At 36.5% G+C, this 113,431-nt stretch overlaps 1 protein-coding gene across 2 annotated transcripts; it reads right to left on the minus strand.

Annotated features, from left to right (window-relative positions):
• Positions 1–17,202: 17,202 nt before the first annotated feature.
• On the minus strand, positions 17,203–86,495 carry WASL (WASP like actin nucleation promoting factor). Of its 2 annotated transcripts, XM_058529185.1 has the most exons (12): positions 86,127–86,177; positions 62,312–62,561; positions 48,469–48,603; positions 46,421–46,507; positions 44,881–44,977; positions 41,455–41,478; positions 34,883–35,051; positions 33,815–33,857; positions 32,612–32,765; positions 26,330–26,850; positions 22,650–22,758; positions 17,203–18,428 (listed from the first exon to the last, which is right to left on the minus strand). In XM_058529185.1, exons 3-12 carry the CDS (start codon positions 48,598–48,600, stop codon positions 18,367–18,369), a joined length of 1,398 nt encoding a protein of 465 aa, XP_058385168.1. In that variant the 5' UTR covers positions 48,601–48,603; positions 62,312–62,561; positions 86,127–86,177; the 3' UTR covers positions 17,203–18,366. The 2 variants fall into 2 exon arrangements, with proteins under 2 accessions (XP_058385168.1, XP_058385159.1); XM_058529176.1 differs by lacking the exon at positions 62,312–62,561 and having other exon boundaries at positions 86,127–86,495.
• Positions 86,496–113,431: the final 26,936 nt, after the last annotated feature.

Here is a 113,431-nt window from a genome sequence, read left to right on the forward strand (position 1 = left end):
ACATTCTCACCCCAAAAGGGTTTGGGTCCTTAGCATTTGCCTTTCTTTGTTTTCTCATGTCCAAGAAAATCTGATGGGAACTTTTTTTAAAGGTCTGGAATTGAGAACTTTCTTAAAAGTTCGATAATGAGAAAAAAAGAGAAACGTTTCGATAGTGAGATAAAACCGGGAGAAAGACCCTAAAGTGGCCATTATCATTCTGGATGCATTGATGACAGACCCAGGATGTCAGCCCACACTCCCACATTCCCATAAGGCTGATAGGTACCCAGAAGTCAATTCAATCGTTTATAATTAAAACCAACTATTTCTGGAAGAAAAAAAGATTGAAAGTTAGAAGTTTCTTGGTAGACAGGAAATACGTGCTAGAGGAATGCCTGGAAGACAGGCCCCCTGAATTCAGAGCTATCTTGTGGCTAATGCTAAAGGTTCACCATTCAAGTCTCCTTTTGAGCTCTCCAAGGATGAGCCTTAGTCCAGTGGGTTGAGACCTTTTCGTGCCCTACACACATTGTGGTGATGTCAACATCCACGACACAAATCCAGAAACAAGGGCACATGTGTTTGCAATCCTGAGGATCATTCAACCTCAGCCCTCTCACTCAAGAAAGATCTGAATCCAAATAAGAGAAAGACGCATCAGAGATTACCTTTATTCCACTCTAGTGCTCCACTCCAATTTATGAAAGCTAAAAATCTCTTCTAAAGTCCTTTGTATTAACTATGATTAGCAGTGTTTCCTTTGGGTCCTACGGAGTATAACAGTGGTCTTGGTAAGCTCTCTGAGCCACTCATTGAATAATTGCTTGCTTCACGTACAAAGCTTTGGATTATCTCCTATCAAGAGGATTGTGTTGCACTAGAAAATTTCTCCAATAGTTCTTGGGTCTGTTGCTTTTAGTCTGCCATTCTCTTACTTAATAAGAACAACTGATTTAATCTCTGAGGGAGGGTTCCGGAGGCCCATGAGCTAAGTCAGTGCCCTAACTCCCTGTGGGGAGTGACTGACATTTTCTGAACTGTCTAGGTTGTCTCATGTACTTTTCACAACAACAGGAAAGGGGCTGTCCCCATTTAAAGGTGAGGAAACCCGGGCCCAGAGAGGGTAGGGGTGCATGTGAACCTGGGTATCTCCGACTGTAAAGACTGTGCTCTTCTGCGTCATGGCCACTCTTTGCTTCCCTCTGAACTCAAACCTCCCACAGGCTCCCTGAGTGTGTGTGTGTGTGTGTGTGTGTGTGTGTGTGTGTGTGTGTGAGAGAGAGAGAGAGAGAGGGAATGTGTGAATTTAGAACTGAAAGCCAAGGCAGACCTTCCTTTCCCCGACCCTCATATGTGCACGAGGACGGGGCTCTTCTAAATGGGAGCAGCTTCCAACTCCATCAAGATGAGGCAGAGGGGCAGATAGTTGCTGATAGACTGGGTCATTGATAAAACCACGCACAAATCCCAGAAAGGTGGTTGTGCGGCAGCCCTCCTGACTAAGGAGGGAAAGGCTGGTACCTGGGCTGCTGGGAGCTGCTAGGGCTGGGGAGGCTGGCCAAAAGTGAATGAGTGGGAGACAAATATCCTCTCCTTGGCATTTTAAAAGTCTGCCTGGCTGGAAATTTTGGGGCCTCAGGAAAGAGCATCATGCACTCACTGGGTGCTTTAGAAAATGTAAATACAGATATGGGCTCTCACAGTCAATATACGAAACAAAATATCATAAAGCCCACAATAAGGAGAGTATAATATGGTCAGATACTAAGTAGGTATATTTGTCATTCAGGAAAAATATTTCTAGAACATTATTTCAGAATACAGTACTATAAACATGCAAGGTGTTATGACTCTATTCAGCCCAAGCCAGGGATTCTTACTTCATCCTTCCTGCAAACACACAGAGCGGTATGAAAATGAATTTATTCATCCTCTATAAAGAGCTTTCAGCTCACTGGGAGAGAGGCCGTCCAAGACCAGCTGAAGTGTTTAGGCTATGATTTATATCTGCACGCTAATCTCTTAAAGTACACCTCATCCTGATTTGAAATGGGGCCAGGATGCTGAGTCTCACGCTGCTTCGAGAACCCTGCTGCCCCAGGTATTTAATAACTCGGTGTCAGCAGGATCTTGAGTTAATACCCGCCTGATGTAGCTGCCACAAGTGAGTGAAAGGAGAAGGGAGTAACAGGCTGCCGTGCCTGTACTGAGATGCACTGACGGCTGCGGTAAAGCAATATGCTCTTGAAAAGAACTCTTAGCTCCTTCCTTTCAGGACAAAGTTAACCTTGTCTTTTCCTTGTTTCTCTGATGCTTGGAAGGTAGAGTTTTATTTCCATCAATCATCAAATAGCATGATATAAAAGACTGAGACTTGACCTAAGAATTACAAAACTCAGACGTACGGTAGCAACATTGATGCCCTTAACAACTTCCACAAATATTTTCTGAGTGCCTACCATGTTCCAGATACTCTTCTGGATACTGAGGATACACAGTAAACAAAGGAGATAAAACCCTAGTCCTCAGGTAACTTACAGTCTAGCGGAGGGAGCTCACACAATCCCTTCCCGCATCATGAATTGATTTATCACGTGCCTCCTGTATATGAGGCACTCTGCTTGGTGCTGGGGAGCCCAAGTTATATTAAAAAGTGTTGTCCCCCTCAAAGCAGTGGGAATCCTAAGAAAACCATTCCTTCCAGAATATGCAGTAAGAACTGAGTTAGAGGCAGGTGTAGGGTCCTACAAGGGCACTGAAGCAGCCGAATCATCTAAAGCTAGTGTTATAGCAAACCTTTTCTGTAAAGAGCTAGAGAGTAAATATTTTAGACTTTGTGGGCTGTTTGGTCTCTGTCACAGTGATGCAGCTCTGCCGTTGGAGGGCGATAACAGCTGTAGACAATACATCAACGAATGAGCGTGTCCGTGTCCTAATACAACCTTATGTATAGACACTAAAATTTAAATTTCGTATAATTTTCATATGTTGTTAATTTTCTTCTTTCAATTTTTTCAGCCATTTAAAAGTGTAAAAACTCTTAGTTCGCAAGTGTTGGATAGATCTGACTTGTGAGCCACAGTTTATCATAGATCCTTGACCAAAAGCAGATAAGGGGTCAAGAAAAGCTTCCCAGGGAAGGTGACACTTGATTTGGACTTTTAAGGAATGGAGAAGACGCCAGGCTAAAAAAAGAGTCGAACGATGTGGGTGGGGAATGAGGAAGGACATTTAAGACTGAGGAAACAGGGTATCATAGAAACTAGTCGAAAATCATAGGGTTTAACGTAATTCTGTAAAAACAAGGATTTGGTAAAGAGTTAATATTTCAGTCTTTTTTTCTAGTATTGATAATTTTGTTGGATTAAGAGTAGGACTACTGTATAGTTTCTGTATGGATGTTTCCTTTTACAAAAATAGCATACAGTCATTAAGAAAAATCAGACTATACAGATAGGGAAAAGAACATAAAGAATTCCCATAATCCCACTCACACAGAACAACCACTGATAACCCTCTGGTGTATATTCTTTTAGAACCTTCTTAACACATATTTAAACACAGATAACTACGTTTTCTACAAAAAGGGGAAGATAGCATACATACCATTATATAATCCACCATATATTATTTCAAAAATTCAATTTCAAAAATTGTTGGATATTTAGGTTATTTTGGTTAGTCCTCTGATCTTTGATATTTAGTTTGTTCCAGTTCATCCCTTTGAGTTATTCTAACTTTTAACTTTTCCGAACAGTCCTTAGAAGAAATGATCGACTGAATGACTGACAGCTAAAAAGCCATCTCCCAGATAGACAAGAGCTGTGAGTTATCATTGTGGTACACCAAAACTGGAAATTAGGTTTTAACCAAATTGCCAGGTTTACCAACCTTCTCTCAGCCAAATTATATGCCTATCCGAACCACAGAGGCATGCATTAGTAAGATGTATTTCAAAAAGTCCATACAATTTTCTACTTCTGAATAAAAAGGTTGGGATGGATTGAGAGTTGCAGGAGCCCATCCTGAACAACTTAGTGTAAGCTAAGGAATGTGGACTTAATTATGAAAGTCATAGGGAGCATCAAAGGATTTCAAGAGGAGGAGTGAAATGATGTTTATATAGGTTCTTAAAATATGACTTGTGTAACCGAGAGAAGGATGGACTCAGTGAGGCCCAGGCTGGTGGCAGGAAGACCAGTTAGGAGATCACTGTAACGATCTAAGAATGAAGTGATGCAGGCTTGAACTGTGAATGCTGTGTAGATGTAAAGAGGTCAGAACAGATAGAGCAGAGACTAAGAAAGCATGTACTGCGTAGAATTTAGTTACTGCTTAGATGTAGGGGGCAGGAGGCAACAAAGGAGGTGTCTATGTTGATGCTTACATTTCTGGATGGGCCATTTGGGTGTATAGCGGTGTCGCAAAATGGGATAGGGAATACAGCAGGAGCAGGTTTGGAGGAAGAAGATGAGTTCAGTTTTAAATATATTGTATCTGAGGTGCCTGTCCATTGAAATGTGTGGGTCTAGAATTGTGGGGGTGGGATTTACATTGGATATAAGGATTTGGGGGAGCCATGTGGTATGAGTGGCACTTAAAGATGGAAGTTTTGATGAAGTCACGAAGAGCAGAAGCTGAGTGTGGCCAGAGAGAAACCAGAGGAGAATCATGTGGCAAAGCAGAATTGCACCAAGAAAGGAGCAGGTAGCAGCATAAAATGCCTCAGTGAGTTCTGGAGCTTGAAAGTGTTCACTTGAACTGGTGATCTTGGTGAGAGCAAGTCTACAGGAGCAGTGGAGATGGAAATCAGATTGGAGGCGTAGAGTGGGACGACTCACCAAGATGAAGAGTGCAGTGCAATGCTTCAAAAATCAGGTATAGGGGCCGGCCCGGTTGTGCAAGCAGTTAAGTGCGTGCGCTCCGCTGCAGTGGCCCGGGGTTGGCTGGTTCAGATCTCGGGCACACACTGACGCACCACTTGTTAAGCCATGCTGTGGCGGCGTCCCATATAAAGTAGAGGGAGATGGGCACGGATGTTAGCCCAGGGCCAGTCTTCCTCAGTAAAAAAAAAAAAAAAAAAAGAGGAGGATTGGCATTGGATGTTAGCTCAGGGCTGGTCCTCCTCACAAAAAAAACAAAAACTAAAACAAAACCAAAAAAATCAGGTATAGTGCTCTGGTGGAGAGTCAGAGTATCCACAAATCTCAGAATACAAAGGGCACATCTTCCTGGTATGTCATTTTTACTTGACATGAGAAATAAAAATTATGTATTTTCTATATACACACACACACACACATATATATACATATATAATCATTTTTACTGGACAGGAGAAAAAATATATATAATATATAAATTTATATATAAATTATATTTTTTCTCCTGTCCAGTAAAATGACATATGTGTGAGCATATATATATGTGTGTGTGTGTGCATATATAATCTAGTTAAACTCAACTTGAAACCTCATTCCATCTCCGTGACAGTCCAAAGTCTCCTACGAGGCTTCTGAGAATTCCTGGGGTGGAGGGGTGGGGGCTGCAGGCTCATCTGCTCATGGTTGTCTGGTTCCACGCTCCAAGCACGCATCTTGCAAACCTATGATTTAATGGCCCCATTTCAAACTACATTGACCTAATGTGGCAACTGACCTGCAGCAATTAGCCCTCCTTGATTTCCACCGGTTCAACGTTGCATGAACATTTGGGAAATGAGGCGGGGTTGACATTACAGCAACACAAACAACTTCAAATTGAACATGAGATCTTCCTGTTATGAAAAATCCTCTGGCTAACTCACTTTCAGAGAGGTTTTCCCACTGGCTATTTTATTCCACGTAATAGTCTGTGTTTTCTTGCTCGTTTAGCACTTCCTTCCTCTTCTCCTCTCGTGATTCTGCCTCATTACTATCCTCCTGAATTACTCCTGGAATTCTAAATTCTTTTCACTCTGCTGTGCACAGCAAATTCAGCTCTTTCTAGCGCCCCTCCCAAAGAGCAGCTGCAGTCTGCCTTTGCATATCCAAACTGGTCAATGTGGTGCAGCCCAAAAGAGCCTTTTGTTTAACAGGAACTACCTTAAAGTTATCGTTGTGAATTGAATTTCTCCTCTCTGGAAAATGGCATATCGTCTCCTTGGCCACCATAAAAACTGTCATTGAGTCACTCACAATCTATTATCTGGCCTGTTGCTTCTAAACTCGTTTCTTCCTAACTGGTTCCTAACCAGTCCCTTTCTGTCTGGTTTCTCTGTCTCCACTCTCATTGACCCCCAATTTTTCTTCCACATGCTAGAGTGACATTTTTCCAAAATGCAATTCTGATCACATCAGTCACCTCCTTGAAATTCTTAAGTCATAACCCATTTTCTGCTGAATAAAGTTCAAATCCCTTAGCATGGCAAACATGGCCCTGATTATCTTTCTGCCTCATCTTCCATTACTTGTCCTCATGTACCTTGTACTTAAGCCATACTGAGCAATTTGCAGCTCACTGATCAAGTGATGCCCCCTCCTGACACACACCTTTTCACACACCGTTCTCCCTGCCTAGAATTCCCCTCCCACTCTTTACATCTGGTTAGCGCCTACTCATCCTTCAAAAGAGACCTGGAAAGATGAGTAGCTTACTGACCCAGGAGATGGGGAAAAGGGCATCCTTCAAAAGAGCCTCTATTTTTTTCCACATTCTTCCTGGGTGACCTCATCCAAACTCCTATCTTTAAATACTACTTGTACCACATGACCCCAAATCCTTACTTCTAGCACAAATACTGCCCCTATGATTCTAAACCCACACATTCAAATACACCTCAGACACACTGAACTTTAACACTGAACTCATCTTCCTCCTCCAACACCTGTTATAGTCTATATCCCACAGTCTCACAGTTCATTTTACCTTGCATTATATACTATTTGCGTACGTGTCTTAATCTTCCTACTATCCTACTGGATTACATATCCTGGAGATCAGGGACCGTATCTTATCTTTGTGCCTAATAAACAGCAAGCATTCAATATACATTTGAAAAGATGGAGATTGTTAGCTAGTCAACAGCAATGAATAGATAATATGACAGTATCTTTCTCACCCTTCCTCCTAAGGTAGCCAACAGTGGTATGGGATCAAAAAGGATCATGGTTGACATGATCAAGTGGGATTTATACCAGGGATGCAGGGACGGTTCAACATCCACAAATCAATCAACGTGATACACCACAGCAACAAAACAAAGAATAAAAACCATATGGTCATCTCAATAGACGCAGAGAAGGCATTTGACAAGATACAACATCCACTTATGATAAAAACTCTCAATAAAATGGGTATAGAAGCAAAGTACCTCAACATAATAAAGGCTATTTATGACACACCCACAGCCAGCATCATACTCAATGGGGAAAGACTGAAAGCCATTCCTCTGAGAACAGGAACGAGGCAGGGCTGCCCACTCTCACCACTCCTATTCAACATAGTACTGGAGGTTTTGGCCAGAGCAATTAGGCAAGAAAAAGGAATAAAAGGAATCCAAATAGGCAACAAAGAAGTGAAACTCTCACTATTTGCAGATATGACATGATTTTATATATAGAAAATCCTAAAGAATCCATTGGAAAACTATTAGAAATAATCAACAACTACAGCAAAAGTCACAGGGTACAAAATCAATCTACAAAAATCAGTTGCATTTCTGTATGCTAATAACGAACTAACAGAAAGAGAGCTCAAAAAGATAATACCATTTACAATTGCATCAAAAAGAATAAAATATCTAGGAATAAATCTTACCAAGGAGGTGAAAGACCTATACAATGAAAACTACAAGACATTATTGAAAGAAATCGACGATGACATAAAGAAATGGAAAGACATCCCATGCACATGGATTGGAAGAATAAACGTAGTTAAAATGTTTATATTACCTAAAGTAATCTACAGATTCAATGCAATCCCAATCAGCACCCCAATGACATTCTTCACGGAAATAGAAAAAAGAATACTAAAATTCACATGGGGCAACAAAAGACCCCGAATAGCTAAAGCAATCCTAAGGAAAAAAATGATCATGGTTGAGAAATGAAGTTCTAGAGGCAAGATTGGTCCCAGTACAGGGCAGGACCTACACATGAAGGCCAACAGGCTCCAAGGAGCATATTATTAAGGAGCAGCTAATGGCAGGCATTCTGAACTCTGCACCCACTGTAAGGCCAGAGTTCTGAGAATATCCACATCCACTCTCGCTGGACCTCCTCCCTCAAAGACTCCATCCCTTTTCCATGTGTGATCTGGGGCCAGTAGTCAGGCTGTCATCATGCGTAGCTGTGCAGGCTACAGTCTGGAGAGTGTTTGGGCAAGCTGAGGACGGACAACTAGAAAATAGAAGTCCTGTTCTCTAAATAAACCCTCTTTTTTTTCTTTTTTTGTGAGGAAGATTGGCCCTCAGCTAACATCTGTTGTCAATCCTCCTCTTTTTGCTTGAGGAAGACTGTCGCTGAGCTAACATCTGTGCCCATCTTCCTCTATTTTGCATGTGGGATGCTGTCACAGCATGGCTTGATGAGCGGTGTGTAGGTCCATGCCCGGGATCCGAACCTGCAAACCCTGTTTGGCCACTGAAGTGCAGCACATGAACTTAACCACTACACCACCAGGCCAGCCCCTAAATAAACCATCTTGAGGTAAAATCAGTATAATCTTTAAAACCCTAACTCTTGAGTTCATGAGACAAATTTGCACTCCACAGTGGAGGTTTTTACTATATTATCTGTTTGTACCTTGGCTATTCTGCACTAATTTTCAGATAACTAATCACTTGTTCCAGATTGAAACATTGTGTAATCAGCCATATAGTCTTAATTACAATTTAAACACTTCCTTAGCAACTTTTGGAATTTTTAAAAATTAGGCATGTAATTGAAAAGTATACCCATTTCCTCTGATCAAAATACTGTTGTCACTAGCACAAACTGCTCAATTCTCTCTCTTCCTGACTGAAATCTCAGATGATCCATCTGAGTAATCACTGTTACATAGACACAAAAGCAAATGACCTAAAGTCAGTCTCAGGTTACAATTTGCAAGTTGCCCTCCCACACTTTCTCATGCATTAATTCTCCTTCAAGCTGGGGTGAGTGGTGGCAGCCCCCCAGACTGAAAACCAGTACCTTCATGGGAACAAATAATCCAACAAATAGCTCAGAGGGTCTCTCCACATTGAAGTAAAATTGAGAAAACTAAGCTTTTTTTTGACATTTAAAGGAAGAGTCAGAGGGCAAATACATTTATTTATATGCATTTGTGAATGTCTTTCTAGAAGTTATACCTTAACCTTCTGCAGCTCTTCCTTTATCCACATTTCCAATTGGGAGTTGTGGAGACTACACAGTGGACTAGCCGAAAGCTGAAATTATCCCATTTGGGAACAGCAAGGTAATATTCACTAACGCCCTTATTTATTTTTCTCTAAAAGCTGCCAAGAATTTTTGGTGGCTCTTTTCAGAGACACTCATAGGAAGTTTAACTGAAATCTTGACCTGCCAGAACTTGTTGGGATGGATAACTCTGCTTTTGCTCCAGAAGCTGTCACTAATAAAAGTTGTTTTTAAACAAATGCAGATTTTTTTAACATAAGCAAAAAAACCCCCCCAAAAATCAATCCAACTTCTTCTCCACATATGATATTCATAAATTAAAAGTTACCATTGGGGTGATAAAAATATGAAATAAATGGAAAAAGCTTAAGGAAAGAAGACACATTGGCAGAGATTACTTGAAGTTCAGAGAGAGGACTCTGAGGTAATTCCAAATAAATTCTTGTGTAATCATTTATTAGGCATTTGGGATTACTCAGATATGCCAGTTACCTAATCTAATATTTCAAATGGAAAAAATATTTTAATGGTGATGGAAGGGGGAATGGGGATTGGGGATGAGCAGACCAAAGACAAATTATAAGAGACATTCTGTTCAGTGAATACTCCAAAACTCTGAGGCTGTGCTGATCTCAAAACTTGCCCTGGCTTGCTTTAGCGGCTGCTGGTTTAGCTGCATGATTATAACATATTTTCCTTTCTGCTGCATTTTTGTTTGTTTTTTTAAAATAGAGAATGACAGCATTTCCCTTTGGGTCTTTGCACATGCATAAGCAGAACAATCCCAAGCTTTCTACATTTGAAGATATTGGAGTAATATTTTTATTTTTTACCCAGACCATCACTGGCATCTTAACGCACCTGGGAGGCGGGGAACTATGGTGGTTAAGAGGACATCTCTTGTATGAAGACAAATCTAAGTCTGAGGCTCGGCTCTGCCACTTACTAGCTATTTAACTTTGTGAAGTTAGTTAACCTAAGTTTCATTTGCCTTGGTTGAAAAGTTGGGTTAAGAACTTCCTCCTGTAAAACATTTTCATACCGTGCCAACACTTAATAAGTGTTCCAATAAATACTGGTTGGTATTACCATGGATCCTTTTAAACATGATTTTTTTCAAAGGAAAAACATCTCAGTGATGAAAGTTCCGGGAGTGGAGTAAGCACAGCCATGGGACTTTTGGAAGCTCCTTTAAGTGGCTTCATCTTTGTCATCAAAAGGTAGCCTGGTCTGAAACTCGGTGAGCATGCACATTACAGTACTCCCTGCAGAAAGGAGATGGGGCCAGGGGATGCCCCCTGAGGAAGTCGGAGAGCAGGCTACACTGGTAATTGCAAACTAAGTGGGCAGATGTTGACCGTGCCCTCTGGAAAAAGTATTTATTAGAAAAACACCTGTAGGGGCTGGTAAATGTATTGCCACTACAAAGCAGGATTGGTATCTGAAGGTGTTCTTGCTATTACTTACAAGAAGTCCATGGAATTTTCACTGTGCTCCTCACATCCCAATATTAACTCACAAGTTTCAAGAACCCACACACGCAAAACCAAACCCTCTTCTGCGCATTTTATACCCCCTAGATCTCTTAATTATCCAACAATTACTGTTAATTTCTGGGACGGGGGAGGGAAGTAAGAGGGGATGACAGAAACCATAAAACAAAAAATTGTACTGGATACTTTTTAGGATGGGTAAGCAGAATGGAGGTTATTGCTACAATATTCAGAGAAAGAGTCGAGCTGGAGAGTGATTTAAGGGAACAGTGCTTCAAGAGAAGCAGTAACTGAAGACCGGGACACAGTCCCCACGATTCTCCAAAACCTGTTGTTTCTTCTGGGTTCCTGTTCAATATTGTGCAGTAGTTTCTATCTTTGAGGAGATGCTGTGAAAAAAAAAATGCCCTTGGAAATTTAGGTCTGGAAACCAAACAACTTGGGAAAAAGTTTTCTATATTTTGAACTTTGTTGTTAGTGCCTTCGAGTCAATTCCTACTCCTAACCACCCGGTGTACAGCAGAACGGAACCCTGCCTGGTCTTTTTGCGCCATCCTCTCATCTTCCAGCACTGTATCAGACGATGGTCTGCTGCTACTCAGAGAGTTTTCATGGACAATTTTTTCATCAGTGGGTGGCCAGGTCCTTCTTCCTAGTCTGGAAGCTCCGCTGAAACCTGTCCACCACAGGTGACTCTGCTGGTATTTGAAATACCGGTGGCACAGCTTTCAGCATCATAGCAACACGCAGCCTCCACAGTATGACAACTGACAGACTGGTGGTGTGGTTCCCTGATTGGGAAACGACCCTGGGCCAGGACGGTGAGAGTGCCGAATCTTACCCACTAGACCACCAGAGTTGGCATTTTGAGCTTTACATAGTGTTATTTTTGTTCCTCCAGAAGACTTGCCAGAACAGCTCTGGTAAGTCAATTAATAATTGACTCGAAGGCACTAACAATAAAGTTCAAAATACAGAAAACCTTTTCCCAAGTTGTTTGGTTTCCAGACCTAAATTCCCAATGGCATTTTTCTCACAGCATCTCCCCAAAACATAGAAACTACTGTACAATGTAAGAGCTTAAATTGCTCTTAATAAAAAAACAGTTGTTAGCGTCTGCGAGTTATATATCACAAACCAAGACCAAGATGTGAGACAATGCTACATCTAAGTGTTAACCAGCCATGCAGTGGAAAAAATACACCACATTTTTCTCCTATAAGTTATCCTATCTTTCCCAACAACCCACTAAATCCCATTTGAGTTCAACTGTACACAATGATTAGAGAAGTAAGATTTATAGAATCAAAACTGAACTCAGATGCACAATATATTTGTCTCTCTCTACCCCTCTTTTCCTGATTGGGCCATTGGAATAACTGGCGGAATGATGTTTGGTTTAATAATTTAGTTAGTTGGGAAATGAAGAAACATATATGAAAAATATAGTGACTCCCATCAAACCAGTTTTTCTGTTGTTCTGGAAAACAAAGTAACGAAAATGGAAAGTAAACGGAAGGATGTTGACAGGGCTCAGCTGATGCATAGAATTTCTCTCTTTGCACGCAGTCTAACTGCCATAAACCACATCACGCTAACCCAGGGATGTTGGCTGTAAAACTTTTGTGCACTGGTGCAGATCTAAAGCAATCATCTGGCTCAGAATCTACTTGAACTTTCTAAACATCTTTAGGCAGCAGGTCCTTATAAACATGTTCTATAGCATCTAGGCATTTAACTATGGACAAAGCAAGGCCACCTAAATAGACTCATAAGGTGCTCCATTTAGAGGTGGCTTGGAAAAAAGTGGCTGCAATTCTAGGACTATGCTTATTAAATTGGACTCTCACAATTACTTAAGTATTAATGTTAACTACATCACAACCTTTGGCAAATATCCACGGCAAAGTTCAGAAGTCCTTAAAAAAAGAAACAAATATTTTGAGTTTTCCTTTGAATGGTAGACTGAGCTTTACCTGAGCATACAACTAAGAAAGAGTCAGTCCTTCTGCACTTACATCCTTACGCAATAAACAAAAACCAAATATCCTATTTCATTAGCTTCTTCTTGGTTATCATCCTTCAAAATGGAGATTCTAATACACTTCTTAATTTTACCTGCTGAGCGTTCTCCCAATCCCAACCTTAAAACAAAAATCTGCTTACAAACACAATCTCCTTTCTAGTCTCTGCCTCCTTAGACTCCCACCCTAGCTAAAAAAAAAAAAAAAAAAAGCCGATCTAAGGGGTTAATTACAGTTATCTTACAAATACAGAATCGAGACATTATGAACAGCTTCGTTTATTTGTTTCCCTATAGTTAACTGGACACAATAATACCTTTTTCTCTCCTTTTCTTTGATGTGTTTCTTTTAACACCACAACTAGATCCAAGTTTTATTTTCCTGCCTCTTTTCCAGTAAGAGTGAAGTATATGCAACTAAATTAGAATCTTCCCTCTCTCACTAATAGGAAAACCAGGAAGTTGGATTTGAAGTGTTCAGTTTGTCCTTGTGCTCCTTGGAAGAACTCCCGGTCTTTAAATTGACAGTACAGCTGTTGACTGAAAATTACACACAAAGATTAATACATACTTTAATTTTCTGTCAGGCAAGTTGATTGTAAGGGTTTACAAGATAGTGAATGTTTCAATTAGGCAATGCTCATTTACACTTATAAGAAACTAATGAAAATAATTTGGATATAGAATAAAAAGCTCAATTTCATTTCAACCCAGTACTAAATTACAGAAGTGTCCTGTGGTGACCGAATGCTTGGACAATGTAGAGTGACCGCCATCACTGAGCCAAAATATGATCACATGCGTCAGAGGCAGAGGCCGGCTCCTCAAAGCAAGCCAGCTTTCCCGGGCAGAGACAGGAACAGGATGCTGGTGGCTTCTATCAACACCCTAATGACATGTGAGAAAGGGCGAAATTTGTAGCCATAAATCTTTTAGAAACAAAGTAAACCTGCAATGTATCTGTAATTTAAGAAAAATAGAGAAAACAGGATAAAGCAGTATTATGGAAAAAAGCAACTGAATGAGTAGTCAGATCTGGCTTCTAATATTAGCTCCTTCTAACTGACCTCGAGCAAGCCCCTCAACCACTCTGAATAGGAGCATCCAGGAAGTGAGAGTAGGCTTGATATAACTCGACGGGCTCCAACTGTTTTTCAGCTGTGAAGTATTTTATATTTAAGGAGGAAGGGGATCTATCCTACTCCACCATTAGAGTTTAATGCCCATCACATATTTAGTCTTAATAAACAGTTGTTTAAATATGATGATACTGATACTTAAAAATTCTTAGACTTGATGAAAATCCTCACACATCCAAGAATAACTAAGATAAAACTCTATTTAGGTCAAGACGTGCCTACTACTTCAAGACAGAAAATAATGTCAATATGACATTGGAACTTCAAGTTCCATAATGCAATTTGATGCTGTTAAAACTGAACTTTCTCTTACATAGAAAATTAAAAAAAAAAAAAAATCCTTACTAAAGTAAGTATAAGAAACTGTTGTGGTTGTTAAAAAATTAAGGGACCACTTCAAATTTACTAGAAATTTCCCAATATACAAATATCTGACTAAACTAAAAACTACCTATAAACTACTTTTATATTTTACTCAAAATAACTGTGTGTTATTCATATCTTGATTTGTTAATCTTGATGGTGGTACACATGACCAGTTTAGATTTACACTGAACTTGTATGAAATTAAATACTGTTATCAGTAATTAGTATGACCATCGATGTATATTTTTTTTTTTAAAAAAAGCTATGGCTGATTTATCTAGACATGTTTTGTTATAAAGCCAAAATTTTCAGTGGGCTCCCCCTCATGGCAATGGAGGATACCACGTATCACATATAGAAGTTTACACATATAGAAGTTAACACAGTCTTAGCATTAATCGGAAAGTTGTGTTCCTCATCATATTCATAACAGCCAATTTATTAGAGCTTTTCCTAGTAGCTTCACTAAAAAAGCAAAGTTTTAAAAAATATTCATGAATAAAAGACCAAGAGATTACAAGAAAATGCTGTGTTTTGGAGGTAAGATGTGACAACACCAAGTGTGCAAAGCAAAATTTTCTCAACTTTTTCATAAAGAATTTTCTTGTACTATAAATAGGCCTTATCTCTATTCTTGTCCTTTAAGAACTCCATTCCTAAAGCAGAGTAAGTTATTTCAGGAATTTCTCTGTTGATTAGACAAACATAACGTGACAAGAACTTCTGAGGCACTTTTTTCCTTAAAAAATTTTTTTTAAAGTTTGGTTAATACATTCTTCAGTGTTCACATTTGTACAACAGAAATAAATTTCTAATAGAACATTTTATTCTTGAAATGTTTAAATTTGGCTAAAGGTCCTAGAAGGCATTTTGTAGCATCCTACACACTGGATTCCACAACTCAGTTTAATCTTCAGACACCCACTTGTGCCAGGGTCAGCAGAACAGAAAATTCTTATTTATCAAAAACTGACTTTCCTGGTTAAAGTAAGCACCATCTTTGATATCGTTAATTAAGAGCTATTTAAGTACCACATGAACTGCTATATTTTGCTTTTACTGAAACTAGCAGTAAACTCCAATATCATTCTGATTTAGGAAACGTCAACATTTTTGGTATGCAAAAGAGTTCCAGTCTGACCTTGCAATATGAATGCTCTGTATACCACAGCAGTGGCTTCCAGGAGAGCTGCTGAGCAGCTGTCACATTTCCCAGAAGAACAGGGTGTAACATTCTTTTGCTCACCATGTTTATTTAATGGCACACTCGAACTCTCAGGGCATGCCGTCTGCTGAAAACTTCAACCACTATCATTCACTGCTGTGTACCCTTTACTATACTCTACAGTTTAAAATTTTTCTCACCCATTTTAATCTCTTAACAATAAACAAAGACACTATTTTATATATTTGGGTCAAATTAATTTTATTATGCTCCATGATGAATTGCCACCAGTGCAACATCCTATTCACTATACATTTCAAAAAAAAATTCACATACTAAACAAAATTTCAGTTGATAAATGGAAATGAATGATTGAAAGTCTCTATGAATCTCATACATACAATATGTGGCTAGCTGAAATTGTCTATCACATAGCATTTAGATATAAAAAGCCTCATGCTAGCTTGTTAAATGCGAAGGCTACCAGACAGTCATTTAGCTGGAGTATACACGGGAGGCTTTCAGACAATGCACAGGTCTAGTGCTGCCCACAGTGCAAGGCGGAGAGGACTGACACATGCAACCTTCACGTCTAAATGGATTTAGTCTTCACGCCCAGACTGAACGCCACAGCTGCTGTGTTTCAACCAATAGTAATTTAGACTTTGTGCAACAACAACAACAACAACAAAAGGTGTTTTTTTTTCTTTAAGAAGAAAGAATGAACTCAATTACCTTTGGCAAATTTTATACTCATCTTACATGTTTAAAATTGTGTTTCCAACTCAAAGAATTGATATCCTCTGCTCAGAGCAGCTTCTGATAAATATTTATCATACCAAAGTTAGCTGGAAAATCCTGAATTCCTTGGCCAAAAGTTAAGAGAGATCTTAAATTGGCATTACCTTAAAGATATTTCTAGGATATTTAAAATGTTTTTTATAATGTCAAAAAGAAAAAAATGGAAAATGTTTAATATCACTTAAAACAATTATAGTGTTCTATTTACTATTTGCACAAATTCCTAATTTTATTGGTTAGTAGTTGTCCAGCCTCATCCACACCAGACTCACTGAGCTCAAGCCACAGTAAAAATTATAGTAAGCAGAAAAAGGTTTCCAGCAGCAGAGGGCACTGTTTTTGCAAGAAACAAAAAGTCTAGAGTCTTTCCCATGTGCTTAAATTACTCTTGCAAGAAAGGTAACATTCTTTGAATAACTTAACTATTTTACTGCACCACTTACTGCTTTCAGCAACAAAACCTTTTAAATTATTTCTTATGATAACTAGATGCATGATCACTAGAGATTATGTGATAACTGGTTAAAATTCAAGCCACATCTTGCAGGTCCAGCCTGTCAAGATCATGCCAATACTAGATTTTGGTCGGTACAATTCTAGAGAGCTTAATTTTTAGTCGGATATCGTGACTACAGTAATGAAATACATCTGGAACTACATTCTGCATATGACTCAATGTGAGAAAAATATGTCTGTATTTAAATCAGATCATTTTTCTACCTAAAATTTAAAGTAGGTAGGTATGATAATTAGCACTATAAATATGAAACAACCACCTTTAGGCAGATTAGTGTATTGTAGAGAGGCAAGGAAACCCTAATTTTAACATATTATTTAGTATACGTAACAAATGTGCAGGTTGCAAAGTTTTATTTTATTTTTTTTAAATCTATCATTCAGTTATGTGTACCAAGAAATGTGACATTGGGACTACCAAGATTTTAAGAAAAATGTAACCCTTCACCTGAAATTTGACAAAAACCTTGAGAAATTATCAAAATTTAAAAAAAAAAGCGTAATAGGTTCAGCATTACAGTGTTTACTAACTAGATTAGATTTTTATGGTTGGTATTTCTGAATATCTCAATCCATACAAACTACAAAATAAAAATACTCCACATCATTTTATAATGTTCTGATTTTTATAATATATTTCACCAAATATTGAAGTAACCATAATGTATAGCATCCTTCAGTTCATGTAGAATGAAATTACCCCCAAAACCCCCCAAACTCCAACAACTTAAATAACATTTGTCTCAGAATAATACGAAAAGTATTCTTAAAATTTTTGCCAAAAAGAGCCTGCCACATTTGCTATAGCATAAAAATAACCTCAGTCAAGTACAGGTAGGTAAGGGCTCCTTATGATTCTAGCCTCCAAACACCACTGCTGCACCATAATAGGCAATATTGCTGTGAGAGGTGTGTACTGATTTCCCCGACTAGCATCTCTGTAGTGATTTTATGTAGAGCATATTGCTAAAATTTGAGAAATTGCATCAGTGTAGTGATGTCTAGAGAACTGTGCAATGTATCAGCTTCAACATTCATGTAGCACTGTGTTCAAAATGAAGGGGCTAAATAACCTAAGGTCTGCATCACTTAAAAAAGAAGGTAGTGCTATACTAGATTTTAATAAGAAAATTTAGGTACAGAAAAGTAGGGTATGAAAATAGTGTTTTCCTTCTGGCATTATTAACTAAATTACATTAAGGTTTTTGTCAGTCTCACATATAATATTTAAACTCCTCTGTTGATGGAATGAAAAATATTCACAAATTAAGTGAGCATCCTGGTGTAAACTTGCACACAATAACAGGGAGTAGCTTTGTAGAGGATTATGACAAACCTTTACAGATTAAATGAGGTATTGCACAGATTAATAAAAAAAAGCAAAAAGGCAACAAAAATATACAGCAAATTGGTAGAACATTTACATGATAATTTTACAGAATCCATAGACAGAAAGTAGTGTTTAGTATTTCACCTTAAAAATATATATATAATATATAGATCAGTCTTCCCATTCATCATCGTCCTCAAAATCTTCTTCATCATCTTCATCTTCATCTTCATCTAGAAGAAAATCATCAAGACAATTAAAACACGTATAAATAAAATATTACATAATTCTTGGGTGATTTCTCCAATTACTCAACTTTTGAAACACAAAGGTATCCATTTGACACCTGAAGGAATCTAGTTACTAAGATAGCTTAAAATGAATTCAATAAAATACATCTAAAAAATGTGATGGCAAGGGGCCGGCCTGGTGATGTAGTGGTTAAGCGTGCGTGCACTCCGCTGCAGCTGCCCGGGGTTCATGGGTTTGGATCCCAGGTGCGCACGGAGACACTGCTTGTCAAGCCACGCTGTGGCGGCGTCCCATATAAAGTAGGGGAAGATGGGCATGGATGTTAGCCCAGGGCCAGTCTTCGTCAGCCAAAAAAAAAAAAAGAGGAGGATTGGCAACAGATGTTAGCTCAGGGCTAATCTTCCTCACACACACACAAAAAATGTGATGGTGAGTTGAAGATTAGAACAAGAGTCAGAAGACTTAGGTTCTAGTCTCAGTATCTACGTTATAAATTTCAAGCTGTGTGTTTCTTTATATGTAAAATCACATTTAAGTTGGCCTCTCTGAATTTTAGACTCATATATCGCAAATCCAACTGCCTTCTTGTATTCTTCACACGGAGTGCCAATCTCCAAACGTCTGAAGTTTTATCTCCTTCTCCAACTTACTTCTCCCCTGCCACACTAGTCTGCCCCCTCAATTAATGGTATTTCCACTCTCAGGTGTTTAGGCCAAAAACCTAGAAATTATTACTGACTCCTCTGTTTTCACCATCCCCCATCCAATCCATCAAGTCTGCTCCTTTTCACCACTTCCACTGTTACTCCCACACCACCATCAGATCTTGCTTGGATTACTGCAACTCTATAGTCCATTTGCCCTGAGTGATATTTACATTCTAAGTTTTAAAAATATCATGTTCGTATCCTACTGTAAGCCCTCCAGTGGCTGACCACTGTTATTTGAATACAATCTAATGTGTTACACCACTCCACAAGACCCCATGTGATTTGCCCCGTAACTGTCTCCCCATCTTCCCCAAACTTATCTCATAATGTCCTTTTCTTTAATTCACTGTTTCCAGAAGCATAGCCTTCTTTCTGTCCCTCAAACATGCCAAGCTTATTCTTGCTTTAGAGCTTTTGCAGGAGCTATTCCTTCTGTCTGGCTGAGTCTTTTCATTTAGGTTCACACAAAAACCACTTCCTCAGAGAGCCCTCTCCTGACTATCCTATGTAAAGGATAATCCTCCCCTGCAATCAGTAACCATCCCATTTTATTTTCCTCATAACACTCACCACTACCTGAAATTCTTATGTTTTGTTTATAGATTTATTGTCTTCCTCTAGACTATAAGCTCCACGACAGCAGAGACTTTGCCGGTCTTCTCTATCCTTAGCATCAGAACAGTGCTTCACAGAAGCTAATCAATAAATACTTGTTGACTGAATGAATAAATATTTAGATGTCATCAAATTCTACGAGCATACTTCTATATTATACCAACTTCCCAATTCCTAATCTTTTAAAAACTATATACCTCATAAAACCCATGAAGGCTAAGTTTGTAAAGTGAGACAGTAGCTGAGCAATTGCACTTGATAAAGCTTTAGTAAAAAGCCAATAAGAAAAATGAGTATGTGACATATGTGGGCTAGAGGTACAGAAGACAGAACAATCCTTTTCTTTCTATAAAATAAGTTGTTTGAAGGCTTCTACAAAGAAGCAGTTGAGCTCTAGTATTAGAACTTGGAAATTAACAGAAGCCAAAGAGAAGCAAAGATACCTTCCCCTGGCCGCAAACTAAGCTTTTACTTTTATAATAATTTTTTATTTAATTAAGTCTGATGGTAAGACCTAAATTGTTACCGCATTTATCTGGAAAGGAGTTCAATCAACTTCATGTTAACCTCTGTGTTTACTTTTCTAGTAAGAGAAACAATTTGCTACCCAAAGCTTTTGCTAGACATGCTTCAAAGAATTTGTCTGGAGGAAAGCATCAAGTATGCTTGCATTTACGGAGTGACAAAGATGGGCATTTATTAGCATCCATGGTGAAGAGGAAGAAGTAGTTAATAATTCTATCATCAGGAATAATAATAATTAAAAGAAATGGGTTAAAAAATAAGTAAAAGAACATGTTATATACTCACTATATCAGCATGGCTATCACATAATGTTTATTACATCCTTTAAAAAAAAACTTACTCTAAAGTAATATTTAGCAGAATCCATAGGCTTCATAACAGGAGGCTTTCTCATGATTGATTACATATTTCACAGTAACCTTATATTTCCCTCATCTGACCAGAAAAAGGACCTTTCATTTGATCTCTTTGACATTAGCAGCTATAGAGATTCTTCCTGAGCACGTGAATTTCCCATATCTGATCTTTTTTTTTTTTTTGGCTGAGGAAGAGTCGCCCTGAGCCAACATCTGTTGCCAATCTTCCTCTTTTTCCTTGAGGAAGAGCTGCACTGAGCTAGTATCTGTGCCATTCTTCCTCTATTTTGTATGTGGGTCGCTGCCACAGCATGGGCACCAACAAGTGGTGTAGGTCTGCGCCTAGGAACCGAACCCAGGCCAGGGAAGCAGAGTGTGCCAAATTTAACCACTAGGCCATGGGGCTGGCCCCACGAAGTTATCTTTTTTTTTTCTTTTCTACTCGGCCTGAACTTCACGGTAGTTAGTCACTTGAGTTTACTCTTAAATCTTAATTCACTTGCCATCTCAAGATTCTGCCACATGGCTTGACAGTTCAATAATGCTCTCCTTTGTGCCAGTCATTGTATTTATTCAGTGATATATTGATGGATGAGCAATTTTTTCCTGTCCTCAAGTGTTCTGAGTGGTGTGGAGATAGATATATAAATTAATAAACTGAGATTTACTATTGATGTTCAAATTACTGCTGAATATTATCTGACACTCAACCAGGTTATAAAAGTGGACTGAGAAAATATTCTACCAACAATTATCAATTTAAGTCATCATATTTTTTATAGTATTGTCAATATCAATTGCTATGTCTTGAAAGAACAGTTGAGCTAACTTTTTAGCACTAAACAGGTCAGAATGTCATGTTTTTCAAGAGGAAAATTTGGTCATCTGCTGATTAGCATAATGTAAACTAGCAGATGAATGTTTTCTAAATGAACATTCAGAGAAGTAAAAAAGTCTAGGAAAACAAAGGCCCCTTTAATGACTGTCTTTAAAAGAAAAATTGTGAAAACTACAACTGACATATTGTTCAGCTACCAATTCCAGTTATAATCCCAATGATAGGCAGGAACCTCATTGACACCAAGCCATAAAAGAAACAGAGTAGGCAGTCCCCAAACCAAGTCTCCCTTTCTACCCTCCCTGTTCTCTCTTGAACCCATCGACATTACTATTTTCAGGTCCCCAATGGCCTACTGCTGCTAAAGCTAAAGCTCAATTCCCTGTTCTCACTTTCTTGACTGTCAGACACATTTGATCAAGATGATCACCCTATTCTCCCCCAAAAATTTCTTCATCTGGCTTCTAAGATACCACCTTCTCCAGCCCTCAGACCTCATTAGACCTTCTTTATTTACATCCACTTCTCTGCTGATCTCTCATAAATCAGGGAAATCTCCCAAATTTCTTATGTCATAGGAATGAGATGCAAGACTCTCAAGCCTTGTTTAGAGGTTGTCTGCCAGGCATCTGATTAATATCTTCCAGTATAGGAAACGAAACTGCCATTTTCCAAAGTTGTTCTTCAAATGTATGGCTATGGTTGTGGTGTCCTGGCATCCGTTAAGCTTCAGATAGACTAGTCACAGTAGAAACAACTTTTTAAAATATGTCCTAGAATTCACATCAATGGGGCCAGCTCAGTGGCATAGCGGTTAAGTGCGTGCGCTCTGCTGAGGCAGCCCGAGGGTTCGCAGGTTCGGATCCCGGGCGCACACCAATGCACTGCTTGTTAAGCCATACTGTGGCGGTGTTCCATATAAAGTAGAGGAAGATAGGCATGGATGTTAGCCAGGGCCAGTCTTCCTCAGCAAAAAAGAGGAGGATTGGCAACAGATGTTAGCTCGGGGCTGATCTTCCTCACACACACACAAAAAAAGTTATTCAATAGCAGGGGAAAAGCTAGGAAAGACTGAGTCATGAAATATAAAGAAATATAGTAGAACTCAAACATTCAAATCTACTAAATATATATATATACACACATATGCAAATATACCTGAAGAATGAATGGCTTTGCTCCTTTTCTGCATCACTTCCATTAACGCACCCACAATTCCTGAAGTGGGTGCAGGTGTCGGTGGCAGAGACTCTTGGCCATCAGATACCTTGGAAAAGAACGTTAGCAAAATTCAGTAATAAATTTTTAGCAAAAAATTTTTGTCTCTGGGAAGTGTTACATCTTTAGCAAAAAATTTTTGTCTCTGGGAAGTGTTACTTCTTATTTAAAATAAGAATCACTTCTTATTTTAAGAGAAAACAAAAAACAAAACAAAACAAGCAAGCCCAGGACAGGATTAACTAAATTAACAAGAAATAAACTGCTTAAAAGAATTATTCAAGATATATTTCCTCTTCTTAATGTATAAGCCATCAACATATTTCCAAATTTAGAATAACAATTAAACCCTTTACCTGCCCTTGCAGCTGGGTTACTTCGGTTCATTCCAGTAGATAAAGCCTTAGCTGAGGAAACTTTAAAACTATTATCAAGGGATATCATTTTATAAAACCAAGGTAATATTTAGATTCCTAGAATTGTTAGGTGAGAAGCACACTTAAGATACCTGTGAGCAACTGAGATCAGACATGTTCTCCTAGAAAAACTCAGCTTTACTAATAATTCAAAATGAACCTCTCTCTCATGGCATATTCTTTAAGGAGATCAGTTGGGTAGCTTTCAAAATGTCCCTACCTCACAAGGCAACTAATTATCCCTAACTAAAGTAATTCTCTTTGTTACAAAGTACATTTGGGAAAAAAAAGAAATCACTATCAAAGGCTCTCATTAAAATCTAATTTTTGTACAAAATTATCCTTGATTCCAACACTCATATTTAAAAAGAGAAAATATAGAAGTCTGTAGAGATTCAGGAAAAAATAAAATTTAGAAAGTACTGCTCTAAGTGCACTATGACTAAAATGAGCAGTTGTTTATACAAAATATTCATTTTGTTAATTTTGTCTCTGGACTATATTATGCAGGTAAAGGTATAATACTGGTATAATTTAAATGAAATAGCACAGCTATACTAAATAGTTATAGAAGTTTTAATATAGATATATATAATTTGAAATTCTAACTCATTTCCCAAAGAAAAATTACTTTATTAGGACAAACTTTTCATTTTGGTCTTTACAACTCGAATACTTCTTGCCTTTCTGGACCTAAAGATCTTTTACTTTTAAAAATATGGAAAGTAGTTCTCAACAAGATACAGACTCATTCAGTAGTATTTGGGTTTTTAGAGACTATATATTAACTGTTACTCGTATAGAAGCGACAATAACGAAAAAGATTAACAGAAATAGTTTCAGAACTTTGAGTTTCAGCAGGAGGCTCTCAAAGAAGTAGAACAGCAACGAGGAGAAACCTGTAGACTCCCTTTAAGCAATCAGATAATACAAAGCGGAGAGCACTGCAGGAGCACCACGCTGTCATCAACACGTTTTCTGAAGCACTTCCTTGGGCATGGTGCTATCTGAGGTACTAGGAACACGGAATTCAAAAGCTAGGTGAATACTTACTTTACTTCCTGCCAGCTCTTTAAAGTAAATCTGTGGTTTTAATGTTAGTCATATTCATCACAGAATAAATTCATGATTTATACAGAATATTTAAAGAAACATAGCCAGAGAAATTTCAAACACAGAATGGTTATTTTTTTTAAATGAAGTAAAATTATGAACTCAGATCACATGTATAACATGCCAATAATTCACTGATTATGCACTCTATGATAACACTCCGAATGCAATCAAAGGAAAGTAATTATTTACCATAAAAAAAGCCTACGATGTTACACTTAGAATCGAAAACATTTTTTCTCTAAAACAAATTTAAAGAACAATTTACAGGGTTTTTTTGGGGAGGTTGGTGGGATGGGAAGAAGTGATGGGGGAAAGCAATTAGGAAATAAACTTACCAACTTTTTAAATTAAGAAAAGAGGACACAACTGTATTCATTAAAAACAAAACATCTTATTATCACTAAATGAGGCAAAGAAACAAAAGTTGGTTGTAGAGGAGAGAGGAAACAAAAAAAAAGAAACAAAAAGGTAGGTGAGGAGCGGGAGATGTGGGAATGAGAGTGACACAGGAGCTAGCATAGACTCCAATGTAAACGCTGAAAGTAAAGGACCCTATTAAAACCTGCTATTCCCCTGGGCTGTGGTCACCCTGATACTAGTTCTCCCCACTAACAGCTATTCAAAGTTCTTCAACTGCTCCTGAGAAACCCTTAGTCTGAACTAAGTGGGGAGAGGGAGCAGAGACGATTGAGCACAGGCTGATCTAAGTTTCATCCTGAGCACACATCAAGGAAAGATCCACATATATTTTAAAAATCAGAAATTTCTTAAATCTGTGCTACTCTAATATTTAAATGTTTTCAATTAGTTGTGCCCCCTATCCATCATTCTCTTCCTAGCCAAAACTTGTGAGATCTAGAAAGTTACCAAAATTCCCTACATCGTAAAATAATTTTCAATTACAATTTCCTTCTTTCATATCTCCATTTACTGCACAGAAAAATCTACCATTCATTACCTGTCTGAATGAATGAATTACCCTGCAGAGCAAACATTCCTCTTAGAACTGAGAGACTACATATAAAGGTCCAGAAGGAAGTATGTGAGGGTAGGCAGGTTAGGCTTTAGGACAGGGGTCAGCAAACTACTGCCCATGGAGCAAATCTAGCCTGTTCCCTGTTTTTGTACAACCTTAAAGCTAAGAATGATTTTTACATTTTTAAAAGGTTGAAAGAAAAATCAAAAGAAGAGTATTTGCGATGTGAAAATGATATGAAATTCAAATTTCAGTGTCTATAAATAAAGTTCTATAGAACACAATCATGACCACTCCTTCATGTATTGTCGTCTATGGCTGCTTTTGCAGTAACATTTGTCCATGCGGCTGCTTTTGTGGTACTGTAGCAGAGCTGAGCAGTTGTGACAGAGACTATATGGCCTACAAGCCTAAAATATTCACCATCTGGTCCTTTAAAGAAAAGTTTGCCAACCTCTGCTCTAGAAGATTAAATGATCACCTCCAATCCAATTTAGAGAATCCAAAATTATCTGCCATCACTGTCAGAAATTCTACTAAAACTCTTTCAATTTTCTTGGAGTCTGAGTCTCTACTAATGTAAATTTCAGAGCACAGAAACTTTAGAATATGGTTTAGTTTTCACAAAGTTACTGGTTTGAATTTGAATTTACTAAGGTGATTACAAATGGTTTCAAGCAGGGCTATTTTTACTTCTCCATAGTTTAATAGGGATTTCTCTTTAAAGTACCTTTTATTTGAAAGTAAAGACTAGAACAATGACTTGCAAACATACCATAAAATTCCACTTATATGAAGTTCTAGAATAGGCAAAACTAACCTATGGTGATAGAAACAGATCACTGATTCTTTTTGGGAGGGAGACTAACTGGGAAAAGGCAGGAAGAAACTCTCTGGGGTGACATTTTGATACAGAAGTAGGGGTCACATAGGTATAGGTATAATATAAATTTGTAGATTTTATGATACATAAAAATAGAAATTCATAGGGTTAACAAAATGAATATCAAGAGAAAACATAAAAAAAATAATAAGGACTTTTCAAATATGTTTTATAAATTACTTTAAAATTCTATTATGACAATCTAAAATGAAAAGAACAGATTACTTACAGATTTCAGCTGAATACCCTGTCGTATCTGGTCTAAAAGTGCATCCCTCCCGGAGCAGGACACTGGTCGACTGTTCTGTTCCACTTTTTTTAGCTGAGCACCCTCTCTAATTTGATCTAAAAGAGCTGCTTTGCTTCCTCCAGGAGTTGGAACTTGATGGTCACCATCAGAAGGAAGGCCAGGGGGAGGTGGTGGCCCTGGTGGAGGCGGAGGTGGAGGCGGTGGGGGTGGTGCCACCGACCCTGCCACCGAAAGAGGTGGAGGCGGTGGTGGAGGCCCTGAAGGTGCTGAGGAAGGAAAGGCTGGAGGTGGAGGAGGGTATATTCTATTTGGCGGTGGTGGAGGGACTCCTACACCTGGCCTGGACGGAGGCGGTGGTGGAGGTGCAGCTGTGGGAGCTCTTGAAGGTGGTGGAGGAGGAGCACCTCTTCCCCTGGCAGGAGGGGGAGGAGGGCCTGAGCTATGTGGAGGAGGGGGAGGAGGAGGCGGCCCTCCCCTAGATGGTGGTGGAGGAGGTGGTGCTGAAATAAAAACAGAAAGAACGAAAGCATGCTTTTTTCCCCCACAAACATCATACTGAAAAAGCAACTCACCTCAACGTGTATAAAAAAAAAAAAATGAGAAAAAAATGGCCTCATCTTTGTATTTTATTTTACAACTATATCTGAGCACAGATGATATCTTACAATTCTATTTGGGAATATTCAGCTTAAAGATCACTTTCCTGTTGTTTCTTGAAACAATATTAGCTAAAACAGTAGAATTTAGTTGTTAGGAATCAGCACCGCTTCTGAAGGTAAGAGAATAAATACTTTTTTATATAATTATAACAATGAAATTAAACATTTTGGACAATAAGCATTAATGGATACCTTGCCTCTTTAAAGAATCAAGTATATTTAGTTGTTTTATAAAATTAATTTACATTCAGAATTAAATAGCTAATGTAGCATAACCTATTAGAATTTATTCAAGGTAATCTGAGCTAAACCCAAATATAATACTTTTTCTTTTAAAATGTAAACCTTTGTCGCTTAACTTACATTTGTACTTTATAATGTCCTATATTTTCTCTCTATATAGAATACATATAACATAGCACTATACATATTATATAATATACTATCTAGTACAATATACTATAATAATATATAATATACATAAGGTTCTATATTTCTAAAAGATAACCAGCAATTCTACTGATGGCATTAAGGGAGGCTAGTTGCTCAGGTGAAATGTTCAACTACTTATTCAGGAGACATGAACTGACTATTAACAAATTAACTGAGAATTTCCACAGTGCAAAATTGAAGTTACTGACAAAATATTAACATTATTCTGGTAGTAATGATATTCACACTCTTCTTCTACATAATTGAAAATGTAATATATTATAGGAAAAAAAATTCAATAAAGTATTCAATAAAGTACAAATTTATTACATTTCTGGAGGTATGATTTTATCAACAGTATACACGAATATACATAATAATGAACTTCTTCATTATTTCTCTATTCATTTAAAAACTGAATAGAAAAACTACCTATTTTTAGGAGTAGAGAAATCCTAGAATCCACAACAGCTATTTGTATTTACTGATACAAATTGCCATATATTACTGATGGATAGTTCTGCAATCTATACAAATACAAATACCTACCTTAATTACAAATAACAATGGGCTTAGATCCTCAATAATGCAATGATACCAGAGAGGAAAAAAAAAAACCCTCCCGTGAAAGGAAATATAATGGTATCTTCCAATTTCATTTGGGACAAACATGGGAAACATATTATTAAAACTATGTTATCAAATATAATTATAAATATTACATGAAGTATGCAGAAAGGCCAATGATGACAAGGGTATCATCTCCTGGCATACAAACTTTAAAAACTGGAAAGAATATATAGCTGCAAACAGGAGAGTTATCTTACTTAGACAAAGGCCATCATACAGGGAAGCTCCTAAGATTTACGTAAACTCAAGGCATACTGGGGGGCTGGGTGCTGCAGCTAAGGTTCACCCAGTTTTCTCACTGGAGCCATAGCAGAGAGACTTAAACTTGCTAAAAGCAAAGTCCTTTTCTAACATATCTTGTAATAAAAGGGCAAAACCAAGAGGATATGGTGTATATGTATTACGTACACTCTCTGAATAAGACAGTACATCAAATCCTTCAAGCAGATATAAAACTTCATTTTAATCAGTTTAAGGTTTATATTTCAAATAGCAGTATTTGTCTAGACTGGCATTTTTATGATTTAGTTGTTTGTTAATCAAGAGGAAAAGGACCCACTTTATTCTACTACAAAAGGTATTAGTCAATCATTTCTCATGGTTTCACTGAGGACTCAGATCCATAACCTTTTATATGCAAAATGATATATGTCCTCAGTAGAGAGAATTAAAGTTCTTTTGAACTTGTAGCAAGTACATTTATTAAAATAATTTGGGGTCCAGCTAATACCCATTCAAATAGACACAATATCATTGCTCAGGGAAAGAGAGAGCCTTAATTTATAGTGGATAAATTATCAGCTGCATCCAGTTTGGGTATAGCACAAGTTCAGCATTCCTATTATCTTGAAAAGTGACTAGAAACTTCTCTATATTTTTGTGAGGAAAATATCTATTACCAGCTTTCTTTTCTTTTTTTTTTTTGGTGAGGAAGATTAGCCCTGAGCTAACATCTATTGCCAATTCTCCTCTTTTTGCTGAGAAAGATTGGCCCTGGGCTAACATCCATGCCTATATTCCTCTACTTTCTATGTGGGACACCGCCACAGCACGGCTTGATGCGCGGTGCGTAGGTCCACGCCCGGGATCTGAACCTGCGAACCCAGGCCTCCAAAGCGGAGCACACAAACTTAACCACCACGCCACTGGGCTGGCCCCACCAGCTTTGTATTTTTATAGTTTGTTATGTCTACATAAAAGGAAAGTATGCAGAAGATATGCCATATCCCAAGGTAAAAATGTGAATTAAAGAATTAAAATGTGAGAGGAAAGGACAGATAGGACAGTGTTAGTTAGGTTACATGAATAAAAACGTCTGCTAAGCAGATACCTCACACCACTATGAGAAAGTCTAACGGCCCACAGATGTTCAAGACTCTGACTCGCCACAAACACCAGAATCAAAATGACAACAGTATTTCTTAGATTTAAAGAGAAGAAATGAAGTGAAAAGCATGAAACAAAAGTTACAATACATAAAAACAGTTCTTACTATCAAATATTAGTTATTAAAAAGGAAGAAAGAATGAAGCTTACAGGAAAAACCTTGTCTTGATGGTACCCTATAAAGAAAGGTTGACATACTTAAAAATAATTATTAATTTAAATCAATATAAAGAGTAATTGGTAGATAACTCTCTAGATATTTGCTATTTACAGGAATTATAAGCAGAAAATATAAAATAATATAAATGTAACTTACTTAAAAGTAGTATTATAGAATACAAGAAACATTAGAACTGTTCTCATGCACTCTCATCAGGATAAAGCAAACAGAAAAACATTATTCAACACAAACTTAAATTTATGCCAATACTGACAACTCCCTGAGTAGGCATTTATAGAACTAATTGCATGTTTCCTTATGTTTAGTTCTCCCTCTCCACCTCAAATTAATGTAAGAATTTAAATATATTTTATACGGGTTATTGAAACAATGCCAAGTGTGAAAAGCAATCACTAAAAATAAGTATAAGAAGTAATAATAAAAACAACAGTGGTGCTCTGGGTAAGAGATATTTTTTAAAAATCCACAAAATTTCAATAAAATTATCTAAATTACAGACAAAATATGAGCTCTGACTCATATAGAAATAAATGTTCTTTTTACTTTAAGCACCAATATGCCCAAAATATTAACTTGCATAGAGAGCAGAAAACCTCACTGGATGTTAGATTTGGAAGCAGGATAAATTAACTCTAGCTTCTTTGAAAATAAACACATCACAGCACGCATAACTTAGAGGACTGGGTCAAATAACATCCCACATACATACCACTCCATTGTGGTGGACCTACAGAGCAGATTATTATGAGTTAACAGACTTCAAACAATTGTACAGACACAAAAAAAGATACATTGGAAATCACAAGTCTACTACTTTTTATAAACCTGATTATACGATTTTACAAAATAAATTTCAAGAGATTTCTTTCAGTAGGTTTTACAAAATATATTTTTAAGACAACTTCATAAACTTCTCCCTCCCTAATTTTTTTCATACTTCTGAACACATTATATGCTCTGCCTAGAAAATATTTCTTTAATAAAAGGAAACGTCTTTTTACTCTTCCTTTAAAAAAAATTTATCTTCTATAAAATCATTCTTTGGTGTCTAAAAGATTCCACACTGGAGTTAGGTTCTTAAATATGATAAGAATTTAACTTTGTTGCCAAAGTATGTTTTTTTTTAATGTCTGTGTCTTTTTTTGTTTGTTTTGGGTAATTCAATTGAGGAAAGACCTTGCCTAATTTGATGTTTTAAAAGCAGCTAGAATAAAAAAGTAGTAATAAAGTTTAAAAAAGAAACCAATCAAGTTAATATAATCAAACTCTTAGTTCAGGTATTCAGGTGAGAGGGCAGTAGTATGGATGGTCTTATAAATGTCAAGAATAACTCATAAACTTATAAATTCAGGGAGCTCAAAGACTCTGAGCCTCATTCGGTAGTATAAGGTGAAGGTGGATGAGAAAATGAGAGTCAAGGAACACACGAGGGTCCTCAAGATCTTCCATCATCTGCACACTAGGAGTAACTGACTTACACCAGGAGCATTTAAAAATAACAATGATCCAATGCACAGGATGTTTTTATTAAAAATCCATAGAATCTGGAAATGTAATTTTTTCACAAAATAAGATAAATTAGCATCATACTAGTTTCAGTGGAACTAGCATTGTTGTTAGTGCCCTCGATACTAACAACCCTCTGTACAGCAGAGCAGAACCCTGCCTCATCTTCTGGCACTATACCAGACAATACTCCACTGCTATTCACAGGGTTTTCATGGCCAATTTTTTCAGAAGTAGGTGGCCAGGTCTTTCTTCCTAGTCTGTCTAATCTGGAAGCTCTGCTGAAACCTGCCCTGTCCACTACCCTGGTGGTTTTTGAAATATTGGTGGCACAGCTTTCAGCATCACAGCAACATGCAGCCACCATAGTATGACAACCGACAGACAGGAAGTGTAGTTCCCTAACCGAGAAACGAACCTGGGCCGTGGCAGTGAGAGTGCTGAATCTTAACCACTAGACCACCAGGGCTGGCTGGAACTAGCACTGTTTCCACAGTAGCAATTATGACTATAATTCTAGTCATAATACTTGTTTACATATCTGTTTCCACACTACACTACAAGATTTCTGAGGGCAGAAACCATATCTTTACATCTAAATATTGTGAGTAAAGATCAGTGTTGGCATAATAATATTTACTGAATATATGAATGAATAATGAATGAATCAAAGACTGAATGAACATCAGCAGTGAAAAACATATAAGTAACTCAAATACCTAAGTTAAAATGACAGTTAAATTCGTCAGAAAAATGCTTTGATTAACCGGAACTTTGCCATACTATCTATTATAAGTATGCAAAAACTAGGAAACAGAAAAGCAGCCCCAAATGAATAAGGTGGCAAAGAGATGATTGTCACACTGGAAAATTTATAGCTAATGTATTTGCATTTTATTGTGATATTTGTTAAGATACAACTAACGTACAAGGTGCTTTGATCTATAAAAGGTTGCAAATTGTTTGTGCTCTCAGGTGCCAAATGATAAATTTCATACTTTATCCAAGGACAAAAAAAAGTTTGTATTTCAAAATAAATGCAAAGATTTTCATTATTTATATTCTGAAAATGCTTACATATTACAGATTAGATAGTGGTTATATTTAAATTACTACTTCTGAATTGTAATAAAAACAACTTTAATGGTGGTTTCTAAGATCCACTGAGTAAAATATTAGGCAGCTATAATTTTTTATTCTAAAATAGAATAGCCAGAAGATTTTGTATGGATTTTCATGAATTTAATATAAGACTTTTAAATAATAAGCAAAATCTTGTCAAGTTTTTTAGTTATACCAAAGTAATGTAAAACATAGTACACTGGGTTAAACTAGTTATCCATAAATTCAAACATTCTGCTTAAGGAAAGTGCACATGAATACATGTAGCTGTCTTCCATGAAGCTGACCTCAAAAGATTCAAAAGAAAAAGTAGATCAGAATGCCTAAATAGATATAAAAACTTACCTTGCCTTCGTAGCTCATTTTTAACAGCTTCAACACCTCCTGTTTTTTCAATGAAGTCATATATAACTTTTGATGTTTCTTTGTCTTTAAGTTGTGCCTCTGAGATTCCACACATATCAAAAAGATTCTTCAATTCTGGATCCAAATTATTCAGCTACAACAGATAAAATAACAGGTAACTATAAAATCTATCCCAATTTTTAAAAACAAGCATGATACAATTTAATTCTTATCTGTGCCCTTTATGAAATTATTTTCTTTTAAGTTTATAAACTTTTAATATGGTCATATAATTTATATGCTAACTAAAATTTCTTATAAAAAAACAGCAAAGAACAAAGAATAGATTTTATATTTTATCTCATCTCTTTTTTGTTCCCTGCCTTTAAAAAGAGGGCATCTAACCCATTCATGATTCAGACATCTCTAATGCTCACCTGTTTCACCTCGTCCTAAATAAGATATAGGTATAATCACAAATAAACACAAAAAAGTAAAATCAATTTGGAAATCTGAGGGCAAAGGACCTCTTTAGAACCCAAGCACCTTGTAGAGTGCCCAACACAAAGAGGCCCTCAATAAATGTTGTGGGGTTAACATTGCAGTTACAAAAAAAATAACCAAAAGGATTTGTGACCCCCAATCACAAATATTTACCATCAAAATAACTTTTCTAAACCTTGATTATTTGTCAACTGTGAAACACATATTATGTAGGTAACCAAAATAGAGATAAAATGTTAAAAACACTTATTTTTGCCAGCAGTTTCACCTATCTTGCTCCTAGTGCTATAACTTGATGAACGATGAGACTGCCAAAAAGAATAGTAGAATGAAAAGATCTAGATAATTCAACAACTGGATATTCAGAATTTGATTATAGTACTTTCCAGTAATTTGGCATATATTCCCCTGAAATGATCACTTAGCAGAAATAATTTTCTTGTCTTAGTTTTCGAAACACAAGGATTTTACATTATGGTACATAAAGCCAAGGAGTACAAAAATTTTGTCTTTAGAGACTTAACCATGAATGATAGAATAATACTATGGTTTCAAAGCTCAGTGGTATATGTACATAAACACAAGCACAGTCAAATAAACACTAGAGTTCACAAAAATGAATAATAGAAGTCTAAAGACAGGCCATAACATTCCCACATATTTAAAGTAATAACATTTATGGCTTGAAAAGACACTTACATCAAAGCCAGTATTCGGATCCCAACCAACATGTCCAATGTGCCTAAATTGGTGGATAGAAAAAAAAAAAGAAAATGCATAAACGGTATTAAAAACATAATATATATGAAATCCAAACCAGCCTTCACATTTTTGGCCTGAACTAACAGTTCTCATAGACATAATCATATTCAGGGAAAAACCATGTAAGTAGTCAGCAGACCAGGATGCTAGCTCTGGTTCTGCTACTAACTCAGTCTTAACATTTCTGCTCAATCTTCCTGAGCATCCACTTCCTTAACTGTCAAACTATCATAAGAACACAAGCATTACATATACGAGAGGATAGGAGTTTTGTAATGAGCTAATGAAATAACGCATATGAGAATGCTTTAAATATGTCAAATAAATACCAAAGGTTTGATGCCTGCTATAGACTGAATATATTCCCCGAAAATTCCTATGTTGAAACCTAATCCCCCATGTGATGGTATTTGGAGGTGAGGATTTGGGGAGGTGATTTCTCAAGAATAGGATTAGTGCCCTTAAAAAAGAGGCCCCAGAAAGCTCCCTCACCCTCTTCTGACATGTGAGGACACAGGGAGGAGATAGCTGTCTATGAAGGAGGAAGTGGGACCTCACCAGACACCAAATCTTGCCTGCCTCTCCTCATCCTCCAGAACTGTGAAAAATAAATTTCTGTTGTTTATAAGCCACCCAGCCTATGGTATTCTGTTATAGCAGCCCGCACAGATTAGGACAATGCCTCTAGGTAATTTCCAAATACCATTTATAGAGAAAGTGAGAAATCATTTTTATGTCCAACAATTAGTTGAAGAAACAACTTTATCTAGTTTTTCTTTTCTGATGGGTGAAAAGTAAATAAACAATAAGATTTACAAAAAATCTACTGAGCAACAGCCTTAAAAAAAAAAAAACTCCAACAAACTCTATAGCTAAAAAGGTATGCAAGTGATAAATGTAAGCATCCTCTCAAAAACAAAACAAAATTTTCTAACAAGTTAAAAATCAACAGCAGCAGCGAGTAAATCAAAAGTAAAGATAAGAACAACAAAAGAACTGTCTTACTGGAAATTGCTTGGTGTTCCAATATCTGCCTTGGTTAATCTCTTCTTTTTACCTTTTCCTTTTTTCTTTTCTTTGGTATGGGATATACTGTTGACTTGTGGACCATAAAATCTATTCGTTGTGATTTCTGGATTTTTTATGTCGACTGTTGCCATGGGTAGATTAGGACCTGCAATTAAGTCAAAATAATATGAAAGGGATATAATTTAAGACAACAATTATTACAATTGTAATTTATAATTTGAATATCTGTATCTGAAGTAGTATCACTTCATTACTATAAATTATTTAAATTTTAAACTTGCATGTTAACTTTTTATAAACAATGGGTACAGTACTGCCTAAATTGCAAAAGCCTATAATAAATTCTTAAACACATTAGCATAGATATGTTATTTCAAAGCAAACATATTTTTATAACCTTAAATCTCATGAAGAATATGAATTTTCAACAGGAGTTTAAATTTAATTGGTCTGATCCCTTACATTTTGACTATAACAGCCTCACACCCAACATATTACTCATTGGTAAAGTGGTATATATCACATAACAAGAATAGCAAAAGAAAAGAAGCATCTGCTTTGTTTTTAATCTAACAGAGAAATCTAGTCTTACTTCTTTGTTTCCACTTTATTAGTCCATGAGTAAAAAAGTACTTATACAATTATTATTATTTGTTCAAAACTGTCATATTTAAGTCCAATAATATTTTCCCCATCAGTTTACACACACTTTGACTATCAGAAGTAGAGAGCTCAAGAAATTAAGACAGAAAAATTCTCAAAACACTCATCTTTCACAAGGATCAGTAGTAAAAATACCTTAGGCATCTTCAGGAGTGACACTAAATGTAGCACAAAACCTATTTCATAATTCACAAAAATATTCTTTCTTAAAAAAGCATAAGAGTCTGAATGAAATGTATTCAACTTAGAAATTCCTTATAAATTTAACTAAAGAGCAACACATATTCCTTTGAGATTCCATTTAAAATATATGATTCTCTGACAAAACCTCCTATCAGATGAAATTTCTCTAAGATGATTACATTAACGACAATTTCCAAAATGTTGTATAAAATACAATCACTATCATGCAGAAAAGCAGTTAAACATAGCAGGCCCGAATAGAATATCCTCCCATTCTAAGGACAGCTGCTATCCTGAGAAAGGCTGGCTTGCAAGGTTGGTCCTTAGCTGGCATCCGGGAACTGGGATTTTGAGAGGGTTTCCATCATTCTCCGATAAGATAGACTCATTGTGCCTCAATTGTTTGTGCTAACAATGTGGTTTATGCTAAACACTTGCTTTCCTCTGGGAGTCTAGACCCTTGGTATGTGCTAGACAGAGAATGCCTACACAACTAGATCCCAATAAACCCTGGGCACTGAGTCAGCTAATGAGCTTCTCCTTTGACATTCCACATGTGTTGTAACAATTCATTACTGGAAGAATTAAGTGCATTCCCTGTGACTCCAATGGGAGAAGACTCTTGGAAACTCGTGTGTGGTTTCCCTGAGACTTAACCCCATGTGTCTTTCTCTTTGTTGATTTTGTTTTATATCCTTTCACTGTAATAAATCTTTGCCATGAGTACCACTATGTGCTCAGTCCTGTGAGTCCTAGTAGAATCACCAACTGTGGGGATGGTCTTGGGGACCCCAACACAAGCACAGAATGGCAAATAGAAACTTCAAGAAATTATAGGCTGATGTATATTAGGTAATCACTAAATGCCAATTTGACTGTAATTCTTCAATTGTGCTAAAAATCTCAAATGTATTCTATTCATTAAAGTTATATTAAAGAAAACTGTTTATCTACATGGGTAAATTATATATAACCCATTTTCTCTCCCTCAACTCTACTATTAAAAGATGAAATAAATCTAAAAGGAAATTATGAAAGCCATCTGCCACCTCATCAGACAAGTAAATAATCTGGAAAGATGTATATTTTTAATATCACCAAAATTCAGCTACTATCCCTCAATATTCAAAGTCTACTTACATGTAAGTACAATATGTAAATGTCTATAAGTTCTATTTATAATTTCATACAAAATTCCACGGGAAGTTGCTCATATTGGCAAGAAAAAAGAAATTCTTCTTGGAAAAAATGGAAGCTAGTGAATAATATGGATAAAACTATTAAAAGCTGATTCAGTGTCAAGGTATAATCTGAAAATAAGTGGATCAAGAATTAAATGTTAGTTAAGCAATAGAAGGCTTATTAAATAGTAGATAAAGACTTGGATTTTCAAATTTGTTCAGATATCAGATATCAGCATTTACTGTAGTTTCACAAAATAAGGGACTTATTGAGAATACCCACAATTCGAGTGTTAGAGGGTTGAATTGGGGTCATACTCATACCTTCACAGATTTATCTAGTGATCTGTTTTTACTTCTCATTCCTCCCTTTCTGCCTTCCTTCTTCTTATAATTTATCTTTACCAATCAGTATCAGCAACATCCTCTACAATAAAATGCTGCAAATTACTATTTACTCTCTTATCTTTATACTTAACAGAATTTAAGAATTGACTTTAGGACAGATTTAGGAGTACTGGAGTTAGATGCTCTCTTTATACACACCACCCTTCCTAAAATAGGTGCTCAAATAGCAACTATAAATGAGCAATCAGATTCACCATTAAAAAAATAACAAAACAAAGTTAACAACTATAATTAGTTTGTAGGAAAAAACAAAAATAAAAATATTTTTATGCTGCTTTAGTTTATATAAAAGTAATCTATTATACTATGGATGACATAAATGGTAATAGAGTTGGGTAAAGTTTAATAGTTTAAATTATCCAAGCTAGTAAATTTCTTTCTGGGAAATAATAAATGTTTTTGTAAGCCTGATTCATAACTCACTAGACAAAATAACTCAGCCATCTCTGAAGAAAGCTTAAGGATGAAGAGGACAGGAACAAAATATAAGTGCTATGTGGAATCAATAACAAAGTTTAACTCATACTGTAGTCAGACTGTGTTTCCCCCCCTCCCTCTACCCAAAAATCAGGCGTGGATATATTGTTACATATCTGCCAAGCTGTTAATAAAGCCTTGGCATTAGCTATTTAGTGTCATTACACATGAATTTCATTAGTATTTGTTAAAATATTAAGTCTACGTAAGAAAATCCACATAATAGTGATGTATAGAAAATTAGTATTAGCTGGGAAATTAGAGTTTTTCTAAATCTTTCATTTTATAGATGAAAACTAAGGGTAAGAAGAGTCAGGTGACCTGTCTAAAGTCACAGAATCAGTGACAAAGGCAAAGGTGAACTCTGCTATCTTGGTTCCTGGTCCACTACCCTTTCTATTAACTATTGTACCTTTTACACAAAAGTCACATTATAAGGTGATTGATAATGCTAACTTTACAAATGTTATCATATATTATTTCTTTACAAATTTATCAGTTCTCTCAGTTTGCAGTCCAACAGTTCATCATTCAACAAACATTCACAAACAACTTCCAAAATTTAGCAAAAAGGTTTTCTACACATTTAAGAGATTAGGTACTTGATTATTTCTGTTGACAATAGTCATTTATTTTACAGTTTGAAGGTGTTAGGAAATAATTTCAAAACGGTGTTCTAAAGCCTAGTTAAATATCTGTTTCAAAAGTGACACACTAAAAAAAGTGATAACCTGTATAAGGCACAGAGTCATTTTTTAATAAAGTTAAGTTTATGGAAGACTTGGTAACAGAGATACTCTTAAATCATTTCTAGTAAAGTTTAATTTAATTATTCCATTTATGAAATTACACTCATCCTAAAAACATGTACTAAGTAAATATATAATGGAGGGGACTGTTTCCCTTCTTTTTTTCAAGAAACAGTCAAATGACAAATTATCTCCTTCTGATTAAGGACAACTGTCACAGAAAAGGTTTTTTAATATTCTCACTGAACAGCATTTCTAGTTAATTTTAAAACTAAAAGAACAAACTAAAGTATTCCCCTTAATTACATAAAAAGCAGAGAACTCTCACCAAGGTAAAATAGTTGAGAAACAGGTGGCCCAGAGGCCTCTGATGTCAAGCAGTCATGAAGCTGAGAACAAATCATTGGAAAGCATCTAAGCTAAAAGGTGAGACTGACCAATAAAGAAAAAAGAAAGACGTACGGATCAGGAGTTAGTGAGGAAGACACTGAACTGCATTCAGGAACATATGTTACTTCTACATAAACTGTCTTTTTAATAGTTACAATTTGAAAAGGTCTGCTAAACTGATAATCTAAATGAGGATCTGAGACAAAGCACCTGCGCAGACACTGCACGGTCGTTAGGGTGTCCACTGCCACCTAGTGGTAGTGCACAGAATGCAGAAAAGTAATACGTGGTCTCCAAAACAGCAGTCTCTGCACAGTGGGGAGAGCAATACAACTGACTCCACAGCAGGAAAATATGTTAAAACTTCTATTAATAATTATTTATTTCTTTATTCATTGTGTATGTAATATATTAATACCATATTATATGTATATTTTATAAATAAGTATACAAATATTGGCAATATATGCTGTATAATTTTGCATTTTAACGATATGTACTACTTTTTTAAATTCTCCATTTATTTAATGAAAAAGTTTGGGACCACTGCACCAAAGGGTTAAAACTACAGATCAAGAGCAATCTCAGAGTGTAAATTAAACTACATTTAATTATGAGTATCTCTCTTACTAGGGATAATGTAATTGTGAAACAACTGTCATATAAAGAACATCCAAATTCTATCTATTCATGGGTTAGGTGCCTCTTCAGAAATACATTTTATATGTATTGAAAAGATGAAATTAAAAAAACCCATAAAGTATTTACATCCTTCACTTTAATTATATTATTTGTACATCTACACTTTAAAATCTCAGTTTACTTTTCCCAAAGATGCCACCACTAGGAAGCCTTCCCCCGGTACTCAATATATGCTCACAAAATGCAAAATAATTTAATAAATTCAAAAAGATTAAAATATTGAGCATATAACAAGGGAAAAAATTCTAACATTGCATTAAAAGTTCACAGATGACTAACTTCTCATTCAGCTGCTTCTGCTTCCTTTGCCTCTGTCACGTACTAGCTGTGTAACTTAAGGCATGTTACTTACCCTGTCTAGGTCTGTCTCTCCTTCAAAATCATCTTGACATAGCATAGGAGTTAAAGGGCCAGGCTCTGGAGTTACATTGCTTGAGAATGAATCCTGCTCTACCACTTATTAATTCTGTCACCTTAAGCAAGTTATCTATCTGTGCCCCAGTTTGCTTCTCTATAAAATGGGGATAATAGCAGCTACTTCATAAGGTTGCTGGACAGTGCCTGGCAGGCTGTAAATCATCATTAAACAGTAGCTGCTATTATTATCGTTGTTACTGTCTGCATTAACGATAACTAATACTTGTTAAGCACTATGCTAAGCACTTTGACTTCTTCATTTAATCTCCACAGCAGTCCTATAGGGTAAGCACTAAAACTGCTATTTAAAAAAGAAAGTCAAAGTATACAATTCTTGGCACATGGTAAACATTACTAAAGGTAGTCAGACATTTTTTAAAAAGTTATAATAAGGCAAACAATCCAAAATTTAATACAGAAATATTTGGTTCATGTTTTTATATCAGGAAAACAAATTTAAGGACAAAATCAGAAGGCAATATATCTGTTTAAAAGAAATAAACCCCAACAATCACAAAGAGTTGTCATATATTAAGACCTCTGTATTAACATGTTAAGTGTTTCCCTGAATGATCATTCTAAACTCTGATGAGAGGGTTTGAGATCCTTTTACAAAGAAGCAGCTATATTCCCCATTCCCCCTCCGGCTCCTGGAGGAATGGTTCTTCATAGGGTCATGGACCCCATCTAAACGTGACAAAAGCCATGGATCCTCTCTCCTCAGAGGAAAGAACGTATATACTTATAAAACTTAGCACACAATTTCAGGGAGGGTTTATGGAGTCCAGGAGGAGAATCTCTGCCCTAGAGATGAGATTTTGTCCTTTATATCTTGGTATTCTGCTTTTACTCTCTGGTATACGATATATTTTTTTAAATAAATAAATCCATAATACTTCAAGTGTTCATTATCAAATTAAGGACAGTTATGTACAGCTACTATTAGTTCTAAACACATCATCATAGTAAGTGTTCATTCTGAAAGGGGCTAATTACCAGTGTGAAATAATATTTTGCAATAAGAAAGATACATCTTAAAGTAGAAAATGAACAAACATGCTAGACAAAATTTACCGCCTTTAAGGAAGATATTAAGACCAGATTGTACAGTTTTTAAATTTAACCTATTGTGAATACAGAATTAAGATATAAGTAATAGTGATCTTCACCCTATGTAGTCTTCTTTCATCCTAGAAAAAAGCCAAAGAATATTACATTTCTAAGGCTCATCTATTATTTATTTTAAAATAAGAACAGAATAAACTACAGTATTTGATCATGGATATTAAATATTAGGTATTAATGTATGATACATGTTTCTACAAGGATTAAACTATAATCTAAAATCTTTTTGATCAATAATAATCAAAGAGCTTACCATTTGGGGGATCTCGTCTTTTCTCTGTTAGAAAATAAATTAAAAGAATATTATTAGACATATGTAAAAACCAACATAAAAAATTAATTCACCTAAACTCTGGCATATTCCTAAGCTGATGTACAGGTGGTTAAGGAACATTTCTCTAAGGAACTGACACTGAGCAGACGTGAACAAAACGAGAGAGGAAACAACATATTCAAAGGCCCTAAGGAGGGAACAGCATGAAGGAACACCATGAAGACCGGACTGGAGTGAGCCAAAGAGTGGAAGGAGGTAAGTCAGAAGGAGAGCCAGGGACTGGAACACGTAGAGTCTCACAGGCCACAGTTAAGGTATATAAATTGTATTCTACATATGATAGGAAGCTCTTACAGGGTTTTCAATAGGGCAAGTGACATGATCTAATCTATATTTTTAAAAGTTTACTCTGGCTACTTTGTGGAAAAGAGACAGTAGGGGACATAGAGTGGTAGCAGGGAGACTAGTGAAGAAGTTAGGGTAGTCCAGATGACAGAAGATGGTGGCTTGGATTAGGGTGGTCGCAGCAGAGGTGGTGAGAAATAGATCTAGAACATGTTTCTAGAAGGTAGAGACAACAGGACTCATTGACAGGATTTATGAGGGACCATGGTGAGCCAGAGTGACAAGGTGGAGCCAATGCCTTTTACTGAGATGGGGAAGACTTAGGAGAATAGTAGGAACAAGCCTGACTGGGGCTGGGGAACACGGATCAAGTGTTCTGCTCAGACATTTTAAGTCTGAAGGCTGTTCTGACACCCAACTAGAGTAGACAAGTCTGAAGGCCAGGGGAGAGGTCAGTAGTGTAGACAGGACTTTGAGAGTCAACATATAGAGAGTATTCACCAGTACAGGACTGAATGAAAGCACAAAGGTAATGAGAATACCCAGAGATGTTTGAGCACTGGGGCAGACCAAAATAACACTGAAAAGCTATAGACAATTAGGTAGGAGAAAAACCAGGAGAACTTCTATCAATCCTTTGCATTCAGACTTTTACATATCAGGTTTGACACAATTTTGGCTTTAAGTAAGTTCAAAAGTGGTTGAAGAATTTTAAACAAATGTAATTTCCACAGATTTTCTAATACAAAATTTTCTGAAATTATAAGAGAAATAACCACAAATAACAATATAATAAAATAGTTTATAAACAGCCATAAACTAAAATTATCAGGATTTAATTGGGTGACAAGTTAAAAATCATGGCAATGGGAAATATATGTATTACTCCATCTCGTAGTCTGATGAAGTAACTTTCTGAAACATTTAGTAAGCAAGTCTTATCTATGTCAACAAATGTCAATCTCCAATTTCCAAAGTGATGCTATCTCTGAATCCAGAGGGGAAATATTTCTTAGACTGGTGATAACACAGATATAGAAATATACAGAGATGAATATAAAGTTCAGAGTGTAAGTTCTAAAAAGCAATTACTTAGAAATATGATACTATCCTGGCTTGACAGCCATTCATGTGAAAAAAGGGAAGGTCTGGTTGAACAGAGAAGTATGGGATCTAATGGTGTGAGGCATTTGCTAGAAACATTAGCAGAACAGTGTTTAATCAAATCAAGGAACATTTTAGTATCACAGTACTAGTCAGACTACTTTTGGAGTACTATGTGCAAATCTGGACACTATATCTGAAGCTGGACTATTTCTTCAAATCTGGACCATTTGAAGAAGACATAAAGATCTATAGTGGATTCAGAGCACAGAATACTCTGGATGATGAGTCTATAAACTACATCACATGAGGAATAAGAAACCGGAACCGGTTAAACCAAAGAAGTGTAGGCATACGGAAGACATGATAGATGGCTTCCAATATTAAATGGCTACTGGCAGGAAAAGAAAATAGACTAATTTGTTGTTGCTCCAAAAGTTGGACCCCAGGCATCTAAAGTTAAACAGAGGCGAGGTTGGAGTTTGACTTAGCATGAAGGGCTACCTAGCAATGAATCAGCTGCCTCCCTAATGTTGTGATCTTTCTGCTTCTGAAATACTATGCCTAAAAGCTTAGGAACTATATAAAACAGAATTTCTGTACCAGGTGAAAGATATCTTTAAGTGACCTACCTATTTCAAAGTCAATTATTCTATATTTTAAGAAGTATTTTCTACTCTTATATTGAAAACGTCACATATTTTGACTAAAATGAGCCCCAGGGAGCCCCTGGTCTAGCACCACAAAATGCCACTGAAATAGCCACTGAACCATACGTTATTCCACAGCATTAAATCCTTTTCTAGAATAGAATCAAGTGGCAAATGCCCTTGGCCCCAAAGAGAAGTAACAAAAAATAACAGGCTCCTAAAAATTCTTCTATTCACTTATTACAAGCGAGATATATTAAGATGGCAATAGCGAGACAACAACTTAGTGCATTTTATTTTCATTTTTACCTCACCTCCCTCTTGGAAACCCATTAAAATAAAATAAAGATGTATAAAATGGAATACATGCTTTTACGTTTCTGTTTTCTGAATCCAGTGTCTTCCTTTTTCATGACTTATTCCCTCTTACTGGTAAAGCACATCCTTGAATACAGTGATCTTCAAACTGGGGTAACATGTACTCTTGGATGTACAGAAAGACTTTTCAAGGAGTATACAGGCATGGCTAGTTTTAAGGGGATCTATTTATTGATGTCAACTCCCACATGTCATTTCTCCTAAAACTGAACTGTTTAAAGAAGATGCTTTTGGAGAAGTTCATCTTTCCTAATCACCCTTCTACTACTTTACAAAAGAAAGGCTTGGTACACTGTTGTCAAATAGTTCTATATCAATGAAGTTAAAGTTCTATACTATCTCTCGTTGTTCTCTAACTGTTTTACATGTATTAGAGTCTCACGCGTTAAACTAAGTTCCTTATGGTCTTATAATATACAACAGTAGGGACAAAATAGAAACAAGGCAATGTTTACAGATCTTATTTGCAACTTTGCTTATCTGCTTCTAAGGCTTGCCTAAAGTCTTCACAAAGTATAAAATACTTTTAAAAATGTAAGTTACAAACAATGTCATAAAAAATGCAAATTTAAGAGTCAGTATACATGGAATGTTATCAACAAAAAAAGTTATTGGAATGAGTTCCTCAGTAAATCTGAAAAAAATTCATTCTCAATAAAAATACTATTTCTTTTAAGGTAAGGATTAGCAACCTTTTTTTGTAAAGGGCAGATAGTAAATATTTTAGGCTTTGTGCGCCACATAGTCTTTGTCATAATTATCCAACTGTGTTGTGGCAAAGAAATATCCATAGGCAATATGTAAACCAATGAGCATAGCTGTGTGTTCAATAAAACTTTATTTACAAAAATAGGTGGTGGGCCAGATTTGTCCCATGACCCATAGTTTGCCAACTCCTGTTTAAAAGAATTAAAAAAAAAAAGTTTACCAGATTTCCTTTGTCGCCGGCCCAACAAGTCTGTAACTGCTTTTCGGAATTTTTTTGCTTCCTCTTCATTGGCAAAATTAAGAGCAACTTGACACGTCTGAAATATTTTCATCAAATAAACAACAAAAATACCACAAATTTAGCTTTATTTAACAAAAAAGTTGATAACCAACAGAAGTACATTCCTGAAGAAGGAAAGCTTGACTTTATTAGCAGAAAAGAACTTATTTTAATCACCTGAATAACTTAAAAAGGCAAAAAAACATGGAGAAGGTAAAGTAAAAGACTACTATTAGAAAGGCTGCCTATCATAGGAGACACTGAAATGTTAAACTGCATACTTCATCTTCAACAAAAAAACAAAATAAATTGAATTTGATCCTTCAATAGAGTTCTCACTTTTGGATTAGAAAAGGCAAACTGGAAAAGTTGGTCAAAGCAGGTCAACTCCATCTTTACTAGTTTATGTTTTTATTTTACAGCTTAATTACAGGTATTATTTAAATTATAACTTTAATTCAGGTAAATTAATTAAAAACATGGAAACATACTGACATTACTTATTATGGAATTTAATGCACACTTTTATATATGTACATATATTTATATCCTATCAAGAAAAATAACAGCTAGAGAAGAAGATACTTTCTGAAAAGATGACTATATCATCTAACTCAATCTTCTTTTTCATCGTAGAAAATTTAGGGGGCCAGCCCCGTGGCTTAGTGGTTAAGTGCGCGCGCTCTGCTGCTGGCGGCCCGGGTTCGGATCCCGGGCGTGCACCGACGCACCGCTTCTCCAGCCATGCTGAGGCCGCGTCCCACATACAGCAACTAGAAGGATGTGCAGCTATGACATACAACTATCTACTGGGGCTTTGGGGGAAAAAAAATAAATAAATATAAAATTATAAAAAAAAAAAAGGAAAATTCTTTAAAAAAAAAAAAAGAAAATTTAGGAAATACAAATATGAAAACAAAGAAAATTAAAATCACCCATAATCGTCATTCAGAAAATCCCTCTAAGGATATGGCATAGAAATCCTTCTAACATTTTCCTCAAGTATATGCAATAAATTTTTAAAATTTTGTTTTCCCTCATTTATTGTATTTTAGCATTCTTTTAGGTCATAAATTATTCCTTCACAAAATAATTTGAATGGCAATATAATATTCAATATTTAAAAGTTACCATGGATTAGTGGACAATTAAGAATTCATCTTTATAGATAAGAAAACTAAAGCCTAGAAAGGTTAAAGAATTCATCTTTATAGATAAGAAAACTAAAGCCCAAAGACAGAGAGAAGATGAAAAAACAAGTCTCTTCTCTACATAGCAAATTACATTTACAGTACTCTTTGAAACCTTTTTTCGGCCCTTAAAATATCTGCCATATCTTCCTATTTAGCTATTATATCTATGAAGTAAAATAATTCTTTATATTTTATACAATGTTTACACAAAAAGCTCATAAATGCTTTCCACAGACAAATGTAAAAGCAATTACATTAACAGGGTAATAAAGGAAAACATGACTTACATCTCCAGCAAAGGTATGAAAATATCCTCTAGGACTATTATATACAAAGTTATTGTATAGCTCTTGTTCCCACAATAGTTTCCCATCCTAGAAAAAAGCAAAAGTTAATAAAAGAGTTACCAAAAAAATTAATCTCTAGAAATAAAACAAAGCAGATGACTCATATTAAGGGAAGTATTTATATTAATAACAACTTTTACATACACATATACCATATACATGTATCATACATAAGTAACATATTACATAATTTAATCAGTAATTTCTTAATAACAAAACAGTAAATACTGGATAATGTTTCTTTCATAAAAACTACATACCAAGTGAGTTTAATTCAGTATGCTAAGATATGATCTCATTAGCCAAGCATTTCCAAATATAGTTACTTGGTGAAACATAACTAGAACAATTACTAGATCATCAATGTTAGATAGAAGGTATAGGATACTTTTGTACACGCACTGATTATCAGTGCATAGTTCCATCAACCATATTTAGACTATGTGCTATCAAATATTACAGGACTACTTCATGCTCTTTTCCTCAATTCTACAGATGCTGGGATGATCAAATATACCTTTTCTGTACTACTCATTAACAATCTTTGAATTCCTAACTTTTGCAGAATGACCTCCTAATTAAACCCTGGTATAAGTAGTTTCAACCATGTGCAGAAAGAGACTGATGATTAAAGTGCACCAAGGTTAAATTATGGTTAAGAGAGCCATGGATGATTGTCGTATCTATGGCCATAGCATAAGAAATATAATTAACCTTAATACCAAAGGTGGTTAATTGCAAGTATTCAGCAACAGTTATCTACAATTGGAAATAAGTGATCACAGAATTATAATCATTGCCCTATTCTGAAATGCAAGGTTCTATCTAGACTCCAGTTTTAAAATATTTAAAGTACATAAAACACACATTATGACCACTATAATGGAATTCCTTCCTTCCCAGTGGAGTTATATGTGTATTCCATGTCTAAACAGTGTTTGTCATTGGTGATGAGAAAAATGTGAAAGGATTTAGGGGTTTCTTTCAAACTATGCACGTGTTCCCTATCCCCCAGAATCATTGCCATAGTAAGTCATTGTTAGTAAAAGGAGCATGCCACATCCCTCAGCTGTCTTGGCATACGGGAAGTGGATGCTAAGAAGCAATAATTTACAAAGTGCAGTAACTTAAATCTCATTTAATCTGAAGGAAATACTTTGCAACAGACCCAGATGGTTATCCCATTTTACAAATAAATAAGCCCAGGCCCAGAGAAGTAAAACAGTGTGACTACAATCTATCTGACCGTAAGTATTGTCCAAGAGTTCAAAGTCAGTTTTAGTTTTTTGTAATTAGAATCCCATTATACTTATTTTCACATATAAATATTAAGCAGGGAGGTTTACCTACAGAAAACGTCTTAAAAGATAAATTGAGACTTCATCTCAGCAAAAAGATAATTACTTTTACGGTAACTGTAAGAGATGAATACCTGACAAAGGGCATCCAATCTAGGACAATGTGGATTTATGTTTGAGAGTGAGGGATACAAAGCTGTGAAAATCTGAACATACCTATATTGAGAAACAACATAAGGAAAAATGGGTAACAAATACATTATTAGAACACTTTAAACCTGGGCTAAAGTAAATAACAATACATACCAAGCTAAAATATACTTTTGTAGTTCCCTGAAAGCACTATGTAGGCTAATCTGTAATGAACAGGATGGAGTAAAAGAATATTACTAGAAAAGAAGAGAATGTGGGGAAATCTCAAGACCCAAAGGCATTAAAAACAAACACACACACACACACACACCTTTAATGTATGGTGGCAATGGAAAGATAAAATAGGAAGCTGAGAACATGTTCCTATGTGGTCACTATGCCCATGCTTCAATATCTAAAACCAAGCTTCACTCTTTTAATATTAATTTAAGTATAATTTAAAAATTACATACAGGATAAGCAAATCTATACTAAATTATAATTGAGGTAGAAAAGCTAATCACCCACAGTTTAAAGTGGAAGCAAAATAAAACTTACCTTGATATCAAATATTCTTAAAAAATAAGATCTCTGTGGATTGTCCTTAACAAGACAAGCAACACCACTGCACTTCTTTGACCACATACAGTTCCGATCTGCTACATATAACTGTACCACTGCTGAAGACATAGTCTGCAAAATATAAAATACACAGCCATTAGGTAACACTCAGACGACCACAGCCCCTGCTGACATCTTGACTGCAACCTCATAAGATACCGAATCAGAACCACCCAGCTCAGCTGCTCCTGAATTTCTGACCCACAGCAACGAGGAAATAATAAAAATTTATTGTTATTTTAAGCCATTACTTCTTGAAGTAATTTCTTATGCAGTAATAAATAACAAATACAATAACTATACTAAAAATAATTACTGAAAGCTAACATTTATTGATGCTTATAATGTCTCAGGAAATATGCTATGCACTTTTAAATATAACCTCATTTACTTTTTGTTACTATTATAACCTTATTTTAAGCTTGAGAAACCCAAGGTTAAAGAGGATAGATAATCTGATCAACATCACACAGCTAAGTGGCAGAGGCAAAATTTCAATCTAGGCAATTTGTGACTTCAGATCCTGTATTCTTAATCCCTGTAATATACTGTTTTCCAATAAAGTGCACTTTTAAGCAATGAAGTAGTAGTATTAGTAAAGGCTGACTTCTATATAGCAGTTACCCATTTTAGTATAGGTACTAAGTCAAACGTGAAAGCAAGACGGGTGCTTACTAATTACAGTGCTGGACACTTTGAACATATTATCATCCTGGAAGACAGATTCTATTATCTCCTTTTTTTTTTTTTTTTTTTTGCTGAGGAAGATCGCCCTGAACTAACATCTGTGCTAATCTTCCTCTATTTTGTTTGTGGGTCCCCACCACAGTATGGCCACTAACGAGTAGTGTAGCTCAGCACCCGGGAACTGAACTCAGGCCGCCAAAGCAGAGCGCACCAAACTTAACCACTAGGCCACGGGGTCAGCCCCCTAATATCTCCTTTTTGTAAAACTGAGAGGAAAAAAGATTTTAACTGACTTGCACATGGTCACACAGCTTCAAAGCCATACCAAAGATACGAAATATGATTTGAATGACTATTGTCCCAATTTTCCCAAGGTACCTAACTCGTACCCTTTTAGATGCACAGGAGAGAAGCTAATTCATTACATGGAATGGACACCTTAGAGCATTAAGGTTTACCAGAACATCATGTTGTCACCTCTCTCATGACTGTATCAGGAAACAATGGAAATTTTCAATTAATTCTAAATTAAGTTTCTTTTCTATTATAATATAGAATGTAACTATTCAAACTTAGTTTCTGTAAGAGTGATCACACATATACCAGTACAGCACTTACAGATCCTCAGAAAACAATAATTATGTTTTCTGATCCAGTAATCTCATTCTTAAACTAGAAATTAAGAAAATAAGTTAAAATATAACAAAAAATTTGTATTTTTAATATAAATATAAAAAACAAAATATTTATATGAATTAATTATGCTTTTTAAATAGAAGGAATTTAAATAACCAGAAATAGGAGATGATGAAGTAATTACAGTACATCAGTTCAATGAATACTGGGCATTGTAACAGAAAACAGACTACATTAAGATTTGGAGATAATGTGTTTTGGGTTACTTAACTATGCCTGGGGAATGCACTCCTCTGATAAGAGGATTCCAAAGAACTATTATATAATAATTAACTCAGAAATGTAAGATGAGTGTACCGTTGGGGATCAAAATTTCATTAAGACTTTCCCAGATAACTGTGCTCCACGTTATGTTTTTAACTTTGGCAGATTAAACTCATCTTTTCGTTTTGTTTTGTCTTTTGAGGAAGATTAGCCCTCAGCTAACATCTGTTGCCAATCCTCCTCTTTTATGCTGAGGAAGACTGGCCCTGGGCTAACATCCATGCCCATTTTCCTCTACTTTTATATGGGATGCTGCCACAGCATGGCCTGATAAGTGGTGCGTAGGTCCGCACCTAGGATCCAAACCTGCAAACTCCAGGCCACCAAAGCGGAGTGCCCGGACTTAACTGCTATACCACCAGGCTGGCCTCCAAACTCATCTTTGAATTTCACATTCAGTCATGAACAGGACACAAAGCAGCAGGAAAAGTTCCACAACAGCCATTAAAAAAATTATGAAGATAGCTTAAAAATTAAGACGCTGGGTTTACAAAAGGGGACTGAAGAATGTGGGTACACCTCTGGTCTGCTGAAAACATACCTGTGCTCTTCTGCAAGTACACAGTCTCAGCATGATAGCTCCATAGATTCCCTGACCCCAAACCCCTAGCACGGAAAAGTTTAGAAAAGTGGATTTGGCATATATTATCCAAAGGTATTAAAGATCAGGCTGAAGAATTCAAAAATCAGATGAGAAAATTTGTTTTCTAAGGAAAACTCATGCTAACTGCAGCCCTTTTAGTATGGTGCTGTCAAAATGCATTCATTTCTAAAAAAGAAAAGCAATTAGGAAACTAGACACCAAGAAAAAGATCTAAAAATCCTCTTACTTTACTTTTTAACCAGAAAACAAGAAGTAACAGCTTGGAAAAGAAAAAATGTGTTATTGAGTCTGAAATTCCATTATGGAAATCCCCATACCATGGGACCAAACATTAATATTGTAAAACATTGTCTGGATATATATGTGAACTCAAAACAACAATAAAAAACTAATAATCCACATTTAAACATTTATATAAATTTAAAACAAATTCTTAAAACATCTGCATAAGAAATAAAAACTGTGAAACAATTTTATAATTTTCCACACAAACATAGTCGGCATTATAAACCTTACTCTACAATAATTTACAAACTTTTAATTCTAAAGAACCCAACTAATCATTAAGCAATTTTCAGTAACTGGATTTTCAAAATTTTGCTACAATCGTATTGTCAGTCTAAGTGTGTCTATTTCACTCTTTCTTATCTTAAATTGGCAAAGAATTAAAATTATATACCATAGCACCTTTTAAAGCCTTTTCTGATTAATTCAGAATAATTACAGTGAATTCAAAATAGCTTATTCAGAACGCATAACATTCAATATATAAAGGCTAAAACTACAAAAACATGACTATCCCTTAAATTCTAGATTGACAGGGGCTTAATTAAGTTTTTAAAAACATTCCTTCCATTCCTTTCAAGTAATTACAGCTAATCAACTCCATTACTTCTTGTCTTTCATAATGAAGAAGGTTTTATTGAAAACAACCTAAGGACAAGTGCTTAGGAAAGGAAATTTATTTCTTTTTAGCCCAATAATGTTAGGGGCAAAATTTATTAATTAAAAAGAGAAAAAGTACCATATAAACTTTTATAGAAATGGAGTCTATCATATGCATCCTGATATTCCAGTACTGAGTTACTGCACTAACACATTCCTCTTCAGAACTTTCATTGTCAAGGGCAGAAAGAAGATGGAGTATGAATTCTGGGATGTGAATCCTTCCCATTGTCCTTTAGCAGGCTACATCTACCTCTCCCAAGTTGACTCTGCACCAGTGAACAACTATTTCCCTGAATCCCTAGGTTGAAATGACTGTATGCTTTTTCTTCATGTTTCTAAAGCACCTTTTTGTGTATCTTGTGTGAATCTTGTTACACCACAGATCTTATTCTAAAACAGAATAACTTTCTGCATTGATTTATTAACCATTAAATAGACTATAATTCCTTTAAGCACCTAAAATAGTTTTGCAAGACTATACTTTCATTTCACCTACCCTTTGCCACAAGTAAACAAACATTTGTTAAATTAAAAATTGCATACTTAAAAATTGCATATTTGGATTTCGATAATAAGAGAATGACCTTGATTTAAGGATATACACCCTGAAGTATTCCAAAGAGGCATCACATCAACAACTTACTCTCAAGTGACTCAGAAAAAATAATATGCATGTATAAATATATACAGAGAGGGAACCAGGATAAAATGCTATAAACATTTGACAAATTTGGATGAAGGATATATAGGAATTCTTTGCACTATTATTTGTAACTTTACTGTAAGTATGAGCTTATTTTGAAATAAAAATATTTTTAAAGTACAAATGATTCATAAAAATGTAAGACTTTAGTCCCCTTCTACAGTCATGACAGTCTCGGGAAGGTGGCTCTCTTCTCAGAGCCATTGCTACCTCCACATATATTAGCCACTGCCACACTGACCCAAAACTAAGAAAACTGCCACTTCCTCCATTTCCCTCTATACTTACACCAACTTGTTCAAAGGAACTTCATCTTGAATAAGATTTAAATCACAAACATTCACTACTTCTATAGTTTAAATTTCTTTCACCTTTTCAGAATAACCATTTTATATAAGAGGTCAGAAAAATAATTTTAGATCAGGAAAATAGATGTTTCTTTTATTATAGAATCGGTTAATTACAGGGAAAGACTGGAAAATATCAAGACTTGTAGATCCTTGCTTGACAACCAACTGCCTACAACAAGTACTAAGAAGACCTAATAGTGAATAACTGTCTACAATGATTATTAGTTTAATAATCGAATAAATATACAATGTTGTTATAGGAAATAATTTTTAAAGATATATTTTCAGTGAATATCCAAAATAAACTGTGTGGAAAAAGAAATCAAAATCAAATCAGTGAATAAAATAAAGTCTTTTCTATGATTACAATGGCCTTAGATTAATAGCCAAAATGCTCCAGCTTTAATGTGTGTGTGCGTGTGTGTGTGTCCCAAGTTTCTAAAATCTAATCTGGAAAAATCCATCCTAAGTTTTCTCATTATATAAAAGCTAAGCTTTAAATATGTTTCTAGATGCTCTGATGAAGTATTCACATGAAATGTCCCATTACTGTCCTGAATATGAAATTTTAATATGAAACATTATAATAGGAATTATAAATGTAAAGAAAGATAAGGTATTTGGTCGAATTTTTATAATTACTTAATTATGCAGTGATCTGCAGGAGGAACTTTTTTTTTTTTTGTGAGGAAGATCAGCCCTGAGCTAACATCCATGCTAATCCTCCTCTTTTCGCCAAGGAAGACCGGCTCTGAGCTAACATCTATTGCCTTCTAGTTGCTGTACGTGGGATGCAGCCTCAGCATGGCCGGAGAAGCGGTGCGTCGGTGTGCGCCTGGGATCCGAACCCGGGCCGCCGGTAGCGGAGCGCGCGCACTTAACTGCTAAGCCACGGGGCCGGCCCAAGGAGGAACTCTCTAAAGTATAACAAAACCTCAGTTACATGGCCACCTAAAAAAACTCCATACAGAAACCAGCAATTTAAAAAATAGGAACAAGACTCCTGAATGATGAGAACCAGTAAAAATTATCCAGGAAAAGAAAACACAAATAATTCACTCTGGAAAGGAGGAATTTTATCAACAGGTAATTTCCACAATGAGAAATAATCAGAAAAAGAAAGAAAAACACAATAGAAAAAGGTAGAGATTTTTTTTTAAAGAATACATCAAAGACAGAAGACTCTACAAGAAATACCAGTAATCTTTTAAAAAGCAAAGCTGGAGCACTGGAAGAGAAGGAGGACAAAAGCAATAAGTAACAAACAGAAGCCCAAGTGAAGAAAAATGGAGTCAGATAAAAACAGCTGCGGTCTTAGGAACCAAGCATAAAAAGTCTTTTAGGCCTTAGTAACTACTTAAGGAAACCACTGTGCCAGGTATATTCATTCATCAAATGTTTACTGAGTACCTACTATGTACACAGGACTGTGATAAATGGGGGTGGGGTGAATGAAAGTGGTGTGGAACACAAAAATAAATTAGACAGCCATGGTCCTCATGAAACAAGCATTCTAATGGGCAAACATTAATAACTATTACAAATTCTATAAAGGAAAAACCCAGTACGCAACGAAAATGTAAAACCTATCTAGAGTGGGAAGGCTTCCCTCAAGTGATCTTGTACCTGAAGGATGAAAAGGAATGAGTCAGGTGAGCACAAGGTGGGGGAAAGTGGAGCGGAAACAGCATTCTAGGCAGACACATCAACAAAGACTCTACAATGGGAAGTGAGCTCGGGAGCTGTGTGGGGTGGAGGATAAGAAAGAGAAGAGTGGTAAGGAATGAAGGTACGGATTTAATATTAAAGTAACATCAAACACAGCTCAAGTCTGTGGTTTAGAGAGATAAACAGCCATATACAGTTTGGAAACCTTGTCTGGAGATGTGGTACAGTGCTGTATCTTTCATGTAACGGCCCTTGATGCCTCTCAGTATCCCAGTTCTTGTATACTCTCCTCCCTCACTGACCCTGTGTTTGTCCATATGACTTGTTTTGACCAACAGGTCTTCAGCAAATATAAGTAGAAGCTTGAAAAGTACTTGCACATTGTGGCTTGCCCTCTTGGAATTGCTGCCCTAAAACCCACGGTGCAAGACCACACACAGAGCAAGGCCCCAGTCATGTTACTTGTCCTTGCTGAGCCCAGTTCTCATTAGACCTGCCAGCTGAATGCCACTGCATGAGTGAGCCTAGGTGACAGAAGCAGACTAACCACCCAGCCAATCCACAGAATTATGAGAAATAAATTGATACTGCTTTATGTTACGAAGTCTTTTTTTTTTTTTTTTTTGAGGAAGATCAGCCTGAGCTAACATCCGTTGCCAATCCTCCTCTTTTCTGCCGAGGAAGATTGGCCCTGGGCTAACATCCGTGCCCATCTTCCTTTACTTTTATACGGGACGCCGCCACAGCTTGGCTTGACAAGCGGTGCGTCAGTGCACACCCGGGATCCGAGCCCGCAAACCCCGGGCCGCTGAAGCAGAGTGGCGCACTCTGAGCCACCGGGCTGGACCCTAAGTTACAAAGTTTTGAGGTGGTTTGTTTGCAGCAATAAATAACAGATGTAGGAGATTGTTTTAATGTACTAAAAACCACAATGACCTCTAAGAGATGCTTCTAGCTCCTCCCTCCATTCCATTTATATTGGATATGTGTTTAAAATTACCAGTCAAGTTATCAAAAATTTTTAACTACAAATCATAAAAGTTTTAGAGCTCACTCTCATTACCAGCACACTTTCTCTTTTGAAACCTTTTTAAAAATCACTTTATATCCAAAAGCCTTACTAAAAGGTATGTGCTGGGCAACAGACTAGGCTCACTCACTAAACCACTCACAGCCACACATCAATCTCATATGGTGCTTGTGACTTAAATTCACACATCTAGAAAACTGTAAATTATGTGGCACAGACCTTACTTGCAAACACTGAAAATTATAGATGCTAAAACTACAAATGGCAAGGTTTACCATATTCTTAATTTTCTACTTGAAGGATAACCATATACAGATACAGGTGAGAGGGAGACTGATCTCATAACAGACGGTCATGTTTGCAAACAGGTGAGGACACTGTGCAAAGGGCAGCACACAGGTATGGCTTGCTCTCTTCTGCCTCTCCTTTCCTATAGCTTAAGTGGACCTGCTTAAAAGGAATTTTTCTCCTCTTTTCCTCTTCTATCTCCTCTTCCCTTTGTCTGCCTCTCTCTGGCAAGACCAGTTGGATTACGGTTAAACCTGAAGTTTGGATTTGGGTTTTCAGTGAATGAAGGTGGAAAAGAGATCCGCTAGGATTCTTACCTCAGCTCACCAAAGTTTAACATTACCAGCTGTGACCCAAGCCCTGATAACAAGATATATATATATATCTACATATATTTTTTATTCTGCTGCCACCACCCTGTGCAAATAAAAGTTTGGGATGAAAGAGTGGAAAGGTAAGTACTTTGATCACTGATAGGATTTGGGTATTCCTGAATCCTAGAGCCAAATACCATCGGATACCGTTTCACCATAAATTTATCAAGCATATAATCCAATCCCCTCATTTTACAGATGAGGTCAATTTATTTGCCAAAGGTCATATACTGGTCAGCTCTGGATGAATTTCCCAATCAGCCGTTCATTTTATATTCACTACACACTACTCTTTGATTCATCCCAATTCCTAATTTGTCATAATTTTGCCCCATCCTATTTAAATGATTCTCCAAGAACAACATATCCTTAATATTATTTTATTCCTCTACTGATTCCATTTGGTTAAGTTTCTTACTTTATTTTGGGGGAGGTAAAAGGGAGGTTGGCAGTGGTGGGGGTGTTGGGAAACAGAGGGTTGCTAGTACATGAGAAAAAAGAATCTTTATGAAAAGAAAAATTTCAAGCAGATGTAAGATACATATACTGGAGACACAGGTCGATTTACCATGAAGTCAATTAAGTTTAAGTTTCAGGGTCTTTTATTTGGAAGAGCCCCTTACAAGGCTCAGCTTGTTTTCCTTTGGGGTATACACGGCGGTAGCAGCAACTCCAGCCTCATGCCTAGGGGCTCTTCTCTAGCCATCCCTGAAGGTGATCCTGGTACTTTCATCCATGATGCACTCTCTCGATAGGCCAATGGGTACGTGTGTTGGGGGGCAGGGGAAAGTGATTCTTTTATAGTCAATCTTCTATCCAATGTAAGAATCCTTCATATAACATTTTTAATAGATGATTACACAGCATTTGCTTGAATATTTGCTGTAACGGGGAGCTCACAACTTGAGGCAAAAAACTATCTTACTGTTGAGCAGCTCAGTTAGAAAATTCTTAGTACTGAAACTAAATCTGTTTTCCTGGCAATTCTGACCCATAGGTATTTTATTCTTTATTCATTCATTTAAATGACAGTTGAGCATTTGCTATGTGAGAGGCAAAAGTGCTAGGTATTGTAGCTACAATGACGCAAAACTGGAAATGTATACCATCCCAACTAATTACAGCATACTTATTTCTGTGTAGTAGCAATAACATTTTCACTTCCATAGAGATGTGCCCCCAACAACCCGACTTCTCAGGTCATCTCTTTTTCAGCTAAAATTTATTTTGATCATTCCTCATCTGACTTGATTTATGAATTCTTTATCTACCTGGCTGCCCTTGGTAAAATGAAGTAGGTATTTTACATGTGGTCTGTAATATTAGAATATTAGCAAATATTATTGCAGAATATTAGCAAAATCATAGGAGAAATAACTTATTCCCAATCACAAAAAGAAAGGCATGCACAGCCTTCGTTCTCATCTATCATATTGTATGCTGAAGACACGTGACTATCTTTCTCTAACTCAATATCCTCTCTCCTATCCTGATCTTGCATTTCAATTCTGTGCTCCCAAAGGTGAAACATCCTCCTTTTACCTGGCTAACTCTGCTCACCTTTCAAACCTCAGTTCAGATGTCACCTATGGGATCCCCTCCTTGACACTCCAAAAAAGTGTTAACACTTAACCTGTTGTTATATCCTACTATTTATGAGGATAAGCAACATGAAGCTTGCCTAACAAGACACTTTAGTCAGTTTCAGTCATCAACAATCAGAGGGAGGGCCGGCCCCGTGGCTTAGCGGTTAAGTGTGCGCGTTCCACTGCTGGCGGCCCAGGTTCGGATCCTGGGCGTGCACCGACGCACCGCTTCTCCGGCCATGCTGAGGCCGCGTCCCACATACAGCAACTAGAAGGATATGCAGCTATGGCATACAACTATCTACTGAGGCTTTGCGGGCAAAAATAAACAAATAAAATTATAAAAAAAAAAAAAAAAACAATCAGAGGGAGGAAGCAGTTCCTCTTTTCACTAAGCCTTACCAAGATTCTCTTCAAAAAAGTCAGTGGCCTGGACAGGTAATTAGGTCCTCTCAAACTAAACAAATGGTTGGGTTAAATAAACATTTTTTAGTGGACAGGAAATGCTAAAGAATAAGATGAAACACAGAATCAAAAAGTCGATAAGAATCAAACATGCTGAGAAATTTAAAGTTCATTTGGAAAAAACAAAAAGCCTGGAACAGGAAAAATTATGATCTCTGATATAGCTAGGACAACGGTGTTCCCTTTAGGACTCATAGATACTACTACCAACTCTCCTGGAAGGAAGCCCAATTGAGTGCTTCCTCAACAACAGAGCTGCAATCCTCTGCAGTCTAGCTCACGTACTCCGAAAATACAGGTAAGCATTAAACAATCTTGCTTACGTAGAATAGTAAAAAAATCTACAAAACACTAATAAAGTTTCTGATAACTAGCAGGAATGAAAAATATTACATAATCAAAGACAACATAATATACAATGTGAAAGAAGAGTTATAACTGGCAGGTAACTGCCCTAAAAGTTAAGTTTCGGGATGGCCCCGTGGCATAGCAGTTAAGCGCATGCGCTCTGCTGCTGGTGGCCCGGGTTTGGATCCCGGGCGCGCACCGACACACTGCTTGTTGGGCCATGCTGTGGTGGCATCCCATATAAAGTAAAGAAAGATGGGCATGATGTTAGCTCAGGGCTAGTCTTCCTCAGCAAAAAGAGGAGGATTGCCATGGATGTTAGCTCAGGGCCGATCTTCCTTACCAAAAAAAAAAAAAAAAGTTAAGTCTCACCATGGTCAAAATGAATAAATTTATAAGATGCAGCATGCTAAGATAATTTGCATGCTACAGTAACAATGGACTTGGGAGCAAGGAAATAGAACATAGTAAAATATATGGTACCCAAAATGTTCACATAGATGACCTAGCTTATGATATAAGAGTTACATTAAGTTCAGTGATGTGTTTGGTTTATACAACTAAACCAGGGTAAACGGGTAACACATTTTAGAAAGACTTCCATCAAAACCATTAAAATATATCAAATTTTACATTTACTAATTCAAATCTTCAGAACCTTAAAATTATCTAAAATTACTCAAGCAACTAGAATTTTCTAGATCATCAAGAAAAATACCCACTAATTCCTTAAATAAACCACAGTTTGGCTATACAATAGGATACTATACAGCTGCTGGGAAAAAAACAAAAAAAGAATGAAGAGGCTCTTTAAGTAATGATAAAGAAAGGTCCTCAAGACACATTGTTATGTGAGAAAAAAAGAAAGATGTAAAATGAAGGGTATAATATGCTAACATTTGTGCACAACAGCAGAAACAAGAATAAATAATTTGTATTTGCCTAAGTATGCATAAAATTGTCTGGAAAGGATGCAGAAAACTAGTAACAGTAGCTAGTTGTTAGGGATTGTGTGTGTGTGTATTTGTTTTGTCAGGGAAGGAAGGACTGGGCAAATGGAAGACAGAATGAAAGAAAAACTTCACTTTCTTTTCATACTTTTTTATTTTAAAATGTGAATATTTTAGCTTTTCAAAAAATTAATTGATTTGAAAAACACACACACAAAAGAAAAAGACCTATTCAAGTCACATTATCGTATAAGTATGGAGGATAAAAAAGATCATCTTTCTGATCTAGAAACTGTAACCCAGGAAGAATTGCTAGCAGCTTTTAAAAGCCTTCCTCTTAAAAATTAAAAGTGAACATTGCTGAAAATAACATACTACAGTGTTTAAAGGCATAAAGTAATAAAAAAGGAAACTTTGGCTACTATAGTCTATGTCTGTAATGAAAGCCAAAGTCTATGATTTCTTTCACAAATTTTCCCTTTAAGTCTTTTGAACTCTTAAACATCATTTATCAAGATAAGCAAGTTTTAAATTCAATTGGCTTTGTCTTTCATATTTGTTATTCTATATGCAGCAACTCACAATTATCCAAGCTTTTAAAGATAGTCACAGGGATGTGTGTACACATTATATATACAAGCACATTTAATTTACTTGACTTTTATATGTACAGTCAAGGTGGGGGAAGGACAAGCAAAGAGGCTATCTGAGAGTAAATAATAGCTTAAATTCAACGTACAACCTAACTAAGGACTTTAAGAACAACATTTAAGACTCTCCCATACATTATGCATAAGAATTAGATAGGCAAAAAAAAGGCAAGAACCTTTCTGAAGTTGTTTTTAAGACTGGCACTTTATTCACAATTTCAAAGACTTAAAATTGTAGTTAAAACATTAATAATGATCTAGTCAATAATAGAAAAAGAAATTATTTATTCAACTAGGTTTTATATACTTCCTCAGAAAGCTCAATGTTGCTACAGAAGCTCAATGCTGCTAGTTTCACAAAGCAATTTTTATTCAAAATGCATGAACCAATTTCTAACTCTGGTTATTATTACTGAAATTGAATGAATACATAACTAGATGTTTGCAACCCCCACGAAGGAATAGGAAGCTGACTGTATTAAAATAAAAGGTAGATCATGTTATTTTTTCTTTTAAAAAATCTTTACCATCAATAAATCAAAAACTTGGGATGTGGGGGAAATGTGAGGATTTTATATAATATAACAACTACTTTATAAAATTACACTATGCATTTATAAAGGCAAAAACAACAAGCTAATGATTTTCTCTTTAAACAGAAAGGTGACTCTTAGATCCCATGTACATAAATAACTTGACTGTTCTATATTATTTTTTGATGTGTAAATTATTTGGGAACTAATTCACTTAAGAGTCAAACAGACTTTTTACAACATTACTGTCCTCTACAGGTAAGCCCAATATCTGGGTGGCTAGGGTACAGGTGGGAGGGTGCTATACTACTCTTTCTTCTGCTCTCTGGAGCTACACTGTCTAATACGGTAGTCACTAGCCATACAGAGCTATTTAAATTTAAAGCTGAAAATTCAGTTCCTTGGTCATACTAGCCATATTTGAAATGCTCAACAGCCACAGGTGACTACTATATTAGACAGCACAGATGCAGAATATGTCCATAATCAAAAAGTTCTATTGGACAGTGCTGCTCTGGAAAGTCCCAGGAAAGAGATTTTATACAAATACTTTCTTAGAACAAGATGCAGAATTTATACGGTCAAGGATAGGACAGAACTGGGATCATTAGACAAAAGAATATTCGTAATAAAAAGGATTAACAAAATCATTTATTCACCAAATGTCTGGCTAACTTAAGAGACTAAATTTGGGTATAAAATTCAATTTAACAAATATTTATTATGTGCTGAAAATGGAAAAGTAATTAAGAGATGGTCCCTGTCTTCAGGGAGTTAGTAACCCAGTAAGAGAGCTATGTTTAAAAAAATAACTACAACAAAGTATGCTACAAGTACCCAAATGAAAGCAGAAATAAAGTGCTCTGGGAAGGCTGACAAGGGACAAGGTGAGGGCAGAAAATCAGGGATGTCTCAGGGAATAAGTGTGTGAAGACTGAAAGCACAGACTGGGATAGATTCCACTACTTATTAGCTACGTGATTTTAGGCAATTCCTTAACTTCCCTATCCATTTCCCCTTCTGTAAAACAGAGATACTATTACTCGCTTCATTTTGGGATCTTATGAAGATTAAAATAGTTAATACATGTAAAGTGCTCTGAATGGTTCCTTTATCATAGGGTTATTAGAATTAAATAATACATAGAAACTGCTTAGAAAATTGCTAGGCACTGTATGCACTTACTGAATGTTAATTATCATGATACCCATATTATCAGATTTATCAGTTGTGATACTGCCAATCAGATTATTTTAACGCTCTACTACTAGTTTACACAAACTAGTAATTAGAGGACTAGTACTTCCTCTGTTTTCAGCAAGTTGGTCAATTAAAATAAAGAGAACAAGAAAAAACTCCAAGTGTCCAAAAACACAAAAGACTTCCTTTCACCTTTACTGTCCGAAAAGCTGGAATCAGAATTCTAACTGAAAAAGCACCTCAGTACAGTAGAAAGTAAACATGTTTAACAATGGCATCTAAAGCAGGTTTAGGTCTACGAGAGGCCAAATAAATAATCACATACTATATCTTAATAGGATTTTCACTAGCTTTTACACATATGATAAACTGCCTGTCCCCCACCCCCAATACTTCCAATGTTAGAGACTTGCTGCCTCTCTCCAGAGACAAGCACCTGTACTCAAGTTCAGTCAATTAAGATTCTCTCCTAGGAATTTAGAATTCCAAAGTGAGTCACAGGACTGAACAGTTCAGGGGGAGATGACTGGAGTTGAGAGGAGTTCCAGTGACTCCTGCTGTTATTCTCAGAGCTTCCCAGCCTCCTGCTGTTCCTGAAGCTTTATTGTTCAATTCTGTTTCAGATTCCACTGAATCCTCTTGTAGCCAATAAATTCCTTTTTGCTTAAGCCAGCCAGAACTAGTTTCTGTTATTTGTCCCAAAAAAAAACAAAAAAACCTTAACTGACCATATACTTTTACAGTAAATATATATATTACGTATATTCTCATACCTTTGAGATCTTAATGGAAATCAAGAAAGGACATTTTTTTCACTTACATATATGCTGTTTTATATAAGGGTATAAATGAGATCTGAAATTTATACCTTCCTTTGGCCTGAAGTATTTTAACAGCCTAAGAGGACACTCTGCCTTTTTCTTCTCCTCCATAAATTCTTCTTGCCAATTATCTTTTAATATATAGATTCATGCTTAAAAACGGAATAGTTTCCTATTTGATAAGAGTAAAGTCCAAACTCTTTGGCAAGGATTCGAGTTCTTTCTTTACCTGAGGCAATTAACTTTCACCTACATCTCCTGCTGTGAACCCAATATACATCAGAAATAGCAGCCAAATAACCTGCAAATGCCCAAACATATACTTCTCATCTTAGCTTATGGTGGTTGTTCACTCTGCTGGAATATGTTTGAAACTTTTCAAACTCCATATACCTATTGCAAATATCACACTCTTGATCAAGTTTTTCCCATATTTCCTCAAGCAAACATTTTTCTATTTCTGTATTCCCATAACATTTCATTTATACATCCAATGAAGCACTTATCATTGAATGACTTGAAATACGTTCCTACATGGACTCTGCTTCACCAATACACTGTTCATCCTCTAAAGACAAGGCCGTGTATTCTTCAACTAGGTACTCTTAGCCCCTACCACAGTATTTTACATGCACTTTGCACTCATATTCATTGGCGCAACTAAATTGAAAAGAGTGTCTTTCTTAGAATCATATTAATTAATGCTACATTATAAAAATTATTTTAAATACTTTTTCAGAAGGGTAGAAATTACTAATCTCTGGTATTTAAATTATTTTTAGAAGAATGACAATAGTTCTCTTCTTGGCACTTCAATTAATCATAAACCTCTATATGACATGGTGAAAAACCTCAGTTAATGCATCCCCATTCCTAATATTTTAAATGCCACAAACCACAGAAATTTGCTTTCACCACAATCTCCAGTCATAGAAGGGAGGAGCAAGAGTCTGGAGACAAAAAAGCATACCAAAGTCAAAATATATTTATAAAAAGAATGTACTTTCTCCACTAACTTTCAAAGTACAAGGCCAGTAAGTAAGAAGAGCACAGAAGCATCAAATAATTTTCAGTACAAACAATTTTGTGGTTTCAAGTCAGTCTTAAAAATAGGTGGTGCTCCACCTTTTACACACTGTTGTGGTGCGTAAACTGTATATAAATGTAATGCACTAGTTAACTGCTCAGTAAATATTAACTATGCCCATCACTACTGTGCTAAGAAAACATAAGGCATGGACTTGAATGAAACTCAAGGTGCTGATTTTTAAAGAGAGGAAGGGAATAATTTGAAAATGGTCAAGATATGCAAAGATAAAAATTAGAACATACGTAATATTGCACAGAATTTACAACTCTGAGACAATGTTCTATTTTAATTTACAGTGGAGTGTATTTCTAAAAACAGAAGACTAAACCATTTTCTTGAAATATCTTATGGCTTTTTCCTCAGCAGAATTCCAAATAATAATACTAATATCAACTAATTTGAATTGAGCACTTATATCAGGCACCTTGAACTTGACTTGTATTTTCTCATTTAATATAAACCCTAGAAGACACTAACTTCATATAAGAGGAAACTAAAACTGAGACTGATTTAGTAATTTGTCCATTGTCATAGAGGTAGCAACTGATAAAACTGGGTTATGAGCTCAAATCTGCTTAACTGCAGAGCCCATGCTGTTAACTACTGTACCATCTCTCAGTCTAGAAAATATTTAAATTAAATGTCCCACTGGCTTCTAAATGGGGGAGGTGGGATTTCAATTCTTTCCCTAAAGTAAAAATTTTAACTGAATATTAAGTCTGTAAGAACCCCTAATAGTTAATTTGGTCATAGGAAATGAAAATAAATAGATGAGTATTTTAAAGCAAACATAATTTTACAGTTACAAACTAGTAAATATCTAAGAAATATTTTTTAAAGCTCCCATAAAGCCAGCATAACCCTGTTAACAAAAACTCTGACGGCAAAACAACAATATTACAAGAAAAGAACATTTCAGACCAATATCCCTCATAAATACGGATGTAAAAATCCAAAACTTTAGCCAAATACAGCAATCCACGAAAAAGAACCATCACGAACAAGTGCAGTTTAACCCAGGAATGTAAGGTTTAATATTTTAAAATCAATGTACTTTACGACATTAACAAAATAGAAAAAAATCATATGATCATCTCAACAGATGCAGAAAAAAAATCTGACAAAAATGAACTAAGATTATAGTTTGGCTTTGAATTCATTCATAGTTGGAGTTTGCTAAGCAGAATAATATTGACGATTCATGATAAACGCTCTCAGCAAACTAAGTATAGATAAGAACTTTCTCAATGTAATAAAAGGCATCTACAAAAAAAAATCTGCTTTCCCCAACCAATATCAAAAACAAGACTAGGATGTCCATTCTTAACCACTTCTATTACTGTATTAGAAATCCAAGCTGGGGAAATAAGGCAAGAATAACAAATAAAAGGCATAAAGATGGGGAAGAAAGAAGTAAAACTCCCATTATTTACAAAAGTCATGATTATGTGCACAAAAAATACTACAGAATCTCCAAAAAAGCTACTAGAATTAATAATTGAACTTAGCAAGGTTAGAGGATACAAGGTCAATACACAGTATATTTCTATATGTTAGCAATTAATTAGAAAATAAAAATTGTAAATACCATTTACAATACCATAAAAAATAAATACCTAGAAATAAATGAATATTACAATGTTATGTTCATAGATTGGAAAACTCAATATTGTTACAGTACTCATTCTCCCCAAATTGATAAACAGATTTAACACAATCCTAATCAAAATCTCAAAAGGAAGACGTTGAAACATTTATTTCAAAATTTAGATGGAAATTCAAAGGTCCTAGAATAGCCAAAACAATCTTGAAAAGAGAAAAATGTTGGCTCACCATACCTTATTTTAAGATGTATGATAAAGCTACAACAATCAAATCAATATTACCTCGGCATTTGGAAAGAAAAACAAATAAATGGGACAGAAGAGAGTCCAGAAATAGATCCAAATATACATGGTCAACTAATTTCTGAACAAGGTTCCAAGTCAATTCATCGATGAAAGATTAAGGCTTTTTAACCAATGATGCAATATCAAATGGCTAACTGCAATGAAAAAAATTAACCTCTAAAGAAAAAAAATCAAATGATCATCTTTTATCTGTACTCCATATACAAAAATTAATTAGAGATGAATCAAAAACCTAAACATAAAAAGTTAGGACCACAAATGTTCTACAAGAAGCATTAGATTGTCACCGTAGCCTTGACATAGGCAAAGATTTCCTAGAATTCAGAAAACATTTTCTAAAAAAGGAAAAAAAAGATAAATTAGACCTCATCAAAACTAAAAAATCCAGTCCATCAAAAGACATCATTTAGAAAATAATTAGACAAGCCACAGACTGGGAGAAAATATTTGAAGTACATACCTCTAACAATGGTCTTGTGTCCAGAATATATAAAGCATTCCCACAAATCATTAATAAACAGACAGACAACTCACTGAATATAAGTAAAAGACCTGAGAAGCTACATAAAAAAAAAGATACACAAATGGACAATAAGGACATGAAAGGGCAACACCATTAGCTGTCAGGGAAATGCAAATAGAAATCACACTGAGACACCATTTCACATCCACTAGAAGGGCCAAAATCAAAAATACTGACCATACCAAATGTTGGAGAAGATGTGGAGCAACTAAAACTCCCATACACTGTTGGTGGAAGTGCAAAATGGCACAGCCACTTAGAGAACTATCTGAAAAGTCTGTTATAAAGATAAATATACATCTTCCCTATGACAATGTAGAGGTATTTACCCAAAAGAAATAAAAACATGTGCCACACAAAAAACTTGTGCAAGAACGTTCACAGGAGCCTTATTTATTACAGCCTGAAACTGGAAACAACTTAAATATCCATCAACAGAAGAACAGATAAATTGTAGTACATTCATCAATAGAACACTATTGAGCAATAAAAAAGAATGAACACCTATGCAATAACACAGATAAATCCCAAAAACATGCTGAGTAAAAGAATCAAAACAGACAAAACTAAGCCATAGTGACAGAAATCAAAAAGTGATTGCTAGGGGTGGGGCGGGGGTGAGGGACAAGCGGGAATTAGAAAGTAACTGGCTGAATAGGGATACAGGGAACTTTCTAAGGTGTTAGAGATATTCTTAACCTTGTTTTTTTGGGTGCTGGTTACACAAGTCTATGATTTATCAAAATTCATCAATTTTAGTATTTAAGGTCTGTGTATTTTACTGTATGTAAATTATACCTCAGTTGTTTTAAAAGTGAAAAAAGTACCTTACTGTGAAGAGTTTTTAAAACAAACCACCAAACTAATTATTTTCTATGTTTGACACAATCTTGTTTACAAGGTAGCTAGATAAATCAGGGGAAAAGTTCCTACTAACAATAAATATTAATGCAACCACCTTACTGGCTTTATTTGAAAAGAAACATAATACACTACTTTAAAAGGGAGATACAGAAACTTGATTGTAAAGTACATTGCTATATTCATCTTCTCATTCATTTACTTTCATTTTAAAATTGAGGTATCTCTAAGAACACTTAGAAAAATCAAGCCTAGAATTCAGGAAAATCACATTTGAGAATTCAGAACATTTTTATGGAATACAGAAAAATCATTGCTACTTATATTTGTTTAATGTTACTTAGTATTAATGGTCCAGAGGTAGGGTTACATGGGGGCTAGCCACTTTCAAGAACTACGAAGAAGATCATTATAAAAGGCACCGATTACTGGACAGTGCAATTTGGCAAGGTAAAAAGTGCTTATCCCTTTAATTGAGCAATTCTATTTCCTGGAAATTATCATAGTAAAATAACAGATCAAGTCTGTGAAGATAGATGGAATATATGTATTCTCTGCAACACTATGTCAGGGGGAATAAAAAGAAAATAAAGAAAAATAACTGTCCATCCCTAGGGAATTGGCAAATGCACTTGCCCACTGAAAATGGTATACTTACTGACATGAAACATCATCAATAAAAAATTAATGCTATGCTTGTGGGGGTGTGTTTGTTGAGAATAAGTACACATGTGTACATTTATCATCCAATAATTCATGCAAAACAAAACCCAGAAGGATATAGACAAAAACATTAGTAAGAGTTATTTCTGGGTAACAAGAAGTTACAGATTATTTCCACTTTTATCATTATATTACTTTGTGAACTACCAGATTCTGCACTGCCCAATAGAAATATAATGTGAATCAAATAACCAGTTTCAAATTTTCTAGTAGCCAATATGTAAATAAAAAGATGAAATTAATTTTAATAAATTTTATTTAACTGAATATATTTTAAGAACTATCATTTCAACATGTAACCAGTATCAAAATATTAATAAAAGATTTTACATTCTTTTTTTGTACTAAGTCTTAGAAATGAAGTGTGTATTTTACACTTACTGCATATCTCAATTTAAACTAATCACATTTCAATTGCTTAACAGACATGTGGCTAGTGACTACCAGGTACTGTATTAGACAGTGAAAGTCTTAATCTTTAATAATGAGCACTGTATTTTTAATGAGAAAGTTATTTTTTAAATAAGTTACTTGACTGCTATCAGATGTTTTTCCAAAGTCTCACCGTTAGGTATTACATCATTTTGGGGGTTACTTCAAACTGTTTCCTAGCATTCTGTGGAAGATTCTTGTTTTTAGAAATGAACAGATTGGTCTGCGCCTATGACAACACAAGAAACAAATAAAAATGAGCCTTCTCTAGCACTAAAATGAGTCTTCCTGTATATAGGTGGATGCATGTATGAAGCCAATTCCCTGATGTCCTCCTTTTCTAATAGTGAATTTTTGACGGTTAAATTCAATAAATATTTAGTCATTAGGTACATATGGTAACTATTATTTTGGGCCCCTTTAATATGAGATTAAGATCATTCCTAGTATGTTTAATCAAATAAAGAGCTAAAATAACTTCTGCTTCTCGACTTCCCTGGGTCTTTCTCAAAAACAAGAAAAAGATCATAATCATTAGGTGCATCAAACATAGGCTCAAAAAATTAAGGATTCATTCAGTGGGCCTTCAAATGAACCTAAGAAATTGTATTGGTGGAATTTTCTCCTCCTATGGAGGAAAAAGGGTAAAAATTACATAGAACTTCTCTTCAGAAACCACGCAAACAAGAAGAAAGTGGAGTGAAATATTTAAAGCGGTGAGAGAAAAATCTAAAACCTAGAATTTTGTATCCAGCAAAATTATCCTTCAAAAGTGAAGGAGAAATAGTTTTTTGTTTTTGTTTTTTTTTTTTTTGAGGAACATCAGCCCTGAGCTAACATCCATGCCAATCTTCCTCTTTTTGCTGAGGAAGACTGGCCCTGGGCTAACATCTGTGCCCATCTTCCTCCACTTTATATGGGACACCGCCACAGCATGGCCTGACAAGCGGTGTATCAATGCGCGCCCAGGATCTGAACCTGGGCTGCCAGCAGCGGAGCGCACACACTTAACCACTACACCACGGGGCCATACCAGAAATAGTTTTTAAGACAAACAGAAATTGAGGTAATTTGTTCCTAGTAGACCTGCCTTGCATGAAATGTTAAAAATTCTTCAGAGAGAAGCAAAATGATATAGGTCAGACGAACATATACAAAGAAACGAGTATTAGACAAAGAATAAATTATGGTTAAAATCTTTTATTTTTCATATTTTTAATTGCTCTAACAGATAACAGTTTGATCAAAATAATAAGAGCAACAATGTATTCAGTGATCACAGCTTATGGATAAGTGAAACAAATGACAGCAATGTTATAAGAGACGGGATGGAAAAATTGGGAATACTCTGCTATAAGGTATCTCTGCTACCCATGAAGTAATATAGTGTTATTTGAAACTGGACTTAGATTGACTGTAGGTATATACTGTAATTGTACACTAAACTATAGGGCAACAACTAAAAACAATTTTGAAAGAGGCACAATTGATATATTAAGGGAGGAGAGAAAATGGAATCACATAAAACGCTCAATTAAAACCAAAAAAAGCAGAGAAACAGTGAAAGAAGAAAAAAAAGAAACAAAGAATAAGAGCAATGACTAGAAGTTAACTAATATAGTCAATATTAATTCCATTAAATCAATAACCACTTTAAATGTAAATGGTCTAAATACACCAATTAAAAGACAGAGATTGTCAGACTGGATTAAAAAAAAAAAAAAAGACCCAACTACACGTTGTCTACAAGAAACCCAATTTAATTCTAAAGACATAGATAAGTTACAGCAATAGAGAAAAATACACTATACTAACACTAATTGAAAGAAAGCTGGAGTAGCTACACTAATTTTTGGGCAAAGCATGCTTCAGAGCAAGGAAAATTATCAGGAACAGAGAGGACCATTACATAATGATAAAGGGATCCATTCTCCAAGAAAACATAGCAATTCTTAATGTGTACGCATTTAACAGAACATCAAAATACATGAGGCAAAAGCTGATAGAACTGCAAAGAAAAATAGGTGAATCCACTATGTTAGCTGGCGATTTCAATAACCTTGTATTAGTACTTGACAGACCCAACAGGCAGAAAATCAGTAAGGACAGAGTTGAACTCAACACCATCCATCCATCAATGGCTAGATCTAGTTCACATTTATAGAATAGTTCACCCAACAACAGTAGAATACACATTCTTCTCAAGCTCCCATGGAATAATCACCAAGACAGAACTCATTCTGCTCCATAAAACACAACTTAACAAATTTAAAAGAATACAAATTATACAAAATATGCTCTCAGACAACAATGTAGAAATCAGTAAAAGAAAGACAGCTGGAAATTTTCAAAATACTTGGAGATTAAACATAATTCTAAATAACACATGGATCAAAGAAGTCTCAAGAGAAATTTAAAAATATTTCGAACTAAAAAAAAAAAATATTTTGAACTAAAAGAAAATGAAAACATAACTTACCAAAATTTGTGTGATGCAGCAAAAGCAGTGCTTAGAGGGAAACTGACATCACTGAATGCATATATGAGGGGAAAAAAAGATCTAAAATCAATAGCCTAAGCATCCACCTTAGGAAACTAGAAAACGAAGAGCAAAGTAAATCCAAAGTAAGCAATGTAATGGACCAATTCTTTGAAAGATACAATCAACTAAAATTCACACAAGGAGAACTAGATAATAAGAATAAACCTATATTTACTAAGGAAATTCAATCAGTAATGAACACCTTTCAAAACAGAAAACACCAAGCCAAGATGGTTTCACTGAGGAATTTTACTAAACACTTAAGGAAGAAGATATACAGATGGCAAATAAACATATGAAAAGATGCTCAAAATCACATGGCATTAGGCATTGCAAATTAAAACAATGAGTTATGACTATAAACCTATTAGAATGACTAAAATCCAAAACACTGGTAACATCAAACACTGGTGAGAATGTGCAACAACAGGAACTCTCATTTACTGCTGGTGGGAATGCAAAATGCAACAGCCACTTGGGAAGATGGTTTGGCAGTTTCTTACAAGGCTAAACACAGGCTTACCATATGATGCAGGAATCATGCTCCTAGGCATTTACCTGAATGAGCTGAAAACCTATATCCACACAAAAACCAGCAAATGAATGTTTATAGCAGCTTTATTAATAACTACCAAAAACTAGAAGCAATCAAGATTTCCTTCAATTGGTGAATGGATAAACAAACCATGGTACATCCATACAATGAAATACTAATCAGCAATAAAAAGAAACAAGCTATCAAGCCACAAAATGGCATGGAGAAACCTTAAATGCATATTGCTAAGTGAAAGAAATCAGTCTGTAAAGACTACATACTGCATGATTCCAACTAGACGACATTCTGGAAAAGGCAAAAACTATATACAAAGTAAAAAAATCAGTGGATCCCAGGGTTTCAGCAGGAGAGGGGAGGGATAAATAGGTGGAGCATGGGGTATTTTAGGGCAGTGAAACTATTCTGTATGATACTGTTAGCGCTGGGTACATAACATGCATTTATGAAAACCAAAACCTAAAGATCTGTACAAGGAGTTAAGCCTACTGTAAACTACGGACTTTAGTTTAATAATGAATCAATACTGGTCACCAATTTTAACAAATGTACCACACTAAGACAAGAAGTTAGTAACAGGGGAAACTGGGGTTGGCAAGGGGGAGACAGGTGTATGTGAACCCTCCGTTTCTGCACAATCTTTCTGTAAACCTAAAACTGCTGTATAAAATAAAGTCTATTAATTCAAAAGAAAAGAAATCCAAGCTACCTATCTATATTGAGAAAGCAGTCCTTCAAACATGTATTTGGACCAACAACCAAGAATAATCAGATAATTGAGGAAACAGCAGCAAAGAAGAGAGGGAATACGTAAATATACACTGAAAATTTTTTTCAATGATGAGAACTTAAAAAATTAGCATCTTTAGATATATTTAATTAGTTATTATTGTAAAGAAAAGGTGGCAGGATGCTCTTAAAATATAGTAATTAGCAATTACAGAAGACTTTAGTGAAAAATAAAAAATAACACCTTACCACTAAAAACTCAAAAGACTGGTTAATAAAGTCAGATAAATTTCACAATATCTAGCATCCAATCAAAAATTACCGAGCACGTAAAAAAGCAGAAAAATATGATCCATAGTGAAGACAAAAATAAATCTAGAGAAACTGACACAGAGGATAGAATTAGTAGACATGGCCATTAAAACAATCATACCTCTATTCCACAGATTAAGCTAGAGCAAAGATTGAACATGTTAGGCAGAAACATAGAATATACTTTTTAAAAAATTCAAATTAAACTTCCAGAGATGAAAACTGTAATGTCTGAGATGAAAAACTAATGTCTGGATGATATTAATGGCAGATTAGACATCATAGACAAAAGATTAGTGATCTTGAAGACACAGCAATAGTTACTATCTAAAAGAAACACAATGAGAAAGAGGTAGAATTAAAAAAACGAACTGTACAGCAGTGAGGTGTGGGAAACCTTCAAGCAATCTATTTGTGTAACTGAAATCCAGCAGGCAGGGTGGATATTTGAAAAATGTCTGAAAAATTTCCAAACTTGATATAAACCTATTAAAAATCCACAAATCCAAGAAGCTCAAGAAATTCCAACACAAGAAACAATAAGAAAACTACACCAAGGCACACCATAATCAGATTCCTTAAAACCAGTAGTAAAGAAAAAATCTTAAAAGCAGTCAGAGAAAAAAGATACATTTTGTACAAAAGATTAAAGAAAAAGACATCAGCAGATTTCCAGTCAGAGGTTTGCATCACATTTAAACTACAGAAAGAAAAAACTATCAACCTACAACTCTATATCCAGAGAAAATATCTTCCACGAATCAGGGCAAAATATAGACTTTTTCAAATATACAAAGCTGAAAATTTATCAGCAGCAGACCTGCATTACAAGGGATGTTTAAAAAAAAAGAAAGAAAAAAAATACTCTGGCTGAAGAAAACTGACATAAGTCTGGATTTAAATAAAGGAATCAAGGGCACCAGAAATGATAACCAAAATAAATATAAGACTTTTCTTCTTACTATTTAAATCTCTTTAAAAGATAAGTGAATCTTTAGAGCAAAAATAATAACAATGTATCAGGGAGTTTACAACAGTAGAAGGTAAAAGGTATGGCAACAATACAGCCTGAAGGAAAGAAATGGAATTATGCTATTGGGAAGTTGTTATACTAAATGTGAAGTGATGTAATAGCCTTTGCAAGTAGACTGTAATAAGTTAAAGATATATACTGTAAACCATAAAGCAACCACAAAAACAACAAAATAAAGTTACAACTAATAAAAAAGGAGATTAAAAGGAAATAAAAAATACTGAAGAAGGGGCCAGCCCGGTGGCGCAGTGGTTAAGAGCGTGTGCTCCGCTTTGGCAGCCACGGGTTCGCAGGTTCAGATCCCAGGCACGCACCGACGCACCACTTGTCAGGCTATGCTGTGGCAGCATCCCATATAAAGTAGAGGAAGATGGGCACACATGTTAGCCCAGAGCCAGTCTTCCTCAGCAAAAAGAGGAGGATTGGCATTGGATGTTAGCTCAGGGCTAGTCTTCCTCACACACACACACAAAAATACTAAAGAAATCTAAAGAAAGGCAGAAAAAGAAGGGAAAAGGAACAAAGAACATGTGAGACAAACAAAACAAACAGGAAGATGGTAAATTTAAACCCATCATATCAATAATCACATCAAATGTAAATGGTCTAAAGATCCAAATTAAAGGGCTTAAAAGTAAACGAACACAAAAAGAGATTATAGCACCAATCAAAAGAAAGCTTCACTGGCTATATGAATATCAAAGTTGATTTCAGAGCAAAGTACATCAGGGAGAAAGGGGGTCATTTCATGACCATGGTCAATTCTTCAAGAAGACATAACAACTGTAAATGGTTATGCACCTAATAAAGAGGTTTCAAAACATATGAAGCAAAACTGACAGAATTGCAAGGAAAAACAGACAAATTCATAATTATAATGGAAGAATTCAACACCCCTCTCTCAATAATTGATAGAGCAAGTAGACAGAAAATCATTAAGCATACAGAAGACTTAACTATACTATTGGCCAACTTGACATAATTAACATTTGCTGAACACTCCACCCAGCAACAGTGGAATATATATTATTTTCAGGTGCATGTGGAACACTAATTTAGACTATATTCTGCCCTATAAAACACTGCTCAATAAAAAGGATTCATATGTCCTCCAATAACAATGGAATTAAGTTAGAAATCAATAACAGAAAGAGATCTGGAAAATCCCTAAATCTTTGGAAACTAAATTGCATACTTCTGAAAAATCCGTGGGTCAAAGAAATGAAAAGGAATATTAGAAAGTAATTTAAATTAAATGAAAATACAACATATCCAATATGTGGGATGCCACTAAACCAGTATTTAGGAGGAAATATATAGCACTAAACACCTATACTAGAAAATGAAAAAAGGTCTCAAATCAATTACCTCAGTAGTTACCACCTTAAGAAAAACTAGAAAAGAAAACCAAATTAAACCTAAAGTAAGCAGAAGGAAATAATACAGATCAGAGCAGAAATCAATAAAATAGAAAACAAGAAAAATGACAGAAATCAATTAAACTAAAACCTGGTTTGTTTGTTTGTTTTCCCCTAGAAAAGCAATAAAATTAATAAACCCCTTACCAGACTGATCAGGGGGAAAAAAAATCATATGCCTAGGATTTACTTAAAAATAATACAGGAAAGGGAAAAGTGGGTAGGGATATAAAGCAAACAAGATTGGCCATGAGGTGATACCCACTAAAGCTGGGTGATAGGTACATGTAGGTTCATTATGCTACTTTACTTTGTATATGTCTAAAAGTTACCATAATAAAAATGTTTCTTAAAAAAAAAAGCATGAGGTAAATCTATAAGTACCTTATACAAACTGCCCATAATATGACCCCTTTCAGGTAAAATGCAGACATACATATACATATATACACATGCATAAAAAGGATGGGAAAGAGTCACATCAAAGCATTAAGAAGAGCTTTCCACGAAGCATAATTGTATAGGGGGATGAGAGAGATAAAGGAGTATTTTAACTTTGAACTCCGTATAATGCCTTCTGTGTGTGTGTGTTTTAAACAATGAGTATAATTAGATATTACTTTTGTACTCAAAAAAGTTTTTTTAAATGGCTAGTACACATGATAAAATTATAAAACTATAGAAGGAAATAAGACTTAACTAGTAAATAAAAAAGACTTGCTTTCTAAAGGTTAGCCTCAATATGTCAATTCTTCCTAAATTAATCTACAAACCCAACGCTATTCCAAATTGAAGCAAATATTTTTTGGTGGGGTATACAGGTGGGAGGCAAAGTCTTGAAAAAACACTAAGCATAGGCACATAAAAACAGCCAAAAAATATTGAAAAGTAGAGCAACAAGGGGCTTAACGCTAATCAAACTGTATCATCATTATAAAGCTACACTAATTAAAAATTCTGTATACTGGCAAAATAATACATAAACAAATGAAATAAATAGAAGAGAATGTAGAAATGGGTCTAAGTACATCTAGTAATGTAGTAAATTATAATGGCAGCATTTCAAATAGGTGGGAGAATATAAATTGCTCAAGAAATGTCACTGGAATAACTAGCCATTTGTAAAAATATAAAGCTGGATTTCTACTACACTCGTTTTCCAAAGTCACTTCCAGAAAGATCAAAGATAATATGTTCAAAATAAAACCATAAAAGTATTAGGAAAATATGAGTGAATATTTTTGCAATTCTGAGTTAGGACAGTATTAAATAAAAACTTGATATAATAGAAAGATTATTACATTTAACTACAGAAAAATTAAAAACCTATGCAATGACCAAAAACACTGAAAATACTTCTGTCAAAAGATAAATGACAAACTGCCAAAAAATACTGTAATACATAATTACCATCCCTAAAGATTTCTTCAAGTCACCATGAAAAAACAAATAACTCAATAGAAAAAGGGTCTAAAGACAAGAATAGGCAATTCACAGAAGAAATATAAATGATGATCAGACATGAAAAGATGTTTAACTTCACTAAAAACTAGAAACAATGACATTTTTTTGGACCAGTGAAACTGTGAGAAGTGAAAAAGATTTTTAAATCCTAGTGTTGATGAGAATATACAGAATTTGACAACAACTGTTTTGGAAGACAACTCAGCAGTATCTATTAGTATTTTAATGCTCATGCCCTCTGACTTCATTTCTTAGAATTTATTCTATAAAAATACTTGGAAAGGATACATAGAAATATGTATTTGAATGTTCATTATAGCACTGTTTCTAAAGGCAAAAACTTGGAAAGTAAAAATACCCATTGTTATGGGTACATGTAGTACCCATATGTGTGTATGGGTACACACAACATAACGATAAAAGTTATGTTGAAGTCCTAACCCCTACATCTGTGAATGTGGCCTTATTTGTAAAGGAGGTCTTTGCAGAAGTAACCAAGTTAAGATGAGGTCATTAGGGTTAATGCTAATCCAATGACTGGGTGTACTTATAAGAAGAGAAGACAAAGGGACAGACAAGTGCAGAACATCATGTGATTACATAAGTAGGGATTAGAGTCATGAATCTATAAACCAAGAAACATTAATGATTGCCAGCAAATGCCAGAAGCCAGGAGAGAGGCATGGGACAGATCCTCTCTCAGTGTGTCCAGAAGGAACCAACCCTGCTGACACCTTGATTTCAGATCTCTAGTCTCCAAAAGTGTGCAAGAATAAATTTGTTTTTTATGCTACCGAGTTTGTTTCAGCAGCCCTAGGAAACTAATACACCCCTCAATAGAGGTTAATAAGTTACAAGAAACTCATAAAATACAGGATGTAGTAATAAAAAGTATGCAATAGATATAAACGGATGTGGAAATACATGAAAGATATATTAATGTAAGTGAAAAAGTTAAGTTGCAGAACAATATCAATAATACGATTTTTCTGGTAGATTAAGGAGAACATCTTTCTTCCCCTTCAACTCCTCCTGGAATCCATCCTTCTCAAATACTGGCCAAGTCAAATATGGGCTATACTCCCTCTCTCTGTAATCTTGTCCTGCACTGACACCTCATAGATCTAATTCCACTCCCAAGGCCTCAATAATCAACACTCTGCAAAGGTTCCAAAGGCTTTACTCTGTAAAGGTTCCAAAGGCTCTAGTCCTACAATTTCTACTATTTAGCCATTTCCACTAGAAGGTTCTGTTGTCATCTGGAATTCACACAGCCAACTAGATACTGCCAATTTTTTCTTCGCAATGCTTTTAGAATATAGCCTTGTAACGGCAACTAGATTTCACCCACTGTGAACTTGGACTAATTGGTAGTGGATGCCTGTAGGGATATGTTTAGTATTTAGAGACCACATCTAGATGCAGCAGGAAAAAATGCTGTGAGTGATAGGTGATGTCTGCCATGAGCATGAAGACCAAAAATTTACTATCCCTCATAATCCTCTTTTTTGTTCCAGATGCTGCTACAATTCAGGTTCCTTAGGTCAGGTCTGCTGAGATAAAGAATAAGAAAGAGTTTAGTTAACTTGAAAGCATTACTCAATTATTCCCATTCTGAATAATAATTTCCAGTTTTCCCCATCTCTAGATCCTTCCTATCTTGACACTTTTTCAATCAAATCTTTGTGGCTCCCTACTACTTAGGGACTGAAGTTCAACCTCTAAGTGTGAACTTCAAGGTCTTCCAAAATCTGGCCTCAATTTACCCTTGGAACTTATCATTCACTATCTCCTCAAGCAAATACCATTCTCAATTCTAGCCAAAGCAGTCTAATTAATATTTCCAAACACTGCATGCAAATTTTCTACTCCAAACTTGCTCACACATTTTCCTATTCTTGAACTGAGCCACTTCCCTGCTGACATAAATTCTACAGGTCATTTAAGGTCCTCATGTTCAAGCCCCACAATGATATATCAAACCCCACAATGAGATATCTATCTCTCATCTCTACTACCCAAATCTTTATTATAGGCTAGATTGTAAAATATATCATTTTGTGCACGATGTTTGTCTTCCCCAGCTACTTAGTACACAACTGAGGAGTAAGGATTGGATCTTCCTTACCCCTTCCATGTATTCCAAGATACTGGGAGGGTGTTATATATTCAGTAATTCCTCACTACTTGATCACGATGATATTTCATTAATAAAAACAAGGATATCATTTGGGTTTCTGACCAGCTTTATGCACTGCATACAAATCAATTGGCTCCTCTACTAGTATGAAAATTTCCTAGGTATTCAGGTATCCTCTGATATTTCTACGGCAACAAAAGTATTCACCATACTGGAGGGCGTATTTCACTTAAAAATTTTTTTTTTTTTTTTTTGTGAGAAAGATCAGCCCTGAGCTAACATCTGCCAATCCTCCTCTTTTTGCTGAGGAAGACTGGCCGTGGGCTAAAATTCATGCCCATCTTCCTCCACTTTACATGGGACGCCTGACAGCATGGCCTGATAGGTGGTACGTCGGTGCGCAACCGGGATGCGAACCCTGGGCCACCACAGCGGAAGGCGCGCACTCAACCACTTGCGCCACCGGGCAGGCCCCTCACTTAAAATTTTTTATTTTGGAATCAAAGGTATGATAAATGAACCACCTCAGCTAGTTTAACACTTAAAAATAGTAAATAGTTTTAGCTTCTCTAAATTTAATATAAAAGTTTAAAATGAAACAAAAAAATTTCATTGTTCTAAAGCTACTATATATTTGGCTCATGATAATTTTGATCGCCTCATGTCATTTTTAACATCATTTTATATTTCTGGATGTGATGTCTTTCGTATTTCCCTTTGGTTTCAATTTATCTGGTCCTTATTGAGTACTCCTTTTACAGAGACAAATTTCTATAGTAAATCTTCAGGTAAAACTAAAAATAAGTTAAAAAAAAAATCACTATAGCAGAGAAACCAAGGGGCCAAGGATATTGAAGAACAATTAAAGTAAATTAAAAGATACACTGAGATATGAAGTTACTACAAATCTTTCCTTTGATTTTATTCTCTAAAGGGGGCTTTTCTAGATTTGCATCTTCATCATTACTCCACATCCAATTATTTAGTCTTTTTAAAAATGGGTCATAATTCCTTTACAACATATTAACTCCAAAGTGAAACTGATGTTTTCTAATTAATTTCACTCTCTTGTATTGCTGTTATAGCGGTGTAATCCTCTACTACTTCTAAGAATCCCGATATAGATAGAATAAATAAAAACAGGATATATTTTTGTCACATTATATTTATTAATATACTCAAATATGCCAAACATCTTCCAATTACTAAACAAGACTTAATACAGTCAGCCCTCCATATCCACGGGTTCCATATCTTCAGGTTCTCCATCCGCAGATTCAACCAACCGCAGATCCAAAGGCCTACAACGGCTGCATTTGTACTGAACATGTACAAACTTTTTTTCTTGTCATTATTCCCCAAACAATACGGTATAACAACAATATACACAGCATTTACATGTATTAGGTATTATAAGTAATCTAGATATGATTTAAAGTATACAGGAGGATATGCATAAGTTATACGCAAATACTACGTCATTTATACAACGGACTTGAGGATCCAAGGATTTTCGTATCTGAGGGGCTCCTGGAACCAATCCCCTATAGATACCAAGGAACAACTATACTTAAACATACTAGACTGCTCAGTCATACACCAGTGAGAATTATATTTACAGTTAACAATATATATTATATTACTGTGGACAAGAATGTATGAACTTGTGTTGCCTTCAGGACCTTTACAGTGCAAGTGAACTCTATATTAATAATGCCGGGTTCTTATCTATGGGATCAAAGCTATGATTCCTAGACAGAATAATTTATAATGAAGCTCAACTCTATCTGCTCTTTTAAACCTCGACTTTGAATCAGTCTCTAAAATGACCAAGTCAGTTCACTATAACTATTGAGTCTAACACAAACTAAAAACGTAAACTTTTTTTACCTTAGACAATAAGCAATAAAATGTAACACCCAACTATCATATCACTAATACAATTTCACGTAAGAACTAAGGTTCTAGATGAAATTGGTTAATAAAAGAGAAACTCTTAAAAATAAACCATCTTAATTAAGAGGCACTATACTTCTAATAAGCCAAAAATTCCTTGTAATAACATGGAATAATTAATGATTCAAAATTAGTTGAGAGCTGATTATTCTATTACTAACACCTTTTAATTCTGTTTATTCTGGTCTTTTTTAAAGTGAAATGCCTATTAAGTTGTGATGCTTAGAAAAAGGTGAGTTAGAAATGGGAATTTGCAATGAAATAATTTGAGATTATCCACCTTTCACTTAGATATATACTATCTTTTGTCCCCATTGCCCAAAACACACATATGCCAAGGTTAGCAGGAGGGCTGTTCTTTCTCTGCTACAGATCCCCGGCATCTAGAATATTTAGTGATAGAATGTTAAAGCTGGAAGGACTGTGGTGATATCTTGTCTAACCCCTCATTTTCAGATTAGGAAAGTGAGACTCAGGAATGCAGAGATTCTAGCGCACATTCACAATTAATTAGTGGCAAAGCATGGACTAAAACCCAGGAACTCTTAACCTCTTATACCAGTAACCCTTTTTTCGTCTTCAGCCAGCAGCCAGGGGGGCTAAGGCTGCCCAGAAACTCCCCAGAGAAACTTGTTCCAGCTGCTGCTTAACTCTTCGCTCTTAATTTGCATACTCTATAATTAACTGACTTTAAACAAAATTGTTAAGAATCTACCTAAATCAAAACAAAATACAAGAGCTCAAAATTTTACTTTAAACCTCCCTGCCAGTAACAGGAAATCTAGACCAAGAAGTGAACAGTATTAATGACAACATTCTTTCACATGCTTCTCCAAACTCCTGGACACTTTACTAAGTATCAGGCACTCTAAGTGCTTTACATACGTCATTGCATTATTCTCTAAAATCCTCGTCTACGCCCATTTTACAAACCTAGAAACCAAGGCTCATACTGGTTAAGAAATCTGCCTATATTATACAGCTAAGAATAACAAGAAATAGGATTTATAACCCAGATCTACTGGATTTTTCTAAAGCTCCTCCTGTGCTTACAGTCCACTCTGTATGACACACACTTTTGTACTCACCTTTTTCCTCTATACTAAACAGGCTGCCTTCTCATCTTTGTGTATTCCAAATCCCATGAACTTGAACCTTTTTTCTTCTACTACATTACTCAAGGTGAAATACATTTTCAGCCCTAACTTCCCACTAGTAGTACCTTAACTCAAGCCTTCATCAAGACAAGGATCCCTCTAGGTACCTCTCTCTCCAAACCTATTTAAGAATTTAGAACAGAAACAAAGTAACTGTGGGACAGCTACTGCGACCACCTATATTGTATTCGTTCAGCAACAGAATTAAACCACTTTGTTCTCCTAATTAATGAAGACATAAGTCCAGATAACATCTGCATTAGAAACTGAAGGTTTTAACAACCTGATCAAGCAATGACAAATGCTGAATGAGCTCCTAAGAAAGTTAGCAACTATAATTACTCAATCAATAAGTATTCAGTGATCTGTATGCTAAATGTTACAAAAATTATATAGAAGACTATGTAGGCATAAAGTCTAATCTTCCAGAATTACACGTAGGGTAAGAAAACAAAGGAAAAAAAGCTAAAGAATTTAAGCAAGTTAAAACAAGTGCTAAGGAATTAAAGGAAATGAAGATTAAAGTTGTTTAATAAAAATGGCTTCTTAAGTATCACTAAACCTTGAAACAAACAAACCAGGTGAGTATGGCAGGGAAAGGTAACAGTCAACAACATTACTAACCCCAATCCTTTTGGATCAGAGACATTTGTAGAGGGCTAGTATAAGGTTTTATTTTTTCCAACCCCTGAAAATTCTTACTTATTCAGGACTATATATATTAAATTCTACTTGGCAAGATGGTATATACTCTTTATGGAAAACAGGTTAAATCACACTACATGAAAAGCAACAGAACTAACTACAAAACAAGACGTGATAATCTTGTTTTTAAACCTTAAATGTTCTAAGAAAATACCACATCAGAACTATTGCATCAGAATTATTTACTTTATGTAAAAGTACATAACATATATTTATATATTACATATAACTTTAAATGAAACCTCAACTTTCACAAAACATCTATCTTAAAAAACTACAGAACAAAACAATAGATTGTGGCAAAACAATAGATTTACTGAAGATTCACTTCCTCCATGAAACCAATCACCAACCTAGAGAATCATTAACATCTGGGCAAACTTCCACCTAGTGAGAGATGTATACTTCTGCATAGTTTTTCTGTTAGTGATTATAACTGCCTTTATCCCAATTCCTTTCCCTCACCCCTTATATCTAAGGGGGACGAACTCCTACTAGAGTCTTTTTAATTGTCCTTGAATTCCCACCAGCACTGCCTTAATTCAGGCCCTCATCATGGTTCATGTGGACTACTGTAAACACCTATCTGATCTCCTCTGTCTCCACTCTCACAATCCTCAATCCACCTTCTATAGTGCCTCTACCTTTCTTCTCAAACTTTCTAAAAGTCAAATCTGATCTTGTGGTTCCCCACTAACTAGTGCAATACTTCCCCATATCTCTCTCTCTCTCTCAATACTTCCTGCATCTCTCTTTTACATCTATGAAATACAAATTGATATATAAAGAGTTAGAGAAACGCTGCACTAAAGTAACTTGTTTTAACTTAATTTAACCTTAACTCACAAAATACAGACCAAAGACTGAAGGAAAACCTATTAACATTTCCAATGTGCTTCAGGATTACCCTATCAGAACACAAAGGGCTTCAGCAGTGGTTCTCAAACTGTGACACAGCATAGAGTCTTCTGTTAAGCTTGCTAAAAATAGAAATGCCCAAGTTCCACCTCAGACCCACTGAATTTGAATATCACCTAGGAATTTGGTCTAGCCATAGGCATTTGTAATAATCTCCACAATGATTCCAATGTGTACCTAAATTTGAGAACCCAAGCAGAAACCCCCCTTGCTCCATAACATACTATTAGTAGGTCCCCTGACTTTCCAAGCTGTTTCATACCTCTCATCAACCTGGGGAGTATCTACTAATCTTGAGTATTCAGGTATCGCCCATTCTCTAAAGCTTTTACTCATCCTCTCTTTTGATCCCCTAAACCTTTATAAAAATAACAGCATCCATATATTTACATACAGTCCTTCTAATTCACACAACCACCCCATGAGACAGTATCCCTATTTTAGAGATGAGAAAACCAATTCTAGGACAGGGAGCTTAAGAAACTTGTCCAAAGTGACTACATGAGTTTGAACTCCGGTCTGCTGACTACAAAGCCAAGACATTTTCCATTGTTACATGCAGTGTTTTAGACATCACTCTGAAGTACCGACTTCATCAGTTTACACATTTGTTTTCCTTTTTAGACACAGTAAGCTCCTTGAGGGCAAGCATCAACTTCAACATTTAGTTACTCAATACATATCTGTTGAGTGCGAGAAGGAATGAAACTCGAGAACTGGGACTATTAACTATGACTATTCCTGTCTCATTTCTGGAATCTTAGATAGGGTTCTGACTACACTTCTTGCTTAACAAATTTGGTCTGACCTGTAAATCTTATTGCTGGATTTTTTTATGAGACCATGTATTTCAGTGTTGTTTTAAACTACAAAAAACAGCATAGTCAGCAAAGGGAAAAAAACATTGTTCCAAAAAATTAAAATATCATTCTTACTTTACTCTCTAATAATCGGAGACTTCAAATATTGAAGTTAATCTTTGCAACAATTTCATACCACAAGAGCAGGTAACTATAACAGTGTGGTTTTAAATGACAGAAATACAAAAGGTAAAGTTGATTAATAATAGATGACATAAAGAAATTGAGCACTGAATACTGACAGCTTATTCAGCAATTCACTTATGCTAAACAGTAAGCAACACTATCTTTCTCTATCACAGTATTCTTCCACATCTGTCATTTTTTGAAACCAGTAACCATTACAGGTAAGCAAAGAGCAATTAGTTAGTATACTTGTGCGTAAATGTAATGTCCTTCCTGCCTAAAGTTATTGCATCTGGTATGTAAAACATAGAACTACTTCATTTCTAATACAGATTACATAGCAAATGTAATAAACCAGAAAATTTTTTTTTTCATTTGCAGATAATATAACATTCAACGTGCTCGAGATTACCCTAAATGGAAAATAAGAAAAAATTAGTGCTTCTTTAAGAATCTTACACTTTAATCATATCAGTTTTTGGTGCAAAAAAAGAAGTGATTACTCCTTCAACACCACTTTTAGAAATAAGTCCATAACAAGAAAAAAACCCTTCTAAAACAACGTGCTGCAGTGGAAAGCACAACCGACTAGGCATCAGGAGTTTCTGGTTACATTACTAACTTGTTGTGTGACTTTGGGCTCACTGGCTCAGTTTTCTCATTTGTTTAAAAAAGGGAGGAGGGTGGAGGCTTGATTATCTTTAAAGTTGTAGGTCTAACTTTTGAAACACATCTGAATTGAATGTAATGATTCAAACTCCAACAGGATGGCATAGGATACAAAGGGTAGACTCCTATCAAGTTAACAATTAATCCGATAACCTCCAGAAATTGTCTAATCCTAACTTCTTGAACAAGCAGGTGTAGTCTGGCTTGACACATTTAACACTAAGAAAAGTTGTAAAAAGTATTGCGCTGTTGACATTTCGTTAGGTGTTTCCTGGGTTCCAGTGGCACATACTCTGTAGGTTCTAACAAGCAAAGAGGGGAGAAAGGGACCCAAACAACGTTTCAACAAACTCAACCACAGTTCCACCCAGCCACCGCAGTTAAGATGCAGCCTACGAAGGCCTGCACCATCGAGCAGAACCTCCCCACCCCCAGAAGTGCCAGCAGCCAATGTAATGAATGCTTCCGTCAACAAAACACATTCCCCTTCCCACAGAACTGCTTGCTCCCAACCGGCCATCTGGGGTTGGAACAGGCCGCACAGCACCAATCTAAAAACCATTCTCGGGCCCCAAAAGGCCAAGAACTACTCGAGATTGCGGCTCCCCTGCGCACGGTTATGGGGAGAGCAGCACCTCCCACCGATGCAAAGGAAAAAATCAGTGGGGAGGAGAGTAGAAACCAGGCCTGGGCGAGACTGCTGGAGAAATAAACTGTTTCTCTGCAATGGGGAGCGGTAGCATTTCCTGCCCTCGTTCTGAACCGATGCCCTCGACTTCATGCCCTCCTGAGATCAGAAAGGCGGATTAAAAACCACCTTATGGTTCCGCTTCATTCATATTTGGGCTTCCTTCCCCGACCTACACACTCCTGAAACCTCTGGCATTGTGAAGGTACTCCCAGATCGAGCGGCAGGAGGTGAAGCTACAGGGCCCAGTTTCTAAGACTAAGCAGCTCGTGCAAGAAGAAAATCCCCGTGTGGCCTGAAAGTAAAGTTTGAACCAGCTGCAAGGGCGCGGACCCGGGCCTGGCCAAGCAGGGCTCCAGGGCCGGCCTGCGGAGGTGACACTTCCCTGCTCCCGGGCAGCGCCGGGAAGCGGCGTCCGGCCGCCCCGGCCCGCACTGCTCGCACCCGGGGAGCGAGGCCAGTGCGCCGACGCGGGGCCGGGGCGCGGGCCGGCGGGAGGCCTGAGAGGCAGCCAGACCGTCCCCGCGCCGCTCCCGCCTCCTTCCCCACTCCCAATTCCCGGCCCGCCAGCCCGGCCCGTGAGGTAACGTCGGGGGTGGGACGCGGGTCTCGGCCACTGACCACACATTTCTTGCCGAGGAAGGTGAAGAGGGACTCGTTTTCCTGCGGGGTGAGCAGCAGGGACCCCACGTTGGTGACCCTCCGCGGTGGCGGCGGCTGCTGCTGGCCGGAGCTCATGGTTTCGCCGGCTGGGCTGGGCGTCCAGGGCCGTCTCCTCCAGCGAGTGGGCGAGCGCTAGTCCCCCCTCTCGGTGACAGGGCGGGAGGAGGGGAGTCAGAGGCGCAGCATCTCGCAGCTCCTCCGGCGCGGGGAGAAGGCGGCCAAGAGAAGGAGCAGCCGACCGGGGGCCGCGCCGAGAAAGAGAAGCTCCCCGCTCCCGACCGGCTAGGCTCTGGCCGGATGGCCGTTGTCCTCGGACTCCGGCGACTGCGCTAAACTCCCAACTCCTCCTCCAACCCTCCTTCGGCGGCGGCGGCGGCGGCGGCGGCCGCACAATCCAACATGGCAGCGGGGGCGGGCGAGACCACAGGACGCAGGACGCGGGGGAGCGCGCCGGAAACGCGCGGCTGCAGACCGGGCCCCGGGAGGAACCCCCCCGCACGCCGCGGTCGGCCCCGCCGCGCCGGCCCGAGGCCCCGCCCCTTTCCGGTCGAGACGCGGGCTGCGCGATCAGACGCGGGGTTGCGGTTCTGGGCGCCGGAACCGGCCTCTTGACTTGTCTTTTGGGAACTCGGCCCCAGCGGCTGCCGCCTGGAGAGAGGAGGATGCTCGTCTCCTCTTTTGCAGACGTACACCTTTACGAAGCGTCAGCGCCGCCCTAGGCCCCCCTCCCCGGAATAGCTCTTATTTCTGGGGCGCGGAACCCGGATGTTCACACCGCATTTGAAAAAGGTCTGGAAGCTGGAGACGGAAAATTGGGGAGAAGTGACGGGCTCCCTGGGCTGCTCGCCGGTTTCGGTTAGAGCCGCAGGTGCTTGGGGTTTCTCAAACTTTGTCCAGACTTCAGCAGTGGGAGTGGAGGAACAAACAGGCCTCTCCCAGTATTGTGAAAGAGAGATCTTGCTGATAGATGTTACAAAAAACAAACGCACGTAGAAAAGATTTCTACCGCCCGCCTGGTGTGTCACATGGGGTAAATGTATTTGTAACCTTTGACTTCAACGTCTTTTCTCTTACGGGCCCTGAACACATTTTTTCCCTCTGTCTTGTGAGTTGGAAAATATTCCTTTTTTTCCCTTTCTTGCCTTTTTCTCTCAAACCCCGAAGCCCTTGTTTACTTTTTATCCAAAATGAATGTGCCCATTTCGGGATGTCAGACAGGAAAATAGATTATCTGGTTTAATCCTTAAAAGTAAATCTCAGGTGTTTTTTTTTTTTAATTTGTATGCCTCAGAATATTGAACGTTACCCAAGATAACCCCTTTTATTCAGTAAGTTAAATACTAAACAACTGTTGTAAAATGAAGTTTTGGAATATGGAAATGATAAACGATACTACTGTGAACTATAGAATAAGCATCTGACTTCTCCACTTTAAACAAATTAGCATTTATTGGATAAACTGGACCACCATGTTTGCTAATTATTCAGTTTCAATAAACAAAGAAGTTACCATCTATTAAACTTAAGACATCCATTCTATGCCAAATAAAATTTGGTAAAACGATTTGATTTTAATATCACTGATAGCTTCCAATACAAATCTCGGGTGGACTAAACAGATTGATAAACTATTATCGATGCACTTTGAAAATATTACAAAAATTTTAAATTAAAACTGGCTTTGATGAAATTAGCTAAGTAGGAGTAAATCTACAAAGGAAAATGAGATCATGTAGTCCTGGGAGTCCTCACACAAACTATGGATATTTCAAAATTAAACTTGATTAATAATGTTAAGGGAAAAAGTGATTTAAAAACAGCTGGTGGACTTTTTTAGAAAATAACTGAGTTTAGAAAGGCAATAGTAGAAATGCAAACTTGGAGTTGCCTCTGGATTACAGAGCTAGCAAAATAAACCTAGAAGATAAATCAGTTTGTTTTTTCTATCAAAAGTGAGGTTCCTATAAATTAAAACCAGAGTGATAGTGGAAAGCATTGCAAATTCTTGAGAAATGATAGAAGTTAGAGCCCTAATATCTTCAAACGTGTGAATCAGGATAGTAACAAGAACAGGCTTCAGATAGGCCTAAATTGGAGTTCTTTTTCTTCCACTTAAAACCTTATACGCTACCTCGTAAGCTTTGGAGGAGTTGCTTCTCCAAGTCTCTGTTTCCTCATGCGTAAAATGAAAATAATTTGTATTTAATAAAGGTGTAGTATAAATAGAGATAATTATACCTACTTCAAAGTAAAATTTACCAAGATAGCATATGTAAAGTACCTGATACATAGTGGTTACTCAAATATTACTTGTCCGTCATTAACCATCGTTGCCTATGGTCTGCTCTGCCTTCTCTTAGCTAAGGGATCAAGAGTGGAGATGTATATTTTTACCTTTGTTCTAAGCCTGATACTTCGAAAACTGTCCTTCATATTTAGAACTGTATGTAATTCTCTAAATATATAATGGTGAATTTGGGGCATAATTTGTTAGGAGAATTTCTAATTAGGCTATATATTATGTCACGTTGGCTATGTATGTCCCAGTATACCGAATAACAAAACTTTCAAAACTATAAATCTAGAGACAGAATCATATTAGTTTCTAGTTAATAAAAACTGAAAGGTAGCAATTTTTATGCTAGAATGCCAGCTTTTAAAACTTTTAGTCCACCCAACTATTTTGAAGATGGTAGAGAGAGAGATGTGGAAGAGGGCTGTAAAAAAAAGAAGCTAGGGGAGGATAAGTGAATGGACAGTAGTTATGAAATGAGGAATCTGTCCCATGCTGAGAGCTACTGAGTTCCAATCATTTCACAACCTCTTGTTGGCCTAGACTATTTATTGTTTTAATTGCTTTTTTTTTCTTTGTTTCAGGAAAATTTTAATATTTTAATCTGTTTCCAAGTGCAATTTTCTGACTATTTGCCCTTGTTCTTTTTTCTTTGGAAATGAAGATTGAAAATTGTAACCACCATAGACATTTTTCTCAAGCCCAAACCATTTCTGTAACTCTTCCTCAAAATTTTAAATACGGCATTTTGTCTACAAAATTGCCATATAAGTTCTTATTTCCTACTCCGTTGTTATTTTTCCTTTTCTCTCGGCTTTTTCTAACTCCTTGTTCTTAAAACCTGGGAAATGTAAGCGTGAACATTGCATTGGAAATATGACTTCCTTACTCTTTGGAGTATGTGCACAGGCAATATTTGGGGTTATGCCCCCTTACCATGCATACAAGGATTCTATTTTTCTGTGTTCATCCTGAGACCAGGCAGTACTGGCTGTATTTGTTTCAAAAGTTTCAGCAAGTCCTTTCTTCCTTTCATTCTTGATAGCATATCCTCTATTTGGCGGAACACAAGACATCTTTCTCTCTGTTTTCTTTGGCAAGTTATTTTCTTATCTCAAATTCTTTTTACCCAGTTTGAGAGACTGGATTTGATCCAGGAAATGAGAAGGATTCTATTTCCCTTCAACTAAGTATCTTGAAGTTTGTAAGCTAGGTTAAGAAAACTGTAGGGAGTTTATCTTCATACATATATAAAATGCGTATGCTGTATTAAAATGTCTATAAATATAACTAAGAATAAGGCAATTCTGAAGTTTAATTTCTTCCATTTGACTTTCCTTGACTCAATTAGAATCTATTCTAGTACTTTTATTTTCTTCTTTCTTTGCCATGATCCTTTGAGGTAAAGTCCTCATTTTAACAGAAAACGTTAGAGTAGCTTAATTATGGAAATGAGGGCATATTTTCAGATGCATTCCCTGCTGTTATCATTGTACTTTGCAAATTTCTCCTGTCCTCGTTCTTTGTTAATCTACTTTTCTTCTTTATAAATATGATTGTTTGTGTACTGTTACAAGTGCTCTGAAACACCCTGTTTCCCATGCTAATATTAATAGTTTAAAATGTAGTGACCCCCTTCATTGTAGGGGAGCATGGAAGGAGCTGCACGCAGGGATCTATGGCATTCAGCAGCCATTGTAGCCATAATTACTGGTACTGACATGATGCCTGATTATGGCAGAACGGAATTTTAGAGCCAACAGCAAACCTGGATACTGCAAGGGTGATGAATGTCACTTCCCCCGTGCATCCGCCAAGTGTCATGGGTTTAAAATGTTTACGTTGTAAAAAAAATCCCTGCACATTTTTGTGTAAATGTTGCATATAGCAGTGTTGAAGAGAATTTGTCCTAGTACTTGTTTTCCGAAGTTAAATGTTAACTATTTTATTTTTTATCAACTAAGATCTTGAAAAGTAAGCTAGCCAACTATTTTTCTCTCCCTCTCCCTTTACAATTCATTTTGAGTACAAGCCACTTTGGGGCTTACTTTTTTAGGAATAGATAGCTTATTTACAATTCATTTTGATTTCTTATTGATGTTAATGGAAAATTGAATTCTTATTTGCGCTAGTGAATTACCAGTGATAGTTACTACCACTGTATGGCCTCATCTCCAGATACCTAATATATAGGTATCTATGTATTTATTCACATTTATTCAAGAAATGATTTGAAGAGCTAAATATGTTACAGTACCCAGGATGCCACTTACTGGTTTTCTCGCCACTGCTCTTTACCTTTAATGAATAGTCAGTGGCTCTCAGTTTAATTATTCCAGATGAGAGGGAGAAAATATTGGCTTCTTTATTATAATGTGCTCAAGGTCAATTTACATTATGGATGAGTAGGCAGCCGGGATACTTGTGATAACCTGAAGATGCCATTTGTCCCCATTACCTCACTGAAAGTATTGGGGTGAAGCATATGGTGTCCTCTACCATATAACGTTTTTTAAATCAATTTTTAGTTTTATAAAAGTTTTATAAAAGTGATCCATGCACATAATCTAAAAAATAAGATAGTACTACAAAGGTTATAACAACAACAACAAAATATGAGCTCAGTGCTTCCTTCTCTATCTCCATTTGCTCTCCCCAGAGACATCTACTTTGAAGTGTTTTTTTCTGGTATTTACATGTGTATTTCTAAATAATGTGCTAAGCTGCTGTGTATTGATTGATCAATTTAAAGCATTATCTATTAACTACCTATTATGAATAGTGAAGATTTATCTCTTAAACTATCATTCCTCCATTTCTCCTCCCTAGTATAGTTACAGCAAATGTGTTTAAATCATTATCACACAGAACAATGTGTGTTATTCTCTGAATCAAGTATTGCACTATGATTATATTTACATTCTTGTACCACTTTAATTTTGTTGGTTTTTTTCCCCCAATGATTTCCTCAAATTTTCTTTTGCTTGATTTTTTAATTTCTTCTATATTCCTTAGCAACTACAAAATCTCACCCCATCCTGTTTTCCACATAATCAAATATATCAGAAATCTGTTAGATCCACTAATGTTGTTCTTTTAATCAGAGACCTCTCTCCCAGGGCCTTCCACCATGAAATATTAATCTAGACTGTTGCTCTCTTGGCTACATGGCTGTTGTCTGGAATTCCTCTTCACCTCTTTTCTGCCCTGGGCCCTCTGTTTCTTGGATCCTTTGTTATCTCTCTTGGGTTATTCCCTTGTTTTGGTAGTATATATCCATTAGTGGCTTCCCTAGAAAAAATGTGTAGAAAGTAAAATTTTTGAGACCTTGCTTTCATATAATGTCTTATTCTAATAGCCCCCTTGGCTGATAGTTTAACAAGGTATAGAATTTCAGATTGAAAATCAGTTTCCTTCAGCATATGAAGGTGTTATTCCATTGATTTCTAATTTTCAACATTACTATTGAAATATGATGTTATTCTGATTCTCCTCCTGTGAGTGACTTTTTATTATCTCTAGAAGTTTTTAGGATCTTCTGTTTGCTCATGGAATTCTGAAATTTGATGACGTACCATAGTGGGATCTTTTTACATTCGTTGTACTGGGAATATCAAAGGCCCCTTCTGTCTAAAAAGCCATGTCCTTTAGTACTGGAAAGTTTTCCTTTGTTGTTTTCTCATCATTTTCTCCACGCAGATTTTTCTCCTCTCTTTCTGGAATGCCTGTTGGTCAAATGCAAGTAGAAACCATACCCAAGTTTCACTCTGGAACTGCTCCAGTGAGCCCTCATCTGTCATTGTCTCTGGACACAGACTTTGTAAATCCATTGCTAAAGCTGAGAACTAGAAACTAGAATCTCTTCTGGGTTTCTAAAAGCTGTATATTTCTGCTGCCACCCTTGCCAGAATGGAGTCCTTGTGCCACGTTGTTCTTTATGTGCTTTGAAATCACAGTTGCCAATGGGTTTGTCTGTTTAGATGAAAATCACATACCTGTGCCCTAGCTGCAAGAGAGCCTGAAATTTCAAGTTCAACTTTAGGGATCTGTAGATTCATAAGGTCAGAAATTCCCTGAACATAGGAAAGGTATTAATAGGCACTCAGCAGCTAGTTAATTCAGTTGGGAGAGGATGGCAACAGACAGTGGGAACTTGAGGACATTGAATAACTTGGGAGGAAGTCTTTTTAAAGATAAAGCAATAATATATTCAACATAAATAATACTTGCTTTCCAATTTTATCAGGGTGGTAGCATTTTTTATACTGCATTACATGCATATTACAGACTGTAAAACTTTGTCTCTAGGAAGTAAGCACTTTTTACTCCATTTTTTCACTTTAGTAAGAACTAGCAATTTTTTTTTTCCTCCACATTAACTAGGTTATTTGTCCTTAGAAAATTAGTAATGGTTGAATGGATTGGTACTATAAGTTTATACACTTTGATGTCATTTATCTATGAATAGCTGTTTAGCCAATCCATTAAAGAAAATTGTAGTATGTCATTTTAATATATCATAATATGTTGTCAAAGCCAGTGATATACAGATTTACCATTTGGAAATTATAATTACTTTTTTTTCTCTTTGCTGAGGAAGATTCACCCTGAGCTAACGTCTGTTGCCAATCCTCCTCTTTTTGCTTGAGGAAGATTTGCCCTGAGCTAACATCTGTGCCAGTCTTCCTCTATTTTGTATGTGGGTTGCCGCCACAGCGTGGCCGCCAACAAGTGGTGTAGGTCTGTGCCTGGGAGCTGAACCCCGGGCCGCCGAAGTGGAGTGTGCTGAACTTAACCACTAGGCCATGGGGCTGGCCCCTGCAATTACTTTTTAAATGTCTGTCTCCTCCATCAGCCTGAAGGCTCTTTGAGAGTTGGGATCATGTCTTATTAATCTTTATACCTTTTATTCTTAATATTGAACGTATACAATATTAAATGTATATTTGTAGATCAAATGATCATTTCTGATTCAAGGAACAATATGTGAACATTTTTCATAAGGTACAAAGATAGACATGCTCTGAAATCAAGTCAAGAAAACTTATAGTCCTTTTTTTTTTTTTTGGTGAGGAGGAGTAGCGCTGAGCTAACATCTGTTGCCAATCCTCCTCTCTTTGGTGAGGAAGATTGGCCCTGGGCTAACATCCGTGCCCATCTTCCTGTAGTTTGTATGTGGGATGCCTGCCACAGCATGGCTTGATAAGCTGTGCGTAGGTCCATGCCTGGGATCCGAACCTGCGAACCCCAGGCTGCCGAAGTGGAGGGCGTGAACTTAACTACTATGCCACAGGGCCGGCACCAAAAAAACATATAGTCTTGTCCAAACTCTTCCACACAGTACTAACATGTGATATTCTGGGAGTACCTGAGAGAAAATACAATATGCAGAAATCTGCCCACAACCTAAAGGGAACAGGGAGAGGGGTTGTGGCTAACAGCAGTAGACAGGAATGGCCTCTACCTCGGACAGCCCAGCAAGCTAATTGAAGTCCAGGGCACAAAGTGATTTTATTTTTCCTGAGCAGGCTTAGGTATCAGGGGCCAAGTCTGGGAGGAGAAACGTGGGGTATATTGTTAGGGATTTCTGGGGAGAATAGTTTTTAGCATGATGGAATTGCCAGAGTAGTAAATCACGGCTTGTCTTGGTCTGGGAAAGCAAGTCCACTACCAGGAGTATTAGAAACAGGTGAAAACAAGAACCGGGACAAAAAGTAGACTAGCCATCCCCAGGGACTGGGGCAGATAGACCAGTAGCTCTCAGAATGTGGCTCCCACCACCAGCAGCAGTAGCATCACCTGGGAACTTGTTAGAAATAGAAATCCTCAGGTCCCACTCTCCAGTCAGTAATGAGAATCAGAAACTGAATCAGAACTGCTAGAGGTAGGACTCATCAATCTATGTTTATAAAAGCCCTCCTAGTGATTACACTAGGCTGACCTTCAAAAGGTCATCCAAGGGATTAAATTAACCTCTACCAACAACCTCCCCCTCCCCCAGCATATAAAACATAGAGCATTATAAAGACTGTATCTGAATCCCATTCCTTTTTTGGGATGGAACTCATAAAAACCACTGGGATTTATTCTTGTTAGTTTAAAGCCCAGATAGGGTAAAATCTGTAGACACAATGTGTTCATTGTTCACATCTGGCAAAACAGCTGCTAGAGCCAACAGATTAGCATGTTCTAATCTGAGTTCTGTTATTAACTAGCCATGTAATCTTAGTAAAGTCACTCAACCTCTGTATGCTTCCATTTACTGATTTGTGAAATGAAAGGAATGAATTAATGATTGCTAAAGTCCTTTTCAGCTCAAAAGTATATAATCAATCTCGTATTTTTTGGATTTAAAAGACATCCAGCATTTTAAAAAGTAATGGGTAAAAAGGCTGTGCATAAGAGAATATAAACAATGTTATTTTTTCATTATTACAAATACTTGTTATAAAAATGAATATATAAGCCTTATAAGTCTGCGTCCATTGGAAGCAGGGGTGGTAAGCATTACAATCCCCTAAGCATAAAAATCCTACTTTCAATTACCTCAGCAGAAAGGAGTGAGTAATTGGTGACTATGGTTTAATGGAATTATCAATCTAATATGTATCATTTATATTCAAAACTAGGTTGTACAGTACTTGATAATTGTTAAATCAGTCATGCCTCTCAATTCCCCTTGGCTAGAAGTTAATATTATTATTATTTTTTAATAGATGAGTAAAAACATTGAACACTCAAATAATTTAGCCTGAGTCAGTGGTCACATTAGAATAAGTTCCTTATTCCTTGTTTGGGAGTGATTCAGCTCAATATCTTTACTTAGAATTAGTATGTTAGAGGCGGAGAGGACCTTAGCAATTACGTAGTTCAGACTCCTCATTCACCTATGCCTGAAAACGGAAAAGGCAAAAACATAGTCAGACAGACCTAGATTGAAGATCAGCTCTACAGTGGTCAAATTAACTTCACTGTACCTCAGTTTTCTCATCTGTAAAATGGAGATAATACCTATCGCATAGGATCGTTGTAGGGAGTAAAATTGAAATCATGTATGTAACAGCACCTGCTATAAAGCCTGGCACTTAATGGTTGCTCAGTAAATGGTAGCTATTACTACTAAATAGAACTAAAGTTCAAGGATCTCCCACAAAAAACATTTTCAAGAATGTTAGATCACACTACTCAGCCATATTTATAGGTACTTTATGCATATAAATATGTATAACCTGAAAACCCTATAGAGTGTAGAACAAGTTTTAAAACTTATTTCCTAGCTCTGTTTTCTCAGTTCTTGAGTTCTCAATATCAAAAAAATATTTTGTCATCTCATCAATAATTACAAATTTGCCTATTATTTTAAGATTGAATCCCTAAATCTTAATACAAGATTACTAAATATAACTTATTGTTTAAATTATTACTATCTTTCTCCAGAATCTATTTGTCCTTCTCTAGAGATTAAAAAAAAAAATCTTAATTAGTGCTTGTATTAGACCAGGTTCCCTAGAAGCAGAGCCTGAGACAGGGATTCAGGAACACATGATTTATTGAGGGAATGTTCTTCAGGAAACACTTATGAGGGAATGAAGGAAGCTGCACAGGGAAGGGGAAATAGCCACACAAATGCCATCTCAGATGCCTCACATGAAGTCTAGCCTTAGCCTGATCCACAAAGGATGAGGCTCTGGAGCATTAAATGACCACAGAAATGTCACCCTGAGGCAAGAGGATCAGCCTTTTTGTATGTCACTTATTACACACTCAGCTGTTGGCTTTAGGAGGAGGCAGCAGTTTGGGTGGTGGCTACTATTAGCCAAAGTCCATGCCAAATCTCTGGAGAAGGGAGCAGCTGTGAGCCATTAGCAGGCAACACTCCCAGCAGCTGGGAGCTGGGAGCTGGGTGCATGGACTTGTCAGGGGTTGGGAGAGGTACACCAATAGTGTAGTTCCTTTTGCAGGAAGGTTTCTAAATCCATGATTTTTCCTTTGCACTCACTGCATGCCAAATGATAGTTTCTAGACTTGTATGAGCTGAAATCTGGTTCACACTCTGTTAGCCAAGTCGTGGGCCCTGGCACCCAGAGGAAACACCTTTTGCAAATTCCCACAAAAGTCTTGAATAGACTAGGGACAACCCTGAAGCATAAGCTGCCAGTGAAAGCCCTCAGTAACTACTGCTCAGCAGGCCGAGGAAGGCAATACTGACAAATGTTTAAGGAAAAATAGTACTTGGATACAAATTGTCCTTTCATCCAAGTCCAACAATTGTTGTTCTCTTCTTGGTCATCACTTAATCTTGATTTCACTTGCTACCAGGGATAAGTAAAAAAATGATCATTTCTTAGCCCCTAAAGCATATGGAGGTTTATATTTAGTTTAAGTTTAGATTCTTGCCTTCAGCTCTGACTCTCTAGTGCCCTGAAACTTCAGAGAAACTTGGGCAATCAAAAACCCTCAAAGGTACTTTTATCGATCATGGTCCAACTAGGAAATCATAAATTACTTTAAGTCTTTAAGACAGAAGGAATTTAATCCAGGAAATTTTCATAGGCAATAGGAATGCTGAAAAACCAAATAGGGGACAGTAGAAGCAGAGATTAGCAACAGTAGAAAGTCACTATAGCTTTGAGACTGGAGGGACAAAGGGAGAAGGGGGAACCAGAGTCACCTAGCAGTAGCTGGAACCCCAGCTGGCCTATGCAGTGGAAGCTGGGACCATGGAGGCGCAGTCTACTCCAGAGAGACCCTCTCGGGAAAGGGGAGAAATTTCCTGACTTCTCTCTTTCCCCATTTCTCCAGTATCCTGCCAGTGCCTCTCACTAGCCAAACTCAGCTGAAAGTCAGCTTGATTCGGAAGCTAAGAATTATACCTTGTAGGGGTCACCCCCCTACAATACAGAACAGAGCAAAGGAAGGGTGAGAAATTGGTTTGGTAGCAAATATCAGGAACAAGTACACTATTATTTGCTAAAATAGCCTTAGAAGGTTTATTTGGCCTTCTAAGTTCCCAGTCCCTGTATCTTCTTCAGAGATACATATATTTCCAAATTCATTTCCTCTTGTCTATACTTTTCCCATTTAGGGTTTCTGCTCATTCCTAGCTTTTAAATCATGTACTGATAACTGGATTCCACGTATCATCTTTACTTTTCTATATTTTCCTATAATAGATACCTACTCTTGTTCAAAAGCTGATGTCCATGACCCTGAGTGGTGATAGCCTCATTTATATTTTGTGACCTTGCCCTTCTGGCCATAGAAGATTGGACCAGGAGTGAACACCTAATGTCCACTGGGCCGATCAAAGGGATTGTCTCCTGAGATCTGGGAACCATATGTTCTAGATGTTGGTGTGTGCTAATTGCATGACCTAAGGACATATAAATGCAAGGAATGTGGGGTGGCCATTTTCTGCTGTGTGCATGAAAGAATAGAAAGCAATTTGCAGAGAGAAATCAAAATGAAGCAGATTTACAGAAAGAAGCAGAGATGGGAGATCATGGGACCCTCAGAGAGGGAGACACATGGAAGAGTAGCCTGCATCTCTGCTACCTTTCCCGTTCCTAGTTTCCATCTTTTGGCAGGCCCTGTTTTACTTCCTGCTCTTGGGTTCTGAGAAATACTCCATTATCCTATACAAATTCCTCCTTTTTGGCTTATTTACGGGGGGGCTGTATTACCTGCAACCAAAAGATCCTTGACTAAGATAACATTTTAAACTAATTTGAACAAGTGGTTTAAAAATTAAGTTACATATATGGGTTCTGACACGTCCGTTTCTTCTTTAAGATAGGAAGATATAGATGGTGGAATAGCAGTACTTTTTTTTTCACCTGGATACTCTTCATACTGAAGCTATGGTATGTTTAAGGTATGTTCAGTTAGACTGGGACTTTGAATAGATAAAAGAGGAAAACTAATAAGCATCAAAACTGACTTGCCATGTTGACTCAGTTCCTACATAATGATGGTATCTACATGCACGCACTTATTAATGTTCTGACACACATAAGGAGAATGTGTCACCCTGTCACAATTTCTTGTCTTAAACAGGTCCATACAACATACCAGTCTTCCTCGGGCTCTCCAGGCACCCTGGATTTACTGTGTCATAAGGGACAATTGACAAACCACTTCACCTCAGCCTGAACTTACTAGAGAGCCTTCTTTCACCCTTGGCTCCATTCCATGACAGCACTTTTCAGATCATTGGATAAATAGCTTGAAACAAGGCACTCAATTATATCTATTGCCATAACCTTCCAAAGAGTTCCACCAAGCCTCCATTCTTGCTGGAAAGATACAGAAGGAATAGCAACATGTCCTTCATTTTGAAGGAGATGTTTTTATATGTCTGCCAGAAATGTCCCTGAAGTATCAGGTTTCTGTATTTCATGGTGTTTATGTCTCCCTAACATTCATTTATTTGACCAAGGCACCTAGATGACCTGCAACTTCCTGATCTACAGGCCATTTCAGCATGATGTTATTTTATGCTGCAAACTAGCATATCAAGTAGAACGGGAAGATGGTCTAGGAGAGCTGACTTACGCTTGAGAAATGAGCTGATTTATGAGCCCTACGATATCCTTCCAATAAATTCTCTTTTGCTTTAGTTATCCAGGGTCAGTTTCTGTTGTTTGCAACTGAAAGTGCTAGGTGATTCTGAAATTTGAACCATAAAGGTGGTTGCAGGCAACAGATCTTCAGGGAAGTTGAATTATTTGGAATTGGCTATCTGGCTGTGATGAGGCAAGAGGTAGTGAAACTGTCATTGATATTCTAAGAGTGAAATTAGCAGTGAAATAGCATTACATTGTTGCCTCTGGTTATTAAGATCTAAAATCTACTGAGATTAGAGTAAATTTTAGGGCAGGGGTCAGTAAACTATTGCCAGAGCTTAATCTGGCCTGTTGCCTGTTTTGGTAAATAAGGGTTTTATTGGAACAAAGCCATGTTCATTCTTTTAAGTATTATCTGTGAACTTTTAAGTTAATTGTCTGCTAAGCTCATTGTCGATCACTGCTTTCAAGCTGCAACGGCAGAGCTGAGTAGTTGCAACAGAAACTGTACGACGCACAAAGCCTTAAATATTTACTACCTAGCCCTTCACAGAAAAGGTTTGCTGACCCTTGTTCTAGATAATTGCATAGTTTTTTGCTAGCAAATCATAAAGGTATGAGGAATTCAAGAACGATGAGATAGCACTGGATAAATTAACCAGTAAGAATGACAAACTCTAGTCTGTAAATTTCTGCCTCAGAGCACAGCCCGATACTCAGGGACATTCTGTGATAATTCCGAAAAAAAAAAATCTATCTCAGATAGTTATAGGACTGAGAGAGCCCGAAGTGAAGCTTATAATTTTATCCAGGGTTGCTAAACTAATGATGTATGGATTATAGTATCTTAAATACTTTGTAATGAGATAGGAGATAACCATTAAAATCTCTTATAACAAAGAAATTCACTTATAAATTTCTTATAAGAATCGTTGAATTTAGGATGTTACTTTTTTTTTTTTTTAACAAAACAGACAACTGGAATTCCATTCTTCAAGTGACAGTGAAGGTAACTCAAGCACCCATTAGGTCTGACCTCTCTGTGCTCACTGAGGCATAGCATTTTGCCCTTCCTAAAGCCTTCTGCGTTGCTGCAACCTTGCTCCATCAATGATTTACCTTTCTCCTATATTTTAAATATTTTCTTTTCCATTGGCTCTTTCTGATCAATGTATAAATATGCTCAAAGAACATACATTTGAGAGTATTAAATTAAAATAATTAAATTAAAATAAAACATACCTCGATTGTTTAGTTTCTAACCTGTGTCTCTCCTCTTCACAGTCAAGCTTCTAAAAAGTATACACTCATTGCCCCATTTTTTCCTTTCTCTTTCACTCATCAAGAAATGTAAGCTTGATTCCACCCCCAACATTTCAGTGACTAAGTCCACTAATGACTTAGTAACTACTAAATCCTCGAAAACATTATTAGTTAAGTGACATGTTGGTGAATTTGACATTTTCTCTTCTCTGCAGCTTTCTACCATAAGTCAAGATGTTGTCTGTGTCCTGGTGATCACTTATATGATCACTCACTCTATTTTCTCTGTGGGCTCTGCGTCTTAAGTATTGATCCACTTGGAGTTCTATCATTTTGCCTCTTTTCTTTGGCCTTGAATATAGTAGGAGTCTTAACAAGATTTAGTGAATAGATTAATTCTAATTTATTAATCTTATTTGTCAGCAATAATATAAGCTAGTGTTTCCTGAGCACTTACTACATGCCAGACATCGTGTTGAGTGCTTTAGATACGTTCTCATTTAGTTTAATTCTTTCTTTGTTTATGAGGTATTATTAACACCACTTTTCACATTTAAGCAACTTGCACAAGGTCAGTGAGAGAACCAGACTCAAACCTGGCTCTTTTGACAAAGAGCCTATGCCCTTAACAGTGACACTATTAATGTTTATGGCTTTTACTGTCATCTTTGTGATTCCCAAATATCTCTCCACACTATCCTGAGGCCTAGATCTATAGCTCCAATTGAGCTCTTCAAAGTCATGATGTTTGTTCTAAATCTTTCCTCTTCAAAGTCATGATGTTTGTTCTAAATCTTTCCTCTTCATGTGTTCCCTATCTTAGAGAATAACGCTGCCATGTACTCTTTTCCAATCAGAAACCTCAAAACCATCCTGTTCTGCCCTTCACCCTGTCCATGCCCTCTAATCTTCAGTCACCATATCCTGTCAATTTTGCCTACTATTAGCTCTCTATCCATCACCTCTTTTTCTTCTCTTCTGCCCATGCCCCAAGTCAGGCCATGGTTGATGGCCTTACTAGTCTTCTCCCTGTTTGTAGTCTCACTGCCTGCCCCCAATTCCACCTGTACATTCCTGCCAGGAAGCAAGTGAGAAGCTGATCATGTTACCCTCCCTACTGAAAATTCTTCAGAGGTTCCTCATTGCTTACAGGATAAGATTTAAGTTCCTCACTGTGATATACAAGGCCCTTCAATATCTATCCCTTCCAATCTATTCAGCCTCATACTCTGGGACCTCCCTCCCCTGCCCCCAACCCCTCACACTTGATGCTCCATCAGTACTTGTAGTTGCCTAAATAGGCCACATTTCTTACACCTTACTCCTTCCTCTTGGAATGTCCTCTCTCCTGTTTCCCTAGGTTTGTCTGTGTGGCCAGCTTTCCTTTGACAATCAGGTCAAGTATTTACCATTTCTGAAGCCTTTTCTGAATTTCCCAGGTGAATTGACCCTTTTTCCTCTGTGCCCACATTGCAACTTGCGTGCAATTCTATTACAGCTTAAAATGAATTAACCTTATTTGTACTTATTTGGTTCTTCACTTGACTCTGAAAAGTAACATGTATTTTTACATGTATATGTCCCCATATATGTTTATTTTTCATGTACATAATCCCCCACTGCCTAGCACAGATTCTCAATAAAGAATTTGTTGACTAACAATTGAAGAAACATAAAATAGGAGGGAGGAAAGAAAGAGAAGGAGAAACAAAAGGAGGACTGTTGAGAGTTCTAAAGAAACTACTCCAGATTTTTTGTAGTTCTCTATCTCCTTTTCTTTTAAATAATCTTGGATCTCCCAATGCTAAATATTTGAATCATACTTGAGACTCTGTATTCACCCATGTGGATATAAATGTCAAAGCCACCCTCTGTGGCCAGGTAAGTTCCTTCAGAATTCTCCTATCTTCATTGGAAGATCTTTTGCCAGGTACCAGCTTCTTCTCCAATCTTACTTCCTTTTCATTGACACTCCTGATACATAACAATCTCATAACCAAAATTTTCTTTTGAAAGCAGTAATGACTGTTAATGATAGAAATCCATTCAATAGTAGTACTGGATTGCCCAGGAATGATATATTTAAATTGTCTGTCTGAATATATTTCTACTGCAAAAATGCAACATTAAAGACTTAGAAGCTAAACATTTTGAACATTTTTATTCATCCTTCAAAATATATATCAAAAAACTTGTCAATTTCTCAAGGAAAAATTAATAATATTTTTCTGGATGTCCTTGCATTTTGTTTCTTTTGAATTAACAAAGGTACAAATGAGAGATAAAGAAAACGAATTGTTACTCTGAGGGTGAAGAAAAATGATCACCAAGAGGTGATGTTACCTATATAGAACAATATTATTTTCTAAGCAATTTGGGGCAGGGGTAGAGGAGAGGGACCATGTCAGTAGAGGTAAAGAGAGAAATTGACAGTGTACAATTCTTAGGGATTTTTGCAAGTCAGGGGTATTGGGTATCTGCTCATTCTATGGGAAATGTAGTAAGGAAGGGACCTATGATCTCTAATATTTTGGCCTTAATTCTCTTCTTAGTCTTCATAATTTCTCAGAAGTAATATCTGCTAATGAAATAGTTTGTCTTTTCAAAACTAATCAAAAATAAATTTGAGAAATATTCATGCAAGTAAAATAAAAAATAACTTTTAAATGTTTAAATTATCAGAAACTAAGGCTTAAAGGAACAACTGCTTGTGCAGTCCATCTTTCTGTAGTCAGCGTTTCTTCAACTAATTCCCTACCAAAACAGTGCAGGTCTTTATCTTAGTCTTCATATTTATTTAAGACAAGGCTATGACTGAAACTATTTCATACCTAAAAATAGCAAACAATATACTCTTCCTGCTTCCTTCCAATGTACTCTTCCTATACTTCCAAAGTATAGCAAAACATTGTCCTGGGGAGCTTTATTCTCTGGATATGTGCTGTCACTCTCTCCTGTTAGGTCAGGTTTCATTTTTCATTGTTTTACCCTTCTTAAGCTGTTTTAATTTCCTTCCAAAGATATGCTTTCCAAGGCCAACTCCTGATGTTTCTCCCATTTGCCTGTTGCTGTTGTTCCAGTTTATTACTTATTCTTCCTTCGACAAATAGATTCTTAAGTTTCTCACTCTCCAACTTCAATTCCTAAAGTTCCTAATTGAAAAGGCCTACTAAATTTGGATTTCTAATAACTTATATTCTGTTCTGAGGGACATTATGTTAATAGCTTACCTATTTTGAGAAGGTTCCTAATTGTAGTTGCTACAGAACTCTATGAATTACAAAAAGCCTTTTCTTTTTGTCATCAATAATAGTTTCCTTTTGTTCTCTTGATTTTCAAAGCATGAGTCTGTCCTCAATTAGAAATATAGAACACCCGTACTTCAAAACCACCTGAGACAGCATAAACTATAATTTTTTGCTATTCAGCTACTCTCAAAACCCAGTAAGAAATGTGGGATTAGAGAAGTTTTCAATGGGAATGCTCTCCATTGAAACCCCTAGGTAACCTAACTTTTATTTTTGTACTAAATTAGATCCCTGGAAGGCTGCATGGTTGTACTACATTAACTTAAGCCTCTTATAGAATCAAATGCACTAAGCTATACTTTAAAAACTCTTGACTTGGCCGGCCCCGTGGCTTGGCGGTTAAGTGCGTGCACTCCGCTGCTGGTGGCCTGGGTTCGGATCCCGGGCGCGCACCGACACACCACTTCTCCTGCCATGCTGAGGCCGCGTACCATGTACAGCAACTAGAAGGATGTGCAGCTATGACATATAACTATCTACTGGGGCTTTGGGGGAAAAAAATAAATAAATAAAATTTAAAAACTCTTGACTTGAATAGAAGATTGTTGTAAGAAAAAAATATTATGGATTCTCTTTTATATTGATTGTAAAACTGTTGTTCAGATTTTTCTCAAGTAATATAAGCAGTAGTCTCTCTATATAAGTGCTAAATGAGAAATTTCTTTTGGAATTTAGTTGCAGAGAATAGGCTCTCTAGAAGCACTGGCATAATTTCTGTTTTCTGATGATGGTTATAAAATAATGTATTTCTCTACCCCACCCTCCGCTGACCCTGCCTGCTCCACCTCAGCTGCTAGGATACTCAGAGCAAAATTTGATGCTCAATTATAACAACTATGTCAATGCTTTCAAAATCTCAGACATTTGCATGATACCTTCAAGATGTTTGTTATATCCTCATACTTCCAAAAGAATTTACATTCTAATTTTAATCAAATCATTTTTTTTACTTTAACAAATGTGTTTTAAAAGAATACTTGGGTTTGATGAGCTAGCTATATTTTAAATTCACATTAAAATAAATATTAAACTATTAAAATAAAAAATTATTTTCATAATCCTTAAAATCATCTCACATACCATCAGTGGTACACATATCATATGTCGGAAAACATTGAACTGTGTTAACTTTTAGGGTTGGCTTATTTTGCTCTCCTATATTTGGTTCTGATTTTCTATTAATAACTTTATTGTATATGCCTTTTGTTGCCTCAAAATGTCTTTGCTAAAAGGGACTCGACTGCAGGTGGCAGAAATCTAAGTGCAAATAGCTTATGTAAAAAAAAAAAAATGAATTGGGTCTGTTGCTTCTCATAACTGAAAAGTCCAAGATAGACCTCTTCAGGCTTAGCTGCTAGGGCTCATTGATGTCAGTAGGTTTCAGCCCTTCATTCTCCACCTCTCAGCTTTATACTATAGCCATGATTCTTGGGCAGGCTCTCTCCATGTGCTGGCTCCCTGCAGCTCCAGGACTTATCACCTACCAATGTAGCAATAATTTCAGGAAAAACAAACAAAATTCTCTTTTCCCACAACTAGAACAAAAGTCTTAGGTCTGGCTCTCATTGCCCTGATTAGCATCAGCATCCTGTGCCCATTCCTTAACTAATCACTGTGGCATGGAGTTTGCAGTGTTCTGATTGGTAGAAGTTTGGATCATGCACCTGGGGGAGATGGGTCAGTTCCACCCACACCACATATACTAATAGTAGGGTAGATAGATTCTAAAGTAAAAGAAGAGTGTGGTTACCAGTTGTAATGGACTGAATGTGTGTCCCCTGTCCCCTGTCGCTCCCCCCCCCCCCCCCCCCGGCCGCCCACCATTCATATGTTGAAATCCTAACCCCTAAGGTGATGGTATTAGGGGGTGGGGCCTTTGGGAGGTAATTAGGTCATGAGGGTGGAACCTTCATGAATGGGACTAGTGCCCTTATAAAAGGGACCCCAGAGAGTTCTCTCGCCCTCTTTCTGCCATGTGAGAATAAAATGAGAGGTCCACAGTCTGCTACCCAGAAGAGGGCCTTCACTCTAGCCCCACCATGCTGGCATCCTGATCTCGGACTTCAGTCTCCAGAACTGTAAGAAATAAATTTCTGTTGCGTATAAGTCACTCAGTCTATGGTACTTTGTTATAGTAGCCTGCACTAAGACACCAGTGGTAGGGAAAATGAGTGCCAGATAGGAAAAAACATCAGGTGTACACTGCAAAGTAGGGCTGCCAGATTTAGAGGGGAAAAAAAGTAGGACACCCAGTTAAATTTGAATTTCAGACAAACAGTGAGTAATTTTTAGTACAAGTATGTCCCATGCAATATTTGGGACTACATATGCTAAAGAATTAGTTGTTATTTATCTGAAATTTAAATTTAACTGGACATTATGTATTTTATCTGGCAACTCTACCACAAAAGTATGTAAATAGATTCAATTTTAAAAAAGAACAAAGCATGTACAAGTAAGGTTAACTTTAGAGGAATAAGAAAATACATAATCTCATATTAGTCAGCTACTTCATCCATCACCGAATCATGATGTAAATATTACTTCACTTATAATAAAAATAGCATATTTATGACCAAATTTCCATTGTCAAAAAGAAAAAAAATTTTTTAAGCAATGATCTCAATAATTCAAGCAATCTGTTCTCACTTTATTTTCATAGATTTGATTGATATAATTTAAGTATCTACATTTTCTATTTTCTGGTTGGTTCAAGGTAAAGACCTATCTTATTTAGATATTTTCACTTTTTTAGCGCACCTGCATATGTGAAACTATAGAGCATTTTGGCTACGTTTATTGGGCAATGGCTGCTACAATACTTCCTTGATTCATCCTGCGACTTTTGGTTTCTCAGGATGTTTTTTGCTTATGTCATCTAACAGATATCATCAGGCAGATTCACCAGTGTGTACTATGCATCTTCACTACCCTTATTTTAGAAATAGCACTTCGGTTATCATTTGAGGAGCTACATCTTTTCCTGTTGTATATAGTCTTGGTAGGATGGACAAGCCAGGTGTCCTGCCATCTTTGAACAGGTGGTGTGTGACCCAAGCTGGGCCAATCAAACAATTCCTTCCTGAAATTTGAGTGTGAAGAGGAGTTATTCTGGAACCAAAGCAGGAGCTGATTTGTTCAGATGGTGGCTAGCTGAGGAAATTATCCTTTAGTTCCTTTTGCTGTAATCCCAGGATGCTGTTGTTTCTGTCCTATGTATGTAAGGTGTATATGAGCCTCCCCATCTTCCTGATAATTTCCTTTTTGATGCTGAAGTTGTGTCTGTTTTTAGAGACACATGCATCTTTCTAAGTAGATGTCATATAATTTTGACATTTTAAATTTTATTTCTCACATCAGCTTATAAATCCAACATAGGAATCTACCAGTACTGAAGTAGAATTTCTATAATATAGTCACAGTGAAAGAAACACAAATGATGAGTTTATTACCTATTTCTGTTTAGTCTTTTTTTTTCCTAAGGAGAATTATGGGTTCAATCAAGACGGTCTACCTCAATTAACCTCTCTTATTGGTTCAAGTATCTGTTATGTTCAAGATATAGTATAAGGCTCTTGGGAGGATACAAAAATTAACAGTTTTGGATTTCAAAGAGTTAATGAAGTAAATTGGGTTCCATAAAAACACAACTCTGAGATGGATTTTAGTGTTTAGGTTTAGAAGTGTCCGGGGATCTACACCTTTTGAAAAGAACGGAAGGAAGCAGGAGTAGGCAGAAGGAGAAGTTGAATTGTAATGCAGGCCCAAAAACAGTTTTAGCTCATCCCAGGAAAACCTCTGGAGCTAAAATGGCCCTTCAGAGTATTCCCAAGATGACATCAATTAGTCATTGATGTAAGCAGCCAAAAAAGGGGCATGACCTTGGATGAGGTGGTTCTCTATAGCTGGAGAAACCCCTGTAGGGGCTGGCAGCTGAAAGCCATCTGCCAACAGCCCTTCCAGGTGCTGGGGAACAAGTCCTCCAGGAAGGAAGATCTGGGTGACTTGTGACAGTGTCCTCCACAGTTCACCATATAGTGCAAGAGATTATGACATGCAAATATCTGTCTACTTTATAGTTTATATAGTCCTTTTGCAAAGAATCTCATGGAGTAACAATAGCTGCCTCAAATCCATGAGGGAAAGAGATTTGAAGAAAAAAAAAATTGACCATTTACTAATATAAGGTAAAATGTGATATGGAGATTTTTGGATTTCATAGACCAAGGAAATTTCCCTTCAAAATCTAGATGACAAACATAAGGTTACCAACTTTTATTTTTACGAAGTAAGGATTTTTTTTTAACATAGTCGTTAAAGAGACAGAGTATTTTAAACTAAAAGATGGGATGTACATAATATCAGAATAAAGGGCAACTGTTTAAATAAATTTACCTTTATAAAAATTTGCTACATTGTTTTTATTTATCTCATTTCACTGTGGACAGGAGAAAAGTTTGTCACCAATGGTATGTTTGTGGACTGCCACTTGGGAATTATTATCATAAATGAGATATTTTTTAAAAGCCTATTATGGAAGTTCCCTGTATGACACCAGGAAGACTTGGTAGAAAAGGTGACATTAAAGCTGGACAGTTCTGGAAAGCTAGGGAGCAGGATGAGTCAGGTTGAGTGAATAGTGTGAGCAAAGACATGCAGATTGGAAAGAGAAGGGCGTGATCACATAATGAAGTAGTAATTCTTCTCAGGAGGGGCATTAGTCATGTAGAGGAGAGTTGAGCAATGAAACTAAAGTGCACTGGGATCTGATTATTCAGTAGACAATGGAGAAATATTCCAGGTGTTTGAGCAAGGAATTTACATGATCAGAGTTGTGCTTTAAGAAAAATAGTTAAGTTTTATTTACAAAATATGCTTAAAATGGATTATATGGTGGAGATTTTGTGTCTCGTTACAAAGCTATTGTAGTCTGTAAAAGGTAAAAGGAAGACACAGATTAGGAATGTGGCTTGGAGAATATGAAGGAGGAAATGGATGTGGTAAATATAGTAGGAAGAGAATCAACAGGATTTGGCAATGTATTGAACATAAAGGCTTAAGGAGAAGGAAGAGAAAAAGATAGCAGTTCCGTTAATAGAAAAAGAGAATGAGGAAGGGAGAGATTTTCGAAAAAAGATAAAAAGTTCAGTTGCAGACATCATGAATTTAATATTCTGCCTTAGGAAGAGTAGGCTGAAGAGAAAGTCTGTTTCTGAAAATGCTTTTTCTTTCTTGCTATTTCTTGGATATATCATCTTCAACCGACAGCTAAATAAGGACAGTCCTCGCTCTGCATGGTATCCTGTTAATGGAATCTTGTGCATGTCGGAACTGTTTCCTCAGTCTTCATTGAGATCAAATCTCAGTTAACATGGTACCATTCGAAGTGAGAACTGCTTGAATGTAGATTTCAATAACTGTATATCAGTGTTGCTGTAACTCAGCACTATTGATATTTTGGACTGGATAATTCTTTATTTTGGAGGGCTGTCCTGTGCATTGTAGGATGTTTAGCAACATCTCTGGCCTCTACCCTCTAGATGCCAGTAGCATCCTTTGTTGTGACAGCCAAAAATGTTTCTAGACCTCGCCAGATGTCCCCCCTGGGAGGAACAATCGCTCCAGTTGAGAACTACTGCAATATATGTACATGTAGATATAAACGTACAAATATAAATTGACCTTTATAGAGCAAGATGAGCCTCCTCATTATTGATCCATGTTTGTGATTGGCGGTAAAGTGCCCAGTTGCTAGTATTATGACCACTCCATGACCAACATTTCCTTCCTTATTATATCTACGTAAAGACTATTCTTTGTTGAATGGCCACTGATGAAATTTGTTGAATTTATTGCTTGTACTTCTGTATCTTTAACTCATGGATTCATAGTTACTTTGCTCTAAAAAGGAGAGAAACCAACCTTACTGAATGTCAGGGGAATCTGTCAGTTGCTTCTTTCACACATAATTCTATAGCCATTACTTATGTTTGAAAATGTATTTGATTTCAGTCCACCCAAGTTATTATTATTCTCTTCAGTTCATCATTCACATATGTTCGTAATCCTGTATTTTTCCTCCATATACGTATATTCGAGTAGCAGAGCTATGCTATAGTGTTTCACCTCTCTGCTAGTATATTGGTTGCAATTTAGAACCTTTTGGTTGTTATAATATTTTGGCTTTTTTGTTATGGGTAGTTTGTACATGATTTCAATTACTTGGACTTGGAGAGAAGTCTCTAAGACTGGAAGCAGAATGGTTAGTGGATAGAATCCATGGATAACAGCAACATCCAGTCATATTTCAGCCAACAGTGGGGACCAAGATTTAAAAACAGGGCATCTTAGTAGGTGGAAAGAGCATAATCAGACATGTGATACTCTGACATCAAGATGCAGTAGTCATCTGAGAGGCTGGTGTACAAAGAGGAATTCCAACCATTAAAATGATGTTTCTGGTACAAAATTTTAAATCCAAAGGCTGAAGTTTAAAAAATATATATGGCCCCTCATCTAAGCAGTGGGAATGAGCAACTAAGCAAAAAACCTGGGAGTGAAACTAAGAATTCGGGACAACCCAGAGGTCCAATTATTTGAATTACATGGCGTAGAAACTGTGATGTGTGGACTAATAAATGAAACCAGTGGTAAGTGAGGTACTTTGGAACAGAATTATAGAAAATTGCCTTACAACCAAGCATTGTCTGATGAAAGCTGCTTGAGCACTTTCTGCCTCAAGTCAGAAGGAAATGCCATGGAGTGGGCAGATCAGAGGGCCCAGGGGGCTATCTGCCAACTGATGCACAATGGAAGCTGACAGCTGATGTTACAGTTAAGAAACTGGATTTGATGGCAGGCTATACCACATCCATGAAAACGAATTGATAGTACCAATTATTTATTATTATTTTGTGTGAGGAAGATCAGTCTTGAGCTAACATCTATTGCCAATCCTCCTCCTTTTTTTCCCCTTTTTCTCCCCAAAGCCCAAGTAGATAGTTGTATGTCATAGTTGCACATCCTTTAGTTGCTGTGTGTGGGACGCCGCCTCAGCATGGCCGGAGAAGCAGTGCGTCGGTGCGTGTCCGGGATCCAAACCCGGACTGCTAGTAGCGGAATGTGCGCACTTAACTGCTAAGCCACGGGACCGTCCCCGCTAGTACCAATTATTGATGACACACCATGATGTCTTCTAAGATTCATTGGTTGTCTTGATTTGGTTTTCTTTTTTCTGTGTTACTGGAACCTGTATTCCTTCGGTAGAATGTTCTTATGATGGTTTAAGTCTATTCTTGCCTACGGAAGCTACTGGCAGTCTTTAGTCTTTTTCCTGATTCTTGCTCAGACTTATTCTTTGCTTCTTTAGATTTTACAGTCTAACTCAAAAAGAAGCTTTTGCTGTTAATACAACTAATTGTCCATGTGCTCTTCTTGTATGAGTTTCTGTTTGTGCACATGTATGAGAAAGAATTATACAAACTGTGGCTTATCAGATTTCAGTGTAGTTTTACATTTAAAAAAATTAGATCTTTACTCTTCCAGTTATTTAATAATTATATTTAGAAATAATGTTTACTTTGTTATTCTTTTAATTCTTTTCCCTTTTTTATGAAAAATTAAGATAAGTATAAATTGATCACTACCGGAGATTGCATTGTTGGTTTTTAAATTTTATATTAATTTGTACTAGTTCATTTTTGTACTAGTTCAAAAAAGGATACCTATAGTGTATTTGTAGGCTCTTGGGATAAATTTCATCACATAGAATGTTTTTACTAAGCACGCATTTCTCACATGGTATTAACTTTAAACAACTCATTTTTGGGGGGTGGGGGTGAGGAAGATTGGCCCTGAGCTAACATCTGTTCCCAATCTTCCTCTTTTTGCTTGAGGAAGATTGTCCCTGGGCTAACATCTGTGCCAGTCTTCCTCTATTTTGTGTGTGGGACGCTGCCACAGCATGGCTTGATGAGTGGTGTATAGGTCTGTGCCTGAGATCCAAACCCCTGAACCCCAGGCCACTGAAGCACATGAACTTAACTACTGGGCCAGCCCCTAAACAACTCAGTTTTACCTTTGTGTGTGTGTGTGTGTTTTCTTTACATCAACCAACTCATTTTTTGAGTCAAATCTTTACTGTTTGCTTTACTTAAATCCCTCAAGCTTATTATTCAGAGCTCACAGAAATCTCAATGTAGATGGGAATTTTTAATTGTTCAAATTGATCTTTCTTCTTCTTGAGCAATGTTCGTTCTTTGTTTTACCCTCTCCCCTCAAATTGTCTGCTTTTTAATTAATGAATTCATTTAGTCAGTTAATCAATCAATCCATATTAATCCATCCATTCATCAAACATTTGTTTCACACTATGTCATGCATGGCAGTTGGTTAGGCAGCAGAAAATCATGGTAAGTGAGACGTTGCCTTACAAGCTGGATTCTTGCCTCTATGCTTTGTTCACTCAGCAAGGTATGCTCCCCTGCCTTGACCTTCAATTAGTGAGCAAATCCTGTCGATTCCACCTCTTTTTCCTGCTAAATCTGTCCCTTGCTGCTCCTACCAGTCTCTATTACCATCATCCTAGATCAGATGTCTATCTTTTGTCATTGGGTAACTGCAGCTGCTAATTACTGAATCTTTCTTCCTCTGATTCATATTCAGCTCTGCAGTCATAGAATCTTCCTGAAATGCAAATCAGATCTTGTCACAAGTTACTGAAAACCTCTTCAACATCTTCCATTCCCCTTGCAATGAAGTCCAGATCATTAACACTCTTCAAGGCTTTTCCTGATATGGCTCATGTATATCTCACCTGCCTCATCTCTTGGCGCTTCCTCGCTGAAACGCTTCAATAACTTGAACATCTGCTTTCTCATCTCTGGGTCTTCTGATGAGCTTTCCTTATAACTCTTCACCTTGACATTCTTTATCTCCCCACCTCCTTCACCACCCTTTTCCTAGTTAATTCTAACTCATACTTAATGTCTCGCCTTAGGTATCACTACTTCCAGATAGCTTTCTCTGGGTTAGGATCTCTTCTATGTGCACCTTTATCACAGACAGTATTGAAACTGCTTCTCTTCTTGTCCTTTTGTCCTTTATCCTTATCTTCTTGTGTTTATGCCTCTTCTTGTCTTTATAAGAGATGAGGGAAATGTCTTTTCCCCTCCGTATCCTGGAAACTAGCTTAGTGCTTGTTACATTGTAGGTGCTAAATAAGCACTTGTTGAATGAATAATTGAACAAGAGAACAACTCATTGAATATTTCAAATACTTAAAGAAAATACTTATAAATCTTTTTAAAATTCCATGATAGTCTATGTTTTACACTCCATACTGGGACTATAAATAGAAAACAACCAATGATTTTGTTATTAGTCCTCAACCACATCTGGAACAAGACAAAAAATACACAAAGGAATAGAGTCACTTTGCTTTGTGCCATGTATAAAATGCTGAGTGCAGTCAATTTGTGACAGGAACTTCGATTTAGGCTTCTCAATTCCAATCTCTGGATTTCTTTTTCTTTTTTCTCCCCATTAAATGACACACAAAAAGAGCCCTTACCTTTTTTTCATCATTCTCCATAGGAATCTTTAAAATAGCAAACTTCCCTAGGCAATTGGTGTAATGGAAAGCCCACTTAACTAAAAGTTGGAAGACCTGCAGCTATATGGAAAAATAGAGGAGACCATGTTTATCTCAAGTTTGCAGGCTCACACTGGTCAGGCTACCTAATTCATCCAGAAAATTAGAGGAATTGGATCAGAAGAGGCTCTCCCAGGGATCACCCAACACTTACTATTCTATAATCCATTTAAAATAGGAAT

The sequence above is a fragment of the Diceros bicornis genome, chromosome 3 (assembly GCF_020826845.1).
Source record: "Diceros bicornis minor isolate mBicDic1 chromosome 3, mDicBic1.mat.cur, whole genome shotgun sequence".
Taxonomy (NCBI): Eukaryota; Metazoa; Chordata; class Mammalia; order Perissodactyla; family Rhinocerotidae; genus Diceros; species Diceros bicornis.

Excerpts from the sequence above, each read along its gene's own strand:
- WASL (XM_058529176.1), bottom strand. The coding sequence starts at position 86,243 with ATGAGCTCCGGCCAGCAGCAGCCGCCGCCACCGCGGAGGGTCACCAAC. Across the intron at positions 33,858-34,882 it reads GGAACACCAAGCAATTTCCA|GCACATTGGACATGTTGGTT; the intron begins GTAAGACAGTTC and ends CCACCAATTTAG. Across the intron at positions 26,851-32,611 it reads AAATGAGCTACGAAGGCAAG|CACCACCTCCTCCACCACCA; the intron begins GTAAGTTTTTAT and ends TTTTTATTTCAG.